This window comes from Pongo pygmaeus, chromosome 15, assembly GCF_028885625.2.
Source record: "Pongo pygmaeus isolate AG05252 chromosome 15, NHGRI_mPonPyg2-v2.0_pri, whole genome shotgun sequence".
Classification (NCBI taxonomy): domain Eukaryota; kingdom Metazoa; phylum Chordata; class Mammalia; order Primates; family Hominidae; genus Pongo; species Pongo pygmaeus.
Window position 1 is genome coordinate 29,391,696 of NC_072388.2, and position 116,558 is coordinate 29,508,253.

Below are 116,558 nucleotides of genomic sequence, written 5' to 3' on the forward strand. Positions count from 1 at the left end.
ATAATTTTCACATAGAATATTATTCTTTTGATTTTCTTCCCCCCAAAATTAAAAAATTTTAAAGCCATGCTTAGCCATGGGCCATTGAAAAACAGGCAGCAGGCCATAGTTTGCTAACCCTGGTGCCAGGCTAGTCTTGGTAAAAGCTGACTACTGATAGACATCTTAGAGACTTGTAATTATAGCAGAAGACATCTCTTACAGGAAGAGAATTTGCCTTTTAAACAGGTCGATATTGGGCAATTTCAAACATGCTTTTGGTTCCTTAAAAAACCATTTGAGCCAGGTGTGGTGGTACACATCTGTAATCCCAGCTACTCCAGAAGCTGTGGTGGGAGGATTGCTTGAACCTAGGAGTTTGAGACCAGCCTGGGTAACACAGCAAGAGCCTGTCTTTAAGAGGAAAAGGAAAAAAAAAAAAAAAAAAAAGCTATTTCGCTAAATCAGGCCTAGTATCTTTCCTTTCACTATAAGCACAGATATGGTAATAACTGGAATTTGGAAAATCTACTTTGGAATTTGGAAATGCAGTCCCTTCTTCAAAACCAGAAAACAGCAGTATCCTGGTGTTTTGACACACAACATTTAAAAATCATTCTTTGATCTCACTTATATCCTTACTTACATATCCTTGTAGATACAATAGTTAAGTTGTAGATCTGGTGTTTTTTAAAAAAATTAACACCAAGTAACTGGTCAGTTCTAGCTGAGGCATACTTTAAAACTGAACCCAACCATTGGATCACAAGTGTGTGAATATATATTTCTTCTAGCCTTTCAATTTTAATACCTGTATTTACTATAGAAAAACACATTTCTTTATGTAGTAATTTCAGAAAACTTTGGATGATTCAAAATGACAAGTACCTGGTAAAGCTCTTAAGTCTGATGATTGCATTGAAATAGTCACATGACACAGTTCTGTACGCTGCAAACATTTTAATGATTATTGTTGAGCATACATTTTGGAAATTTTTTACTTCAAACAGCAACAAGTTAAATAAATGTTTATAATATACAAAGAAAATACAACCCAAAAGTAAAACTTGCTTTAAGTGTGCCTTGCACTTAAACCAGTGTTTTCCCCCCTTAATACATCTTTATTTTTGAGCTGCACAAACACACTTAAGACTTTGATCTTCATAGTACGGCATTTAGGAAATAAAAATATACTCCCACCTTAAAGAAATAAAAAGGTTGGTGCATGATTATATGCCAAACAAAGAGAGAACACTAGAATACTCTTGATAGTGCAGGCATCATTAAAAAGGAAAAGAAAAAGCTTGAGATGCTCATTAATTCTCTATGTTTTAAGGAAGCAGGATTTTTGACCAAGTAGCTTAAAAGCCAGCAAAACAGGGATCAGTGATGGCAACTGTAGTGTATGGAGTATGAAATGGCAAACTTTACACAAATACACGGTTAGAAATTTACCAGTGAACACTGAAGATCTGAGAAGCTGCTCTTTGGAACAGTCAAGTAGGACCACCTTATTCCAGTCACATAAGCCCTTGTAAAGTAACACAGTGTTCTGTGCTATATACTTGCTGGCTGGGTAGTTACAGGATTTGTTTTGTCATTAGCAGCTAAAAAACTTATTCCACATGTTCTTAAAGCCTTAATGGTGGAAAAAAAGGCAAGTGTCATTAGCATGGAGGATCATATACTTCTCTGCACACAAACACAAGAGGCTTCACTAGTATTTTTAAAGTCTCTGATGTCTCCCATTGCACTTTAAAGCTCAATTGAGATGAAAGCCTTTCTCCATTGTAGCAGCTAGCAGGCGCTCTCTCATGATCTCCTCGGAAGAATATTCAGGCAACTTAAGGTAATGCACACATGTATTGACTGATGGATAGCTTGCATCAGTAGCGTCAACCTACAGCAAGAAAGCAAACACAACAGAAGACCATGAGTTTAAATACTTCTTTCTTTCAAAAGTAAAGTAACTAAATTCCATTTGGATTCCCCATTAGCCAGAGAGCTTGTACCTTGCGTACAACCGTGAGCCTGGGATGCAGGTTAGCCAGTCCACCTGGGGGTAGAGTTGAACAACCAGTGGTAAACTGCAAGAATGCTTTCCTTTCATCAGAAGACATGCCACATAAAACCCTCACAAACCTCAGGAAACCAGGGCTAAAAGAATAAAAATATAGTTATATTGAGTTGACTGCAGATTTAAATGAAAATCACTACCACTACTTTCTAAGCCAGCAACAAGCCCCCTAAAAAACAATATCCTCACACCAGAAGAACAACACATCTAGAGACTCTTGGGTAAGTATGAAATGGGCTAATACAAGCTACTTTAAAAATATCCCTGGCCAGGCGTGGTGGCTCATACCTGTAATCCCAGCACCTTGGGAGGCTGAGGCGGGTGGATCACCTGAGGTCAAGAGTTCAAGAGCAGCCTGACAAACATGGTGAAACCCCGTCTCTACTAAAAATACAAAATTAGTTGGGTGTGGTGGCACACGCCTGTAATCCCAGCTACTTGGAAGGCAAAGGCAGGAGAATCACTTGAACCTGGGAGATAGAGGTTTCAGTGAGCTGAGATTGTGCCATTGCATTCACGCCTGGACAACAAGAGCAAAACTCCATCTCAAAAAAAAGAAACAAAAAATCCCTCAAAGACTGTCTTGCACTTACAAAATGTAAGAACTAAAAAATACTGACGGTGTATGGGGTCCATCTATTCTGCAACAAAGTCAGCAAATCATAAAAACACAGGATGCACTTGCAAAATCATTCCAAATACGGATAAATATACCAAAGGGGATCTGAAATATTTTTTGTGCCAGCAAAATAATTATCTTGTGATAAATTTATGTAACGAAATAGTAAATGAACAACATGCCACAACATGGATAATAAACATAATGTTACTCGAAAGAAACCAGACCACAAAGAAAACAGACTACATGATTTCATATATTAAAAGTTCAAAACCAAGCAAAACTGATCAAGATGTGGTGATTAAATTAATAGAAAAGAATATGGTGGGAAGGGGAATTTTTGAAGTTGTTTCATATTCTGGACACCAATTATATAGGTGTGTTCATTTTGAGAAAATTCTCTAAACTGTATATATATATGTGTGTACTTATCTGTTATATTCAATAAAAAGTTTAATATAAATGTAGTATGGCCTAACTGCTTATAATTTACCAAATTTAAAAAATGAACAATTAAAACACAATGAGAAAAGGAATCAACATCAGCCATGATGTCAGTTGTCTTTTTTTTTTTTTTGAGACGGAGTTTCACTCTTGTTGCCCAGGCTGGAGTGCAATGGCATCATCTTGGCTCACTGCAACCTCCACCTCCTGGGTTCAAGTGATTCTCCTGCCTCAGCCTCCCAAGTAGCTGGGATTACAGGCGTCTGCCACCACAACCAATTAATTTTTGTATTTTTAGTAGAAATGAGGTTTCACCGTGTTGGCCAGGCTGGTCTCGAACTCCTGATCTCAAGTGATCCGCCCGCCTTAGCCTCCCAAAGTGCTGGGATTACAGGTGTGAGCCACCACGCCCAGCCTGCTGTCAGTTGTCTTTTTGTATCCTCCCAGGCTTATCAGTGGATATGCATTCTGGTAACTGTGAGACACCATTGCTTTCTCACTTACTTTATGATACTCACTGAGTTAAAGTTCTTTAGAGAATCTGTCATTTGATTTGGGGAAATATAAATAATTTTGTTGATCTTAGAAAATAGTACCACATACCTGTCACGTGTATAACCCAGCTTAGGTTCAGTGTAATTGATAATATCCTCTGCTGCCCAGGATGGTGACTGGTTTCCACAAAGAATCATCTGGACTTCTTCATGGCTGAAGGAACTTAATTTCTCCATTGGAAAAACTTTATTAAACCCATCTACATCGTACATGTAATGGAAACACAAAAAACAAACATACAACTCAGTTTCCAAGTTACGATTCCAAAATACCAAATTTCAAACCAAAATACCCATTATCAGAATCAATCTAAGTATCTATCAAGGGATGAATGTGTAAAGAAAATGTGGTATATGTACACAATGGAATACTATGCAACCATAAAAAAGAATGGGCTGGGTGCGGTGGCTCACACCTGTAATCCCAGCACTTTGGGAGGCCGAGGCAGGTGGATCATGAGGTCAGGAGATTAAGACCATCCTGGCTAACACAGTGAAACCCCGTCTCTACTAAATATACAAAAAATTAGCCGGGCGTGGTGGCGGCTGCCTGTAGTCCCAGCTACTCGGGAGGCTGAGGCAGGAGAATGGCATGAATCCAGGAGGTGGAGCTTGCAGTGAGCCAAGATGGCACCACTGCACTCCAGCCTGGGACTGCAGCCTGAGACTCCATCTCAAAAAAAAAAAAGAACGAAATTTTTTCATTTGTAGGAATATAGGTGGAACTGGAGGTCATTATATTAAGTGAAACAAGCCAAGCACAGAAAGACAAGTATCACATGTTCCCACTCATATGTCGGAACTTAAAATGTTGATCTCCCTACAAAGAGACTTAGACTCCCACACATTAATAATGGGGAGACTTTAACAGCCCACTGTCAACATTAGACAGATCAACAAGACAGAAAGTTAACAAGGATACCCAGGAATTGAACTCAGCTCTGCACCAAGCGGACCTAATAGACATCTACAGAACTCTCCACCCCAAATCAACAGAATATACATTTTTTTCAGCACCACACCACACCTATTCCAAAACTGACCACATAGTTGGAAGTAAAGCTCTCCTCAGCAAATGTAAAACAACAGAAATTATAACAAACTATCTCTCAGACCACAGTGCAATCAAACTAGAACTCAGGATTAAGAAACTCACTCAAAATCGCTCAACTACATGGAAACTGAACAACCTGCTCCTGAATGACTACTGGGTACATAACGAAATGAAGGCAGAAATAAAGATGTTCTTTGAAACCAACGAGAACAAAGACACAACATACCAGAATCTCTGGGACACATTCAAAGCAGTGTGTAGAGGGAAATTTTTAGCACTAAATGCCCACAAGAGAAAGCAGGAAAGATCCAAAATTGACACCCTAACATCACAATTAAAAGAACTAGAAAAGCAAGAGCAAACACATTCAAAAGCTAGCAGAAGGCAAGAAATAACCAAAATCAGAGCAGAACTGAAGGAAATAGAGACACAAAAAACCTTTCAAAAAATTAATGAATCCAGGAGCTGGTTTTTTGAAAAGATCAATGAAATTGATAGACCGCTAGCAAGACTAATAAAGAAAAAAAGAGAAGAATCAGATAGACGCAATAAAAAATGATAAAGGGGATATCACCACCGATCCCACAGAAATACAAACTACCATCAGAGAATACTACAAACACCTCTACGCAAATAAACTAGAAAATCTAGAAGAAATGGATAAATTCCTGGACACATACACTCTCCCAAGACTAAACCAGGAAGAAGTTGACTCTGACTAGACCAATAACAGGCTCTGAAATTGTGGCAATAATCAATAGCTTACCAACCAAAAAGAGTCCAGGACCAGATGGATTCACAGCCGAATTCTACCAGAGGTACAAGGAGGAACTGGTACCATTCCTTCTGAAACTATTCCAATCAATAGAAAAAGAGGGAATCCTCCCTAACTCATTTTATGAGGCCAGCATCATCCTGATACCAAAGCCGGGCAGAGACACAACCAAAAAAGAGAATTTTAGACCAATATCCTTGATGAACATTGATGAAAAATCCTCAATAAAATACTGGCAAACAGAATCCAGCAGCACATCAAAAAGCTTATCCACCATGATCAAGTGGGCTTCATCCCTGGGATGCAAGGCTGGTTCAATATACGCAAATCAATAAATGTAATCCAGCATATAAACAGAACCAAAGACAAAAACCACATGATTATCTCAATAGATGCAGAAAAGGCCTTTGACAAAATTCAGCAACACTTCATGCTAAAAACTCTCAATAAATTAGGTATTGATGGGACGTATCTCAAAATAATAAGAGCTATCTATGACAAACCCACAGCCAATATCATACTGAATGGGCAAAAACTGGAAGCATTCCCTTTGAAAACTGGCACAAGACAGGGATGCCCTCTCTCACCACTCCTATTCAACATAGTGTTGGAAGTTCTGGCCAGGGCAATTAAGCAGGAGAAGGAAATAAAGGGTATTCAATTAGGAAAAGAGGAAGTCAAATTGTCCCTGTTTGCAGATGACATGATTGTATATCTAGAAAACCCCATTGTCTCAGCCCAAAATCTCCTTAAGCTGATAAGCAACTTCAGCAAAGTCTTAGGATACAAAATCAATGTGCAAAAATCACAAGCATTCTTATACACCAATAACAGACAAACAGAGAGCCAAATCATGAGTGAACTCCCATTCACAATTGCTTCAAAGAGAATAAAATACCTAGGAATCCAACTTACAAGGGACGTGAAGGACCTCTTCAAGGAGAACTACAAACCACTGCTCAATGAAATAGGATGCAAACAAATGGAAGAACATTCCATGCTCATGGGTAGGAAGAATCAATATCGTGAAAATGGCCATACTGCCCAAGGTAATTTATAGATTCAATGCCATCCCCATCAAGCTACCAATGACTTTCTTCACAGAATTGGAAAAAACTACTTTAAAGTTCATATGGAACCAAAAAAGAGCCCGCATCGCCAAGTCAATCCTAAGCCAAAAGAACAAAGCTGGAGACATCACACTACCTGACTTCAAACTATACTACGAGGCTACAGTAACCAAAACAGCATGGTACTGGTACCAAAACAGAGATATAGATCAATGGAACATAACAGAGCCCTCAGAAATAACGCCACATATCTACAACTATCTGATCTTTGACAAACCTGAGAAAAACAAGCAATGGGGAAAGAAGTCCCTATTTAATAAATGGTGCTGGGAAAACTGGCTAGCCATATGTAGAAAGCTGAAACTGGATCCCTTCCTTACACCTTATACAAAAATCAACTCAAGATGGATTAAAGACTTAAACGTTAGACCTAAAACCATAAAAACCCTAGAAGAAAACCTAGACATTACCATTCAGGACATAGGCATGGCCAAGGACTTCATGTCTAAAACACCAAAAGCAATGGCAACAAAAGCCAAAATTGACAAATGGGATCTAATTAAACTAAAGAGCTTCTGCACAGCAAAAGAAACTACCATCAGAGTGAACAGGCAACCTACAAAATGGGAGAAAATTTTTGCAACCTACTCATCTGACAAAGGGCTAATATCCAGAATCTACAATGAACTCAAACAAATTTACAAGAAAAAAACAACCCCATCAAAAAGTGGGTGAAGGACATGAACAGACACTTCTCAAAAGAAGACATTTATGCAGCCAAAAAACACATGAAAAAATGCTCACCATCACTGGCCATCAGAGAAATGCAAATCAAAACCACAATGAGATACCATCTCACACCAGTTAGAATGGCAATCATTAAAAAGTCAGGCAACAACAGGTGCTGGAGAGGATGTGGAGAAATAGGAACACTTTTACACTGTTGGTGGGACTGTAAACTAGTTCAACCATTGTGGAAGTCAGTGTGGCGATTCCTCAGGGATCTAGAACTAGAAATACCATTGGACCCAGCCATCCCATTACTGGGTATATACCCAAAGGACTATAAATCATGCAGCTATAAAGACACATGCACACGTATGTTGACTGCGGCACTATTCACAATAGCAAAGACTTGGAACCAATTCAAATGTCCAACAATGATAGACTGGATTAAGAAAATGTGGCACATATACACCATGGAATAATATGCAGCCATAAAAAACGATGAGTTCATGTCCTTTGTAGGGACATGGATGAAATTGGAAATCATCATTCTCAGTAAACTATTGCAAGAACAAAAAACCAAACACCGCATATTCTCACTCATAGGTGGGAATTGAACAATGAGAACACATGGACACAGGAAGGGGAACATCACACTCTGGGGACTGTTGTGGGGTGGGGAGAGAGGGGAGAGATAGCATTGGGAGATATACCTAATGCTAGATGATGAGTTAGTGGGTACAGCGCACCAGCATGGCACATGTATACATATGTAACTAATCTGCACATTGTGCACATGTACCCTAAAACTTAAAGTATAAAAAAAAAAAATGTTGATCTCAGCCAGGCAAGGTGGCTCACACCTGTAATCCCAGCACTTTGGGAGGCCGAGGCGGGCAGATCACCTGACGTCGGGAGTTCAAGACCAGCCTGACCAACATGGGGAAACCCCATCTCCACTAAAAATACAAAATTAGCTGGGTGTGGTGGCGCATGCCTGTAATCCCAGCTACTCGGGACGCTGAGGCAGGAGAATCGCTTGAACCCAGGAGGTGGAGGTTGCAGTGAGCCAACTTCGTGCCATCACACTCCAGCCTGGGCAACAAGAGCAAAAACTCCGTCTCAAAAAAACAAAAACAACAAAGTTGATCTCATGAAGGTAAAGAAAAGAATGGTATCAGAGGCTGGGAATGTTGTATGTGGGGGTGGATGAAGAGAGGTAGTTTAATGGGTATAAACTTACAATTAAATAAAAGGACTAAGTTCTAATGTTTTCTAGCATAGCAGGGTGACTATAGTTAACAATAATATATATTTCAAAGAAGTTGGAAGAGAACAATTTGAATGTTCCCAACCCAACACATAGAAATGATAAATGTCCAGGATGATGGATGTCCTAAATACTGATTTTATCATTACACATTCTATGTATCAAAATGCCCCATAAACATGTACATATATTATGCAACAATAAAAAAATACCCATTACCGATGAAATGGACAGAAGATGAATATTCAACATTCATAAATGTTTGAATAAACAAGCATAAATTAAGACAGCTTGAAACTAAAACTGTGTTTTAAATCAGAAATCCCTGCTTAACATCACAAATGTGAACAGTGAGAGAACACTCAGTTGCTATGGTCAGTATGCAAATTCTTATTACTACTCAGTCTAGAGTTCACCAGCTCTTTCTGTCATACAAGTCAGGCAAAAACTGTGTTCTCATTTTCAAAAGTAATTTACCTTGTAATATACTTTGTTCCCATCATGATTCTTTCATGGTTTAATTCATCCTGATCAAGTAATCCAGAATGTATGCAACCTATGTCCACTTTCTTTCTTTCTTTGTTGAGGCAAGGTCTCCCTCTTGCCCAGGCTGGAGTGCAGTGGCACAAACATGGCTCACTGCAGCCTCAGCCTCCCAGGCTCAAACTATTCTCCCACTTCAGCCTTGCGGGTAGCTGGGACCGCAGGCACATGCCACCACATCTAGCTAATTTTTAAAAAAATGTTTTGTAGAGATGGGGTCTTGCCATGTTGCCCAGGCTGGTCTTGGAACTCCTGGGCTCAAGCGATCCTCCTACTTCAGCCTCCCAAAGTGCTGAGATTACAAGTGTGAGCCACCACCACACTCGACCACCAGCAATTCTTTTTTTTTTTTTTTTGCAATGGAGTTTTGCTCATCGCCCAGGCTGGAATGCAATGGCATGATCTCGGCTCACCGCAACCTCGTCTCCCGGGTTCAAGTGATTCTCCTGCCTCAGTCTCCCGAGTAGCTGGGATTACAGGCATGCACCACCATGCCCAGCTAATTTTGTATTTTTAGTAGAGACAGGGTTTCTCCATGTTGGTCAGGCTGGTCTCGAACTCCCAACCTCAGGTGATCCTCCCGCCTCGGCCTCCCAAAGTGCTGGGATTACAGGTGTGAGCCACCGTGCCCAGCCGACCACCAGCAATTCTTGACCATAATTTCAACTGTCTCAAAGTAAAAGGAGAGCAATTATACTAAAAATCCTTTAAAATTACCTCTAAAGGCTTCCATTTGTTTCTGAATACCCGTATGCATACAAAAGTCAAACATCAAATCCACATATTCTTCTGCATTATCCATTGTTATCATCTGCAAAAGAAAATTTGTCAGTATCTAGGAATATTTCAGGAGTGTCTAGTACAACTGGCCTTGCTAAGAGGATATTTCAGAACTTACAACTATATTAAAAGCAAACTTTTTACCTCATCTTCACCACTTGGCTTGAGATCCACAGCTGTAAAACCATATATTCTTGAGGAAGGGCAAAACTGGAAATTTAAACTGGGAGGACAAAAAAGATTAAATTAACTGACATGCAGCTACTACTAATGGTGTTTAATTTTTATAACATTACTATCATCTGCCATCAGTGGGTACAAGAGAAAAAATTAAATAAATAAAATAACATGGCTATCAAAACCATAAATCCCACCCCTCTCCTCCTCCAACAAAATCAGTACAACAGCTTAGAAGTAAGTTGAGGACTTTTTAAATGCAATATTCTATGGACAAAATCGACTAGGCCAACTGTTACCAAATCTGTCTGGCTTTGCAAAGACTGCATTAAACCATCTTTCTATATTTTACTTCTAACTTATGGCACAAAATTAATGAACTAAAAATTCTGCAATGAATTACGACAGCAACATGTTTATAAGACTTTTAGGAAGAAACTGTTGCTTTACTGAAGTCAATCACGCGGTGTACAAAAATATATATTTAAAAAACCTTGAATATATAACCATTTATCAAACACAGTTTACCAACATTATCAGCAAACATTTAAAAAAAAAAAAAAAAAAAGCCTTGCAGTTAACCTAAAATCACAGCTGAAGATATGATAATTACCTGTACATAAAGTAACAGAGTTTTATCAAAAGATCTGCAGCATCTCAGCTGCTACAGCCATTGGTGATAAAGCTGACATACCAACCAATTTTTGAGCTTTGCAAAGTGGACCATATATTAGCAGATGAATTTGTCAAAATATTGTTGGCTCTGGACATTTTACACAGGCATATGAATTCACATTGGCTAAGTAATCTTCTAAAGGTTTGATGATTAATAAACTAATATTCTAGTATTCTGAGTGTTGTCTTTACAATATTAAATCAAAGGTTCAAGTCGATCATCAATATTTCCTACAGCATATTACTGTTTTTGACAGACTATTTACTCATATATTGCAAATCAGTGAGGACAAAGAAACAAAAGCTTTAAAACTTATTCACCCATTGGATTGAAGAATGTACATATAATGCTTACCCTAAATCCTCTATGCTAAGTGGAGGCCCAGAACCTGATGGATTCTTCAGCACTAGTTCCTGTAATTTTGTGTTCTTCTCATCTTCAGAAAGACCTTTGTTGCTTAAAATTTGGCGCCTCTTGATAGCAAGGTCTTTAATTTCTTTTAAAAATCTGGCTCTGTGTGGGTTTACTAATTCAAAGTCTTCCCAAGTCAAAATTCCATTAAACCAAGCTGGGGGTTTTGGTTTAGGGGGATCAAGAATAAATTCTGATTTTGAATCCTCTTCAAAGCTTCCTACCGAGAGTGAATCATGACCTTCTTCTGTAGAAGCTTCAGACTGACTTTCAGTACAGTGTAAGTCTCTATCACCTCGTGACTCATAAATCAGTTTACTCATATTGCTTTTAATGTCACCCATACACATAAGTTTAAAAAAAGGTTTAGAAATAGGTAAGTCCACAAGTCTATTGTCTTGAATGCATTTGGCCAAGAAAATTCCAAGGAAATGAAACAGTTTCGTGATCCTTTCAAGCTCATCACTATCTTGCGGAAATGGTGCCGTGAACAGTCCACATGACCTCTGCACATAATATCCAGGAGGTTTCAATCCACCTCCAAGATCAACCTAATTTTTTAGAGGGTGAAATGCAAATAAAATTAAACAAAAGGTAATAGAAACTAAGCCTATCATCATCTAAGAAAAAAATCCATAAACATTAAACATCTTCATGAATTTGGCTATCTAAAAGTATATAATTTTATTAAATAGCTTTTGGTGACTAAATTTTATCGCTTTAGAAATATTTTAATTGTATCAAGATTATTCAATAATAAAAGTAGAGTCAGAAACCTGGCTTATGCTCTGAACACATAACCTATTTTTAACACTTTTGAAAGCAGAGTCACAACTCAAGTCACAAAATGAGAAATATTCTTACGTGACGGGACTCATCATCTGGAAAATTATCATCACAAAGCCAAGCTCCCAAGTCGGTTCTCTGGAATTCTGCTGCCACCAGAGCATAAAACTCTAATGTGGGTCCCAAGCCAGTTCCTTCTTCTCCTAAAAACTCAACCTAAAATGTGAACAAATAAATTGTGGGTTAAACTTAAAGTTTGGGATGTTTTTAAAAATAATCTAATTCTTGCCAAAATTTATCATATCTGCTCCAGTAATATACCTTTTTTCAAAATAGCAGTGTATATATATTATAAACAGCACAGAAGTGTTATTTTAATTTTCCTAAAGACAAGAGTCCACTTGTTGTACACTATTACATGCTTAAGCACTGTGCCAAGCATCATTCATACATTTACTTCTCACAACAACCCTGCAAAATAATTATCTCCTTTTTACACCAAAGGAAACCAAATCTCAGATAAGGAGGTTAAATAATTTGCTTGAAGAAATGATGGTGTACAGATTTTTGTGTGTCTCTGTGTGACACCAAAGCCTAAACTCTTCCACTTTTTTATTTTTATTTTTTGAGACAGTTTCACTCTTGTTGCCCAGGATGGAGTGCAGTGGCACGATCTCAGCTCACTGCAACCTCTGCCTCCGGGTTCAGGCGATTTTCCTGCCTCGGCCTCCCAAGTAGGTGGGATTACGGCATGCACCACCATGCCTGGCTAATTTTGTATTTTCAGTAGAGACAGGGTTTTAACTATGTTGGTCCGGCTGGTCTCAAACTCTTGACCTCAGGTGATCCACCCACCTCAGCCTCCCAAAGTGCTGGGATTACAGGCATGAGCCACTGCGCCTCGCCTCTTCCGCTTATTTCTGAGTTAAAGACACTTTAAATCATTTTTGCAACAGGAAGAGTACGGACAAAAACCTTTAAAGTGATTGCATAAAGTATCATAAAAACTACAGCATATGGTTAAAAAAAAAGACTAAATTAGAAGAATGTAAGCAGCTGGGCATGGTGGCTCACGCCTGTAATCCCAGCACTTCGGGAGGCCAAAGTGGGTGGATCACTTGAGCCCAGGAGTTTGAGACCAGCCTGGGCAACATAGTGAGAACTTCTCTCTATTAAAAAAAAAAGAAGAAGAACATAAGGGTAGGAGGAATACAATGAAAGTCTGTATATAAAGTGAAAGATGTAAAGCCTTGGACATCTTCTAGAGATGTATCATATTTCTGGCAATTAGTTTATGATCCAAAAGTTAAAAACAAACCAATTGGTTTCATCCCTGTGACAGGAGAGGTATTTTGACTCTTCCTCATATAGGGAATACTGTGTATATGAAATAAAACCAACAATGTCCACAGTAACATTTCTAAACTAAATATATTAAATTTCATACTGCCATTTGCTATAACATCTCTCAACACAGACCAGTGATATAATACCAAGCACAATTTAAGTGAAACAATATTACAAAACCGGGTGCTCCCAAAATACCGAACAGCACAGTTCAATGTAAGGGTAAAAAAGAATCCCTTGTGAGTACTACTATTTTAGTCCAACTTTGTTATGAAATGGGTAGAAGCCCTCAAGCAGAACAAGCACTTTGCCACCTCAAGAGTGGAGATCTTCTTTTTTGCTCATGAATGGTGCAAGACCTAACCCCTAAGGAGGTGGAAAGACACCCTCTTATGAAAAAGATGCTCTGCCAGAGGAGAAGGCTTCTGCCTACAGAATAGGAAAACCCCTCTTCATGTTTACCTACCACAGTTTTTAATGCAGTGAAGATACACATTGGGCGGGTTCCCTAAGTGTCATTCCTGTTCCCTAAATCTAATTTTATATGAGATTACCTCAAGAACTGATTTCCGATCTGCATGTATTTGCATGACATTCTCAGCCCATTCCATCAGTGATTCGCCACGTGGAACTTTTACTCTTTCATGCTTGAGACGACCAACTCGAAACTCTCCAGGGTCATCTCGCCTAACACTGCTTGTGGTTCTCGTTCGTTCCACAGTGGCTTCACGTCGGTTTTGTAACCATACTATTGCTCTGAAATAGAAAAATATCTATGAGCTGCAGCATACATTAACAGCTGAATGTACTACTAAACCAGCAACAGAATTCAAAGATTTAAGAAATTAAAAAATAGTATTTTATCAGGTGATTTTTAAAACACAGTAATGTTTTTTTGTTACATAAATTGCTTCCTGTCACAAGTAAAAATATATGAAACTCCTTTTATTATAATCTGCCTTAAGCAAACTAACAAAGTACTGGGTCTATATTTTGCCTCCTTATTTTAGCAGTTCAATAAAAATAAAAATCTGTTGTCCAAGCCCCAACATCATTCAAAAAAAGGACAAATGTTTCCTATCAGAGAAATTTAAAAAAGATTAAGCTATCTTTCAAACTGAAAGCCACCATCAAAACGGTAATTATAATTTTAAAACAATTTTTCTTTTCTTTTTTTTGAGATGGAGTCTTGTTCTGTCACCCAGGCTGGAGTACAGTGGCATGATCTTGGCTCACTGCAACCTCCCTATCCCGGGTTCAAGTGATTCTCCTGCCTCAGCCTCTCCAGTAGCTGGGATTACAGGTGTGTGCCACCACGCCCAGCTAATTTTTGTATTTTTAGTCGAGATGGGGGTTCTGCCATGTTGCCCAAGCTGGTCTCGAACTTCTGGCCTCAACTGATCCACCCGCCTCAGCCTCCCAAAGTGCTGTGATTACAGGCATGAGCCGCCACACCCAGCCACATTTTCTTTTTTTTAATAACAATCCATTTATGGTGGGAGGAAGAACCGATAATTAGGAATAAGCAGCTGAAGGTTCTACTCTCATGTGTGCTACTATTTTTTCATGATCTTAGGCAAATCAGCTAAGTACGTGCAGAATCAATTTCCTCATTTATAAAACAAATTATAATCAATGCCAGTTATCACAACATGCTTATAGTTCTATGTATATAAATGCTTTGTAAATGGCATTAAACGGTACAAAAATGTAACTATCAGGGAAGAAAACAAACAGTTTAAATTATAACCTTTTTTTACAACTATTTTGGAAGAGTACTTAAGGTAAACAATCATTCAACAAAATAGTTATTGAGCACCTACAATGAGTCTTGCTCTGTCGCCCAGGCTGGAGTGCAGTGGTGCAATCTCGGCTCACTGCAACCTCTGCCTCCCGGGTTCAAGCAAATTCTTATGCCTCAGCCTCCTAAAAAGCTGGAATTACACCCAGTTAATTTTTGTGTTTTTTTGTAGAGATGGGGTTTTGCTACGTTGGCCAGGCTGGTCTCGAACTCCTGGCCTCGAGTGATGTGTCTGCCTTGGTCTCCCAAAGTGCTAGAATTATAGGCATGGGCCACCATGCCCAGCCTGGAAACAGAAACTTTTTAAATGCTTTTTTTTTTTTTTTTTTGGTAAATTACTTCTTCCATGATTAGAGGGACTATCTTCAAACCAGCACAAATATTTCGTAAATAATATCTGACTATTTTCTAACCAATTGAGTAATTTGTTGCACAATAAGCCATCTCACATCTTTCAGCAAGAAATACGTTAAATTTGAATAGTAAAGACATTACACAATTAGGCTTAGGACAAAATTAAAATTTGCCTGAAATATTTCTTTGGGGGAGAGGACACCACACTTCTACTCAATGAAGAGAAACATTTTTACAGTCCAGAGGTCTTTTATTTTTATTTTTTATTTTTTTGAGATGGAGTCTTGCTCTGTCGCCCAGGCTGGAGTGCAGTGGCACAATCTCTACTCACTGCAAGTTCCACTTCCTGGGTTCACGCCATTCTCCTGCCTCAGCCTCCCAAGTAGCTGAGACTACAGGTGCCTGCCACCACGCCCAGCTAATTTTTTGTATTTTTAGTAGAGACAGGTTTTCACCACGTTAGCCAGGATGGTCTTGATCTCCTGACCTCGTGATCCGCCCACCTCAGCCTCCCAAAGTGCTGGGATTACAGGCGGGGGCCACCGCGCCTGGCTATTTTTTTTAAACACCTATTATGCATGAATTCATAGAGAAGAGGTTCCAGCAGCTCAGGCTCCTTTCCCTTGGTTTTCACACAGTGCGCTTGTCTGGGTGGAACAGGCTGGCACTTCAGCTAAATGCGCGTACCTTTCTCTTTGGCTTCCTTCTTTTTCTGATCATTTTCCTTCATGTGTTTCAGGAAGCTATCTCGGCTCTTAGAGTGCTTAATGTGCTCAGTATGTACATTAATTCTCTTGGTAAGAATCTTGCCCTTGTTTTTTACAACAATGCCATTAGCCGGGTGTGGTGGCGTGTGCCTGTAATCCCAGCCACTCAGGGGGGCTGAGGCAGGAGAATCGCTTGAACCTGGGAGGCGGAGGTTGCAGTGAGCCGAGATCACGCCACTGCACTCCAGCCTGGGCGACAGAGCGAGACTCTGTCTCAAAAAAAACAAAAACAAAAACAAAAAAACAACAATGCCAACAGCATGCTGGGTAACAGTAGACTCTTCCAGTTTAGCCACAGTAACACTTGTGGGGCATTCCTTTTTGAACAGTACCCATTCCCTTAATGTCTACAATATCACCTCTCTTTTAGATCTGCATATACGTGGCCAAAGGAACAACTCCATGTTTTCTAAAAGACCTAGAAAACAGCTATCGGGTATCTCTCCTCCTTTCCTTTGGATTAGTCATTTTGGTGAATTACTAGAAGATTGGTGGTTCAGGCCAAAAGGCAATGCTAACTATTCTTTACAAGAATACAAGATAATATATTCCCTCTATCAGTCTTGACAGTATAGTTGTACATTTTCAACTTACATAACATAAAAACATACTTATTCTAAAAACATAAAAAAACAGTCTTCTTACCTTGAGGCACCAAATGCTGTACATGTGAAATAAAGCTGTCTAGTTTCAAATGGTATTAGAAAAGGACATTTGCTGGTTAATTGTTCACACCAGTCTGGCAGAGCCCCACTTGCCAATGCCAATGGTTCCTGCAAATTAACAAATAATAATGTGTTAGTGCTATAAGGCATTCATGCATGCATGCATTCATTCATTCATTCATTTTTTTTTCTGAGACAGAGTCTCACTCTGTTGCCCAGGCTGGTGTGCAGTGGTACGATCTCAGCTCATTGCAGCCTCTGCCTCCTAGGTTCAAGTGATTCTCCTGCCCTAGCCACCCAAGTAGCTGGGATTATAGGCGTGTGCCACCGTGCCCAGCTAATTTTTGTATTTTTAGTAGAGACGGGGTTTCACCGTATTGGCCAGGCTGGTCTCAAACTCCTAGCCTCTAACGATACACCCATCTTGGCCCCCAAAATGCTGGAATTACAGGCGTGAGCCACCACACCTGACCCTATAAGGCAATTATTAAAAATGACCAAGTCAATTATAAACCTGTAATTAGGAAATAAATGCAAAGGACCATATAGCTCAAATTACCAGTCAGAGGGAAGGGAAAGATGGTGAGAGGTAGAAAAGAAAGCAAATGGAATATTAGGAAAAGTCCAATAGTAACAGAACGAAGAGTTCAGCTGTCTGATTTTATTACCTCAATCTGCTGTAATATTTTTGTTGTAATTTTTTTGCTAGTGAATTCATCTGGTGGAAAAGTAAACTGAGGCTGTTCATCACCATCTATAAAATTAATTAATAAAATTAATAAAAATATAAACTGACTTGCTTTAAAACCGCTATAGAAATGAAACAAGGCTTCTTACGGACCTTCCTGGGATATTCTTGAATAAGGGTCACTTGCAACTATATACAGAATACGCAGAAGCTGAAGGACATCTTCTACTCCACAAGAGTTCTGTCCATTGCCTGCTTTGGCCTGAGGTTGTTCTTTTGTTAAATTAAGAATATCACTACTTTGAAGAGTAGAAATGGCCCCCTGGTTTAACCCAGACTTTGTTCCATGCTCACAAAAATCCTATAGAAACAATTAGAAAAACTGGCCATTAATCACATTTTCAAGAAAAACAGTGTATCATTCTATCAATACCACTATGAAAGGGCTGGAATTTTTTAAAGTGCCTTCTTTTTAAATAAAAACATAACACAAGACATAAATCAAGGCATTCTAAACCATTAAAATTCCCAAATAAAATATAACCACTCTAAGCCACGGTCAAAGTCTGTATTCAGATCCAATGCTACGAGCCATATTTGAAATTTTAGAATTTGTGCATTAACAGTGTTAATTCAACCTCATTTCTAAAATTATGTCTCAATGAACTGCTGTTCCTTAAGAAGCTTCCAAAGCTGCAAAACAAAGCACGAAGCTGTTTGCAATCAAAATAGTGTTTTGATGCCAATATATACCTTATATGCAGCTATGAGCTGAGAACAATTTCTGTTTTTCCTAATACTTTTATTAGTGCCAGTTAATTTCCAGTGGCGCAGGAAAGCAGCGTCTGCATTCTTCTGCAGGTAGGTTATCAAGTCATTCTTTGGTAATTCATCAGTGCCAAGGTACTGCTCCACATGCTCTATAGACCAGCAACCCTACAACAGGAAAAACCAAATGTTGGCCTTTCCCAATCATAAAGTCTATGATATTTCACATGCATTACATGAGGTAGCTTTAAGATCATGCACTTACTCTAATCTAAAGAATTCCATGTTAGTCATTATTCCCTTCAACGTTCAATTGCAATATTGTGTTAGTTTTACTATCTTTCTTCTTTTAACTAAATAGCCAAGAGTAAGACCAATGTTCTAAAAATAACTTACCATTTTTCCATTTTCCTTTTCTTTATCAGAATCCTTCATTTCTCTGTACATGATTCTAAACATGAAGATATTCAAGTTAATTCATATATAATTTGTGATTATTTCCAATAAGGCTTCAATTCTTTAAAAAAAAAATGAATGTCATTCACTAGACATATGCCTCCACTGAACACTGAACTCAAGGAGAATTCTTTTTTTCTATATTTTTTGTAGAGATAAGGTTTTGCTATGTTGTCCAGGCTAGTTTCAAACTCCTGGTTTCACGCGATGCTCCTGCCTTGGCCTCCCAACGTGCTGGGATTAAGTTGTGTTACAACACCCAGCCTCAAGGAGGATTTTTAAGAAAAAATGTTAATTTGTTAAACATAAGGCAAAGTAGCAGAAACCATATTCCTGAATTATGATTTATAAATTTAGCATTATTACAAAGAAAGCGTGTATCAAATCTAGAACTTTTAAAGATATGACTGTATCAAGTGTTATGCAGCATTAGGTGATTTGGTGGTTGTGAAACATCGAGTGCATTACATAAAACAAAATGGTATAGCCTACTATCTACCCAGGCTATGTGTTATAGCCTATTGTTCCTAGGCCACGAACCTTAACAGCATATCACTGTACTGAATACTATAGGCAACTGTAACACAATGGTATTTGTGTATCTAAACATAAAAAAGGTACAGTAAAAATATGATTTTATAATCTTATGGGACCCCTGTCGTACATGGTCCATCACTGACTGAAAAGTTGTTATGTAGCACATGGCTATAACTGTTGTAAAAATACAATGGGATAAGAAACAGGTTCTCTGTGTCTAGATGGAAAGAAGGATAGAAATAACAATGATCAGGAGTGCTTATGTTCAAATAAGGCAGTTGAGATCAATTTTTAAACTGCAATAAAAATTGAAGGGAGGTTTTCCTAGCTCTTGGGAACTTGGGGAAAAAAAACTAAGGGCGGAAGAATACCATTATGATTTTCTGTTCTATCTCAAAAGGACCTACATTACTTTTATTGGCCATTACATAAGATTATCAGTGATGTTAACAGAACATCAGAAAACATACTAATAGAAGTGAAGTTACAGTAAGAATGATGATATAATTTATTATTATTAAATAACAACTACTTTATAGATAACATTTACTGAGCACTTAATATATCCTAGGGGGTATTGAAAACACTTTGCAGGCCAAGCACAGAGGCTCAACACCTGTAATCCCAGCACTTTGGGAGGCTGAGGTGGACGGATCACTTGAGCTCAGAAGTTCGACACCAGCATCGGCAACATGGTAAAAACCCCATCCCTACAAAAAATACAAAAATTAGCTAGGCCTGGTGGTGCACACCTGTAGTCCCAGCTACTCAGGGGGCTTAGGTGCGAAAATCACCTGAGCTTGTGGAGTTTGAGGCTGCAGTGAGCCATGATCGCACCACTGCACTCCAGCCTGGGCAAGAGAGAGAGACCTTGTCTCAGAAAAAAAGAAAAGTAAAGAAAACACTTTATACATGTTAATTCATTAATTCCTTAAAACCACTCTCATTTTATAGATTAGGAATGTGAGGCACAAAAATGTTAAATAAATTTACCCTAAGTCATTGATAATTATTTGTACAAAGAAAGGCAGGTGTTAAACCACACACCCCCAAAATAAAGAACAGAAAGAAGATATTTAGTACTCATACACGATCTTAGTCAAAGAATTCAAATGATGCTCTTTTCAACAATTACGTAAGAAGCTAGTATAGACTGTAAATTTCCTTCTACTTCTAAAACTTTAATCACTCTACACCAAGAGTCCCAAACACTATTAACTGTTCCTGTAAGCCAACAGGATAAAAACAAAATCTTTTCTGTTCCTATAATCCAAAATAAATGCAATGATTCTTGGCTCTACACTAGGACATTATCTACCAAAAAATTAAGTTAAAATTTCTTACGTGTATGTGGGCTCCCAAATACGCCTAAGTTTATCTGATTTCACATTGCCATTACAGGACAATTGAAGCAATTTTTGTACATAGTAAAAGATGGTTGATCTGAAATTGGTGAGTGGTAATTCAACTTCACGAGTCGTTCCAAGACCTGTTACTTTCAAAGTGAGAGCTAATCGAGGTGACGGAGTACATTCAACTTCTTCCAAGAGCTCTGAATGAGGGGTCCCTAAAAATTTGGAAAATGGGTGAAAAACAATTATACTAAAACAAGCAGTCCAAGAAAGGCCACTACACTAGGCGACAAGGCTACATGAAATCCAAACCTCTCTGCCATACGTTAGCTAAAGGATGTCAGCTACTTAAGACTCTCTAGGCCTCGACATTTTTGTTTTCTGTTTTTTTTTTTTTTCTTTTTTTGAGATGGAGTCTTGCTCTGTTGCCCAGGCTGGAGTGCAGTGGCGCGATCTCAGCTCACTGCAACCTCCGCCTCCCAGGTTCAAGCAATTCTCCTTCGTCAGCCTCCCGAGTAGCTGGGATTATAGGTGCCCAACACCACATCTGGAAAATTTTTGTATTTTTAGTAGAGATGGCGGGGTTTCACCATGTTGGCTAGGCTGGTCTCAAACTCCTAATCTCAAGTGATCTGCCCGCCTCAGATTCCTGAAGTGCTGGGATTACTACAGGCATGAGCCACTGCACCCAGCCTGTTTTCCGTGTCTTTTGTAATGGAAATAATTACACCTATGTTACTGAAAGAGTGCTAGAACAGAATACATGTGTATGATAGAGAGCTCTCTCATTTTTATATGAAAATAATACTAACTGTATGAATACTTAGGAAACATTTTAATTTTATAAATGAGGCCAGGAGCGGTGGCTCATGTCTGTAATCCCAACACTTTGGGAGGCCGAGGCGGGTAGATCACTTGAGGTCAGGAGTTGAGACCAGCCTGGGCAACACAGTGAACCCCGTCTCTACCAAAAATGCAAAAATTAGCTGGACATGGTGATGCCTGCCTGTAGTCCCAGCTACTCAGGAGGTTGAGGCAGGAGAATCACTTGAACCTGGGAGTGGAGGTTGCAGTGAGCCGAGATCACACCCCTGCACTCCAGCCTGGGTGACAGAACGAGACTCCGTCTCAAAAAAAATTTTTTTATAAATGAGAAAACTAAAATTATCCATACTCAGAGAAAACCACACATTCTGGGCCAATGACGTGTCAACCTTTTATCACACTGAATAACTGCATCATGAGGTAAACACATATACACACGCAAATATAATTAGTTTCATAATGTATTTGGAGAATGCTCTCATTTTTTATTAGCTCATGAATGTTTTCTTCATTATGATGATCGTCTTCTAAAATATTATGTCTTTCACTGCACAATATCCCACTGTACCTAAACAGAGGCATATCCCTGTTACTGGACATAATTAAGGTCATTTCCAATTTTTTGAAAATATAAATACTTCTGCAGTCATCTATGTGTACAAAACGGGGTACAGAGCTAATATTTAAAATTACCAATGGCAACAACACTTTCTCAGAAGATACAAAATATACTGACAGAGATCTCTACAAAAAGTTTGTGCCTATTTATACTCTCTAGAATATGTTTTCCTTTTTTATAATTTATTTTTTTTCTCTGAGATCCAAAGAAACAAGATTTTCCTTTTTGAATGGACCTTAGAACAAACACCTTGATTCAGTCTATCTATCCTCCCCAAAGAACATTTATACTACCGAGTATACTTACTTTCATATTTAATACAGGTGTCTTTTTTTTTTTTTGAGAGAGAGAGTCTCACTCTGTCACCCAGGCTGGAGTGCAGTGGCGTGATCTCGGCTCACTGCAACCTCTGCCTCCCGGGTTCAAGCAATTCCTCCTGCCTCAGCCTCCTGAGTAGCTGGGATTACAAGCACGCACCACCAAGCCTGGCTAATTTTTGTATTTTTAAGTAGAGACGGGATTTCACCATGTTGGTCAGGCTGGTCTTGAACTCCTGACTTTGTGATCCACCCACCTCGGCCTCCCAAAGTGCTGGGATTACAGGCGTGAGCCACCGTGCCCAGCCTAATACTATCAGGCTAAAAAATACACTCCTCACTTAATCAACAATTTAAATTTTTGTTAAGGATAATTTACTGATTATAATAGCTGACATTTATTGAGATACACATCAGGCAGCATGCTAAGCACTTTACATACCTTACTTCATTTAAGCTTTTTAACAACCTTGTCAAACAGGGACCTTTATTCTCTCACGTAAGAGATGAAGAAATTCAAGCTTGGATAGTTTTGGTGACTTACCCAACGTATCAGTTTCCTACTGCTGCTATAAAATATTACCACAAATTGGGTGGTTTAAAACAACACAAACTTGCCAGGCACAGTGGCTCACGCCTGTAAATCCCAGCACTTTGGGAGGCCGAGGTGGGCGGATCACTTGAGGTCAGGAGTTCGAGACCAGCCTGGCCAACATGGTGAAACCCCGTCTCTACTAAAAATACAAAAATTAGCTGGGCATGGTGGTGCATGCCTGTAATCTCAGCTACTCGGGAGGTTGAGGCAGGAGAATTGTTTGAACCTGGGAGGTGGAGGGTGCAGTGAGCTGAGGCTGTGCCACTGCACTCCAGCCTGGGTGACAAAACAAGACTTCATCTCAAGAAAAAAAAAAAAAAAACTACCACAAATTTATTTTCTCACAGTTCTAGAGGTCGAATGCCTAAAATGGATTTGCAGGGCTTTATTCTTTCTAGAGGCTCTAGAGAAGAATCTGTTTCCTTGCCTTTTCTAGCATCTAGGAGCTGCCCACATTCCTTGGCTCACTGCTCACCGTCACTCTGACTCCTGTTTCCTTAGTCACATGTTCTTCTCTGACTCCTGCCTCTTGTGAGTACACTGTGTCCACTTGGATTATCCAGGATTATCTCCCCTTCTCAAGATCCCTAATTACATCTCCAAAGTCTCTTTTGTCTGCTTTGATAGTATATCATAAGTTCCACAGGTTAGAACCTGAATGATTTTGGAGAGCAATTAGTATGCCTACCACAATCTAAAATAGAGTTTTGTAAGGGATAAGGTTGTCACCCAGGCCGACTGACTCTAGAGGGCATAACTGTAACCGTTAGATAGCCTTTCAAAACTGAGAGGAATAAATCCTTAGGAACTTTGATCCAATAGAAAATACAATAAAAATTTCCCACCTTTAAATGGGACTTTGCCTTAAAAATTGCACAGATACAAAACACATGTTGGTTTTTAAAATTTGAAATAATTTGCAATTTGCTCCTTTAAAAAAACCTTTACTTTTTAAAGAATTTGTGGCTGACTAAAAAAATTTTTTTATAACCTACATACACAAAACTAAAAAAAAATTTTTAATAACGTGCATACACAAGCAGCACTTTACTTTTCATATCTGATTTAGTATGTATTAAAATTAAATCACAAAACCAAAACATCCTGTACCTGGGGGTGGTATTTCTAGATCCGTTGTCTGCTGGACATTAGTACGACCAGGTCTAGGATCAAAAGCAGGAACCAATGCAGAAAACTGTCTCTTTAACACATAATCATCATCCCATGTTCTCCGGCGTCCTCCTTTAGTTTCGTACTCTTCTTCTTCCTATCAAAATAAAATTTCACACACAAACATAAGACGCAAAATTTCATTGTTGCAAAAGCAATGTGTTATTTAGAACTACTGCATTTCCTTAGCCATATTTCTTAAACCCAAAATGAGCTAACCTAAACATGTATAGATACATACATTTCTTTTTTTTTTTTTTTTTTGAGACAGAGTCTCACTCTGTCGCCAGGCTGGAGTGCAGTGGCGTGGTCTCGGCTCACTGCAACCTACGCCTCCTGGGTTCAAGCAATTCTCTGCCCCAGCCTCCCAAGTAGCTGGGATTACAGGCATCCGCCACCACGCCTGGATAATTTTTTGTATTTTTAGTAGAGACGGGTTTCACCGTGTTAGCCAGGATGGTCTCGATCTCCTGACCTCGTGATCCGCCCACCTCGGCCTCCCAAAGTGCTGGGATTACAGGCGTGAGCCACCGCGCCCGGCCTGATACATACATTTCTTAATCATTTCAGTTTACCCAAAGTAAGTTGCATCAGTGATGGTTATACAAATCTACACATTTCACCAAATGATAACCATTCATGGCCAGGTGTGGTGGCTCAAGCCTGTAATCCCAGCACTTTGGGAGGCTGAGGCAGGTGAATCACAAGGTCAGGAGTTCGAGACCAGCCTAGCCAACATGGTGAAACCTCGTTTCTACTAAAAATACAAAAAATTAGCTGGGCATAGTGGCGTGCGCCTGTAATCCCAGCTACTCGGGAGGCTGAGGCAGGAGAACTGCTTGAACCTGGGAGGCGGAGGTTGCAGTAAGCCAAGATCATGCCTCTACACTCTGCACTCCACCCCGGGAGACAGAGTGAGACTCTGTCTCAAAAAAAAAAAAAAGATAACCATTCACAAACATCCTCAATTTCCTGGCTTTGTTACTGTACTAAAATTAGGTAATATGAAACTAGCCAATGGGAAAAATTAGGTAAAGGGCACATAAAACCTCTCTGGAGTATTTTTGCAACCTCCTATGAACCTATAATTATTTTAAAATAAGTTGGTTTTTAAAATGTAAATTATATTTTGTACTGAATTACTTACAAATAAAAGGCTGGGGAGTTGCTTTAAATTACTATGAGGCAGATAGCATGTAAGTACACACGTGCACATCCACAGTTTGGTTTAAACACTTAACTGAAACAAACTGACATTTGACAGCTCTGGTTCCAGAATGTTTGGGTTTGCATCCTGGAACCAAAATTACTATTACCTGTATGACTTTTAGCAATTACTTCATCTGAAAATTAGGGCTAATAATAACCCTAAAAAGGCTGTTGGAAAGAATTAGTTAATATACATAAAGTATTAAGAACTATGCTGGCCAGGCACAGTGGCTCATGCCAAGGCAGGCGGACTGCTTGAGCCCAGGAGTTCAAGAACAGCCTGGGCAATGAAGCGAAATCCTGTCTCAAAAACAAAAACAACTCTAGCACTTAGTTAGTGATCAGTAAGTGTTAGCTATTAATAAACTACTACCGCTGCATCTACTACCACTTCTACTACTACTAAAACTACAAATCTTAGATACTACAATTAACCACTTTAATGTATGTGTATTATTACCCAAAGCAACGTAAAGGGGTTTCAAGCATTAAACTCCTGCATGCATTATGTCACAGCAATCATGGATTCTATATGGAATATGAAATGCAACCAGTAGGGGAAGTTTCTTTGTGTAACTGTTTGGAGCTCCCTCCTCTCACCCCTTCCACACTGCACATTTTTGTAGGCATTTAGGTTGGTGCTTTACTATAAAAGGGAAAAATATACATATGGTAGGGAAGATAAACATGAAGATATTACCTGCTCCCCAATAGGTCGGCTCCCTGCTCCAGCAGGTACCTGTGGTAGCTGCGAGGTAACAGCATGATGCGTTACATCAGAGCGGGAGCCAGCTCGACGTTGCAGGGATGGGCGTCTCAGAATCTAAAATAAAACAATCCCAAGAGATACATGTCTAATTATTTGACCCATATATGCCCCCTTTCAGCCATGACCTGAATATATTAACCCCTATTAACAAAAGTGTCACTGAAAACTTTTTCATTAGCCAACTTCAGAAAAGTTATGAGTTCAATGTTTTAAATTCATCATGCATTTTATACTAACCTCCTTCATAAGAAGTATTGTGTTTTCTTAGCAACGATATACTAAAAGCATTTTTAAAATTTCTTTACTCCATTAAAACTCAACTTATCAATTTTTTTGAAATCTAGTAACATTTTATAAAGAGAAATTTTAAATTTACAGTTAGTTACAATAAAGGGTATTTTTTAGGCACAATTTTCAATTAGAAGACAATCTCAGTGGTTACATTTTGAGAGTTCTGGATCACATTGCCTATGCTTGGGTCCTCACTCTTCCACTTAACTCTGATGATAAGGGCAAATTATTTTTTTTTATGCCTCTACTTCATTCCTTCATGTGACAACTGATGAAAAAACAGATGGACTCTGCTTGCAAAACCATAGGTACTAAAAAACAAACTGCTGGGCCACTTCAGCCTCTTGAGTAGCTGCAATTACAAGCACGAGCCACTGCACTGGGTAAGTTTCATTGTGTGTGTGTGTGTGTGTGTGTGTGTGTATGTCAGGGTCTCATTCTGTGGCTCAGGCTGGAGTGCAGTGAGCAGTGTGTGTGTGTGTGTGTGAGATTCTGTGGCTCAGGCTGGAGTGCAGTGATGCAATTATAGCTCACGGCAGCACGAGCAACTGCACTAATTTCATACACGTGTGTACGTGTATACGTGTGTGTGTGTGTGTGTGTGTGTGTCATTCTGTGGCTCAGGCTGGAGTGCAGTGACGCAATTATAGCTCACTGCAGCCTGCAACTCCTGGACCCAAGTGATTTTTTACCTCAGCCTCCCAAGTAGCCAGGACTACAAGTGTCAAAGTGTGGGACTACAGGCATAAGCCCTATACCCAGCCTAATTTCACACCCTTTTAAGCCTGTTAAAACATCATGTGACATTCTATAATTTTTCAAATATAAGCAACTTATTTTCTTTAAGTGGAGAATCATAAATGTTCAGATTAAAACCGCTTTTCTTAATTAACTACATTTTTTATACCGGTGCCACATTTCCTTGCTTCGAAGTTTGATTATGACTTAGCTTTTCCTTTCTTCATTTCAATTATTAACATCCTATCTTTGTAAAGAGAATGGGGTACTCTCTCTACCATAACCTCCTCGTATTCTTGGTCCTCCTGATTGTCATCTTCATTCTCATCATCTTCTTCATCTGGCTCAGGTAAGTCCTCATCATCATCGAGCTCAGCCAACAGAGTACTGGCACGGCAGCTATCAAGGAAATCTTGAAAACAAAACCCACAACCTTACGTCAACACAATTAAGAAAGCATAACAAAGGAACTTTGCACTTTAGGTTTTTACAAAACAAAAGTAAAATTCAAAAGGGACAAGTGTTGCGTTCTGCCATCACATACAAGATAAGCACAGACACAAGCATGACAAAAACAAGTGATAAAGGACAAACATAAACTGAACCTGAATTACAAAATCATAATATAAAAGGATAACCATGTGGGACTATTTAAAAAACAATAACCAAAAAAACAAACCTTTACACCAGCCCCGGCAACTCCATCTCAAAACAAAAAACAAAAACAAAACCCAAAAAAACCCCTATCATCATTCTCTGAATAAGTCACAGGAAGCAGACACGGTAGAAAAGAGAACACTTTGGAGTTATTCATTCCTCCAACAAATACCTAGTAAGCATATACTATGTGCCAAGAACAGTGTTAGGCACCAGGTATATAAAGTTGTAAACAAAGAAGACATGGTCTGAGTCCCCATGAAGCTCACAGGGAGAGACACATTTAACAAGTAAACAAATGAATATATAAATATAACCTGTAAAAGATCTTATGAGGAAAAACAGAATTAAGTCAATCAGTGAAAAACAGGGCTTAGATATGTGACCTGGTAGGTTACTTAAAAACAATGACTACTTAAGATAATGCCTATTTACTATGGAATAATGTATGTGGCATCTTTCATGTTACCCATATTATCTAGCACATAAGGAAGTTCAAAATAACTTGAATCATTTTTATCTCCTTCCTTCTTACAATCTCTTGCCTTTGACGGAGACTGGGTCAAATTACATTGTCCTGCATAAATGAAGATGCTGACAAACTGTTCTTCATAAAAACTGAAAAAAAGAGGACTAAAGGGATTAAAACAGAAGTTTTTACTGGATCTGGAAAAAAAATAGTCAAATATAATATCAGAATTGCACAAAGGATAAAAAACAAAATACTTTATATTCCTAAAGAACATCCAGAAGACAATTTATAAATACTCAGAAACTTACACCTGCAGACCACTGAACCAAATGGTTTTTAGTCCAATAATTACACAGGACTAAATATTCAGTGCCTTTTACTGGATGGCCAGTAGAAGAGGCCTGCCATTATATTCCATTAGTTTCTAAGGGTCCACATTTTTTTGTTGTTATCAACTTTCTCAGGTTGAAAGGACTACATTTTTAAAACACTGTAATGCTTTGAAATCAGAATGTATCTTACAAACAATGGGAAGTAAGAATTAAATTGCAACATTTTTAACCTTAGTGACAGAAAAAAAATGGTGTGTCTTAACAATCAACAGCATCTTAAATTTGATAAAATATGTTACCCTTTAACACTTGTAAGGCGCCACCTGCAATTTAGGAACTAGTTGTGATTAACATGATGTGGTGGCACACAAAATAAACCAATTCCACTTTGATTTATCTTTTAAGGAACATAATCTAACTTCATATATTGAAATTCTATCTCCAATATGTTACAACTGACTGATGTCCATTTTTTTCTCATCTTCCCTTTTTTACCAGCATTAAAAAGCTCTGTATTTCACAGATTTGACCACATCATAGAATAAAATGTCTCTCAAAACACAACATGGTAGAGTATTCATGCCTGTGGTAAGAGAAAAACCACAAAACACAGTAAAAGTTTGCACAGCATACACAAATGGTATAAACTGATGTTACTCTGATCCTTCACCCCAGCAGTCTTAAAGTGTCTACCAGCTTTAAGAATATAAAAAAGAAAATCTTCTATCATATGTTCTCACTAATAAGTAGGAGCTAAACCTTGGGTACACATGGACATCAAGATGAGAACAGTAGACGCTAGCAACTCCAAAAGGAGTCCAAGAGCGGGCAAGGGCTGAAAACTTCCTATTGGGTACTATGTTCACCATTTGAGTGATAAGATCAATAGAAGTCCAAACCTCAGCATCACACAATATACCCCTGTGACAAACCTGCACATATATCCCCTGAATCTAAAATAAAAATTATATTAATTTTTTTCATCATCTAACAATACATTTTTTTTTTTTGAGATGGAGTCTTGCTCTGTCGCCCAGACTGGAGCACAATGGCACAATCTTGGCTCACTGTAACCTACACCTCCCGGGTTAAAGAGATTCTCCTGCCTCAGCCTCCCAAGTAGCTGGGACTACAGGCGTCCGCCACCATACCCGGCTAGTTTTTTTATTTTTTAATAGAGACGGGTTTCGCCATATTGGCCAGGCTGGTCTCAAACTCCTGACCTTGTGATCTGCCCGGCTCAGCCTCCCAAAGTGCTGGGATTATAGGCGTGAGCCACTGTGCCCGGCCAACAATAAATTTTTTTAAGGCTAGTCAAACCTAACAACAAAATTTAAAAGTCAATCAGTAGTTCTAACTTTTTTTTTTTTTTGAGACAGTCTTGCTCTGTCGCCCAGGCTGGAATGCAAATGGCACAATCTTGGCTCAATGCAACCTCTGCCTCCCAGGTTCAAATGATTCTGGTGCCTTAGCCTCCTACGTAGTTAGGACTGTAGGAGTGGGCCACCACACCTTGCTAATTTTTTGTACTTTAGTAAAGAGAGTTTCACCATGATGCCCAGGCTGGTCTCATACTCCTGACCTCAGGCAATCGGCCTGCTTCAGCCTCTCAAAGAGCTAGGATTACAGGCGTGAGCCACAGCGCCCGGCCAGTTTACTCTTTCCTACCCACGATCACTTCCCATGATCAAGAACTAATGCTTGAAGTTAACATAATAACAAATGAGTAGAGAGGGGCACAGGGCCAGCATGAGAAATAATAAATCAGAAAACGGCTTATGCAATGAATTTATAACACTTTGGTGTAATCATCATCATTTTGCTACACACACGTTTAATAGGAAAAGCAGAAACAGAAATATAATGACTTTCTTAAAACTATGGAACATCATATCAAATTCTTGCTATGAATTAGGAGAGGCTATATTCTCACAAAAATGAAGAAAACATGAAAATGGGGTATACACAAAATAGCACTTTAAAAATGTATCTTCATATAAACTTTGTCTTTAAAATTACTCCCAATTTTTTTTTTAAAGAAAAACAGGCAGTATGATCAAGGATATATGGTAAAGGGTATTCCAAAACAATCGGGATGGAGTGCAATGTTTTTGGAAAGCAATTCAATAATTATTACTTTAGGCATTTATCCTAAGGAAATATACTAAAATACAGTTCAAGAAAGCGCATTCATAATGATGTTTATGGTAATGGAAAAGTTATAACTTAAATATACAAAACCGATAATATTAAATGACGATCATACAGTGAAATATTTGGCAGTCATTTCAAATGTTATAGAAACCCATGCCACATATGGGAAAATATTTTCACAATGTATTGAGTGAAAACAGCTGGCTGAAAAGGATATGATCCTTTTATGTGAAAAAAACAAAAACATACATCAAATGATGTACATCAAATGATTAATACTGGTTGTCTGTGGTAGGTGGGGACTAGATGATTCTAATTTTCTTCTAGTTTCTATACAGAGCATTACTTTTCTAATAAGATAAAATAAGAGAAATAGAAACATAGATTCTATCTTAACTGAATCAAATACATCCCTTTGATTATAGCACGGAAGTCATAAAACTGTTACTGAACTTTCCAAATAAAATTTAATTTGCAAGAATCATGCGTTACCTAACTAAGGAATTACTTCCAAAAGACTGTGATAACAGCATACAAGGAATATCATTTTACAAAGCTTATGAATCTATTACACTTCTTCTCTTAGTGATAAGAGTGTCAAATAGCTTTATGGTTCTTCCACTAAAACTTCTTTTGTGACAAAAGACAAAAAAAAGACACATAAAGTTCCTAGATCTACTTCGTGTATAATCAGATAACTGCAATTTTTAAAAAAATATTTTTTCAGAGATAGGGTCTAGCCCTGTCACTGAGGTTGGGGTGCAGTGGCATGATCACAGCTCACTGGGGCCTTGAACTTCAGGGCTCAAGTAATCCTCTCACCTCAGCCTTCTGAGTAGCATGACATCACACCTGGCTAATTTTGGGGATGTAGGGGTGGTAAAGATGGGGGTCTATGTTGCCCAGACTGGTCTTGAGTTCCTGAGCCTCAAGTGATCCTCCCACCTTGGCGTCCCAAAGTGCTGGGATTATAGGTGCAAGCCACCACTTCTGACAATTTTTTTTTTTTTTTTTTTGAGACGGAGTCTTGCTCTGTCGTCCAGGCTGGAGTGCAGTGGTGCGATCTCGGCTCACTGCAACCCCCACTTCCCGGGTTCAAGCAATTCTCCTGCCTCAGCCTCCCCAGTAGCTGGGATTACAGGCAACCGCCACCACGCCCAGCTAATTTTTAAATATTTTTAGTAGGGACAGGGTTTCACCATGTTGGCCAGGCTGGTTTCGAACTCCTGACCTCAAGTGATCTGCCCGCCTTGGCCTCCCAAAGTGCTAGGATTATAGGCGTGAACCACTGCACCCGGACCCAGAAAATTTTTTAATAGTCTCTCGTATTACTGAGTTTTTTCATATTATATATAAAGATTCTGTATTTGTTTTTTGTTTTTTTTTTTTTTGAGAAGGAGTTTCGCTCTTGTTGCCCAGGCTGGAGTGCAGTGGAGCGATCTCTGCTCACTGTAACCTCCACCTCCTGGGTTCAAGCGATTCTTCTGCCTCAGCCTCCTGAGTAGCTGGGATTACAGGCGTGCGCCACACGCCCAGATAATTTTCTTTTGTATTTTTAGTAGAGATGGGGTTTTACTATGTTGGTCAGGCTGATCTCGAACTCCTGACCTCAACTGATCCACCTGCCTCAGCCTCCCAAAGTGCTGGGATTACAGGCGTTAGCTACTGTGCCTGGCCCAAAGATTTCATATTTATAAGAAAAGAGAATAATTCTCTTTAAACAAAAGTTTAAAATATCAGGAGAAAACATAATAAAAGCATCATTATGAAAGTATCTAAATACTTTCATTTTAAATTACAACTTACCATATAAGGAATATTCTGCTTCCTGACCTGTGTCACTCTCACTGGAAGTTGATGTGAGGCTGGTGGTTAAAGTATTACTTAATGATTGACCAACTGATAAAACTGTTGTTGCTGTAGCTACATTGCTGCTGCTAGTAACACTGGACGTTGACATAGTCACTGTTGATGTAGTACCAGGTGTGGTCAAATTAGGGAAACTCTGAGCACCCATAAGAGGAGAAGCTAAAGACAAAAATGAAGCAAATCAGTACAAATAGGTGAGATTGTAGAAACCTCAGAAAAACCAAGTTTTTTATTTTTTAAAGAGTGAGGTCATAAAACACACTAATAATAAAATGGCTCCTGAAAAGCAACAACTTTGGGAACCCAACTGAAATCCAACTAAAAATTCTTTTCATGGCACTATTATATAATTACTTTGACCTGTTAGCAGCTTAAATTGGAATTTAACTTTCAGAAGCTAAGATCAATGTAGAGTCTAAACAAAAGCTATACTTGTATGATGCTTTGGTTTCACTGCACTATAATATTTAATAGTCATCTATTTCCTCATGCAACTTTGCTTAATGATGTATCATAAAGGAGTGAAAATCAGAAGTATTGTTTTATCCTTCTAGAATAAGAGGTTCTTTATCACACCTACTCTGAATTCTGAAAATATTGATTCTAGAGAACTTAACTTCATATTCCTGAAGTGCTAAATTTGATGTAGCTTTATCTAACATGGTTAATGATCTAGTTAAAAACTGCAGCCAGAACAAGAGACCCTATTTTGCATCCCTCCAAGTGGAAAAAGCATTGGGTTCCAGAAGGAAAAGCTCACTTACTTGCTGTGCTCATCACATTCCTCCCCAAAGTATTAGTGTTGTTATCACTGCTGCTTCGGCTTAGATTCATGTTGTTCGTGGCATTAGTCCGTGCTATGTTTGCCACTCTCCTTACAAAACTCTCCAAGCTAGATGTTTCTCTTGAGGACAGGTTAGGTACACTTGCACTAGAGCTCATAGGGGCCCCAGCAGCCAACAGAGAACTCACTGACAGTCTGTTACTTGCTGAAGAGCTAAGAGGTCGTTGTGAAGCTGCTTCTTTATTAGTTAATTCAGATACTGAACTAACATCAGGAGAACTAACACTGACAATTCCCATGGATATTGCACTAGACTCCCCAGGAGTACGAACAGAACTATCAGGGCCTAACTTCCTTTCAGCATTTTCACTTCCCGTTTCCGCTGTTAAGGTGCTGGTGCTTGCACTGGAAGATGACCCTACTTCTGTTTGAGGGACGTTTTCAGCAGATGAAAGAACAACAATTGGTTCATGGACATCAGCTCCTGAAACTATACTGTGTTCCATTACAATTTCTGATCTCCGTTCCGTTTTGGTCGAACCCAAGCTGATGTCGCTGCTACTGGCCACGCTACACACAGAACTGCTGCTTCCTTTTCTACTTGAGGAGCCTGCAGCAGCAGATGTCTTGTCTGGACAGTTGTTTTTCACCAAGCTGCTCCATGATTGCGTTGTGCCTGAAACAGTGGATGAAACAGGTTTGGGTGATGCCACTGTATCAGGGTCGTACCCTGGTGCAAGCTTGAGGTCAAATTTTCCTTCTGCGCCCATACGGTAAGAGTTTGAGCCACCAGCATCCCAGGTGACATCAATCCAGCCTGGAAAGGGACAGGAGTTTGTGAGACCCAGCAGAAAGCAGATAGGAGCGTGTCAGACAGTAGCTCCACAATATGGGATCAGCTTTTCATCAGTGCTGTCCTTTTCTCAATTTCTATAGTCAATCAAGGTCTGCCAACTAAAATATATGTAAATTTTTGGACTCAATTATTTGACAATATGACTAGCTATCTGAAAGTCTATATTATTTAATTCTCATGATAAAAATATTTTAAGGACAAGAAATATGTACTGTATACAAGGTTTCCAGGAAATGTTTAAAATTCTTCCTTTTATTTCCCTTATTTCTGAACTATTCAGTCTATGACATTTAAAAGCAATGTTAAGGGTCATGTTTAAATCTACTGGGTTATATTTCATTTTTAAAATTATTTGATTTTTAGAGATGAGGTCTTGCGTTGCCCATGCTAATCTTGAACTCCTGGGCTTAAACGATCCTCCCACCTCAGCCTCTGGAGTAGCTGGGATTATAGATGTGAGCCACTGCACCTGGCTTGGTTACTTCTTAAATGGAAGAACTGTTTAAGAAATTTTAAAAGATTGATATACATGGTAAAATACTGCCACTTCAGCAAGTAAACAGAATCTAGGTAAAAGTTTTAAAATTGCTAAATATAATTATGTGTGGTCAAATTTTTTTTCTAGAAAAACATGCCAGCTTACCATTAATTTCTTACCATTAATTTGGGCTAACCTCTCAAAATATGCATATATTACCATAGAAATTTTAGGTCACTAGCTCAAATAAAACACTAAAGTTAGCATTTCGGTTGTGTTCTCAAAGTTCAGTGGTTCCTTGGTTCTCTTACATTAAATAATTAAGTTCAATAAATTTGAATAAACACAGAAAATTATAAAAAAAATTTAAAGAGCATACTGAGCTCTTTTATTAGAAACTATCTGCTAAAGCTAATAACATGTACAGAACTAACGAGCATAATGATATTCAATCTATATGTTTACTTGTAGTAGAAAAATGATACTCTTTTTTTAAAAAGGTAATTAACTTCCAAAAGCAAAAAAAAAAAATTGTCTATTAAAAGCAAATTAATAGATATTTTACAATCTTATTTTAGTGTTATAAGCTATTTCAGGGAAAAACATAAGACATAAAAAACATTTTTTTAGAAGTATAACAAGCCTTTATGAAGTTCTTACCCATACATAAAAGGGGCCCAAGCTCACATACACACCCATCCACACACCCAGATGCCCACCCACACATATACCAAGTTCGTGTATTTATGATGGCACTCAGAGGGAAATAATATTGAATTACCTGTGGGGATTATCTGCATATGTGTTCTTTGAAAGGAAAAGTGACTGCCCCAAATCTACATAAGTAGCTTAGATGAGATTTTTCAATTGCCTCTATTTTTTTCTGTATGCTGAAATAATCTCTGAAGAACCAACATTTAACTATCTCTTCTGCTACATAGAAATGTGTGAGAAAAGGAAAAGTTTCAAAAACATAGCCCAATCTCAAATAAAAGTTACTTTTGTATTGTATTAATTGGCCCAAAAAACATACTCTCTCAACTCCTTCTACACCCAAAAGATAGAGCAAAAAAAAAAAAAAAATAGAGTCAGTAATGAGTATCCATCATTAGAAATGGTTGGCTTAAGTATTTGAAAGCTAAGAACCCTCTCTGACATAGAGACTCAAAGGCATAACTTGATGGGAATGACCATGTTGATTAGGCAAAACTAAATTTCTACATTTGTCAGATTAGCAAAAATAGGCCTTTCTTGAACGCTAAACTCTGAAATTTCTAGGCTAGGTGATTTTGTTTTTCCCATCTGTGGCAGCTAAAACGAACAAACAAAAAAAAAACACTCAAAATATTCAGATGTACATGTTAGCACTCTCTCATAGGGAGGTGCCATACCTCACAGTTCAAATATATTTTATAGATCAGTAACATTATACTGACATGTAATTGCAACTTACTATGCAGCAAAAATGAATCAAGAAGAAAAATAACCTATGGTGTCTATTTACCTTTGTATAGACAATTGCTTAAGCTACTCTGCTTTTAACATTTGTACTTCAATAAAATGCTTATGTATGTATAGGAATGTCACAGTGCAAGATGCTGCTAGTCCAGGCATAAAGTATTAAAATTATTTTGTGAAGATTGGTGGTTGTGTTAAAACGGTTGTGCCATTGTATCTTGGGGAAAAAAAAAAAGATTCTAATTTCCCTATGCAATTGCTTCAGTTGACTCCATCCTGAGAAAAAAGAACTGCATTCACACATCTCTAACTAGCCTCTTCTTATCAAGTCACATACATCAAGGCCAAAACAATTACAGGAAATAGAATAACAACTTTTTAATAAGTATCATCAAGATGCCTAAAAAGAAAATTTGAAATTTTCTGAGTTGAATGGCACTACTATTCAACTCAGTATAACAATAATAGTTGATGTCTCAACTATTACGGTATTTATGAATTTTAGGTTGCTGTAAACCTGTTTTGATTACGATGATTTGCAATTAGGGCATGATACTACATAAATACATTTGGCAGTAAAATAATTCAAGGAATAGAATCTTAAAAGCAATATAGTCAAAGGGTTTATTTGAATAAATAAATGTCTTTACCACATAAAACATGAAATTAAATGTCAGTCATTCTCGTAAGTACTGTCACATTTATTCTAGCTCTTTAAATATGTGGTGTAAGTTGCCAGGTGCGGTGGCTCATGCCTGTAATCCCAGCTCTTTGGGAGGCCGAGGCGGGTGGATCACCTGGGGTCGGGAGTTCGAGACCAGCCTGACCAACATGGAGAAACCCTGTCTCTATTAAAAATACAGAATTAGCCAGGCATGGTGGCCCATGCCTGTAATCCTAGCTAGTCGAGAGGCTGAGACAGTAGAATAGCTTGAACCCGGGAGGCAGAGGTTGCAGTGAGCTGATATCGCGCCATTGCATTCCAGCCTGGGCAACAAGAGCGAGGCTCTGTCTCAAAAAAATATATATATATATATATATTTATGTGGTGTAAGTTGAGAATATAAACATTTTACTTTTTTTAATGCTAAAAACTGATAAAAAATTGATGAAAACAAACCCACTGCTGTTTAGGCAAATTATCTGCTAATAAATCAGCCTTATAGTTTGAAGAAAACAATTAGCCACTATAATTGCTTTAAAGTTAACAGCAGTTTACTAAGTGAATGACTTTGTTAAACTGTGCAGCATCAAAGAAACTTGATTCACATAGCAATATTTAGAAAACATGATAAACTCCTCCCCAAAAAGCAGATAGGCTGAGAAACATTTTGAAATAATAATAATCTACTAACAGATAAAGAGACGATGTTTCTTGCTCCATGCGTTATTAAAAAATAGTAAAAACGTTAATCTTTTTCCTTCTACATGATTTATGATACCATAAAAATTACGGTGTGATTCCTTGAGACTAACAAGATAAAGAAAAACATAAGAAATTAAAATAAAACTCACAGTAAGCTTGCAAATAAACTAGGGGAAAAAACCGCAAGTGTGTCTTGAAGATACTTAACTTATACTAGGCTTGATCACTTCCAAAATATTACCAGTAAGTTTCTAGTCAAAACCCAAGAACTTAAAATTTTCCTTATTTTCTTTACATTTTTTCCATTTGTAATGTGATATCAACAGTTCTCCTAAACAGTGCTCATACATTTATGCAATTTATAAATTATCTTAAAAGAAAAAATTTAACTACCCATTTTCTACACAAAAGTGCTGAGCACCTACTCACCATTGTGTAGTTCTCCTGTGACAGTGCCTTCTCCCTGTGGGCTGCCATCCTGATCTCGCCATTTCCAATCCAGACCTCTGATAACACGAGCTCCTGGAACCATGTATTTCAGAACCTGGGAGCGTACTAGACGTCTCTGCCGTCTAAGATTAGCTTCTGCTTCTTTAGCTGCTTTCCCTGTCAGGTAGAAATTGGAGAAATAAAAACCAAATCACTTTTTACAAAAGTAATTGTGTTAGTAAGTTAGAAAAGCCTCGTATCATCTCTTTACCTAGCTGATCTTCACATACTCCATTTACAGTGCCATAAAGTTCGAATCCAGATAATGAGAGGTAGTGTGTTTGTCCACTGGCATTTTTCCCCATCTGTTTAATTCTCACATGTCTCCACCCTTGTTTCTCATCCTTTGGTGGATCAAGAGGCCAAGTTGCAGTTGACCTGTTAATATGTTAGAGAAAAAATTATGTAATATTTTAAAACAGATGAAAAAGAAATTCAAGATGGGGAAGATTTTTTATATAACAGAGACCTGTAGAAAAAATAAACTAACTTTCATATTACCTCATCAGTTCATTACAAGAATCAAGAAATCGAAGGAAAAAGAGAGTAGTCAAGAAAACAAGTTAAAAATGAAACGTTTAAATGTACGCTATTGATTTGACTCATAACATTAACAATTTATGATTAATATAATTCAAAGATAAAAGACAAAATGATGGGTGCAGTGGCGTGCTCCTGTTGTCTCAGCTACTTGGGTGGCTGAGGTGAGGGGAATCACTTGGGTCCAGAAGTTAGAAAGCAGCCAACATAACAAGACCGCATTCTCCTTAAAAAAAAAAAAAAAAAAAAAAAAAAAAAAAAAAAAAAAGGATGCTTTAAGAAGAGTAGGAGAAATTCTCTTGTGATGGAAAAACGGACTTAAAAACATTTTTTGCAAAGTTTTAAATAACGTATTAATATTTTGTCTTTAAAGCATGAAAGGGGTGAAAACATCACCTGTTAATCCTAATGTTAAGAAGCTCCTCTCATATCATATCAAATGCCAAAAGCAATTTAGGTACACAGTCTACCCCCTGATATGTGCCAAAATGTATAAATAAAATTTAGTAGAACTAATTTTTTAGAAGTTACTGACTTGTCTTTTAAAAACTAATTCAATACATAAAATTTAAGGATAAAAATAAAAACATTTTAAGTCAGCCTTAATTCTACAACCAGCAATAGACACCGCTAATATGTTGAACATTCCTAAGTATTATGTGATTATATGGAGAGTTTATGGAAAGCTTATTTCACTTGTTTCCATTAGTGTGCTGTGTGTGTATGCATATATGTGTGTGTATGTGTGTGTGTGTGTGTATATGTATATACAGCTATATACCAATTTTAAAAATAAATATCCACAGCATCTCAGCCTTTTGGCTAAGATACAGTGTAAAATAGTCAGCTCGGCTTTCTATTATTTAAACTAAACCTTTTGACAAAGTTTTAGTAAAGTCAGTGTTTCAAACTTTTAATGCCTAAAGTATCAAGTGATTTGTTTTTAGAAAGAAAATTTTGCTTCAATATTTCACAAAGAAGAGAGCTCTAGAGTACAAAATTATAAAAATAAACAAAGCTCTTTAGTGAGTTTTCCAATTTGCAAAGACCCCTCAACTAACCCTGGTTCATTGAGACTGCAGTCATCAACATGGGTATACAAAGAAGTCCAGTTCTGTCCATCTTTGGATACCTGGAAAACCCAATTTCTCAGTGCAGACCTTCCATAACCACGAGCATGACGAAGTGTATATGCTGATGGTATCACCCAGAGACCCAGATCTATGGCAAACCAGGCATTCTTATCATCATTGCTATGACAATTTAAAGCTGAATTATCACGACTTAGTATGTCTTCTAAGCGGCCATAAGGTAGATTTCTTCCTTCTGATGACGTTACTACCACAAGTCCATAGGCAGCTGGATTTACCCACTCATAAGCAGTTCTATACAAAAATAAAGAAAAATTAGCAAATAACAATGTTAAGATAATTGCATTTGCACAAGGTTTTAAATATAAAATTATATTAAGTAAAATTCTAGAATTAGCAATTTAGACATTTTTTCCTGATAAAAAGTAAGTTGGATAATCTTAACTTCTACCTACAAGTCAAAATTCCTTAAACCACAGAATATTCAGAGTGCTAACAATTTTATTCTACTTCCTAGAATTCTTTTACCAAGTGAATATGGTCACTCCAGCTTAAAGTAAAATGACTGACTTACTTTGCATTTGTTCCAATCCAGTAAATGATTCCATTTTCATCAAAATCATGCTGGTGCCGAAATATAAAATTTTGTCCTTCTCTTAATTTTCGAACAAAAACAAATGAAGATCGGTCAAAATCATACCACTGTTTTGCTACCTAAACCAAAGAAAATATGAAAGACAGTCACCTTAATAATGCTGTTTTCAAGCATGTTACCTGCTTTTTTCCTGTCTCTTTAATGTGAATTGCTTTCTTTTATTATAACAAATGCTCATTTAGGCTGGGTGCAGTGGCTCACGCCTGTAATCCCAGCACTTTGGGAGGCGGAGGCGGGTGGATCATGAGGTCAAGAGATGGAGATTACCCTGGCCAACATGGTGAAACCCCATTTCTACTAAAAATACAAAAAATAGCCAGGTGTGGTGGCAGGCGCCTGTCGTCCCAGCTACTCGGGAGGCTGAGGCAGGAGAATCACTTGAACCTGGGAGGCGGAGGTTGCAGTGAGCCGAGATTGCGCCACTGCACTCCAGCCTGGCAACAGAGGGAGACTCTGTCTCAAAACAAAACAACAACAAAAACAAAAACAAAAAACCAATGCTCATTTAAAAATATAAAGAAAAATAAAAAGTCCCACAACCAAAGCATCTCACTATTAATAATCACAGAGTATTTCTTTAGTTTATTATTTCAATGGATAGGATAAAACAAATTCTTGATCATACTGTACAAAAACATTTTTCTGTTATCATTAGTCTTTATACATTTTTATGACTATATGATATTCAAATTAATAGAAATAATTATACACATTTGTCAATTAAATTTAAATTTTTAATATGAATGATCTATTTAACATTAATTTATTGGTTGGAATTAAGGTTTTGTTTACTATTTCAATATTACAAAATTATAATAAACATCTTCATGTGGAAATCAGTTCTAAAATGGAATTACTGGGCCAAACTATATTACCATAACTCTGGATATATACTTCCCAAATTATTGTTCTAAAAGGCTAAACCACAGCTCAGAATGCTTATTTCACCGTGCCCTTGCCAGAAGCTCACCATTTTCAAAAGGTACTGTTCCAGAGATTCAACTGTAGCCAAAGGTTCCATCTTCAACATTCTGCCAGTCCTGTCAATCAATGCAGTTTCACCAGGTGCACGTTCCAACCGAAATCGTAATCTCCTTGTAAGTATCTACATAAAAACGACCAAAATACTTTGGAGAACGTCTTTGTTTCTGTCTCAGAATTGTAAAAAATGATATACCCTAAAACAACTGAGATTTGGATTTATTAACTATAAACACAATGGAACTATGAACAAATGTCTGTTTTCTATTAAAGATTTTTTTTTTTTTTTTTTTTTTGAGATGGAATCTCACTCTGTTGCCCAGGCTGGAGTGCAGTGGTGCGATCTCAGTTCACTGCAAGCTCCGCCTCCCGGGTTCACGCCATTCTCCTGCCTCAGCCTCCTGAGTAGCTGGTACTACAGGCGATCGCCACCACGCCCGGCTAATTTTTTGTATTTTTTAGTAGAGACAGGGTTTCACCTTGTTAGCCAGGATGGTCTTGATCTCCTGACCTCGTGATCCGCCCTTCTCGGCCTCTCGAAGTGCTGGGATTACAGGTGTGAGCCACCACACCCAGCCTTTTTTTTTTTTTTTTTTTTCAGATGGGAGTCTTGCTCCTGTTGCCCAGGCTAGAGTGCAGTGGAGTGATCTCGGCTTACTGCAAACTCTCCCTCCTGGCTTCAAGCGATTCTCCTACCTCAGCCTCCTGAGTAGCTGGGATTACAGGTGCATGCCACCACACCCAGCTAATTTTTGTATTTTTAGTAGAGATGGGTTTCACTATGTTGGCCAGGCTGGTCTCAAACTCCTGACCTCAGGTGACAGGCGTGAGACACCACGCCCAGCCTATTAAATATTCTTTAGGCCAGGCACAGTGGCTCAGACCTGTAATCCTAGCACTTTGGGAGTCTGAGGCAAGAGGATCAATTGCTTGTGCCTAGGAGTTCAAGACCAGCCTGGGCAACACAGTGAGACCTCATCTCTACATATTAAAACAAACAAACAAACAAAAAATTAGCCAGGCATGCATGCCTGTAGTCCCAGGTATTGGGGAGGCTAAGGTGGGAAGATCAGCTGAGCCTGGGACACGGAGGGTGCAGCGACCCGAGATCACGACACTGCACTCCAGCCTGGGCAACAGAGCTAGACCCAGTCTCGAAAGGAAAAAAAAAAAAAAAAAGAAAATCCAACAGGAAAGATTCTTTTATAAAAGAAAGTGCCATTGAGTAAGTTACAGTGGCTATCAAGTAAAAGACAAAGTTAACTTCCTAGAATTTCTAAACAACTTCAAATATACACAGTTTAAATAAACTTATAAAACTTCTTAATCAAAGTGACTTACAACTCACAATTTTCCAGGTAAGTTTTTGAAAAGTAGCTAATTAGCTTACTCCGCTAGAATATATTCTACAGGATAAGTATCCCTAATCTACAAATCTGGAATCTTGAAGTGCTCCAAAATCTGAAACTTTCTGAGCACTGACATGATGCTCAAATGCTCATTGGAGCACTTCAGATTTTGGACTAGGAATGCTGAATCAGTAACAAATATTATAAAATCCAAAACACTCTGGTTCCAAGCATTTTGGATAAGGAATACTCAACCTGTATAATCAAAGGCTAATAAACTTTAAAAGATGCAAAATAGTTTTTAATCCAATACATTTTAGTAAGCAACAAGCACAGGACTAGCAATTTTAGGTAGATTCATTTCTGTATAAATCTTAACTAATTCCTGTAAAAACAATTAAAGATTTATATGTGCATTTCGGTAGTTTTAGACAGCAAAATTACCGGAGAGCACATTCCTGGCCTTCCTCTCTTTGGATCTTGCACAATCTCCTGAAGTGAAAAATGCATAATAAAAGGCATCGGTGCACTGTCTTTGAGACTTATCTCCAACTCATCCACTTACCAGGAATAAAGCTTAAAAACAATGGACCAAACAGTCCCCCTTACTCCTGTTATTCTGTCTGAAACAAAACACAAAGTAGCCCTCCACATCTTTTACGTATAGAATATCAGGTGCAACTACTGCACTGTAAAACTCCCTAGATAAGTACTCTAGTTTGGGAGTCTAGTGGCAGTGATAACAGTATTGGGTTCTCAGAGGTATGGCAAGTTTTGTTAGCTTTGCATTGCTTTGGCATATATAGATCCTCAATCACTCATTAAAGGCTATTATTCAAAGGAAACTATTCCATGCAGTAGAGTGCAGAACAGTTTAAATAAAGGCAAAATTCAAAGCAGAAGGCCTTGCTAGGAAACACTAAAAAACCCACAAAAAAAGTGATAAAGTTCTGGGCTAGGATATTAGTAAAATGTATTGTTTGTTTGCATCTAGATCCCAGCTACTAAAGAAAAGAATAATTGAATCAATGAGAATGTAAATAGGGAGTTACATATTAGATACAGATATATATATATCTGTATGGGAAGGAGGAGGGAAGGAAAAGAAACAGGCTATGAAATCATGTGATTGATAGGAATAGTGAAGACTTGGGCAATCTGACTCTAACCACTGACATAAAGAAAGACCTGAAAAAAATTGTGCTTAAAATATCTTGACTTTTTTTCTTATGCTTACAATATAGTGATAAGGAAGGGACTAGCCATGGTCTGAATGTTTGTGTCCCCGCAAAATTCATGTGTTAAAACTTAATCCCCAGTGCAGTGGTGTTGGACGGTGGAACTTTTGGGAGGGCTCTGCCCTCATGAATGGGATTAGTGTCCTTATAAAAGAAGCCTGAGAGATCTTGTTCATCCCTTCTACAATGTGAGGACACAGCTAGAAGGTTCCATCTAAGAGGAATAGGCCCTCATGAGACACCAAATCTACTGGCACCTTGATTTTGGACTTCCCAGCCACCAGAATTGTGAGCAATGAATTTCTGTTTATTAAGTTCACAGGAATTTTGTTACAGCAGCCCAAATGGACTAAGACAGAACTGACTCATAATTGTAGAATAAGAGGAACCCTTTTCTCAGCTTTTTCCACTGATACCTTTTGCCACTTATGATCTACGAAATATAATTATTTTAACGAATATTAAATGAATGCATCATTTTCCAGTGATTTGATCAAACAAAACAGACTTCAAGTCATTAAGATCAATCAAATGGCATATAAGCTAAAACCTTTAAAGATTAAGTAGAATCATTTTATTTTAATCCGATGTGAAAGAAAATAATTTTTTTAAAGAAAAGTGTCATACTGTTCCTAGATGCATTCAGCAATACTAGCTACTACATTTTTTATGGTTACCTGGAGGTTATATGTGGATCCTGGTGTATCATACAAATGGAGAGGTAGACGTTCAATAGATTCTAGTACAGCTATTAACTTTCGAATTAATGCAACTGCTGGTCGACTGTGAAGAAATAATTAGTATTAAGAGCTTTTGTATAACTACATGTAAATATTCATGCAGAAAATATGGTAATCAACTTCAATATATACCCCTACTTTTTCATGACTACAAAGTTTAATTTTTGTATTAGATTATGTCTGAGTAGAAATACTCTCACAACTCAATTTCCTTCACTTAAGAATAAAACATTTCATTTTTCTAATAAAAACTTAATTATATTTAAAGTAGACGTATGATTTATTTTTACAGTTTAAATAATTTTATTGGATAATATTTGATAAATAAAAAAGAATATAAAGCAACAAAGTTTTGAAAAAATATTTGATGGCTAGGGTATCACAACATATACTTTCTCATTATTAGAGTGTAAACTGTGATGACACTGCCGGAAAACAATGTGAAAATTTGAATCAAGAACTTTTAAAAATCGTCTTGCAGAGCTGGGCAAGGTGGTATATGCTGGAGTCCCGGCTACAAGGGAAGCTGAGAAAAGAGAATTGCTTGAGCCCAGGAATTTGAGGCTGTAGTGCAAAATTATGGCACCTGTACATAGCCACTGGACTCCAGCCTCAGCAACACAGCAAGACTCCATCTCTTAAAAAAAAAAAAATCATCTATAACCTATAATACAGTATTACCGCTTACGGAATTTACGTAAAAAGATGTTTCCATTGAGACTAGTATATTTGAGTATTAGTAATAGTTTGTAAAGAGCTAAAACACAGTAATACTTCAATACATTATTATACATCCATAAAGATATAATATGCATTCATTAAAAATGAAATTTGAAATTAGCACAATTATCTGAATAAATTGTATAACTTGTTATTTTACAAGTGCAATCCCATTCAAACGTACACAGAATAATATAATGAACCTTCATCAACCCAGCTTTAGCAATTAGCTACTAATGGCCAATCTCCATCCAGCTCTCTCCTTTTTTTTTTTTTTTTTTTGAGATAGAGTCTCACTCTGTCACCTAGGCTGGAGCGCAGTGGCGCAATCTCAGGTCACTGCAACCTCTGCCTCCAGGGTTCAAGGGATTCTCCTGCCTCAGCCTCCCGAGTAGCTGGGATTAAAGACGCCCACCACCAGGCCCAACTAACTTCTGTATTTTTAGTAGAGATGGGTTTTTGCCATGTTGGCCAGGCTGGTCTTGAACTCCTGACCTCAAGTGATCCACCCACCTCAGCCTCCCAAAGTCCTGGGATTACAGGCGTGAGCCACCATGCCTGGCCTACTCCTTCTTACATATTTTGAAAAAATACTAAAGAGCTTATCATTTCATCCAGAGATAGTCTTTCTATATAAATCTAACAAAAGAATTATTTTTTAAAAAAACAGTATTACACTTTTAAAAAGAACAATTATTACTTAATATTATCAAACATTTCATCAGTGTTCAAATTTTCAACTCTCTTAAACAGGCATGTAATTTAATTTAAACTAAGTGATCAGGCCAGGAACGGTGGTTCATGCCTGTAATCACAACACGTTGGGCAGCCAAGACAGGAGAAATGCTTGAGCCCAGGAGGTTGAGGCTGCAGTGAGCCAAGATGACATCAACTGTACTCCAGCCTGGGCAACAGAGCGAAACGTTGTCTGAATTTACAAAATAATAATTATCATGAATAAGTAAACTAAGTGATCAGCTGCATTCATAGCAGACATGTAATTTCAATGTTTTTTTTATTCCATTAGATTAAAAAACTTCAAAAATTTTCCTATTATACATGTATAATATGTTACTTTCTTATTAAATAAGAGTTTCTTTTGTGTGTATAAATGTCATACTAGACTTATTGTAGAGGAAGTATACCAACTATGTAAACATTACAAACATGAAATTTGAGATTTTACCTTTCATCATCTTCATTTTCACTAAAGGCAGTTTTAAAAACATTTATTCTTTCTACCAGTTGACTACAATCTTGTTTCATATCCAAATCCATGCTCTAAAGAAAACAAAAAGTATAAAGTCCAAAAAAAAATAATTTAAGGATCTTACTGAAATTTATCAAAAACTAAGAGACAAATGTTAACATATTGTTATACAATGATCACTACAATGTGAATAAAATCATTCATCATTTCATCTTTCAATTAAAATTATTTTTAGTATATGACTAGTAGGCCATGGCTAACATACAAAATTTTTTCCTTCTTCAATGTTATAATGTACTCACCAATTATGCTGCAAAATCAGTGTTTCCTCAAGTATACAAGATGGTTTCAGATTATATTAATATAGGAATGAACATTTTCCATTTTAACAGTACTATTTCTTTAATAAGTATTAGGAAAAAACTGGTACATCAAAACTATTTCATAGATTACTAAGTGATATAATGTGATATATCCCTATAATAAATGGGAATAAATGCAAATAGTAAAGTTTATGAAGGGACTATGGGACTCATTGAAGTTCCAGTGAATTTTTTTTTTTTTGAGACAGAGTCTCGCTCTGTCACCCAGGCTGGAGAACAGTGGTGCTATCTTGGCTCACTGCAACCTCGCCTCCCAGGCTCAAGCAATTCTCCTGCCTCAGAATTACAGAAGAGTAGGTGGGACTACAGGCGCATGCCAACACGCCTGGCTAATTTTTTTTTGTATTTTTAATAGAGATTGAGTTTCACCATGTTGGCCAGGCTGGTCTTGCACTCCTGACCTCAAGTGTTCTGCCCACCTCAGCCTCCCAGAGTGCTAGTTACAGGCATGAGCCACCGCACCCAGCCTAAAGTAAATCTTAAGAGTGCATCAGCACATACAATGATTAAGATCAAGAAATCAACTCTGGCCAGGTGCAGTGGCTCACACCTGTAATCCCAGCACCTTGGGAGGCCAAGGAAGGCAGATCGCTTGACCCCAGCCTAGGCATCATGGCGAACACACAGATGCACATGCACAGGTATGTGCACATACACACATGCACACACACTAAAAAGAACTGAGTAGTCCACATTTCAGCAGCACGTATACCAAAACTGAAATGATACAGAGAAGATTAGTATGGCCCCTGCACAAGGATGACACACAAATTCGTGAAGCATTCCAAATTTTTAAAAATATTAATTAATTAATTAATTAATTAATTAAATAAAACTAAGTAGAACTGAAATGAAAATAATTCTTTCATTAAAATAAAGGAAAAAAGAGCCAGGTGCAGTGGCTCATGCCTGTAATCCCAGCACTTCGGAGGCAAAGGCGGGCAGGTCACTTGAGGTCAGGAGTGCGAAACCAGCCTGGCCAACATGACAAAACCTCGTCTCTACTAAAAATACAAAAATTAGCTGGGCGTGGTGGCAGGTGCCCGTAATCCCAGCTACTCAGGAGGCTAAGGCAGGAGAATCACTTGAGCCCAGGAGGCAGAGGCTGCAGTGAGTCAGGACTGCACCACTGCACTCCAGCCTGGGCGACAAAGCAAGACTCTGTCTCAAAAATAAATAAATATATAAACAAAGGAAAAAAGTTTTACCACAATAAACAGACATTCTTAAATTGAAAAAATATATAAGGTTATTAGCAAATATGTATCAAATTTTCACATAAACTTCCTGAACTTTCTTTTCCTTTTAACTCATCTGTATTTGTTATAACTTTAAGCAGAATGTGACTCGAGCACTACATTTCCATCCACAAGACTGAGTCTGAGTTATTATTGAACAGCTTTATGATATGCTTAGGTAGGCTTATAACTTTGCTCCTCCAAACAATACTTTTCTTTGGAAAACAAGCCCTGTGGAGAGTTCCTTCCATCATAAACTTCCTAAACTTTCATTGTTCATACATTATGCATATAACTTGGGTACTTAAGGTCTACAGACATATTCTATTTTATATAACTTATGTAAAAATCAGAGCGGTGAATAATAATAAATCAGGCTGAAGTGTTTTTAGTCAACAAAACCTTTAGCAAATTATAACTGGGAACTTAGAAATCAAAATAAACAATTATTTAATTCATTTGGCTCAAACTAATCATAAAACTTAAAGGCTGAAGAAATTAGAAATATTAACATCATTCAGCTTTTAAATATTTCTTGACAAAACAAACTAAAAAGGAGTAACTACAAATAATTTTTAAAACTATATTTTTGTTCTTTACTACTTGATAAACTTACATTGTTTAACACAGTAAGAAGTGCTTGTACCAAGCCACTGCTACACATTTCATATGGTGAAATTGTGTTTTCATCCTTCAAAAGTACAATTAGGTTTTCTAAAGCTGTCTTCATTAAATCTCTCCAAGTGTTCTCACTCTCAATACACTAAAAGAAAAAAAAATTTAATGAAGACAATCAAAAACATAAACATAGCTCTTAAAATAACTTATCAGAACATCAATTATCATGACAATAATTTAGATATTAAGCAAAATTAACAGTTCAAATTATTAACGCAAATTATGTCTACCAGAGGTCAGCAAACGTTTTCGTAAAGGGCCCAGTGCAAACATTTTAGGCTTTGCAGGCCATATAGTCTACATCACAGCTATTCAACCACACCCCTGTAGCACCAAAGTAGTCACAGACAATATGTAAATGAATAAGCATGGCTACTTGTGATTAAATTATATGGATACCGAAATCTGGTTTTCATGTGTCTTGAAATTGTCCTTCTGGTTTGTTTTCAATCATTTAAAAATATAAAAACCATTCTTACCTCATAAAGCCATGCGAAAATGGTGAGCAGGCCAGATTTGGCTCCTGGGCCATAATTTGCTGACCCCCTGCTCAATACACATGACATAAAGGATAGAGGGGAAGAGATCAAACTAAAATTCACTACACATCATTAAAATCTAGAGGATGACATACTTGTCTATTTGTATGAAGTTCCCAAGATGACTCTAACTGAGTTGCTATGTTTCTGAGTGTTACCACTACTCCACGAGGCATGCTTTCAACAGCTTTAAAGTGGTCATCATATAAATCTCGAGCCATAGTTCGTACCTACCAAAATAAACATAACAACTGTGAATTTTTACTACAATTAATAATTTTACCAAATATTCACTTTTATAGACACTCATATTTACATATTTCACCATGAAAAGGTACGTATATACTGTCATTTGGGCATAAATGAGCTCTCGAAGTTACAGTTATTTGAGAAAACAACCTATGTATGTTCTGGGTCTGATGAAATTTAGTACATGATATTATTTACAAATATATGCTTAAGTAATGTAAATTTAGGATTCACCTAATGCCATTTTAATCCCAAACAAACCCAGCATAACTCTAATGCAACAGAAAAAAACGTATCTCTCTAAACTACTTAATAATACTTTCTATTCTATTTTGGTATGCCCTTCAGAATTAAAAGATGGCAATCATGGATATCAGACAAGTTTGAAGAAACTTATCTATTTATAAAACAGTATTAATAATTAATACTGGTGTGGTGGCTCATGCTTGTAATCCCAGCACTTTGGGAGGCCAAGGCAGGCAGATCACTTGAGGTCAGTCAGGAGTTCAAGACCAGCCTGGCCAACATGGTGAAACCTCGTCTCTACTAAAAATTAAAAATAAAATTAGCTGGGCATGATTGTGCATGCCTATAGTCCCAGCTACTCAGGAGACTGAGGCGGGACAATCACCTGAACCCGGGAGGCGGAGGCTGCAGTGAGCCAAGACTGTGCCACTGCCTGGGTGACAGAGCAAGACTTTGCCTCAAAAAAAAAAAAAAACAAATAAATTAGTTAAAATTATTTTTGCCTAAAATATTTTGATGCCTACTTGTTTATATATGCAAAAGGATAGCCACCTACTCACTGAGTTGCTACTGATTTCAAATCAAGAAAGTGAAGTAGTAATTTTTAAAATTTTTTTCTTATAATTTCAACTTTTATTTTAGATTTGGGGTACCTGTGCAGGTTACATGGGTATATTGTGTGATGTTAAGGTTTGCGATACAAATCATCTCAACACCCAGGTAGTGAGCATAGTACCCAACAATTCTGAAACCCTTGCCACCCTCACTCCACACCCTCCATAATTTTTTTTTTTAATGAGAATACAGGATTGAGACAATGTTCTCATTGAATTTTTTTAGTTTGTGTTATGAAATTTCAGTACCCTGTAGTCTAGATTTGGTTGGTTAATATGACATATTAGGTATTCCAAAAAACTCTTGAAATAGGTGATTTATAGTCAGATTATTCAACAGTTCCATGCTTGCAAATATGAGTATTCATTAAAATTTGTAACCTCAAAATCAATCATTGCAGAGCTTTCACATTCATTGACAGACATGCACAGTGCAGCAACAAATTTAAGGTGCCCAATATGCATGTTCCCAGCAGAATTCAAAAAGGTAACACTCTTTCTTGCTTCAGGTCTCATACTATAAACAAGTGCCCTATTCACAATCTACTTAGTGTCACATTTTTTGAATTTTGGGGCTTTTTCTTCCTGATTTCATTGTTTAAAATGGCCCCCAAACATAGTGCTTAAGTGCTATCCAGTGTTTCTAAGCACAAGAAGACTGTGATGTACCTTACAGGAAAAAAAAAAGTGTGTGCTAAAATAAGCTTTGTTCAAGCATAACAGTGCTGTTGGCCAGTTCAATATTAACAAATCAACAATATACATCAGGCTGGGCACAGTGGCTCAGGCCTGTAATCACAGCACTTTGGGAGCCCGAGGCGGGCAGATCACTTGAGGTAGGAGTTTGAGACCAGCCTGGCCAACATGGTGAAACCCCGTCTCTACTAAAAATGCAAAAATGAGCCGGGCATGGTGGCGCACACCTGTAATCCCAGGTATTTGGGAGGCTGAGGCAGGTGAATCAGTTGAACCTGGAAGGCAGAAGTTGCAGTGAGCCAAGACTGTGCCACTGCCCTCCAACATAGGAAACAGAGCGAGACTCTGTCTCAAAAAACAAAAAAACAATACATAGCAAATAAGGTGTCTTTAAACAAAAACATACTAAAAAACAAGGTGAAAAAATGTTGTCACAACAGGCCCTAGGGCTAGAAGAAATCTAACCCAGTATTTCTCCCACAAGCAATGGTTCAATATTCACAATAACTTTATAAAATGTAACTACTGTTGGCCGGACATGGTGGCTCATGCCTGTAATCCAACTACTTTGGGAGGCCGAGGCAGGTGGATCACTTGAAGTCAGGAGATGGAGACTATCCTGGCTAACACGGTGAAACCCTGTCTCTACTAAAAATACAAAAAATTAACTGGGCATGGTGGCTCGTGCTTGTAGTCCCAGCTACTCGGAAGGCTGAGGCAGGAGAATTGCTTGAACCTGGGGAGGCAGAGGTTGCAGTGAGCCGAGATCGCACCACTGCACTCCAGCCTGGGCGACAGCGTGAGAATCCGTCTCAAAAAAAATAAAAATAAATTAAAATAAATTAAAAAGCTGTGTTCTTTCCAAAGTGTAGCACCTACAAATATCTTTGGGATAACCTAGCACATTCAAACAGGAAATAAAGATGTGAACATCTTTATATAAAACATCGGCTTCAAATGAAAACCACTATTACAGGACGGGCACAGTGGGAAATGCCTGTAATCCCAGCACTTTGGAAGGCTGAAGCGGGTGGATCACCTGAGGTCAGGAGTTTGAGACCAGCCTGGCCAACATGGTGAAACCCCATCTCTACTAAAAATACAAAAAATTAGCTGGGCATGGTGGTGGGCACCTGTAATCCCAGCTACTCAGGAGGCTGAGGCAGGAGAATAGCTTGAACCCAGGAGGCAGAGGTTACAGTGAGCTGAGACTGCACCATTCTACAGTCTGGCCAACAAGAGCGAAACCGAGTCTCAAAAAAAACATTACAAGGGTTTCACTAAGTTTGTTTAAAAAAAAATAGAAACATCATTATTACAATTTCTCTGGTCAAAGCCATAAAAACACAAGAACTCTCCCCTAATCCTAATCATATACAAGCATTCTCTGCATACTGTATTTAAAAACTATCTTAGAACCAGGCATAGCACCTGTAGTCCCAGCTACTTGGGAGGCTGAGGCAGGAGGATTACTTGCACTCAGGTATTTTAGACCAGCCTGGACAACACAGAGAGACTGTTTCAAAACAAAACAAATAAAAAAAATCCTATTTTATATTACCATTATAGGTAAAATAAACATACTAGTCACCAGAAAATGTTGACTCTAACTATGAGATTATCTTACTTAAGTTCTTTTTTAAAAATGAAAAAAAAAAATGCAAGAACAATTAATAAACATGGAAATATACTGGCCATATTTTAAAGTAACAATTCAAACCTGATGAAAGCATAAAAAAATTAGTCAATTACGCATCTGCTACTGTATCTTCTTGAAGTAATAATTTCAGCTGAGATAGCCATTAAACTAAGCATCAAAATAATCTGAATTTAGAACCAGGCAGTTAAGTTGCTGTATCACAAGGTATTAACCCAGATTGTAAAATATAAGTCATTTTCAATTCCACTGTAACACTAAAAATATCCTACTATCATTAATAATTTCAATGAGTTGAATTTTTTGTGCAATTAATAAGTCAAGTAATTTACATTTTGTTTTATATTAACATCCATTTTGATTCTGTTTTAATGTTGGTATTTAGTATAGGTATAAAAATTATATGTAAATAAATATTTAAGAAAATGAACACAGAAAATAGGAAAACTAAAAATATGTTATGTTAGGGTTGCTTATGTTGTATGGCTCAATTTTTTTCAATGCTTATACTTTACCACTGAAAATTTACCAAATCAGTATAAAAGACAAGAATAAAGCACATCCAACAGATATACCTTTTGCTTTGTTTTTTCTAACTTAGATTTCAGTTTTCTGCCTCTTTTGCCAGTCCAGCCAGTCACAAATTCTGAACCTTGGAGGAAAAAAAAGAATATTCACAGAACTTACTTTGTTATGATTTAACATATTCATTTATTTTTACCTACTAAACTTACATATCTTACACACTTACCCAGAGAAGTTTCTGCAGTAAATGAATGTTTGGTTCCTCTATTAGATTCAAATACAAAACCAGGTAAATCTTCTTTCAATATTGTAGCTTGCTGACCATCTGAATTATGAATAGCAATTTCTCCTTCTTTCAAACATGTCAGTGACCAATTTCCTACAGTAAGTTTAGTGGGTCCTGGTGCTGACAGTATAGGTTGACTTGAAGTAGATGGCTTTACCTGGCCTCGAGCTCTTTGTAACTTCTCTAAGAATTCACTTCGACTTTCTATAAAGACAAAATACTTGTTTTAAAATCTTATTTCTTTCAAATATAACATGTATTTTCTCTTAGGAAAAAAAGACCTATTAAAATATAAATTTTAAACAATAAAACTAAATTAGAAACTGGAAATATTAGCCAGGCATGGTGGTACACATCTGTAGTCCCAGCTACTTGGGAAGCTAAGGCGAGATGATCACTTGAGCTCATGAGTTTGAGGTTGCAATGAGCTATGATCACACCACTGCTCTCTAGCCTGGGAGACAGAGTAAGACACTGTCTCCAAAACAAAAAAAAAAAGGAGCTATATTTGTAAAGGTATTTTTTAAAAAGTAGATATAGTGTTGTTCCTCGTCCCATGCAGTAAAAACACATTTAGGAAATATTTTCATGGTATAATAATTTTTCTGTACTGATACAAAAGAAATTGATATTAAAAAATAAAGAAACAAATATTTTTAAAAAATACCATGACAGGCTGGGCGCAGTGGCTCACACCTGTAACTCCAGCATGTTGTGAGGCTGAGGTGGGGGGATCACCTGAGGTCAGGAGTTCGAGACTAGCCTGACCAACAAGGTGAAACCCCATCTCTACTAAAAATACAAAAATTAGCCGGGCATGGTGACAGGTGCCTGTAGTCCCAACTACTCGGGACAGTGAGACAGGAGAATTGCTTGAACCTGGGAGGTGGAGGTTGCAGTGAGCCGAGATCGCACCACTGCACTCCAGCCTGGGTGACAGAGTGAGACTCTGTCTCAAAAAAATAAAATACCTTGACAATGGTAGCAAAAATATGAGAAAAAAACCAAACTGTAGAAACTAGGAAAATATTTTAATTGAAACAAAATATTACCTGAACTGTCAGATCCACCTTCTGGACTACCACTTGAATACATGGTGGCAAGTTTTCCATCCAAGATAAATCTGAACCATCCATTACTGCCATTAGATAATTCCAAGGCTGCTGCATCACTCCAAATATATAAGCAGTCCCTTCCCCTAATGATTGACCAGTCTCTCCAATGATATGGTTTACCTTGCTGCAATTCTTTAGCATCTTCCTGTGGTTCATCTTCCTAAATGTGTAGAATTATTCAAGTAAACATGGAAAATAATTTCAATTTCAAATATTCATACATATTTTAAAAACATGAATCTAATTTAATTTCACATTTAAATACTCTGAACATAATACTCAATTGCCTGTAGCTTAATTTTTTTCCCCCCCTTTTAGAAACATGGTCTCAACTCTGTCATCCAGGCTGGAGTGCAATAGTGTCATCATAGCTTACTGCAGCCTGTAACTCCTGGCCTCAGTCAATCCTCCCACCTCAACCTCCCAAGTAGCTGGGATTACAGGTCCAAGCCACGGCACCTGGCTCTCAATTCTGACTAATTAATTACCTATAACTAAATCTTACAAATAAGTGTTAAAAATATTAAGAAATTCATGTAAATAATGACCTATATTATATCATGTCCAGGTGTAGTGGGGTAAAGACTAATGGATTAGAGCACTACACACAACAACATAACCCAAAACCTTGGTGAACTCATTACATCTCTGGGCCTATTTGTAAACAATGATGATTTAGAGAAGCTCAATGGTATCCAAAGTGAAGTGTGTAACAGAATCACCAAAGAAGCTTTTTAAAGATAAATTTTGGCTGACAGTGATGGCTCATGCCTATAACCCCAACACTTTGGGAGGCCAAGGCAGGAGGATTGCTTAGGCCATGAGTTCAAGATCAGCCTGGGCAACATAGCAAGTCTGTCTCCACAAAAAAAAAAATTAAAAATTAGCTGAGGGTGGTAGTGTGCACCTGTAGTCCTAGCTACTGGAGAAGCTGAAGCACGAAGACTGCCTGGGCCCTGGAGTTTGAGGTTATAGTGTAGGACTGTGCCACAGAACTCCAGCCTGGGTGACAGATCGGGACTCTGTCTCTATTATCTATATCTATCTATCTATCTAGATAATAGAGACACTATCTATAATCTCTATATAGATAACAGAGACAAGGTCTCACTCTCTCTATAATAATAGAGACATTATCTACAACCTCTATATAGATAACAGAGACAGTGTCTCTCTATAAATATATTATATATATTTATAATTTATATATAATATATAGTATCTATTATAAGTAAATAAAATTCATTCATTCATTCCAAGACCCCACCCTTAGCCAAGTGAATCAAATATACTCATTCCCATGATCATACAAGTATTTTTGTTAGAGCTTTTTTTTTTTTTTTTTTTTCTGAGACAGAGTCTCGCTCTGTCACCCAGGCTGGAGTACAGTGGTACAATCTCCACTCACTGCAAGCTCCACCTCCCGGGTTCACGCCATTTTCCTGCCTCAACCTCCCAAGTAGCTGGGACTACAGGCACCCGCCACCACGCCCAACTAATTTTCTGTATTTTCAGTAGAGATGGTGTTTCACCGTGTTAGCCAGGATGGTCTCGATCTTCTGACCTCGTGATCTGCCCGCCTCAGCTTCCCAAAGTGCTGGGATTACAGGCGTGAGCCACCGCGCCTGACTGAGCATGTTTTTTTTTTTAAAAAAAAACAATCTATAAACATTTTGTAGCTCAGCCTGTGTTCCTAAAACTTTTTTTGGACATATTTAAAAATTGAAAATATTCACATAAAAAAGATTATTAAATTATCTAAATACATCCATCATAAACAACTAAAATATAGACAAGATACATGAAAAATGTGTTTTCAAACACTAAAGAACAGTCAATGCAGGACTATGATCCCTAAGAAAATGAAAGCAAACAAAGTGAGTATCTTAGAACCAGAGACCATTTTCTGGCTAAGCTCATGTGGAAGGGGAACACAGATCCTAGCAGTACCAGTTAAGAAAACAGAGATCAGAGTTTGAGGAGTTTGAGGCAACTGGAATATGTGGAGGCTGAGTTCACTATTAGGGAACTAAAGAGAAAAAGCCTCTCCAGAAATCTGCAAAGTAGTTTCCACTGAGTACTACACTTATATATAGGGTGATACTCCATAAGATTGGGCAAAGAACAACTGGAAAGTTGTAAGAGATCATACAAGTAGCCAGACATTTGCACTCCAAACAGCCAGAGTAGAAAATCCTCATGGACCACCAGGATATTCAGTGAATTCAAAGAAGTCACGAATTCGGGATCATAGGGGTAAACTTCCCTAGAGTAAAAGCTATTCTGCCACCATGCAATGACAATTTTGTATTCTTTGTAGAGACAGAGTTTTGCCATGTTACCTAGGCTAGGCTCGAATTCGTGGGCTCAAGCGACCTGTCTGCCTCAGTCTCCCAAAGTCCTGGAGTTACAGGCGTGAGCCAAGATACCTGGCCAAAGCCCAATATTCTTTACGAAAGACCACAAAGCCCAGAGCTCAACATCATCACATTTACAATATCCAGTAGCAAATCAAAAATTACTAGACAAAGAAGCACAGTGGCTCACACCTGTAATCTCAGCACTTTGGAAGGCCAAGGCAGGAGGATAACTTGAGGCCAAAAATCAACCTAGCCTTAGCAACATAGTGAGACCCGCATCTCTACAAAAATAAAATAAATATTTTTTTAATTAAAAATAAATAAATAAAGAGGCCAGGTGCGGTGGATCACTTTGAGCTCAGGAGTTCGAGACCAGCCTGGCCAACACGGTAAAACCCTGTCTCTACTAAAAATACAAAACTTAGCTGAGCATGGTGGTGTGCACCTATAATTCCAGCTACTTGGGAGGCTGAGGCAGGAGAACTGCTTGAACCTGGGAGGCAGAGGTTGCAATGAGCCGAGATCACGCCACTGCACTCTAGGCTGGGTGACAGAGCGAGACCCTGTCTCAAAAAAGAAAAATTTAGAAAGAAGGCCAAATAATTTTCAGATACATAAAATCTGAGAGAATTATCTGGCTTGCCTTTTAATTTTCTTTTTTTTTTTTTTTTAATAAAAATAGAGACGGGTCGGCCAGGCGTGGTGGCTCATGCCTGTAATCCCAGCACTTTGGGAGGCCAAGGTGGGCGGGTCATGAGGTCAGGAGATCGAGATCATCCTGGCTAACACGGTAAAACCCTGTCTCTGCTAAAAATACAAAAAATTAGCCGGGCATTGTGGCGGGCGCCTGTAGTCCCAGCTACTCGGGAGGCTGAGGCAGGAAAATGGCGTGAACCCGGGAGGCAGAGCTTGCAGTGAGCCGAGATTGTGACAGAGCGAGACTCTGTCTCAAAAAAAAAAAAAAATAGAGACAGGGTCTCACCATGTTGCCCAGACTGGTCTCGAACTCCTGGGCTCAAGCAATTCTCCCACCTGAGCCTCCCCAAAGTGCTGGGATTACAGGCATGAGCCATCATACCCAGCCGACCATTTCAATGTATTTTAAAGAGCAGAAGGGTGTAATGATGAAAGTACAACTTACCAATTATTTGTTCTTTTACAGTATAACCTCTTGAAGTTTAATTTACAAAATCTTTCCCAAGTCCGAGGTCACTAAGATTTTCTTTTCCTCTAGAATTTTCATAATTTTAGTGTATACATTTTAGTCTATGGTTCATTTTGTTAATTTTTGTATATGGGACCCTAACCATGTATATATATATAATGCTATATATATACATGGGTAGTAAGGATTGAGACTAAGGGAGACTCAATCTCAAAAAACAAAACAAAACAAAAAAAGAAATGATACAAATATATATATATGTGGTAAGGGTTGAGGTTCAATTATTTTGCATATGCTATTGACTCGCTCATTTTTTGAAAAGATCATCCTTTCTCGATTGTCTTAGCACTTTTGTTGAAAATCAATTGGCCATATGTGTAGTGGGTCATTAATCTATCTTTAAACTATTGTCACACTTTCTTGATTACTGAAGTTTTATAAAAGAGTTGAAACTGATGTATATCCTTCTACGCTGCTCCTTTTCCAGGTTGCTTTGGCTATTGCATTTATATGTAAATGTTAGAATATGTGCATTTATATATAAATGTTAGATTCTCCTTGTTTTTTTTTTTTTTGAGATGGAGTTCCGTTCTGTCAACCAGACTGGAGTGCAATGGCACGATCCGATCTCAGCTCACTGCAAACTCTACCTCCCAGGTTCAAGCAATTCTCCTGCCTCACCCTCCCAAGTAGCTGGGATTACAGGTGTGTGCCACCACGCCCAGCTAGTTTTTTTTTTTTTTTGAGATGGAGTCTTGCTCTGTCGCCCAGGCTGGAGTACAGTGGCGCAACCTCAGCTCACTGCAACCTCCGCCTCCCAGGTTCAAGTGATTCTCCTGCCTCAGCCTCCTGAGTAGCTGGGACTACAGGCAAGTGCTACCATGCCTGGCTCATTTTTGTATTTTTTGTAGAGATGGGGTTTCACCATGTTGGCCAGGCTGGTTTTGAACTTCTGACCTCAGTGATCTCCCCTGCCTTGGCCTCCCAAAGTGCTGGGATTACAGGCATGAGCCACTGCACTCAGCCTAGAATCTCCTTGTTAATTTCTACAAAAAGACTGCTGGGATCTTGGTTGGGATTGCTGTAACCTATTTCTTGAGACAGAGTTCCAGAGAATAAACTCAGATAACATTTTTGTTTTGTTTTACCTTAAATCCCCCAGTAATTCTGACGATTAACCAGATTTGGGTAACACATACACACTCTCTCTTTCACCACTCTCAGGATTCTACAATTATAACTCATATGCCACCATTTTTTTTCAAATATATTACTACCCTGTTATTAACACACAGTAAGCATTCACTAAATATTAGAAATAAATCTTGCTGGGAATCACTAGAGATGGAAAAGGTATATTTAAATTTGCAGTCTAAGGCAAGAGTTACCAATGAATACAGAAATTGGTGGGTTAAATTTACTGAGAAACAGCATATTTACAGTCTGGAATTCTGTCCCTACAAATTACTTATTACAAAAGGAAAAAGAGGCCAGGAGCAGTGACTCACGCCTGTAATACCAACAGTTTGGGAGGCCGAGGTGGGTGGATCACCTAGGTCAGAAGTTCGAGACTGGCCTGGCCAATATGGTGAAACCCCGTCTCTACTAAAAATTCAAAAATTAGCTGGGCGTGGTGGTACGTGCCTGTAATCCCAGCTACTCCGGAGGCTGAGGCATGAGAATCGCTTTAACCCAGAAGGTGGAGGGTGCAGTGAGCCGAGATCATGCCATTGCACTCCAGCCTGGGCAACAGAGCAAGATTCTGTCTCAAAAAAAAAAAAAAAAAAAAGGAAAAAGAGCAACTTTACAACTTTACAGTAGAGAAACCTGGAAGAGAAAAACTTAAGCAAGTGATCCAAGTTATCATAACCAACAGGGCAAAGAGACACAAATGTGCCTCCGAGAAGGAACATTATGCACCTAGAAGAGCATAGTATCACCTCTATAGGACTTTTGCTAAAACACATAAGCTGAATTTAATCACAAAGAAACATGACACAAAGTTAGGCTCTTTGTTTAAATTAACTGTTCTATTCTCTTCATAAACACCAAAGCTATGAAAATAAAAGGAAGGCTGACAGACTGTTGTAGGTTCTCAGGACAAACTATCGCAGGTTCTCAGGAATATGATAACCAATGTAATGTGTGCTCCTGGATTTCATTGTGGACCAGAAAAAAAAATTACTATGAAGGACATTAAAGACAATGGCAAAATCTAAACATGGTCTCCAGAGAATATATTAGTGTCACATAAATATTAAATTTTCTGATTAGTACAATTTTGATAATTACACTACAACTATGTCCTGGGTTTTTTTGGTGAAATATTTAGGTTAAAAGGGAAAACTCTGTATTCAGCTTACCATCAAATTTTTTTTTTTTTTAAGATGGAGTCTCAGGCCGGGCGCGGTGGCTCACGCCTGTAAACCCAGCACTTTGGGAGGCAGAGGTGGGCAGATCACGAGGTCAGGAGATCGAGACCATCCTGGCTAGCATGGTGAAACCCTGTCTCTATTAAAAGTACAAAAAATTAGCCAGGCGTGGTGGCAGGCGCCTGTAGTCCCAGCTACTGGGGAGGCTGAGGCAGGAGAATGGCGTGAACCCGGGAGGCAGAGCTTGCAGTGAGCCAAGATCGCGCCACTGCACTCCAGCCTGAGTGACAGAGCAAGACTCTGTCTCAAAAAAAAAAAAAAAAGTTGGAGTCTCACTCTGTCGCCCAGGCTGGAGTGCGGTGGTGCGATCTCGGCTCACTGCAACCTCAGCCTTTGGGAGGTCAGGGCAGGCGGATTACCTGAGGTCAGGAGTTTGAGATCAGCCTGACCAACATGGAGAAACCCCGTCTCTACTAAAAATACAAAATTAGCCAGGGAGGTGAAGGTTGCAGTGAGCTGAGATCGCATCATTGCACTCCAGCCTGGACAACAAGAGCGAAACTCCATCTCAAAAAAAAAGTACACACACACACACACACACACACACACACACACACAGATACATGTGTCTGAAAAAATATTAAAGGAAATGGGGCAAAATGTTAATAACTACTGAATTTGGATAGAGTATTCTGATATTCTTTAATTGTATTTGCAACATTTCTGTATGTTTAAAATTGATCAAAATGTTTTAAAAGAAAATTGACCAATTTAAAAAATATACAGAACTATTTCATATTGTCATTATCCTGTCAAAAACCATCAAAAATTGAAACTAGATTTTCCTCAAAAAAAAAAAAAAAAACTCCTCCTGATACCTCTATAATTAAGACCACTCACTTTTTCTGGTTTTGATTCCTCTTCATTCTCATCATCAGAGGAAGGACCTGCTAACGTTGACACTTTGCTAATTACACCAAGTCTGGCTAGCTGATCCAAAAATATATCACCACCTTTATCTACTAAATCCCTTATGATCTGCAAAGCCAGCAAGTGGCCATCATCATCATCCTGAAAAAAATAAAAATAAAAATAAGTTTAGTTGCCAGGAGTAGAGAAATGCAGTAATTTGCACAACATGATTTACTGAAATTAAAACAAAATTTTTATTTCAGACTACTAGCTAAAGGAAATTAATGCTGAAGAGTTTTGAAAAAGAAACTGACCTCTTGATCCAGGACAGTTGCAGTGATTTCCACTAGTATCGTAGGCAAATTGTGACCAACATCAGAATCACAAACTTCTTTTAACAGTGCTTCAGAGCAAAAATGAATCATTTTTCGAATTAGAGCAAGACTTGCTTTCCTTAAAAAGTAAAAATAGAATTATATGAAGCCAAATGAAGTTAAAATAAACCAAAATGCATGCATTAATGAACAGTAAAATATCCAATGTTACATTTTATACACTCTGCTAAAAAAAATACACTTAATAAAAAAATACAAAAAATTGGGACTCAGCACTATATGTTCATTTTTGAAATAATTCCATTTATTTTCTATTATAAATATATTGAGCTCACCAAAAATGACTTATAAAATTTTCTTAAATGTACTCTTCTACATTCTACACTTTACCAGCATGAATGTTAACATGTCAGGATAATTTTAGAAAATCAAGTAAAAAGTACTACAACTACTAAGAAAATAAATGTGGCCCAGTGCAGTGGCTCACGCCTGTAATCCCTGCATTTTGGGAGGCTGAGGGAGGCGGATTGCTTGAGGTCAGGAGTTCAAGACTAGCTTGGCCAACATGGAAACCCCGTCTCTACTAAAAATACAAAAATTAGCTAGACGTGGTGGCAGGCACCTGTTCTCAGCTACTCAGGAGCCTAAGGCGGAATAATCACTTGAACCCAGGAGATGGTGCCACTGTACTCCATCCTGGGAGACTGAAGGAGACTCCATCTCAAAACACAAAACAAAATTTAAAAAAGAAAAGAAATGATACAAATTATAACTAATCTAAAATTTCCTATAATCCAAAATACAATGCTCTAAGAATTTAAGATAGTAGGTAATTTATATGAAAAACCAAATTTTGAATTAATTTGTCCTTCATCAAATTTAAAATCCACGTTCACTACAACTATGGACTCATATAAATGAAAATAAGAGATCCTAATAATCCCATGCCCCCAAAATATTCCCATCATTAACAAATTAGTATGCCTCCTTTCCCTTTTATTCACTTATTGCTTTGCTTAGACCGTAGCAGACACTCTATATAAAGTCACATAAATTAATCTCAATGTTTTTTTTTTGGAGAACAGAGTCTTGCTCTGTCGCCTAGGCTGGAGTGTAGTGGCACAATCTCAGTTCACTGCAACCTCTGCCTCCCAGGTTCACGCCATTCTCCTGCCTCAGCCTCCCGAGTAGCTGGGACTACGGGCGCACGCCACCACGCTCAGCTAATTTTTTGTATTTTTAGTAAAGATGGGGTTTCACTGTGTTAGCCAGGATGGTCTTGATCTCCTGACCTCATGATCCGTCCGCCTCTACTTCCCAAAGTGCTGGGATTACAGGCGTGAGCCACCACGCCCAGCCAAATTAACCTCAACTTTATAACATGTAACCTGATCTTTTAAAATAAAAAACACATATTCACATACATTTAAATGATAATAAACTATTAATAAGATGAGGCTTGGCTGGGCGAGGTGGTTCACGCCTGTAATCCCAGCACTTTGGAAGGCTGAGGCAGGTGGATCACCTGAGGTCAGGAGTTCGAGACCAGCCTGACCAATATGGTGAAACCCCGTCTCTACTAAAAATACAAAAATTAGCCGGGCATGGTGGTGGGCATCTGTAGTCCCAGCTACTCAGGAGGCTGAGACAGAAGAATTGCTTGAACCCTAGAGGCAGAGGTTGCAGCAGGCCAAGATCGTGCCACTGCACTCCAGCCTGGACGACAGAGCCAGACTCTGTCTTAAACAAAAACAAACAAACAAACAAAAAAAGGCTTGTCTATTATGTAAGAGCCAATAATCAATCCATTTAACAAATATTTTCTAAGTATCTAACAATGTTCTAGGCACTAAGCTGCAGATATCATTACCCTTGAGGTGAATGATAGAAGGATAAAGAGGCAAAATTTTCAACTGATGTCCTAGAGAGGCATGTGACACAGCTGTATTTCTACAGCATGGGGTCTCTACATATTTTATAACTCTCTCTAGCTGAAGTTATAACATTATATTTCTTTAATGAAGGAATATGCTTTATTACAAATTCAAGTACAGTACAGAAAATGATAGGTGGACAGAGGACAAACTCTTCTAACAGGATTGGTTCTTTCCGGTTTTTGTTTTGTCGTTTTTAATTTAATTTTATTTATTTATTTTTTTGGGACAGAGTCTCGCTCTGTCACCCAGGCTGGAGTGCAGTGGTGTGATCTCAGCTCACTGCAACCTCCACCTCCAGGGTTCAAGCGATTCTCCTGTCTCAGCCTCCAGAGTAGCTGCGATTACAGGTGTGCACCACCACACCCAGTTAATTTTTGTAGTTTTAGTAGAGACAGAGTTTCATCACGTTGGCCAGGCTGATCTCGAACTCCTGACCTCAGGTGATCTGCCTGCCTCAGCCTCCAAAGTGCTGGAATTACAGGCGTGAGCTACCGCACCCAGCCATAATTTTAATTTTTTTTTTGAGACAGGGTCTCGCTCTGTCCCCCAGGCTGGAGTGCAGTGGCAGGATTTTAGCTCACTGCAACCTCCGACTCCCAGGTTCAAGTGATTCTCGTGCCTCAGCCTCCCAAGTAGCTGGGACTACAGGCTCCTGCCACTGTGCCCAGCTAATTTTTCTATTTTTTGTAGAGACAGGGTTTTACCACGTTGCCCAGGCTGGTCTCGAAATCCTGTGCTCAGGAAATCCACCCTGCTCGGCCTCCCAAAGTGCTGGGATTACAGGCATGAGTCACTGCGCCTGGCGCCGGTTTTTATTACTGGCCCCAGTTTTTATTTATATTCCACTGTAAATACCAGAATTTAACTATTAGTTTTATATCATGACTTATTTCAACTAACAATGTATTAGAATGTTTATGTTATTTATCTATCTCTCTCTCATATACTGAGCCATTACGAGCAGTAACCTTTTTATGTACTTTAAAAACATAATTCATTTAACCCACACAACAAAACCTATGAGGTGGGTTTTATTATCTCAAATTTACAAGTGAAGATACTGAGCGATAGTTAAGTCAATCTACTAAGATCACCGAGCTAATAAATTACAGAGCCTGTATTCAAATTCTATCTCTTAATCAGATGATACATAATACAACATAAAATTTTCCTGCTTAACACTATTATAAAAATTTTGAACATTTAGTTTACAGTATTTTCTATTAAAAATAGCACTATTTATTTTTGTGTAAACAGTTTCTTCATATTCCTTCAGTACAAAGGGATTCTTGGATCTAACAGCCTAAACACTTTCATTAAGTATTGAATGTGTATGAGTACTGCATTCATGTTGGCAAACTGATTCAAAAAAAGGCTGTTAACACCTTAAATTATCACTAAATATGAATATCTACAATACTCCTTTTTACTTAAAAAAATTTCTCATTTTTTAAGTTTCTTAACTGTCTAATAGGTAAAAATGATACCAAATTTTACTTATTTCTAAAATGTTTTGCTTTTTACTAGTAAGGAAATTTTTTTTTTTTTTTTTTGAGACAGCATCTCACTTTGTCATCTAGACTGGAGTGCAGCAGCACAATCTCAGCTCACTGCAGCCTCGACCGCCCAGGCTCAAGCAATCCTCCCACCTCAGCCTCTCGAGTAGTCAGGACTATGGGTATGCGCCACCACACTCAGCTAATTTTTGTGTGTTTTGTAGAGACAGGGTTTCACTAGTTGCCCAGGCTGGACTCAAACTCCTGGACTCAAGCAATCCTCCCACCTCAGCCTCCCAAAGTGCTGGGATTACATGCATGAGCTAACACACCCAGCTAGGAAATACATTTTTCCATATTAATTTTTTGCTATGTTTCCTCTTGAACACTGTGCCTTAATTTCATTGACTAATTTACTCAAATGGCTCTGAAATTTTTACGATCAATTTGTACATACCCTTTGTATATAATAAAGACAGTATCCCTTTGTCATATTTGCTAACAAATACCCACCTGCTGGCAAATTTATTTAAATTAAAAGTTTCTATTCTGAGACATTTGTGGCTGCAGGTAATATTGTTTCTGGTATGTAGTAGTTTTATGTTTTTTACATAAAATAAATTTAAAAGGACATATTTGGCTAATGCAAATAAGTTTCTGAAGTAAGGCAGGCATAGTGGCTCACGGCTGTAATCCCGCAGTTTGGGAGGTCAAGGCAAGGGAACTGCTTAAGCCTGGGAGTTCAAGACCAGCCTGGGCAGCAAAGCAAGACTCTCTCTAAAAATAAAAATCAGCTGGACCTGGTGGCGTGTGCCTGCAGTTCTAGCTACTCAAGAGGCTGAGGCAAGAGGATACACTGTGCCATGGAACTCAAGACTCAAGGTTGCAGTGAGCTGTGATCATACTATGCACTCCAGTCTGGGTGACAGAGCAACACCCTGTCTCAAAAAAAAAGAAAGAAAGGAGAAAGAAAAAGAAAAAGCCAGGCTGGGTGTGGTGGCTCACGCCTGTAATCCCAGCACTTTGGGAGGCCAAGGCAGGCAGATCATCTGAGATCAGGAGTTCGAGACAAGCCTGGCCAACATGGCAAAACCCCATCTTTACTAAAAACACAAAAAAATTAGCCAGGCATGGTGGTGTGTGCCTGTAATCCCAGTTACTCAGGAGCTGAGATGGTGCCACTGCACTCCAGCCTGTGCAACAGAGCAGGACTCTGTCTCAAAAAAAAAAAAAAAAAAGAAAAGAAAAAAAAGAAAAAGAAAAAGCCATTCTTCCTATCAAGGTCTGATAAACATTCAAGTATATTTTCTTTTGCTCAGACGTTCTGGAGGGGCTCACGCCTGTAATTCCAACACTTTGGGAGGCTGAGGAGGGTGGATCACATGAGGCTAGGAGTTCAAGACAGCCTGGCCAATATGGTGAAACCCTGTCTCTACTAAAAAAAATACAAAAATTAGCTGGGCATGGTGGTGCATGTCCTTAATCCCAGCTCCTCAGGAGGCTGAGGCACGAGAATCACTTGAACCTGGGAGTCGGAGGTTTGCAGTGAACCAAGATCATGCTACTGCACTCCAACCTGAGTGACAGAGCAAGACTGTCTCAAAAAAAAAAAAAAAAAAGTTTCGGAGGATAGGGAAAAAAGTATCTTATCTTTTTGTTTTCCTAATATTTTAGTTTTTAAGTCTTAGAATTTGTTTAGATTTAAAATATAAGATAAAAGATTAGGGTGATTTTTAAAATCAAACTACAAAGCAGATATTCCAGTAACACTTAATAAATAGTACTCCCTCCCCTGAATGATCTGAGAAACATCCATTATAATACATTCAATACCTATATATAACTGGCTCTATTGGGGGGACTATTTTATTCCATTGATTTACACACTACTCTGCTAGTTATCATAAAAGTTTCATTGCTAAAGGGTTACACTAACATTTCAGATTTTTCTTTAATAATCTCACCTATTTATTCTTCCAGATGAACTTTGGGATCTGTCAAGTTCTAAAACAAATTCTGTAGTTATTTCCTTTAGAACTGCATAACCTACAAATTAATTTTAGAAGAATTTATGTCTTCAGATTATTTAATGTTTTCACCCAAGAACAATTTCCCACTATATCCCACCAAGTCTACTTTTTTCTCTCAAATTGTTTTAAAAAAAAACAATTGGGCCAGTCGCAGTGGCTCACACCTGTAAACCTAGCACTTTGGGAGGATCACTAGAGCCGAAGAGTTCAAGACCAGTCTGGGCAACACAGTAAGACCTTGTTTACACACAAAAAAATAAAAAAATTAGTCAGGTGTGGTGGTGCTCGCCTGTAGTATCAGCAACTTGGGAGGCTGGAGAATTGCTTGAGCCCAGGAGGCTGAGGCTGCAGTGAGCTGAGATCACACCACTGCACTCCAGCCTGAGCAGCAGGGTAAGATCCTGTCACACACATACACACATACACACACACACACACACACACACACAAAGAAGGAAAGAAAAGAAAACCACACCACACACGGTGGCTCATGCCTGTAAACCCAACACTTCGGGAGGCTGACATCGGAAGATCGCTTAAGCCCAGGAGTTTGAGACCACTCTGGGTAACACAGCAAGACTTCATCTCTACAAAAAAAAAACTATTTTAATTAGCCAGGTGTTTAGCCAGGCATGGTGGCATGCATCTGTAGTCTCAGCTACTTGGGAGACTAAGGTGAGAGGATCGCTTGAGCCTAGGAGGCAGAGCCTGCAGTAAGCCAAGATTGTGCCATTGCACTCTAGCCTAGGTGACAGAGTGAGCCCCTTTCCTCCCCCAAAAAATTAGGTGGGCGTGGTGGTGCACAACTGTGGTCGCAGCTGCTTGGGAGGCTGAGTTGGGAAAATCCCTTGAGCCCAGGAGTTTGAGGTTGCAGTAAGCTATGAGCACTCCACCATACTCCGGCCTGTGCGACAGTGAGACCCTGTAGCTAAAACATTTTTTAAAATTTCTTGAAGGGCCAGGCACGGTGGCTCACCCCTGTAATCCCAGCACTTCAGGATGCAGACACAGGCGGATCACTTGAGGTCAGGAGTTCAAGGCCAAGCTGGCCAACATGGCAAAACCCCGTCTCTACTAAAACTACAAAAATTAGCCGGGCATGGTGGTGTGTGCTTGCAATCCCTGTAAACCCCTGGGAGGCTGAGGCAGGAGAATCACTTGAACCCAGGAGGTGGAGGTTGCAGTAAGCCAAGATTATGCCACTTCACTCCAGGCTGGGTGACAGAGCAAGACTCTGTCTCAAAAAAAAAAAAATTTTTTTTCAAAAGGTCCTCAAAGATCTAGTTTGCTGCAAAGTAGACTCAATCTTTGTCCAGTTATTTATACTAACTCCTAAGATGTTTACTTACCAGACCTCTTCAAAATTCTATGTAGCTTTCTTCTAAAACAAAGTGGAGAAGTACTCAGTCTAATTATCTTACAGAGAAAATAACCAGGCTTTTACAAACTACTCCACCACTGATACTACCAATCTCTGTTTTGAAGCCTTCACTGATCTGCTGTCTGCCTTTTATTTCCTGAACAGATACTGTGCACAGGCCTATACAGGTAATAGCTAATGTCAATACACATGGACGCTCCTTTAACTGTCTGAATCAGCGTTATGTTTACTTATCTGATAAAACTTCAAAAAAACTGGTAAAATATCAGGTTGTAACCAAACCACCTTGTTTTTTCGAGACAGGGTCACACTATGTTGCCTAAGCTGGTCTCAAGTGATCCTACTACCTCAACTTCCCAAGTAGCTGGGACCAGAAATGCGCCACCATGTGCTCCCCCTTGTTTTTAATAATGCTAAATAATTCCAAAAAATAAACTATCACTTTTCAAATACCTCTAACATTTTAGACACTATGCTACACACATATTTAATTTTTATTCTCACTCCTAAAGAGGATTAAGTATAACTATCCTCACCTTGGAGACGAGCCAATTAAGAGGTTATGTGTTTTGCCCATGGCCAAACATATAGGAAAGTGCAATGAGTTGATTCCAGAGCATGAGTTCTTAAATTAAGACATATATTATTTTCCTAGCTACAATTAAATGTGTCTGCTAATAACTACCTGGGAAAATTTAGCATCAAATTTTCTAACACTAATATCTCCAAACATTTAAAATGATAAAAGAAAATAACCATCCAATAAGGGAACTCTGTTATATGGTAGCATACTTTATAATTTTCTGATGGCCTTATCATGAAGCACTTCTACTCCAGAATGATTCTTGCACGGGCGTAACAGATGGTCCTCTAAAATTTTCAGACCAAATTATCTTATTCAAAACTCAACTTGCCATTTAAGATGATTCAAGTCTTGTGTAACTTAAAAAAAAAAAGTGACCCCACTAACACCTACACCTCTGTAGCTATTTGGGGAAGAATTAAAAACCAAGCTATTAAATGTTCACAGTGAATTATTTTGCGGCCACTTCTCTCCTATTTAAAGCAGACTGCTTGTATTTTAACGTCAGCTCATAATACTGGTATTTGAGGTACTTGAATCTTATAAAACTGCATGCTCTACAGACCTCCTGAACTGAAAACGACCAAAATCAGATTCCTACTCAGCCAAAAACCTGCAGTCATCTTCCACCCTTTCTTCCTTCAATCCACCATCTAATTGGTCACCAATCCCTACACAACCCATCTGCCAAACTCTTAAATTTGTTCTCACTAATCCAGTTGCCCTGAAGTTCCTATCTCAATCAACACTTGTCTGTTTCTATTCTCTCCTTCCTCCAGTTCTTCTCTCTGCCAGGGTGTCAAAGTGATCTTGATCAACAGAAATCCAGATGTGTCAAATTTTCCTTACGGGTCTTTAATAATCCTTCTTAAATGTGAGGTAGAGTCCACGCTCTTTCACATGGCCTACAAAAGCCATCATAGGTTATAAAAAGCTCCTCTCTACTTTCTTAACATTATTCTCTGAGCTTTCCAAATGTATCCTGTACTCCATTAATATTGAAATACTTGCAACTGCTAACAAAACACACTCATTCAATCATTCAGTAAATATCTACTGAGGACCTAAGGATCAGGCCCTATTCTATATCTCCTTGCCTTTGTAGGAATATAGCAGTACATAAGACCAGCTCTCGTGGTGCTTACTTTAAAGAGACAAGACAATAAAACAAACAAAACCCCCAAAAAAGCAGTATTTCAGAGAGTGTTACCTTTTTTTTTAGATGGAGTCTTGCTCTGTTGCCTAGGCTGGAATGCAGTGGCGCAATCTTGGCTCACTGCAACCTCCGCCTCGTGGGTTCAAGCAATTCTCCTGCCTCAGCCTCCCAAGTAACTGGGACTACAGGCAAGTGCTACCACACCCAGATGATTTTTTTATTTTTCATAGAGACAGGGTTTCGCCATGTTAGCCAGGCTGGTCTCAAACTCCTGGCCTCAAGTGATCCACCTGCCTTGGCCTCCCAAAGTGCTGGGATAATAGGTGTGAGCCACCGCACCCAGCCAAGATAGCATTAGCTTTGTAAAGTCAGTAAAACATTATTGATATAAAAAGTGTAACGGGGTAAATTTAAATCAGGGAGACAGACTTCAATGGATGTAACATTTGAACTGCGAGCTGAACGGTACGAAGCAAACACCCATTCAGAAGATCTAGGGACAGAAAGTTTCAAGCAGATGACAAACAAGTGCAAAAGCCCTAAGGCAAGGATGTACTTGGAGGGTTCCACAAATAGAAACAAGGCTAGCATAAGTGTAACGGGCCAAATGTTAGGTAGTACTCTGTTGGAGAGCTGGGTTGGGATTATGTAAGAACTTGCAAGCCTAAGGGTTAAGGAGCTGAGTTTTAGTTAAAGCCAATTAGAAGCAATGAAGGGTTCAAACTAGGAAGTGGTGTGATATAATTATGATTTAAAGATATAATTCTCAAGCCAAGTGTGGCAGCTCATGCCTGTAATTCCAGCACTTCAGGAAGCTGAGGCCAGAGGATTGCTTGAGCCCTGGAGTTAAAGACTGGCCTGGGCAAGATGGCCAATCTCATCTCCACAAAAAAATAAAAACATTAGCTGGTGTGGTAGTGCACGCCTGTAGTCCTAGATACTCAGCAGACTGAGGTGGGAGGATTCCTTGAGCCCAGGAGTTCAAGTATGCAGTAAGCTGTGATTGTGCCACTGCACTCCAGCCTGGACAAGAGAGCAAGACTTTGTCTCTAAAAAAAATTAAAAAATAAAAAAATGTATATAATTCTCAGGACAGGTGCAATGCAGAAGCTCACACTTACAATCTCAACACTTTGGGTGGCCAAAGCAGAAATATCACTTGAGGCTAGGAGTTCAAGACCAGCCTAGGCAACAGAGCAACACCACGTCTCCACAAAAAATTTAAGAATTAGCCAGGCAAGGCGGTATACATCTGTAGTCCTAGCTACTTGAGAGGCTGAGGTGGGGGATCGCTGGAGCCCAGGAGTTCAAGGTTACAGTGAGCTATGATTGTGCCACTGCACTCCAGCTTGGGTGACAGAGCAAGACCTGTCTCTAAAAATATATATGGTCGGGTGTAGTGGCCCATGTCTGTAATCCCAGCACTTGGGAGGCTGAGGTGGGCCATCACTTGAGCCCACGAGTTTGAGACCAGCCTGGGCAATGGGGTGAATCCCCATCTACACTAAAAGTACAAAAAATTATCTGGGCATGGTGGCACACTTGTAGTCCCAGCTATTTGGGAGGCTAAGGTGGGAGAATCACTGGAGCCCAGGAAGTCAAGGCTGCAGTGAGCCGTGATCCAGCCACTGCACTCCAGCCCAGGTGAAAGCGATACCCTGTCTCAAAAATCAATTAATTAAAAATATATATACACGCACACATCTACATATGTAATTCAGCCTAATATGTACAAACATTGTAAAGAAGCAAGAGAGAAAAAGCAGAATGATTAATTAAGAGGCTACTGCAGTGGTCAAACCCTTTGGTAGTTTGGATCAGAGTACTGACTAGCAAAAGATGAAAAGAAATAGCAAGCTATGGATACACTGTAGAGGGAGAGCCACAAGGAGTTCCTGATGGATGGATTCATACCTTCATGCATTTGCACATACTGTTCTTCACCCATGCTTCCAAATCTGTCTGCCTAGAAAACTCCTAAGTATCTTTTCAACCACAATTTAAATCTCACCTCTGCATAAAACTGTCTCCAATCTGCCCAGCCCAATTAGTTGTTAAATCATCTATATTCCCAGAGAACCCTGAATATGTGCCTAATCTACCATTTACCACTCTATGTTTTACCCACATACATCCTTACTAGCCCACAAGGGGAAGAGTAAGCAAGAGCCAAGTCTCATTTATCTGTATAACTCCTCCAGTGGCCATCTCATACTGTCCCTACCAACAGGCTTCCAAAAAGCTCAATAAGTGTTTGCAATACTTATCAAATAGTGATTTAATATTCAGAGAGCTACCAAAAATTTGTTAAGAATCTAATAATCTTTTCTAAAACTCCCCTTCATTCAGATCATCAGAAGAAAAGATAGGACTTTCCCACTTCTGATCTAATTTTTATTCTTACCACTCCTTTTTAACATTAAAATAAACCTCAAATCCTTCTGGAAAAGGGAGATAAATAAAACCATATAATTGGTGTGATTTGACTAACAAATCAAATAATATGAATAACTACCTTATTGAAGGCAGCATAGTTTGCTGAAATGTTTGTGCAAACACTGGCAATAACCTTTTCAAGTATATGGGTGCCATTTCCGGATCTCCTTTGGGCTCATTACATTCTTCTTCATCTTTGTTTGTGTCTTTCTTTTTCTTATCATCTCCTTTATTAACTGGACACATCCAATCACCTACAGACAAATATTTTTTAAAGAAATACTTTTTTGGAAAATTTTGCTTTCAAGGAAAAAAACCTTAAGATATATCCAACTTCAAATAATAATTATCTCTAATTAACAAATACACTGAAATTAGAACATTGTTTCATTGATGCTTATAATACTAAAGAGCACTAGTAACTTCAATGAGCTCAATAACAAATTAAGAAGATAATTTTGGATACTCCACTTCGTTCCAAAAATTATTTCACAGAGCTTCTGGATTCATCAACCCTCTGAAAACTTAAAACTTTGGTCAGCTGGGCACGGTGGCTCACGCCTGTAATCCTAGCACTTTGGGAGACCGAGGCGGGCAGATCACGAGGTCAGGAGATCGAGACCATCCTTGCTAACACGGTGAAACCCCGTCTCTAATAAAAATACAAAAAAAATTAGCCAGGCACAGTGGTGGGTGCTTATAGTCCCAGCTACTCGGGAGGCTGAGGCAGGAGAATAGCATGAACCCAGGAGGCGGAGCCTGCACTGAGCCGAGATAGTGCCATTGCACTCCAGCCTGGGTGACAGAGCAAGACTCCGCCTCAAAAAAAAAAAAAATTTTTGGTCAAACTACCCTATCTAAACAATACCAAAGTATTCTTTATCTGACATTCCCATATTCCTTGAACTTTAGATTTTGGTCATTCTGGAATCAGGCAGTCACAATCTCAAAGAACATAGAAAATTAAGCTGTTAAAAGTTTATTAAATGTAAGGATATACATATATAATTATTTGACATCATAGGAATAGTTCATTTATATAATGTTAATGTGTCTACAGAAAGCTATGGAAGTGAAAGCTGAAAAATAACAGTAGATGGCTTCAAAGGAAAGAATGTAGCACTCACCTGGAGACTGAAGAATAGCTACGACTTCACTATGGCCCCTTTCTCGAGCTTTATCTAATGGAGTTTTCCCATCTTCATCTCTCAGATCTGGATTTGCACCATGCCGTAACAGAGTCTAGAGAAGAAAAGCATTTAATTTGAATATAACAATACTTTATTTCTTTGACGTCCAACTATGTAAACTAAAGATTTTCCAGAATTACTTAATCAAGCAGGTGGCAATCCATATCTCTGCCTTTGCACTTAGTACCTTAAAAGCAGCCTACTCTGTAATCCCAGCACTTTGGGAGGCCGAGGCAGGTGGGTCACCTGAGGACGGAAGTTCAAGACCAGCCTGACCAACATGGAGAAACCCCGTCTCTACTAAAAATACAAAATTAGCCAGGCGTGGTGGTGCAGGCCTGTAATCCCAGCTACTTGGAAGGCTGAGGCAGGAGAATCGCTTGAACCCAGGAGACAGAGGTTATAGTGAGCCAAGATTGTTTGAACCATTGCACTCCAGCCTGGGCAACAAGAGCGAAACTCCATCTCAAAAAACAAAAAAAGCAGCCTATCGTATCTTGAAAAACTTATGAATTAATTGTACTTGGTTATTTATCATCATCTCAAATTAAGTATGTTCCATCTTAACATGTCACCTTCTCCATCAAACTCTGCCTTCCAATTTCTTTACTTTAAGAGGTACTGTTTAATTTATGACCCGGCAATCAACGACATCGCCTCCTATATACTGCCAATTACCAAGTTAAGTCAAATTAAATTTTAGACCAAAAAGTCAACCAGGTGTGGTGGCTCACGCCTATAATCCCAGCACTTTGGGAGGCTACGCCGGAGGATCACTGGAGGCCAGGAGTTCAAGATCAGCCTAGGCAACATGGTGAGATCGCGTCTCTACAAATAATACACAAATAATAAAATAAAAATAAAAATTAGCCAGTATGGTGGCACACGCCTGTAGTTCTAATGACTCCGGAGGCTGAGGCAGGAGGATCACTTGAGCCCAGGAATTCAAGGTTACATGAGCTATGATTGTACCACCGCACTCCAGCCTGTGAGACAGAGCAAGACCCTATTTCAAAAATAAAAAGTCATCAATATATCCACCTCTATACCCACTAACACCTTAAACCTTTCATAATTTCATACCCAGACTACTTAATCACAATGGCTCAATAAAAACTTTTTTGCTAACAGCTGACCTTAAAAGTACTTGAAAGGGAAACTCTAAAACCTTCTTTGCTTACTCAGTATTAGTCACCCTTAGAAGCATCATTCTCTCTAAAAACTAACCAATTCAAACAAATAGAATTCAGGCTTGAAGAGACCATCCTTCTCAGGCTAGAAAGCTACTAACCTGTTATTGAAAATTTTGTTGTAGTGTAAAGATGACAATAATAGCAGCTATCATTTGAACACCTACAATATGCTGATTACTACAGTAAATCTATACAATATTTTTTTCTAATTCTCACAATAATCTTGCTAAGAATACATACTTATTTTATAGATAAACTTAATAAATTGTCCAAGGTCATATAGCCTTTTTTGTGCATAAGCTGAGACTCGAATCCAGGTGTGCACAACTTCAGAGTGGACTAACCTCATACTATACCAAATAACTTCACGACTGGCAGATTATAGACACCTAGTTCATATATTTGATGTAAACCTTTTCATTTAACCTCTTTGGACCTCAATTTCTCTAACTGTAAAAATAACTCCCCAAAGTCCTTTGCTAGTCTGAGTCTAGTGATTCTTCTACAAACAGAATATTTGGCTGGGTGCAGTGGCTCACGCCTATAATCCCAGCACTTTGGGAGGACAATGCAGGTGGATCACTTGAGGCTAGGAGTTTGAGACCAGCCTGGCCAACATGGCAAAACCCTGTCCCTACTAAAAGTACAAAAACTAGCCAAGCATGATGGCACACGCCTTATAATTCCAGCCACTTGGGAGGCTGAGGCACGAGATCGTTTGAACACAGGAATTCAAGGCTGCAATGAGTCACTACTGTGCCACTGCACTCCAGCCTGGGCGACAGAGCAAAACCCTGTCTCAAAAAAAAAAAGAAAAAGAATATTTTATTGGTGAATACAAACAAGAGAAAATATAGGCAAAGTTATTCATTGCCAAGAGTAATAAATTGGAAACAATCACATGTTCAACACTAGGTGACTAGTTGAATAAACTTGTAGTACAGAATATGCATACAGATATAAAAAAAGTTCTCTACATGCTAACAGGGAGAGATCTCTAATTTATATTATTAAGTAAAAAAACAAAGTACAGGTGAGTGTATAAGAAAAGGAGGGAACACATATATATATATTTGTTTTTATTGAATCTGTATTAGGAAACACTAAAAAGAAAAAACTAATGAAAAACACTTATAGTGAGTAAGGGGGAATGAAGTGGATGGAGATGGCATGGAAATAAAAGGTTTTATATCATTCTAATTTTTAAACCATGTAAATGTTAAAAATTAGTAATTTTAAAACCTAGACTTTACCTTTGCTACTTGAGGTCTTCCAAAACATGCAGCATAATGTAATGATGATGACCTTTGACCTCTATTAACATCTGCACCTCTCTCACAAAGAAATTCTACCTGTAAAATGATAACGAATCATAAAGCTGCTTTTGATTAATATTTCTATCCTTAATTTAAATACTAGCTTTTATTTATTAGCTTACCATTTCCTGAGTTCCAAAAGCAGAGGCCCAGTTTAATAGAGTCTGACCTACATCATCCATAAAATTTACTTCAAAGGCTGAAATTTTGAAGGAAAAAAAAAGAAACGTATTTTTAAAGCCAATAAAATACTAAACTTTTCTAAAGACTGAACCATTTTAAGATTGTCATTAGTCATCATCTAAATAAAGAGCCAAGAAAGTGTTTTAAATATTTAGGTCAACTACAAAGCAGTACATAATCAGCAAACTTGAGATCAGCTAAGAAAAAGTATTTAAGTCCAGGCACGGTGGCTCACGCCTATAATCCCAGCACTCTGGGAGGCCAAGGTGGGCAGAGGTCAGGAGTTTGAGACCAGCATGGCCAACATGGTGAAACCCCGTCCCTACTAAAAACACAAAAATTAGGCGGGTGTGGTGGCACATGCCTGTAATCCCAACTACTCGGGAGGCTGAGACAGGAGAATCGCTAAAACCCAGAAGGCAGAGGATGCAGTGAGCCGAGATTGTACCACTGCACTCCAGCCTGCACAACAGAGCGAGACTCTGTCCCCCTCCAAAAAAAGAAAAAACATTTGAAAATGTTTAAACCACTGGGGATTCACAAGGCTTTAAGTCTTAAAAATAAACATGAAATAAGAAAGGAAAACACTAAATACACAACTAAATAAGGTAGTAGTTGCTAAAAGAGGCTAATCCACATCCATAATCCAAAGAACACAGAAGAACAAATCTGATGACCCAGAAGCATCTTTCAGGAATTATATTTGCTCATCACCTCACGCAGCAGTCAAAAAAAATCTGCATTATTATAATTCATTCACATCAGTTTCTGTCAATCTTGAGAAAACCTTAGAATTTATAAGATCTCCTTCAGGTATAAAACAGAAATTTCAAACTTTATAGAAGTTTTACTCACTAAACAAGCATTTATTCAGGTTTCACCATGAACCAAGCTGATAATTACACAATTATACACAGGGACAGTGGAGAATATTGAAGGGGTGCCACTTTGTTATCTGGATTTCTAAGAGTTCTGTCTGAAAACTAGAAACTGCCTATATGGCTATCTCACAACTTTCTTTTTATATTTAAAAAAATATTTTCTGACCTCCTGTGTCAATTGCATCTATAAGTGCATCGGTATCTTTACTTCGAATACAATCTATAAGCTGCCGATGTGAGCGCTCCCCAGAACTATCTAATCTCCGGAGTCCTGGGATTCTGCCTGTAGATCCAGCACTAGACTTTGGCAAAGCTTTTCGTCCTTCAAATAATAGCACCAAGAGAAGGTCAACCAAACGCATAGTATCAAGCACACATCTTTCATCACCCTGCAATGCACTTTCAATTGAATCTGGAAGCTCCGACCTCAGGAGATCCTAGAAAGAGAATGGGAAGAAAGAAGTTTAATATATTAGCATTATACAAAAACACTTTTTCTGAAGATTAAAAAGCAAAGATTCAAAAACATTCTTACATGTGTTACTACCGGAGAGCCTCTGCAAAGTGTTGAGAGCAGACTTACAATTGTTGACACCTGATTACTCAATTTGGAATCTGCAGTGGTGGATGGAGCTCCTGTGGTGCTGCGACCTGGTTTGCATGCTGATGATGGTCCTGATACAGTACCACCAGCAGCAGCCATTCGGGATAACAGCTCCTCAGTTAATCCATGCTTGGCTAATGGAGCTGGGTCAACACCACGACGGGTAAATCGGTCAGCCAGTGATGCAAAGCATCGCAGAGCTCCATCTGAAACCTAACGATGTGAAGAAAATGCCCACAGATAAAATTCACCTAAAAAGGGTTAGTAATGATCATTTCAATACTGACACTATAAGAAAGGCAACTGCAGCCAAGTGATTAAGCATGTGATCTGCCTAGATTTGAATCATGGCTCCATATACTGCTAACTGTGTAATCCGAGGAAGTTACTTAAACTGCTTAAAGCCTCAGTTCCCTCATTTGTAAAATGGGGATATTAATGGTACCTATATCTCATTGTGTTAGCTTAAATGAGGTAACACATATAAAGAATCTAGAAGGATAGTAAAAGCTCAAAAATATTAACTATTATTATGTGTACCTTTGTCACAATAATCTATGATATCAACTGAAAATAACATGTGAACAATAAGGCATTAAAAGCCAAGTTTTATTTTCTAAAGTATGTTAATTCAATAAGGATTTACAGGTAAGATTATAAATACTGTCTTATGCCTGGCACGGTGGCTCACGTCTGTAATCCCAGCACTTTGGGAGGCTGAGGTGGACAGATCACAAGGTCAGGAGTTCAAGAACAGCCTGGCCAATATGGTGAAACCCCATCTCTACCAAAAATACAAAAATTAGCCGGGTGTGGTGGTGGGCACCTGTCGTACCAGCTACTTGGGAGGCTGAGGCAGGACAATCGCTTGAACCCAGGAGGCAGAGGTTCCAGTGAGCCAAGATCATGCCGCTGCACTCCACCCTGGGTGACAGAGCAAGACTCCATCTCAAAAAAAAAATAAAAATAAAAAATACTGTTTTATTTAAATGAGATCTATCTTAAGTCAACAAAATCAGGTCAACAAAACTGCACCAAGTCAGCAAAATTACACTCAGTACAAGTACAGCTGTAAAAATATTTTTATGATATTTAAATTTTAAGAATAAACATATATCACATTTATAATCTTAAAAGTTTCATTCCCAAAATGGAGATTACCACACGCAGAGATAAAATTAGAGAAAGAGGATGGAATTACCTCGATTTCATCAAGTGAAAAGTACAAATTTACAGTCTATCATAATTATAAATAGGGGACACTAAAAAAATCACTTTCTGAAAATGGACAGTATATAACAGCAACTTATTTACCTGATGATCTTCATGTTTTAATAAACTAGACAGAGATTCTACACAAATTTCTAAAGAAGAATCTTGAGGTTCCATTTTGCCACAGAGTCTTGATACCACAGCCATAGCAGAGTGCAAGGTGTCTTTATGAACTAGATGTCCACTGTCACGAATGAAGGTAAGCACACAATTCAAACCACCAGCCTCAAAGACTGCTCCTGACTCACGAGTACATATCAGTTCTAATACCTATAATAGTAAAACAAATGTAACGAAAGAATGCAAGCCTGATTTTCAAGAATCACAGAAACAATGAGCACTCCAAATTTATTAGTGACACATTAAAAACAGAAGAGTGAAACAAATGAAATTAATTTTAATAATATATTTTAGATGGGTGTGGTAGCTCACACCTGTGATCCCAGCACTTTGGGAGGCCAAGGTGGGCTGTTCACTTGAGCCCAGAAGTTCAAGACTAACCTGGGCAACATGGCAAAACCTGATGTCTACAAAACATACAAAAATTAGCCAGGCATAGTAGTGGCATGTGCTATGGTCCCAGCGACTCAGGAGGTTGAGGCGAGAGGATCACTTGAGCCCTGGAGGTCAGGGATGCAGTGAGCCATGATCGCCCATTGCACTCCCATCCTGGGCAAGAGAGTGAGACTCTGTCTCAAAAAATAATAATAATAGCCGGGCATGGTGGCTCACGCCTGTAATCCCAACACTTTGGGAGGCCGAGGCGGGCGGATCACTTGAGGTCAGGAGTCCGAGACCAGCCTGACCAACATGGAGAAAACCCGTCTCTACTAAAAAATATAAAATTAGCCGGGCATGGTGGCGCATGCCTCTAATCCCAGCTACTCAGGAGGCTGAGGCAGGAGAATCATTTGAACCTGGGAGGCAGAGGTTGTCGTGAGCTGAGATCGCGCCACTGCACTCCAGCCTGGGCAACAAGAGTGAAACTCTGTCTCAAAAAAAAAAAAAAAAATAATAATAATAATAATATTTTTTATTTAACCCAATATATCCAGGCATCATCATTTCAACATGAAATCAATATAGAAAATTACTGATATATATTATAGTCTTTTATGTATAGTCTTTAAAAATGCATGTATACTTTATACTTACAACGCATCTCTATTTGGAGTAACCACATTTGAAGTGTTCAATAGACTTATTTGGCTACCATATTGGACAGTGCAGGTTTAGAAAGTGAAATCTGTATGGCAAGCTAAAGAACTACAAGTAATTTAGCAAAAGCTCATAATAATACTCTAATACTATTTGTCTTTTTCATTATCATTCTCATGAGTCTAGGGTAGCATTTTCCAGAAGCTAAGCATGATGTGATACTGTACCAGACTGAATGCAAAAGCAGACAGGAGGATCCATCGGTCTACTGTAAAAACAGAGTGTTCTTAAGAGACTTGCAAAAATGCATAAGAATTCCAGTCTTCTCACTAACTTTGTTTATTTAAAAAGGTTATTTTTCATTAACCTGTTATGTATAACATGTAATTAATTTATTTTAAGATAAATAAATATTTTAAATTTATCAGTTTCAGTATCTAATATGGTAAATAAATAGACAAAACCTATATGAACAAAAGCTCTTTGGGTATCCTCAATTATTTAAGACTTGTAATGGGATCCTGAGACAAAAAATTTGAGAACTGCTGACCTAAAGCAGCAAGAATCATAAAAAGAATGAAGCAGAAATCATTAAAAAAAAAAAAAAACAAGAAAAGAAAAAAGAATCAGGGGCCGGTCACAGTGACTCAAGCCTGTAATCCCAGCAGCACTTTGGGAAGCCGAGGCGGGTAGATCACCTGAGGTCAGGAGTTCGAGACCATCCTGGCCAACATGGTGAAACCCCATTTCTACTAAAAATACAAAAAATTAGCCGGGCATGGTGGCACACACCTGTAGTCCCACCTACTCAGGAGGCTAAGGCAGGAGAATCACTTGAACCCAGGAGGCAGAGGTTGCAGTGAGCTGAGACTGCACCACTGCACTCCAGCCTGGGAGACAGAGCAAGACTCTGTCTCAAAAAAAAAAAAAAAAAAAAAAAAAAATCATGTAAAATCTCAATGTATTCACCACAAATAGTTCCAATAAAGTATGGATCTAGTAGTAATGCTTTTAGAGTTACATAAAGACAACAGCTTACTTTACAGGGAATATAGCAAAATAGTTAAATCCCTGGGCCCTAGAACCAAACTTCCTAATCTTCAAATTCATAAACTTCAAGTCTTGACTCTGCTGCTCACTACTCCCAAGTATGTTCCTTAACCTCAGCATACTTGAATTTTTTTCATCTGTAACATAGGATAATATTCGGCTGGGGGTGGTGGCTGACACCTACGATCCGAGCACTTTGGGAGGCCAAGGCAGGGGGATCACAAGGTCAGGAGTTCAAGACCAGCCTGGCCAACACAGTGAAACTCCATCTCTGCTAAAAATACAAAACAAATCAGCCGGGCGTGGTGGTGGGCACCTGTAGTCCCAGCTACTTGGGAGACTGAGGCAGGAGAACTGCTTGAACTGGGAGGTGGAGGTTGCAATGAGTCGACTTCGTGCCACTGCACCCCAGTCTGGGAGACACAGCAACTGTCTCAAAAATAATAATAATAATAATAATATTCCTGGCACCAACCTATCCCATATAGGATTGCTGTGAAGATTAAATGAGTTAATACCTTAAAGTGCTTAGAATAATGCCTAGCACTGGTGGGTGGTGTTTGTTGTGGTGGTGATTGTTACTATTATAATACAAAATGATTTGGGTAAGAACAGGGACAACCTATCTCTAAATGACTACCAGGAACTGAAGTGCACTGAAGCAGCACAGAACATAGCAATCACTTACAGTTTTCCTTCTAAGATAAGATTTCCTTTCGCAAGCCCTATGGAACCTCCTTTGGTGCCACAAGGGTTGTGATTTCCACTGTTCTCAACTACTCTCAATAAAGTAAGACTGAAAATAGGAAGAATTTCTTTTTTTCAGTAAATATATTTTTCAGTCTCTAAGTGATGTTTAAATGAGCCAATACTCATCCCTAAGAGGTCTGAGAAAAATAAGTAATGAGCCAATAAATAATACTTACCTTTACACACTGTTCAGCTAAGTCTCTGCTAGTCCTGTTGTTAAGTTCAACTACAACCAAACGATTACAAAGTGCTTTTATGGCTCCATCTACCCCAACAATCCTTCGGGTACATTCTGCAGATACATCCAGGTAGTATGTTATGGCACGGGCTGTCACCTCTAATACATTGTCTGGAGCACTTTCATCAAGAAAAATTTTGCAAAGGGCTGGTAAGAAAGTACGAGGAGGACATCTGTAGTGAAAGAAATCATATTACATCTAGGGTTATTAAATTCTTAACAGCAAAACATTAACAAAATAATAGAAAATAAAAAGTTATAATGTAACACACTGTGCTCAATACTGTGTCTGAATGTTTATTAGGTAATATTTCTCACATTGTTTTTGCTTCCATAACAATACTCACATGCTAATTTCATCGCTGCTGAAAATACCAAGGTGTAAATGGTTTAAAACAGCAGCATTAACTTGAAAGCATGTTTAAAAAAAAAAAAATGGCCAGGCATGGTGGCTCACGCCTATAATCCCAGCACTTTGGGAGGCCGAGGCGGGCAGATCACCTGAGGTCAGGAGTTCGAGACCAGCCTGGCCAACATGGTGAAACCCCATCTCTACTAAAAATGCAAAATATCAGCCGGGCGTAGTGACAGGCACCTGTAGTCCCAGCTACTCAGGAGGCTGAGGCAAGAGAATCACTTCCGGGAGATGGAGGTTGCAGTGAGCTGAGATCACGCCACTGTACTCCAGCCTGGGCAACAGAGCAAAACAAACTCTGTTTCAAAAAAAAAAAAAAAAAAACCTCAAACATGAACTGCTCTATGAAACCCTCCTTAAGCCCCCAAATACTTAAGTGGTACTTTCATGTTCCTTAACCCTCATAAAAGCAGCACATACACTGTTTAATGTATCACTTTACTTCCTTATTCACTTAAAAGTCCCAGAAGGCCAGGAACACTGCTCAATTCATATTTTTCAGAAAGAAGCACTGATTTGGGGTCTAAAAGACTGGGGTAAAAAAAAGAACAGCAACTGTGTGACTTTTCTGCATCTTTTTCCTTACTTGTGAAGCATAAGTAATAGCTAAATAACGCCTACTTTAGGTCGGGCACAGTGTGGCTCATGCCTGTAATCCTTGCACTTTGGGAGGCTGAGGCAGGCAGATCACTTGAGGTCAGGAGTTCAAGACCAGACTGGCCAACACAGTAAAACCCCGTCTCTACTAAAAATACAAAAATTAGCTGGGCATGGTGGCACATGCCTGTAGTCCCAGCTACTTGGGAGGCTGAGGCAGGAAAATCACTCGAGCCCAGGACAGGGAGGTTGAAGTGAGCTGATATTGCGCCACTGCACTCCAGCCTGGGTGACAGAGCGAGACTACATCTCAAAATAAATAAATAAAATAAAATAAAAAATAATACTTTATATGGTTATGAAGATTAAATGAAATCATACACATTAAAAACAGCTCAGTGCCTAGCATATTAAACTAAACTTTAGCCCCCATCCTCTCCCTTTAACAGTCTAATGCTTATTACACAAACCTGTCCAAGACAGTTCCATCAAAAACATTATTTTTGAGATATCAGTAATACTCCCTATATTTTACCAACACTTAAAATATGAAAAGATCATAATTTACATTTAGTAGAAATCTCAGCTATGTGACATCAAATACATTATTCTAGTTTCTCTAGACAGACTAAACTACAGCTACAGATAACACAAAGGGTAATACCCTCAACATTTTAATGGAATAATTTATCTTCCTATTCTTAGTGTATACAAATGAGTACTTCCCATACCTTTAGTAGCCTTTAAGAAATATCTGTATGAGGCCAGGCCCGGTGGCTCACGCCTGTAATCCTTGCACTTTGGGAGGCTGAGGCAGGTGGATCACCTGAGGTCAGGAGTTCAAGACCAGCCTGGCCAACATGATGAAACCCCGTCACTACTAAAAATACAAAATATTTAGCCAGGTATAGCAAGCACCTGTAATCCCAGCTACTCAGGAGGCTAAGGCAGGAGAATTGCTTGAACCTGGGAGGTGGAGGTTGCAGTGAGCTGAGATCATGCCACTGCCTGGGCAACAAAAGCAAAACTCCATCTTAAAAAAAAAATCTGTATGAATGTTAAAGTATATCTAATTCTACGGTTTAATATCCGCTTAGATGATTCTTAACTTAAAGGGTCCAGAAGAAAGAATACTGTTAAAAAAATTTTAGGGCCCGTATGGTGGCTCACGCTTGCAGTCTCAGCACTTTGGGAGGCTGAGGCAGTTCAAGATCAGCTTGGCAACATGGCAAGACTCACTATTAAAAAAATACATAAAAATAAAAAAATTTTAGAAGACATCTTTCATGCAATGACTGAGTAATCATTGATTAAACACAGGTTTTTGTTTTTTGATAGTCTCGTTCTGTTGACCAGTGCAGTGGCATAATTTTGGCTCACTGCAGCCTCCGTCTCCCACGTTCAAGCAATTCTTGTGCCTCAGCCTCCAGGGTAGCTAGGATTACAGGCGCACGCCACCACACCCAGCTAATTTTTGTATTTTTACTAGAGATGGGGTTTCACCATGTTGGCCAGGCTGGTATTGAACTCCTGGCCTCAAGTGATCTGCCTGCCTCAACCTCCCAAAGTGCTGGGATTACAGGCATAAGCCACTCCACCCAGCCAGAGGTGTTTTTATTAGCCAGCAACACTGGCAACCTATGACATGTAGTCATTTGTAATATTTCTAAGTCAGGAATTAAATGCCTTCAGGCTAGGTTGTAAGAACTAGTCCCACAGTTCTCAGGTAATGTCACAAAACTGTCTAGCATATCAGAATCTTAAGCCTTGTTAGAGCATACTACATATGCTCTACATATGCATATGTAGTAGATGGAAGAAATGAGAAGAGACTGTTAAAGTGTTAATAGTAAAGAAAAAACACAGTCTAAAAGAGTAATGTGTTTTCTTTAGAAAACAGTAGTTTTTGAATAAAGAATAAAATGAAGTTGATAGTTCAAGTATCAAATGACAAGAATAGATTTACCATATGCTTTATAATAATACAATCATTCATCCATTTTTCTTACCCAGGGTAAAAACTGCACATCAAAAAAAAAATAAAATTTAAGAGCAATGCTTAGTATAAACTTAATACATTTCATGGGGGAATGTAGTATTTGCTAATTTGGGGAATAACAGTTCCTGCTGTGTTCCCTAAAATGTGATGCATTTCCTGAACAAGTATAGCTAAAGAGCCAGTTTCGGCTGGGTGCAGTGGATCACTCTGTAATCCCATCACTTTGGGAAGCCAAGATGCTCCCATCTTGAGTGCTTGAGTCCAGGAGTTCAAGAACAGCCTGGGCATCACAAGGAGACTTCATCTCTACAAAAAATGAAAAACCAAGCCAGGCTGCTAGTGTGCACCTGTGGTCCCAGCTACTCGGGAGGCTGAGGCAGGAGGCTCACTTGAACCCAGGAGATCAAGGCTACAGTGAGCCATGATCGCACCTGTGCACTCCAGCCTGGGTGACAGAGCAAGACCCTGTCTCAAAAGAAAAAAAAAAACAAAACAGAGCCAGTTTCAAAAAGGTCAAAACCCAGAAAACTCTAACCTCAGAGGGTCTCAGATTTTAATTGTGATCAACTGTGTTCCTAAGAAATATCTGTTGTGCCTTGGCTATTGGACAGAAAAACCAATTTTTTTTTTTAGCTGTTGAGTTACTTTTTCAACAGTAACAAGGTATCTGGGGCATATTCCTACATATGTAAAATGCACTTTTTTTATATCATGGTTTCAAGGAAAATCAAAGAAATGTCTTTTTACTTTTCCTTTTTTTTTTTGAGACAGTCTCTGTCACCCAGGCTGGAGTGCAGTGACACCATTTTGGCTCACCACAACCTCTGCTTCCTGGGGTCAAGTAATTCTCCTGCGTCAGTCTCCTGAGTAGTTGGGACTACAGGTGCCTAACACATGCCCGGCTAATTTTTGTATTTTTAGTAGAGAATGGGGTTTCACCATGTTGGCCAGGCTGATCTAGAACTTCTGGCCTCAAATGATCTACCCATCTAGGCCTCCCAAAGTGCTGGGGTTACAGACATGAGCCACCGCGCCCAGCCTTTTTTTTTTTTTTTTTTTTTTCCAGACAGGGTCTTGCTCTGTCACCCAGGCTGGAGTGCAGCGGTGTAATCATGGCTCACTGCAGCCTCAACCTTCTGGGCTCAACCTTCCTCCCACCTCGGCCTCCCAAGTAGCTGGGAGCACAGGTGTATGCCAAGACGCCAAGCTAGTTTTTAAAAATTTTTTTGTAGAGATGCAGTTTTGCCATGTTGCCCAGGCTGGTCTCGAACTCCTGAGCTCAAGCAATCTGTCCACCTCAGCCTCCCAAAGTGCTGGGATTACAGGCATGAGCCACTGTGTCCAGCCAATATTCCTATTAAACTAGTTACATGATAATGAGATTTTTTCCTTCTGTGAGTTTTGCTAATAAAAACTCACATTACTGGCCAGGTGCGATGGCTCACGCCTGTAATCCCAGCACTTCGGGAGGCCAAGGCGGGCAGATCACTTGAGCTAAGGAGTTCGAGACCAGCCTGGCCAACATGGTGAAGTATCATCTCTACTAAGAATATAAAAATTAGCCAGCATGGTGGTATGCGCCTGTAGTCCCAGCTACTTGAGAGGCTGAGGCGGAAGAATGGCATGAACCCGGGAGGCAGAGCTTGCAGTGAGCCAAGATCAAGCCACTGCACTCCAGCCTGGGCAACAGAGTGAGACTCCGTCTCAAAAATTAATAATTAAAAAATAAAACTCACATTACTATAAGCTACTATTATGAATACATTAATTGCCAAAGCAAAAGGAAATCAGCTGGATTAGGCAGACTCCTTTCATTTATGTGGTATTTCCTGTAATATAGCCACTGATTTACAGCAAATACAGCCAAATTCTTGAAAATTATCTCTTTAATACGAAAACTTAACTAAAATTTACTTTACACACAAACAAGGTAAAAAAAATCCCAAATCAGACTCCTAAAAATAAAGCAACAAATTTGATGTAAAACTCAGTAACCCTCTAGCAATCAGTATGTGAAAACATATACATTAAAAAAAATAAATTATATAGAATTTATATTTTATTTAAAATATACATAAATATACTGTATTTATGTGAAAGGTATTAGCAAAAAGGTTTACATGAGTAACAAATTTTTGAAAGTTAACTCAAAGTTAATATACTTGGATACCTCTCATGCCAACAATACTTACTTAACAGAACAGGTAAATTTGCTCTAAAGTTTATTCTCTTATAAATTCAGTTGCTCATAAGTGAGGTTTTAAAAATAACAGTTTTTTTCTTAATGGATTCAAGTGTATATTATTTCCCCTTTATTTATCTATTAATTTATAATAGACTAGCATAGCAAATAAAATTTCCAACACATGAAATTATAGCGTATGAAACTCAAGATGGGTCAAAATTATCTGAAGTGAACAATGTTAACTCAAATTCGGATAATTCAGTCTTCAGAGAAGAGAAATTCTGCTGAACTCAGTGGAGGGCCTTTGAAGTCAAAAACTATTCCAATAATTTTGTGTCATCACTACTCAACTTAAAACTTATGAGAATTCTTGAAATAGTAAAATTTCTTAAAATTTTTTAAGACAGGGTCCCACTCTTGTCACCCAAGCTAAAGTGCAGTGGCGCGATCTTGGCTCACTGTATCCTTGACCTCCCAGGCTCAAGCAACCCTCTCAAATCAGCCTCCCAAGTAGGTGGGACCACAGGCATGCACTACCATACCCAGTTAATTTTTTGATTTTTGGTAGAGACAAGTTCTTGCTATGTTGCCCAGCCTAGTCTTGAACTCCTGGGCTCCAGCAATCTTCCCATCTCGGACTCCTAAAGTGCTGGGATTACAGATGTGAGCCACCACACCTTGCCCAAAGTAATAAAATTTTAAGTGGTTATAAAGACATATTATTCAAGTGAAAATAGATGTAATCATTATCTCACACATAATTCTAAAAACTTTTCTTTAAAACACTATTAGAAGATTCCTAACAAAAGTACTCAATTAAAATACAGGTTAAGCCGTGCACAGTAGCTCACTGCTGTAATCCTAGCTACTCAGAAGGCTGAGGCAGGATGATCACTCGAGCCCGGGATTTCTAGACCAGCCTAGGCAAGACAGTGAGACCCGTCTCTAAAAAAAAGATTAAAAAATTAGCCAGCTGGGTGCCATGGCTCACTCCTATAATCCCAGCACCTCGGGAGGCTGAGGCAGGCAGATCTCTTGAGCTCCTAAGAGTCTGAGACCAGGCTGAACAACAAAGTGAGACCCCATCACTACAAAAAATACAAAAAGTAGTCAGGCATGGAGGCGTGCACCTGTGGTCCCAGCTACTCGGGAGGCTGAGGTGGGAGGATGGCTTAAGTCTGAGAGGCAGAGGTTGCAGTGAGCCAAGATCATGCCACTGTACTCTAGCCTGGGTGAGCCACACCCTGTCTCAAAAAAAAATTAGCTGGCATAGTGGCGCATGTCTGCAGTCCCAGCTATTTGGGAGGCTGAGGCAAGAGGATCACTTGAGCCCAGGAGTTCAAGGCTGCAGTGAGCCATGATCACACACAATGCACTTTAGCCTGGGCAACAGAGTTAAGATTCTCTTAAAAAATATATGTATACATAGACATATACATACACACACGCATATGCATATAGGTTAATAGTATTTATTCACAACTGAAAAGCCAATTACAAAATCTCAAAAATCTAACTATAAATCAAGCAAAGACATTGGGAAGAAAATGCCAACATTAATTACTGAATTCTAAAAAATACAGATAGTTGAGAGAATTGTATTACCTGAAGTTCACATTGAAACTAAAACAAATAACAAGTGTCATTTCCTAATAGATACTTGGCTGGATATTCTGCTTTAATACAGCCATTGTAATTTAAACAGATAAGATTTAAACACTGATGCTTCTGGCCAGGTGCGGTGGCTCACGCCTGTAATACCAACATTTTGGAAGGCCAAGGAGGACGGATCATGAGGTCAGGAGATCGAGACCATCCTGGCTAACACGGTGAAACCCCATCTCCACTAAAAATACAAAAAATTAGCTGGGCGTGGTGGCGGGCGCCTGTAGTCCCAGCTACTCAGGAGGCTGAGGCAGAATGGTGTGAACCTGGGAGGCGAAGCTTGCAGTGAGCCGAGATCGCACCACTGCACTCTAGCCTAGGCAACAGACAAAGAGAGACTCTGTCTCAAAACAAAAAACAGAAACAAAAAACCTGATGCTTCCACTGTTAGGGAATTTCATAGCATCATTTTCAGAGAAACCCTGTGTTGATAGATAATTCAACTTGAGGCCAGGCATGGTGGCTGATGCCTGTAATCCCTGCACTTTCGGAGGCTGAGGTGGGCAGGTCACTTGAGCCCAGGAGTTCGAGACCATCCTGGCCAACATGGTAAAACCTGGTCTCTATAAAAAACACAAAATTTAGCAGGTGTGGGGACACGTGCCTGAGGTCCCAGTTACTCAGGAGGCTGAGATGGGAAGATCACATGAGCCCAGGGAGGTCCAGGCTACAGTGAGCCATAATCGTACACTGTACTCCAGCCTGGGCAACAAAGTGAGACCCTGTTTAAAAAAAAAAAAAAAAAAAAGATAATTCAACTTGACCTTTGTGGTTATTGGACAAGCACTCGACTACCTTCTATGAGCAAAACTCTCAAATCCCTTGCCCCATTTCTGGCTAAATGAACGACCCCCCACATTCCCTAGGTCTAAATCTATGTCAACAGGGATTGACAAAGAAAAAATATTCACATTATCAGGAAATCTGACCTCGCTATAAATTTACGATCACCAACCTTAAATGAGAACAATACCTAATAACTCTGCTACATTTCTTTCACGGTCTAGAATGAGTATTTTCTTCAATTTTCTCTCGATTTATGACTCCCCTGGTTTTCCACTCTAGCTTCCTTCCTAGATTCCCTCGTCATCTTTCCTGTCTCTTTAATTACCTTTTTAATGGATTTCATCCATTCTCTTAGTTCATACACCACAAATATAAATCTCATCCAGGTATCACAAAAACTCCCCAAGTATTTTCTCCACCCTAGACTGACTCAATATCACTATCTCCATTTAGAAATATCACAGGCATCTTAAAATGAGTATATTCAAAACAAAACTCCTGATGTGTGCCTCTATTCCCAAATCTCCATCATAGTAAATGTCAACCATCCAGAAAGCCAAAAAGCTGAGAATCATTCTTGATTTCCCCCCATTTCATACCCAACCCATCAGTTAAATCCCACCAATTAGGCCAGGTGTGGTGGCTCACACTTGTAATCCCAGCACTTTGGGAGGCCGAGCCGGGTGGATCACCTGAGGTCAGGAGTATGTGACCGGCCTGACCAACATGGTGAAACCCCATCTCTACTAAAAATACAAAAATTAGCCAGGCATGGTGGCACGTGTCCGTTATCCCAGCTACTGGGGAGGCTGAGGCATGAGAACTGCCTGAACCCAGGAGGCGGAGGTTGCAGTGAGCTGACATCACGCCACTGCACTCCAGCCTGGGCAACAAGAGCAAAACTCCGTCTCAAAAAAAAAAAAAAAAATCCCACCAATTAAGCCCTCCAAAATATATCCTATGGGCCAGGCACAGTGGCTCATGTCTGTAATCCTAGCACTTTGGGAGGCCGAGGTGGGCGGATCACTTGAGGCAAATTCGAGACTAGCCCGGCCAACATGCGAAACCCCATCTCTATTAAAAATACAAAAATCAGCCGGACGTGGTGGCACATGCCTGTAATCCCAGCTACTCGGGAGGCTGAGGCAGGAGAACCACTTGAACCTGGGAGGTGGAGGCTGCAGTGAGCCGAGATCGCACCACTGCACTCCAGCCTAGGTGAAAGAGCGAGAGAGACTCTGTCTCCAAAAAAAAAAAAAGAACCCAAAAAACAGGCCCAGCGTGGTGGCTCATGCCTGTAATCCCAGCACTTTGGGAGGCCAAGGTGGGCAGATCACCTGGCTTACAGAGTTCGAGACCAGCCTGGCCAATGTGGCAAAACCTCGTCTCTACTAAAAAACACAAAAAATCAAATTAGCAAGGGGCAGTGGCTTGTGCCTGTAGTCCCAGCTCCCTGGGAGGCTGAGGCAGGAGAATTGCTTGAACCCTGGAGGCAGAAGGGGCAGTGAGCTGAGATGGCGCCACTGCATTTCAGCCTGGACGACAGAGTGAGACTTTCTCAAAAATAAAATTAAATTAAATTAAAATAAAAAACCTCTAATCTAAGCCAACTTCAAAGTCTGGTTTGGACTACTGAAATAACCCCTCATACATCTACATAAGAGTTATGCCCAGCACTAGCACTGAGGAGCAGCATATCTGGAAAGAAGAGGAGATCATTCTGGTATAAGATATTACAGCATGAGCAAAGTGAACAGGACATTTGTGCAATGGAATGTCCCAGTGATGGGCAATTGATACATACAGAAGAATTGATCAAATAAATATATTAAGGATAATGGGAGCCATGTTTCTCACTGAAGGAAAAGAGAACTGAAAATATAGAAAGAGAAAACTAGCATGAGCCCTGTGGTGTTAGATTAGAACTAGAGATACTTGTATGAACTCATACAAGTTTTTTTTTCTTTGTTGTTGTTGATTTTTGAAACGGAGTCTCACTCTATCACCAGAGTGCAGGGGCACAAACTCAGCTCACTGCCTCCTGGGTTCAAGCAATTCTCCTGCCTTGGCCTCCCAAGGAGATGGGACTACAGGCGCAAGCCACTGGGGCTGGCTAATTTTATTTTTGTATTTTTTAGTAGAGACAGGGTTTCACCACGTTGTCCAGGCTGGTCTCAAACTCCAGACCTCAGGTGATCTGCCCACCTTGGCCTCCCAAAGAGACGGTATTACAGGTGTGAGTCACCACACCTGGCCTGAACACATGGGTTTCAAAATATAGAGACAGCTGTAGATAGATAGATAGATAGATAGATAGATAGGTAGATAGGCAGACAGACAGACAGACAGACAGATAAAAGCTAATGTGTGTGCTGTTCCATCTGTCTAAAATCCTTTTCCCCTAACTCTTTCCAAAGCTAGCTCTTTGTTATTCTTCCTTTTTTTTTTTTTTGAGACAGAGTCTTGCTCTGTCGCCCAGGCTGGGGTGCAGTGACACGATCTCAGCTCACTTCAACCTCTGCCTCCTGCGTTCAAACAATTCTCTTGCCTCAGCCTCCCAAGTAGCTGGGATTATAGGCGCCTGCCACCACACCTGGCTAATTTTTGTATTTTTAGTAGAGACGAGGTTTCACCATATTGGCCAGGCTGGTCTCGATCTCCTGACCTTGTGATACACCCGCCACGGCCTCCCAAGGTACTGGGATTACAGGCGTGAGAAACCGCGCCCGGCCTTGTTATTCTTCCTATCCCAGCCTAAATGTCACCTCCTAGACTTTTAGACTACCTTCCCTAACTACCCCAAACAGGCCTGTTTTTTCTCTTAACTTTACAATTTATATTTTATTTCCTCTTATCCATTGTAACTCTCTCCTAAAAGCTCCTCAGGACTAGAGCTTTATTTCATACAGCACGCAGCAAAGTTTCCTGCACAGAAGTGACACTAGTGTTTCACATGCTGAGTAACTTTTTTTTGCATCTAGAATGAGAAGCCAAATGAAAAGAACTCCTTCAGCTCCCTAATGAACTCCACCACACATGCCCAATCCCTCACAAATATACCCCCCATCCCTCCACACACAACTTCATCCTGGCCCAATTCCCACAGGGTCACCCACCTCACTCTACCCACCTGCCCCCAACTTTCCCACAACACAAACAACTGAATCCACTTCCATCTCTCATTTCTCATAGTAAAGCAAAATGTCAACTCTAGCCTCTAGCCCAAACTGCTCTCCTAAATAACAGAACTGCAGACACAACTGCCTCCCCTACTCATCTAGTGCCACCTGGATATGTTTCAGGAGCCTTCAAACATAACTTGCCCAAAACTAAAAGAAGCTTCTCTACCAAAAGCCATATTACTCATATCCTCTAACCTACCATATGCCTAGTCACTCAAGTAAAATTCATAAAAGTTTTCCAGAACTCGTTTCTAAAATACAAAATCTAAGACTTAATCTTGTTGGTTCTACCTCCTAACTCGGTTTAGTATCTGTCCTTAGAATTCCAACCCTCCTCACTTCTTTTTTTGTATTACTACCACAGCTTCCTAACCAGAATCTCTCACTAACTATCCAGTCCATTCACCATTCTATTACCTATTACCAAAGATATTTTTTTAAAACACAAATCTGTTAATTTCATATCCTTCAGTACCCTGAAGATAAAATCCAAATGCATCAGCCAGGCACAGTGGCTCACACCATTAATCCCAGCACTTTAGGAGGCCAAGGTGGGATTGCTTGAGCCCAGGAGTTCAAGACCAGCCTGGGCAACATAGCGAGATCCCATCTCTACAAAAACTTTAAATAATTAGCTGGGCATGGTGGTGCACGCCTATAGTCCCAGCTACTGGATGGGGGGTAGAGGGCTGAGGTAGGAGGATCACTCGAGCCCAGGAGGTAGAGGCTGCAGTGAGCTGCATTCCAGCCTGGATGAGAGTGAGACCCTGTCTTAGAAAAGATGCTTGAGGAATTACATGATGAGGCAGCTAGTATTTTCCAATGATGTCCACAACATTATCTACCTCCCACCCCACATATTCTTTTTTACAACGTGACTTTGATGGTCTTCCCTATGAGAGGGCCTGTGTTCTTTCCTCTTGAATCCGAGCAGGCTTATGATTATAGTGAAAGTGACCACTGTGTGACTTCAAATGCTAACTCAATGAATAAAAGATGATACAGCTTCTGCTGCATTCTTTTGGGACTCATGCTCTTAGAACCCAGTCACCATCCTGTGAGGAAGCCTAAGCAGCCACATTGAGAGTCCACATGTAGGTGTTCCAACTAAAAAATCTAGGCAAGGTCCCAGCTAGAAGCCAGGCTCGACCACATGCAACAGAACAAATCATCTGGTGATTCTAGTGCCTAAGTGTCAAGTCACTTCCCATCTTTGAGATTTCCTAGCTGAGGTCCCAGATACCGCAGAACAGAGACAAGCCATCTCCACTCTACCCTTTCCAGTTTTCAAAATCCAAATGATCTGTTAGCATAATTCTTGTTTAATACTACTAACTTTGGGGTGATTTGTCACACAGCAGTAAGTAAGTGATATAAACGATCTGCAAGTATTGTGCGGCTGGAAATCAGAGCCAAAGGGCAAAAGATCAGGATGAACTCACTGAGTCCAGATTGTGTCTTAGCTTTTTTCTGAGTACAAAGCAATAAAATGAAAATACCATAGAAACATGTAACGTACAAAGTGAAAGTCCCCATAATTTCAACCAAAGAGGTAATACTGTATCTAAAGATTGATGAGTGTTAGTCCTTTTTTTGTTTTGTTTTGAATTCTAAGAGAGTCAGTCTTGCTCTGTAGGCCAGACTGGAGTAGGATGGCACAATTACAGCTCACTGCAGCCTTAAACACCATAAGCTTGGCTAATTTTTTTTTATTTTTTGTAGAGATGGGGGTCTCGCTATGTTGCCCAGGCTGGTCTCAAACTCCTGGGCTCAAGCAATCCTCCCACCTTGGCCTCCCAAGTGTGGGGAGTTGCCGCACCAGGCCCTATTTTTTATATATTGATTTTTTTAAGAGATAAGTTATCTCTCTGTTGCCCAGACTGGTCTCCAACTCTTGGCCTCAAATGATCCTCCCACTTCAGCCTCCCAAAGTGCTGAGATTACAGGCATGCCCCACTGCACCCCACCTTTTTTGGTTTTGTTTTTTAAAAAGACAGTGTCTCGCTCTGTCACTTAGGCTGCAGTATAGCTATGCAATCATAACTCCCTGCTACCTGGATGTTTCAGGAGCTCCAAACTCCTGGGCTCAAACAATCCTCCTGCCTCAGCCTCCCAAAGCACTGGGGTTACAGACCTGAGTCACTGCGCCTGGCCTCATTTTTCCATATACTTAAACATTGGATATGTTTTCATTATTCACAAGTAGAACCATACTATAAATACTATCACATAATTTGCTTATTTCCTTAGTTAGTATGTTGTGACCGGCTGGGTGCAGTGGCTCACGCCTGTAATCCTAGCACTTTGGGAGGCCGAGGCAGGCAGATGGCTTTAGCTCAGGAGTTCCAGACCAGCCTGGGCAACATAGCAAAACCCTGTCTCTACAATAAATACAAAAATAAGCCGGGTATGGTGGCACATGCCTGTAATCTCAGCTAGTCAGGAGGCTGAGGTAGGGAAAAATGGCTTGAGCCTGGGAGGTCGAGGCTGCAGTGAGCCAAGATGACACTACTGCACTCCAGCCTGGGCTGGAGACGGAGTTTCTCCGTATGGACCAGACCCTGTCTCAAAAAAAAAAAAAAAAAATTACTAACTGATTGAAATAAATATATAACATCAAACTTTGTAGGATACAACTAAAGTAGTATATAAAGAGAAATTTATGGCATTAAATGCTTCAGGCCTCAAACCCCAGCTTTCAAAAATCAAACCCCAGCTTCCACTTAAGAAAACAGAGAAGGGCGGGCGTGGTGGCTCACGCATGTAATCCCAGCACTTTGGGAGGTCGAGGCAGGCGGATCACCTGAGGTTGGGAGTTAGAGACCAACCAGCCTGACCAACATGGAGAAACCCCGTCTCTACTAAAAATACAAACAAACAAACAAATTAGCCAGATGTGGTAGTGCATGCCTGTAATCCCAGCTACTCAGGAAGCTGAGGTAGGAGAATCGATTGAACCCGGGAGGCAGAGGTTGCAGTGAGCCGAGATCACACCATTGCACTCCAGCCTGGGCAACAAAAGCGAAACTCCATCTCAAAAAAAAAAAAAGAAAGAAAGAAAAACAGAGAAAAAGGCCAGGCATGGTGGCTCACGCCTGTAATCCCAGCACTTTGGGATGCTGAGGCAGGTAGATCACCTGAGGTCAGGAGTTTGAGATCAGCCTGGACAATTTGGTGAAATCCCATCTCTACTAAAAATACAAAAATTAGCTGGGTGTGGTCTTGAGCGCCTGTAATCCGCTGAGTTAGGAGGAGAATCGCTTGAACTCAGGACGTGGAGCTTGCAGTGAGCCAACATCCGTGTCACTGCACTCCAGCCTGGGTGACAGAGCGAGACTCTGTCTCAAAAAAAAAAAAAAAAAAAAAAAGAAAACAGGAAAAAAAGAGCAAATTAAACCCAAAACCAAAGCAGAAGGCAATAATAAAGAACAGAAATGAATAAAACTTTAAACAGAAAAACAGGGAAAATGAATGAAGCCAAAAGCTGGTTCTTGGAAAAGGTTCCTGGACAATGGCTAAATCTCTAGCCAGATTAACCAAAATAAAAAAGATAAAAATAACCAGTTTCAGGATGAAAAGGGGGTTTATCACTAAAGACCCTACAGATATCAAAAGGATAAAAGGGAATATCACAAACAACTCTATGCCCACAAATTTAAATTCAGATTAAACAGACAAATTCCTTACAAGACATTCTACTGGCCGGGCATGGTGGTTCATGTCTGTAATCTCAGCACTTTGGGAGGCCAAGGCAGGCAGATCACCTGAGGTCAGGAGTTCAAGACCAGCCTGGCTAACATGGTGACACCCCGTTTCTACTAAAAATGCAAAAAATTAGCTGGATGTGGTGGCACGCGCCTGTAATCCCAGCTACTCAGGAGACTGAGGCAGGAGAATCACTTGAACCCAGGAGGCGGAGGTTGCAGTGAGCCAAGATCGTGCCATTGCACTCCAGCCTGGCAGCAGAGCAAGACTCCACCTCAAAAAAAAATAAAATAAGACACTCTACCAGAACTCACGCAAGCAGCATTAGATAACCTGGATAATCCTATATCTATCACATAAACTAAACTAGTAGTAAAAACCTTCGAACATAAAAATTTATTCTCTTATGAATTATGCTTTTGGTGCTTACCTAAAGAAATATTTGCATAACGCAAGGTCACAATGAATTTCTCCTATGTTTTCTTCTAGAAGTTTTATAGTTTTAGGTTTTACAACTAGGTCTATGATTCATTTGGGTTTTTAAAAATATATATAGTGTGAGATATGTATCAAAGTTAAACTTATTGCATATGGATATCCAATTGTTTCAGCATCACAAAAAAAACTATCCTTTTTCTACTGAACTGCCTTTGTACCTTTGTCAAAGTAAGTTTTCCGTATATGTGGAAGTCTATTTCTGAACTCTATATTCTGTTCCACAGTTCTATTTGTCTATGTTTATATCAATACCACATTGTCTTGATTACTGTAGCTGTATAATAAATATTGAAATATAGACTAGTGTTAGTTCCCAATTTTGTTCTTCATAAAAGTTGTTTTGGCAAGCATAAGTCCTTTGCATTTCCATATAAATTTTGAAATAAGTTTTTCAATTTCTACATCTTGTTGAATTTATCTCCAAGAATTTCAGAAGAAATAAAAACTTATGGCCAGACGTGGTGGCTCATGCCTGTAATCCCAGCACTTTGGGAGCCTGAGGCAGGCAGATCACCTGAGGTCAGGATTTTGAGACCAGCCTGGCCAACATGGTAAAATCCCATTCCTACTAAAAATACAAAAATTAGCCGGGCATGGTGGCGGGCACCTGTAATCCCAGCAACTTGGGAGGCTGAGGCAGAAGAATCAGTTGAACCCAGGAGGCGGAGGTTGCAGTGAGCCAAGATCACGCCACTGCACTCCAGCCTGGGCAACAAGAGCGAAACTCTGTCTCAAAAAACAAATAAATAAATAAATATTTTTTAAAAGCTTATGTTCTCACATACACACAAAATCTATACACTACTGTTTATAGCAGTTTAGGTCATAATCACCAAAATATCCATGAAAAGGAATATTAGTTAGCAATTAAAGAGAATGAACTATTGACACAATAGCAACATAGATGAATCTCAAATGCGATATGCTAAGTGAAAGAAATCAGACTCAAAAAACTACGTATTGTATATATGATTCCATTTACATGACATTCTAGAAAAGTCAAAACTATATCAACAGAAAACAGGCCACCAAGTGCCAGGCACTGGGATGGGGAAAGGGTTTGAGTTCCAAGGGACAGCACCAGATGATGTTTCAAAGTCATGGAAATGTTCTGCATTTCAATTATAGTGGTGGTTACATGACTCATAGCAACGTACAATAATAAAAAGCTAACTTCCCTGTATGTAATTTAAACAAATTTAAGAAAAAGTTAACTATCATTCATAGAATAATCACAGCCCTCCCTGAATAATGCTAAAATGATACTTCTATGGCACAAAATTTAATATATAATTACAGTTACTCAAAATTTTAAGCTTGCCAAGTATTTACCTCTTACATTATAGGTAGAAATTCTTTTTTTATTATCTTAACGTGAGTACTATATTATTAATATAATACCAATAGATTAGGAAGCCTATTTAGGAAACTTTAGGATCAATCAGTCGATACAGAACTCCTGTCAAGAGTAGTCAACCACACAAGTGAGATTAAGAAGAATCTTCAGATGACTCCAAATTAGGTACTGGTTTCCAAAATGCTATCTGTAAAGACATCAGAATCTTTCCCTGATGGAAGCAATAAAAAAAGGTTACATGAGGTTCCAAAGAGAAAGAATTTCCCTGGGAACTGTAATATTTTCTGTACTATAATAACTACCATATGCTTTTTTCAGGCTATATCACTTGGACTTGGGCCAAGATTTCAGAAGATTGGCAACAACATGAAAGAATTTAACTGTTTTTTTAAAAAAATAAAGGGCATTATCTGTAGTAGAGATATTTTATAAAATAGTCTGTAAATCAGGCACTTCATTTTTAAAAAATGAAATATTTTAACTGAAAAACCTGAACACATCTGGTTTCTTAAAGACAATAAATAACACAACATCTTTTGATCCATTTCATATTCCATTTTTGCCTCTGCTCCCAGCCTTGACTTTCTTGGTATTGCTGAACTAAAAATAACTCCTGGTATAGTAGCTGAAAATTATGGTTTTCCCTTGCAAAGAAAAAGGGGGTAAAGTCCAATTATAAGATGTAAGCTTGCTTTTCTCCAATTAAAATACACATACAAATTTGACTGCAATTCATTCAACACATCTATTGAATGCCTTTCTATGCCAAGTGCTATGCTAAGTGTTGGGGGTAGGATACAAAGATGAGTAAGAAAGACTTCACTGACTCTGAAGAATTCAATCTAATACAGTCAAGAACTATGCAAAGTACACTTTACAAAGCGTTATAAAACACAATGTCATACCCATACATAAAAATGATAAAAATCTATCTCTGATAAATTTTCCTTGTATTTTTCCTGTTAAAACTATTAACAGTGGTTTTTAATTTTTTTTTTTTTTTTGAGACAGGGTCTCACTCTGTTGCCCAGGCTGCAGCGCCAGTGGTGCAATTTCGGCTCACTGCAACCTCCGCCTCCCAGGGTCAAGCAATTCTCCTGCCTCAGACTCCAAGTAGCTGAGATTACAGGCACATGCCACCAGACCTCTGCTAATTTTTGTATTTTTAGTAGAGATGGGGTTTCACCATATTGGCCAGACTGGTCTCGAACTCCCGATCTCAGGTGATTTACCTGCCCCGGCCTCCCATAGTGCTGGGATTACAGGCATGAGCCACCGGTGGCGCCTGGCCTCTACATTTTTTTAGCTGACAGAAACTTTGGTAACCGTCACAAAAGCTCCCTGAATTTAATCATCTATGGACCCCCTGGAGTCCCAGGTTAGAAACCCTCACAGACAGTGTTTCTCATTCCAGCACTTCTCTCTGCTGTCCACTGAAAAGAAGCACATACACAGTTGCTGTCTGTTTACAGGAATTCATTTAACTTTTTTTTTTTTTTTTGAGATGGAGTCTCACTCTGTCTCCCAGGCTGGAGTGCGGTAGTGCAATCTGGGAATCTGGGCTCACTGCAACCTCTACCTCCCGGGTTCAAGCGATTCTCGTGCCTCAGCCTCCTGAGAAGCTGGGATTACAGGAATGTGCCACCACACCCTGCTAATTTTTGTATTTTTAGTAGGGATGGGGTTTTGCCATGTTGGCCAGGTTGGACTTGTACTCCTGAGTTTAAGTCATCCACCTGACTCAGCCTCCCAAAGTATCAGGATTACAAGCATGAGCCACCGTGTTCGGCTCATTTATTTAACTCTTGAGGATTATACATATTTGATATATCAATGAACATTCCTTCTCCAGAAAAGGGTCAGGGCTGATCAACAAAAGTAATTCATTTCCCTATTACTCTGCCATTGGGTAGAAGAAAACAGGTCAATATAGAAAAGGCAGGTACAGGTCAGGCGCAGTGGCTCACACCTGTAATCCCAGCACTTTGGGAGGCCGAGGCGGGCAGATCACGAGGTCAGGAGTTCAAGACCAGCCTGGCCTATATGGTGAAACCCTGTCTCTACTAAAAAATACAAAAATTAGCTGGGCATGGTGGTGTGCGCCTGTAGTCCCAGCTACTCAGAAGGCTGAGGCAGAAGCATTGCTTGAACCCGGGAGACAGAAGTTACAGAGAGCCGAGATTGCGCCACTGCACTCCAGCCTACATGACAGAGCAAGACTCCATCTCAAAAAAAAAAAAGAAAGAAAGAAAAGGCAGGTACATTAATGGTAGAAAGTAAGGAAAGTACTTATTGATACCACTACTATTTCTGCTTAAAAAAAGAATACAATACTCTTCCTCCTGCATACTAACATGCAGTTTCTCAACTCCACAAATACCTTCCATGGGCATTTTAGGCATTAGGTGGAAAACAGGTCCAACATAAGCAATCTCTTCAATTCACTCCTTCACTATCTGGATATTAGCTATTTGTGTGCCAGGCACTATGCTTAGCAATGGGAAAACAAAGATGAGCTCGTAGTCCAGTGGAGCACTGAAAGTATAGTAAAGTGGAAGTAGTATATACATGTGAGAATATGCAGGAGGGGTCTTTGAAGACATTTAAATTTGATCCGGTAGGTAAAGAACCCAACAGATTCTGTAAAAGGGAGTAGTACAGGCAAACCAATTTTTAAGCCTATAACTCAGGGCCAGGCACTGTGGCTGGTCTCGAACTCCTGACCTCAACTGATCCACCCGCCTCGGCCTCCCAAAGTGCTGGGATTGCAGATAGGCACGAGCCACCACGCCCAGCCCCAGCCCTTCAACTTTTTACCATCAAACCCGAAACATGTGCATCTAACGTCTCTATCTTCTCTGTTACAACGGTAGTATACAACTTCTGCCTAAAACCAATCTCTCTACCAGTGGATCAGGGTTTTGCTACTCAAGGTGGCATTTTCTGACCAACAGCTTCTGCATAATCTAGGACCATATTAGAAATGCAGAATATCAAGCTTCATATAAGACCAACTGAATCAGAATATGCATTTTAACATGATCCCCAGGTGATTCTCATTATGCACATTAAAATTTAAGAAGCACTGCTTCTATACAAAAGCCAATTCTCTCCCAGTTTTTCAGAATCCTTACCCTAGGGATTATTCACTCTCTTTCTTACCTCTTTGACCTTTAAAAGAAAAAACTCCACACTACTTTTCCAATTCAATTCTTCAAAAAAGTTTCCACATGTCCTCCATTTCATGTTCCACTCACTCCTCAACCCATTCAGATCTGCCCCTCACCACCACTCCACTCAGCTCTCATTAAGATCAATGACCTTTTATAGAATGTTGCTAAATCTAAAGGACATCTTTTCATCTAACCCCTACTTGACCCCTCACTAGTATTCAAAACAATTGCCCTTTCTCTTCTTGAATCACTTTCTTTCCGGTGTTGACATGTGCACTAATGATGCAAAAGCAATGGTGGATAAAACTGCAGGTGCTTTAACATGAATCAACGCAGTAGCACTAACCTGTACTACTAGTTAACTGTATTCTTCACTGCCAAGCACTGGTATTAAGAAAAAAGCCAGTTTCACTAAAGAATAAACTAGATGAAGCAACAAAATTATTAAATTTACTAAATCTCAACCCCTGGAGATACATCTTTTCAATATTCTACTTAAAGGAAATGGGAATTAATTATAAAGCACTGCATACTGAAGAATAACGGCAAAGTACATACTTGAGAACTGAACTAGTCACTTTTTTCTTGCAACACCATTTTTACTTGAAGGACTATCAGACAAACTGATCGTTCAGACTTGGATATCTGGCAAACATTTTTTCAAAATTTAATCACGTATGCCTTTCATTTCAAGGAAAACAATCAACTGTATTTGTTGCCAATCATAACACTCTACAAGCAAAAATGACATTTTTGGAAAACTTGTATTTGACACCATGAGCTTGACAGCTTCTGAATATTTAAAAACTTGTCTGATGAGAGTGGTAGTCATATTGACAAATAAGACTTTTTGGCACTGTGAAATGAGATATGTCCACATTTGGAAAACCTGTGTAACTCAGTGGACTGATATTTTCCACATGACCAATGCATGATTTTTGCAAAAGTAAATATGGGTAAAACAGTCACTCAAAGTATAAGACAGATCATCAGATTTTAATGTAACAGAGTGAGTATAAGTTCACTGATATCAGAATCCACATTGTAACTAATCCTGGTAGGGTGCAGTGGCTCATGCCTGTAATCCAGTACTTTGGGAGGCCAAGGCAGGTGCATCACTTGAGGTAAGGAGTTCAAGGCCAGCCTGACCAACATAAAATACTAAAAATAAAAAAATTATTCCAGTGTGGTTGTCTGCGCCTGTAGTCCCAGCTACTCAGGAGGCTAAGGCGGGAGAACTGCTTGAATCTAGGAGATGGAGGTTGCAGTGAGCCAAGATCGCACCACTACACTCCAACCTGGGAGCGAGACTCTGCCTCGAAGAAAAAAAAAAAAAAAACAGAATCCACGTTATAACTAATCCTTAAGAAACTATCACTTGTTGAATTTTGACATGTTATCAAAGAAGCATATCCATGATTACATTAAAAAATATAATATTCTTCCCTTTCCCAAATACATCTGTGGATGATTTTTTCATATATTTCAATCAAAATAACATAATGCAACAAACTGAATGCAGAAGCAGATATGAGAATCCAGCTATCTTCCATTAAGGCAGACTTTAACGAGATTTGCAAAAATGTAAATTAATGCTTCTCCCAAAATGTTTTCTTCTAAAAAAGTTATTTTTCACAAAAAAATTTTAACATTTAAGGGGTTTATTATTATAATTTTTTGTTTTTTTGAGACAGAGTCTCACTCTGTCGCCCAGGCTGGAGTGCAGTGGCGCGATCTCGGCTCACTGCAAGCTCCGCCTCCTGGTTTCTGACCTGAGGTCGGGAGTTCGAGATCAGCCTGGCCAACATGGTGAAACCCCGTCTCTACTAAAACTACAAAAATTAGCTGGACACGGTGGTGCGCACCTGTAATCCCAGCTACTAGGGAGGCTGATGCTGGAGAGTCACTTGAACCCAGGAGGCAGAGGTTGCAGTGAGCCAAGATTGTGCCACTGCACTCCGGCCTGGGTGACAGAGCAAGACTCCATCTCAAAAAAGAAAACAACTTCCCAGTTTCATTCTGAATATGGCAAATAGCAGTAAGCATACTAACATAAACAAAAGTTCTTCAGGATCCACAATAATTTTTAAGAGCTTAAGGAAGTCCTGAGACCATAGAGTTTAAGCATCACTGCCCCAGATCTCAATCACATCCCATGGCCACAATTAACCTCCACAGGCGCTTGACTCTAAAATTTTTCTCTAATCCAGGCTAACCTCCAATTTCCATTTACACAACTGCTTACTTAATATCTCCACTGAGATGTCTCAAAAGTACCTCATACTCAACATATCCAAACCCAAACTCATGATCTCAATCTCTCAAACATGGTCCTCTTTCCAGTGTTCTCTCTCAGTGAGTGGCATTATCATCCATTGTAACCTGAGTCATCCACGACACTTCTTTCTCACTCTCTCATATTTAATCATTCGACAAGTCCTGACTATCTTGCCTTCCAAATCTCTCTCAAATCTATTCAACTTTCTACTTTTATCACAAAACCCTCTATCTCTCTGGATCATAGCCTCCTATCAAGTCTACAAGCATTTGTTTGTTTTGTCCCCACTTCCTATCTCTCCTTACTCATCCTTCCTAGCTCTAGGAGAAACCACTTCCCCTTTCTTGGCCAGGCACAGTGGCTCACGCCTGTAATCCTAGCACTTTGGAAGGCCAAGGTGGGAGGATCACTTAAGCTCAGGAGTTCTAGATCAGCCTGGGGAACCTAGTGAGACCTTGTCTCCATCTAATTTAAAAAAAAAAAAAAAAGATCACGCCTGTAATCCCAGCACTTTGGGAAGCCAAGGCGGGCGGATCACTTGAGGTCAGGAATTCGAGACCCCCCTGGCCAACATAGTGAAACCCGATCTCTACTTAAAAATACAAAAAGTAGCCAAGCATGGTGGCGTGTGCCTGTAATTCCAGTTACTGGGGAGGCTGAGGCAGGAGAATCACTTGAGCCTGGGAGGTGGAGGTTGCAGTGAGCTCAGATCACGCTATTACACTCCAGCATGGGCGACAGAGCAAGACTCTTGTCTTGAAAAAAAAAAAAAAAGAAAACCACTTCCCCAAAGACCACTCTGCCCATCCCCACCTCTCCAGGTCTTGTCCCTGCTTCATGCTGTCACAGTACCCTGAGCTTTTCCTTCATGACATTTAACACAGTTTGTAACCACATTTTTTTCCCCACAATTATCTGTCTTCCCTATTAGACTATTAGGCACCATAAGGTGCTATATTTGCTTTGGTCATCACCGTATCTTTCCAAGACCTGACATAAAGTAGACAATTTAAAGTTAAAAAACTTGTTCCTGTACAGGTATTTTTTTACCTTTTAGTGTAAACATATCAAAAAAGATTTTTTTACCACTATGTTCAACAGCTTTGGAATCCAGACTCAAAACAATGTTCCTTGGATATCTCTTGAAGGATACACTAGAAAATGATTAACAGTGGTTTCCTCTGGGAAGAGGAACCAAGTAACTAGGAGACAGGAAAAGGAAGACAACGGACTTTTTACTGTATATCCTTTTGTGCCCTCAAAATTAAGTGACATCATTATTTTTTAAATAAAGCCTTCTAGCACCTAAAAGCATCTTCTGAGATGCTCAATTTCCAGAGGACATAACTTTCAAATTATATTCAGATTTAGTAGCAAATCCAGAAATGCCCATGATACGTATTTATAACATTAATACATACAATGATCACCTATTTTGATGTGAATACAAAATACTCATTAGCTAATAACTCATATGACTTACTTTTTTTTTTTTTCTTCTTTGGAGGCAGGGTCTCACTCTCTCACCGAGGCTGGAGTGCAATGGCACAATCTTGGTTCACTGCCACCTCCGGCTTCCAGGTTCAAGAGATTCTCCTGCCTCAGCCTCCCAAGTAGCTGGGATTACAGGCACATGCCACAATGCTCAGCTAAATTTTGTATTTTTAGTAGAGATGGGGTTTCGCCATGTTTGCCAGGCTGGTCTTGAACTCCTGACTTCAAGTGATCTGCCCACCTCAGCCTCCCAAAGTGCTGGGATTACAGGCGTGAGCCACCGCACCCGGCCATATTACATTATTACATTTTAGAACTCAACGATACATCAGGTAAAAGCAAAAACCTATCTTGAAGGTGTTTTACTTTCTGGAGCATTACCTTAATAAGTTCAGGCATTAATAAGAAGCACTGATACATCACAGAAAAAGTTATATTCTTTCAACTTCAGAAAGACACTGTCAAAATGGGTACAAACAGTGGAGAGCCAGCCAGGCGCGGTGGCTCATGCCTGTAATTCCGGCACTTTGGGAGGCTGAGACGGGTGGATCACGAGGTCAGGAGATTGAGACCATCCTGGCCAACACAGTGAAACCTCGTTTCTACTAAAAATACAAAAATTAGCCGGGCATGGCTAAAATAGCCACTGCACTCCAGCCTGGGTGACAGAGCGAGACTCTGTCTCAAAAAAAAAAAAAGTGGAGAGCCATGTACAATACTAAGTTAAAGGAAAAAGAAATCCTTGACTATTATCCCATTTATTTTCAGAAAAATCCTGCAAGGATGAGGAAACAGACTTCAAAGGCTATCACACAACTATTCAGTGGAAAAGGCAGGTATCTGAACCCAAGTCTATCCCATTGCAGAGGCCGTTGTTTCTACCACACCACCTGCCTTTCCTGACTAAACAGATGTGTAACTATTAAGACAAGCTAATTAGGCAAACATATTATCAGGACATACAAGCATGTTTTGGTTTTAGACAGAACTAAGTCCTATTTGCTACTACTTTATGAAATCAAGGTAGTATGAAAGATTTTTACCAATATTCAAAATATGCACATCATCTTGCTTTTTTTGCCTGCTGTGAGTTGATTGTTTAAAAGAATTTTAAAAGACCTTCCCAAATCAATCACTTTATTCATGGAATAAAGTGCTAAAATAAAATTCAAAATTAGATATTTATTAATGATGGTATCAGTGGGTAGCCTACTTTACTCAAAACACTTAACATACATTCTCTCCTTTAATCCTCAGAAGAAGGCCCATTGGAAAAAAGACTACTGGCCGGGCATGGTGGCTCACACCTGTAATCCCAGCACTTTGGGAGGCTGAGGCAGGTGGATCACGAGATCAAGAGATGGAGACCATCCTGGTCAACATGGTGAAACCCCATCTCTACTAAAAATACAAAAATTAGCCAGGTGTAGTGGCACGCACCTGTCGTCCCAGCTACTCGGGAGGCTGAAGCAGGAGAATCACTTGAACCTGGGAGGCAGAGGTTGCAGTGAGCCAAGATCGCACCACTGCACTCCAGCCTGGGCAACAGAGTGAGACTTCGTATGAAAAAACAGAAAAGAAAAAAAGACTACTGCCATTTTACAGGGGAAGAAAGTAAGGCTCTCAGAGGCTAATGAACACAGCAGACCAAGGATCTGAACCCAAGTCTCTGATGCCACAGCCCATTCTTTCCATCTCACTATGCCTCCCTCACTAGTTTCAAGAAGGAACCAGGACAATTTTCCCTTGTGACAACAAGAAAATCTGGCTATAGAATGAAAAGCAAACATGTTTAAAAACAAAACAGTCACAAAATTAAACCAAATGTCTAGTTTTTGGAGGTTACTGGTACACTACACCAAACATGGCTAACCCCTTCAACTTGAAATAACTCTTGTACCTTCGTATAGTAAATCGCATCCGACTTAACTTTAGGTTCATTTCCTTAAAATTACATTATAAAGCCAGGTGTGGTGGCATAGCCTGTAGTCCCAGCTACCGAAGAGGCCAAGGCAGGAGAATCACTTGAACCCAGGAGCTCGAGGCCAGCCTGGGCAACATAGTGAGGCCCCAGTCTCTTAAAAAAAAAAAAAAAATTACATCATACTATATATGAATAAAGCCTAGAAAGGAAAATGGAAAAAATAACAGCTGTTATGTTAGGACGGAAGGATTTTACATGGAGATAAATTTTATGTTTTAAAAATTTCATTTAAATTGTTTTAATATGGCAACACTTTTTTTTTTTATTATACTTTAAGTTTTAGGGTACATGTGCTCAACGTGCAGGTTTGTTACATATGTATACATGTGCCATATTGGTGTGCTGCACCCATTAACTTGTCATTTACATTAGGTATATCTCCTAATGCTATCCCTCCCCTCTCCTCCCACCCCACAACAGCCCCCGGTGTGTGATGTTCCCCTTCCTGTGTTCAAGTGTTCTCATTGTTCAATTCCCACCTATGAGTGAGAACATGCATTTGGTGTTTTGTCCTTGCGATAGCTTGCTGAGAATGATGGTTTCCAGTTTCATCCATGTCCCTACAAAAGACATGAACTCATCATTTTTTATGGCTGCATAGTATTCCATGGTGTATATGTGCCATGTTTGCTTAATCCAGTCTATCACTGATGGACATTTGGGTTGGTTCCAAGTCTTTGCTATTGTGAATAGTGCCACAATAAACATAAGTGTGCATGTGTCTTTATAGCAGCATGATTATTATAATCCTTTGGGTATATACCCAGTAATGGGATTGCTGGGTCAAACGGTATTTCTAGTTCTAGATCCTTGAGGAATCGCCACACTGTCTTCCACAATGGTTGAACTAGTTTACAGTCAGTCCCACCAACAGTGTAAAAGTGTTCCTATTTCTCCACATCCTCTCCAGCACCTGTTGTTTCCTGACTTTTTAATGATCGGGCAACACTTTTTTAAATGTCATAACAAATATTTCTACTACATATTAGTACTAAACAGAAGCTAAGAAATGACAGTTGACTTGACTGACAAGTATGATTTTTAAAATACCAAAAGTAACTTTCAGGTTACCTCTAATGAAATCTATGAACACAATTTTTATCTTGAGAGTCAGGATGAGGAAAAAAATAAAAATAAATTTTAAAAAATCCACTTTACTATAAATCCTGCTAAAACAAGTGTCAACTAAGGGCTAAGTTATTCTTACATACTCAAAACTCTGCCAATGACAAAAAACTAATGGAAATAAATGGACCACTAACTAATTGTAATTTGGAAATTTTATTAATAAGGATTTTTATCTTAGTACTGTTTTAACAAGAGTTACAACTGAAAGTTATTCAATAATCAAAAATGAAGGTACTTTAAAAATTTTGCCAACTAAGTAATATAGACTTTATTCCCACCTAAAACACATTAGGATAATTATACCAAATTTTTTAGGTCAACATCTCAAACATTTTCTACTAATTACCTTAAAATAGCATTAAAATGAATAAAGAAACATCAGAGTTTTCAATTACTTATTATTGGAATTCAAAACTGTAAATACAAATGTAAAATAAACAGTAAAAACGAAACACATGTTCAACACTCAGAAGAATTGTTATTCTGACTGGACAAGTTATGACTTACATAAGAGGGAAAAAATGGCTGTAAGGCCTATCTAGTAAGAATTATCTTTTATATTTTTGCATAAATACTAAGTTATAACCTCCCAATAAAACTGTTTAAACTCCCCAAACTTCAAAATGTTTCTACTACTCCAAATTTTCTACTCTTCTGCTACATGGTTAAGATCCAATTTATACCTTCCCAAACTGAAATTTACAAACCAATAATCTGCTTTAACAAAAGTATTGTCATATGACAACATCAATGAAGACATGGGCAGTTCAAAACATATGTTTATTATCATCTCTTATTCCATAAATCAATTTCATGGTACAGAAATAGATACCTTTAAGAAAATAAATATTTGTATTTTCCCCAGTTCATGACATTTTGAAAATGAATCAACCAAAGCTATGGGTTAAAATTAGTATTCCTACTAATTCCCATTCATTCAACAAATATGTATTTGTGTCATCGTAATTAGCAGTCCTAGAGTTTCTTCACCTACCAATTTTTATTTCTTGGAAAAGTGTAAACACAAAACTCTTCAGGAATAGTTTTAAAGATACGTATTAAAATTCACTAGAGAAATTTCCACACAAACTGAAGTCAGCAAATGGTTGAAAACAGATGTCACTACAGTAACCCAAAGGAACATGATGAAGGAATGTACTTACGTTTCAAAACAACGATCCACGTTGTCAGACATCAAAAGCAGCATGCATAGCTGTTCAAGGGCTATTAGTTGCATGTCCCTTTCATCACCCTGTCCCATCTGTAGCCATTCCAGCAGTGTATCTGGGTCCACATCTGCCATGGTTTTTTAAAAGCCTCTTTGCTTAAATTTGAAAAGTAAAGGGAAAAAAGTCCTTTAAATTCCAGGACTGAACAGCTTGGGCTTAAATTTTTTTTCCTTTACATCTGCTAGAACCAAATTTTCATAGTGTCCTCCTAGCAATTAAAAAAGACTCCTAAGTACGTTTGGACGTAAGAGTGCTTAATGCAGTTTTTCAACTTTCCTTATCCCCCAGGTTTAACGTACAGATAGCATACCAAATGAAAACCAGTTTTGCACAAGAGTATATAAGCTGATTAGGTTGCTGCTTAACTAGAAACCAGAGCTGTCTGTGTCAAAGACAGTCAGTCAAGCTTCAGGTCCCACTACTGCTATCACTAAAGTCTATGCCAAAAGGCAAAGAACACCTAACTAAAGGTTCTGTATTTTCCACCAAACTTCATCCCCCTCCTTCTCCACCCAAAACTGATCTTCAGATAAGGGTTAGATTCAGTATTTTGAGGAAACTCTAAACACCTTGATCCAATCCCCCTCCAAATTGTTTCTCCTTCAAAATTACCTCCAATTTCACAAATTCTGCTGACTTCTCAATTTACTTCTATTTTAAAGATGTCCAAATACAAACGACAATTATATACAAGATTTATCTATGAATAAAGAGTTGGTTAGGAATTTTGGCAGTCTTGGCAACTATTCTTAAAAGTTAAAAAAAAAAAAAAAAGGAAAGGCTAAAAGTAAATGCAATGGACTAGCAGGTTACGGATGCGAATGTAGGCCAACCTACGGCCCTCTTTCCCCATCTTCACAAGATAGGGCAGTTGGTTAAAAAAACAAAAACAAAACCGAGAAGCAGCCCCAACAGGCAAGTCATTACAAAAGCGCCCTGTAAGCGCCCCGACTGGAGGTCAGCTTTGGGTCCCACGTAACGCAGCCGCAGGTGTGGGAAGCCGGCGGCGGTGCGCGGTGGGCACCCAACGGCGGCGACCAGCGGGGTTGACCCCACACCCAGGGCCCGGCCGAGCCGGGCGCTGAGAGGCGCTGGCCCCCGCGCTCTGGTTCCCCAGCACCAAACCCCACTAAGTTAACTACCTGTGTCTAGGAGGAGGGGAAGTTCTGGAGAAGCAGCAGCAAGGCTTCGTGCCCGAGAGGAGGCCGCCGGGCCAGGCAGGGCGCCGGCTCTCCCGGGAGCTGCGCCCGGAACTCGAAGGCCTGGCAGCGAACCCTTCTCAAGGGCAAAAGGAGCCGGCCTGGGGCTCTGGCGCGGGCAAGCCGGGCCCCGCCGCCGGCAGGGCCCCGGGAGGGGAACAAAGGGGCCAGCGGGGAAGTCGGCAGCAGCCTGGCCGACCTCACTCGGCGCCGGGGTCTCGCTTTCCGCCAGTCGCCGGTCGTCCGGGATCCTGGCCCCCACGCAGGGCCCTTCCGACGGTCCGAGGCGCTCCCGCCTCCCCTTCCCGCAGGCTCTTACTCGGGCTTGTCGTTCCAAACCGCTCCGATCCAGCTCCCAGCAGGCCGCGGGCAGAGCCAGGCCCGGCCGCGGCCCTAGAGTTCCCAAGAAGCCGCAGGCCGCGCAGGTCGAACCGGGCAGGCGGCACAGGAAAAGCCGCGCCTCGTCCCTCCCCTTCCTCCGCGGGGACCTGGTGACAGGGAAGCGAGAGGTTCTCTCGTGCGGCAGCAGCCAGCGGACGTCCAGTCCCCAGCAAGCTCCCCAGGGCTCCTCAGGCCCTGCAGCTCAGAGGCCCGCGCGGTGCTGCGGGCGGCGGCGGCGCGGCGGGGAGGCCCAGTCCATCGCGAACCGGGAGGGGGAGGGGAGGAGGGTCGAGCGAGAGCCAGGCGGGGAAGCTGCCGAGGGCAGCCGAGCCCGGCGGAGGCGGAGCAAATCCACTCCCCCGGCGGCGACCCCGCCGGCGGCCACCTGGGGCGCTGCGGAGACGGCCGACCGCCGCGCAGGGGCGCCAACCGGGGACGCCGCGTCGCCGCCCTTGCCCTGGCGCTCTCGCCCCTGCCGCCTCGGGCTGGGTCGTACGTTTCTGCCGCGGCTTTTCTATGGTGCGCCCTGGTCCCCTTCTCGCTTCCCTGTCAGTCCGAGCGCGCTTGTGCACGCATGTCCAGCTTGCTTGGCGCCGTGGCTAACACTTTGCGCGCTCCTGCGGGAGGGCGTCGCGCGGCACAGCACAGCAAAGCTGCGGTCCAACCTGTCCCGGCTGAGCCTTCTGCCCAGGCCACCCGCACTCCGCCACGATCTTCCCTCCTCGCGCACGGAAATGCGTCGCGTAAGGAAGGCGTCTCCCCCCGCTCCTGGGAGGCCGACCGCCCGGCGGTTCACCCCAAAGAAAACCCTTCAGAGCAACCCTGGGAAAGAGGTGCTGCCGACGATTATCAACGTTGTACAGATGAGACACTGAGGCTCCAGGAAAGCGCAGATGCAGGCCCAGCGCCGTGCCCGGTCGGCAGCAGCACTGAGAGTGCACTTTTGACTATGTTTCTTGTGGCTTGTGGTCACAAGTATGTCTGTAGTTATTCTTTTCAAACTTTATTTCACACGCAGAATAAAGGATGCATGCTTATAGGACGTAGTTGGAGCTCGGAGACGTCCTACTGTACTCTCACTTTTAGCTTTTAAACAAAAATAAAAATTAATACGACATGATAGTGTTTCAGACATGGTCCCTCAAGCAACCAGAGGAGCTGCTAGGTATAAGTAAAGAACAGCATTTGGGGCCGCTGCTTTTCCTGTAATACCAGCACTTTATGATTTTACTCTTCTGAGGCCGGGAGTTCGAGACCAGCCTGAGCAACATAGACCTGGTCTCTGCAAAAAAATTAAAATTTAAAAAATAATTACCCAGATGTGGTGACGCACACCTGTGGTCCCAGCTACTGGAGCGGTTGAGATGGGATGATCCCTCGAGCTCAAGAAATTGAGGCTGCAGTGAGCTTTGATAATGCCACCTCACTCCAGTCTGGGCGACTAAGCAAATTTGTCATTTCCAAAATACTGGTTCTTTTTTTCTTTCTTTTTTACTAGTTATTTAGAAAAATAACCAGTATTTTGGAAATGACAAATTTCCAAAACTTCAGATAGCTATTCGCGCATGTCCCGTTGTCTCAGGTGATGGTCCGTTTAGGTATCCTGTTAACCAAACAAGAGGAAAAAGAGGATTCAACTATTTTGTCACAAGTACAACACATGAGGATAATTATTTAGATGTCATGAGTGTGAATTGGAGCTGCCAGGAAACTTCAAGAAGGAAGTGGCATTCCGTCTGGACCTTGAAGAATGGGTACAATGTGGACACTGAAAGGAAAGGGAAGAACATAAAGCCTGATATGTTCCTGGACATAGGAAAGGTCACCTGTGCCCTCAGCAAAGAACCAACGGTAAGCAACAGAGAGAGAAATTTGGAGCTAAAGTGGGGAAGGCCTTGAATGAGGAATGGAGAAATTAGGCTAAGCTAAGTAGCAAGTTCTGGACTACAACACTGGAAAAACTAGTCTTAAGAAGACTAATTATAGAAAGTGTCTAGAACGACTAAAAGGATCTATCTAGACGAGATTAGCTGGAGGTTGTTGAAATGCTGCAATAATGGAGGAAAGAAAAGTCTAGTTATTGGCAATATGAATGGGGAAGAAATCTAAAAATAATTTTTGAAAGAAGATATATCAGAATTTAAATGATTAACTTAAAAACTTCCGTTCAGGCGCCATGGCTCACACCCGTAATCCCACCACTTTGGGAGGCAGAGGCAGGGGGATCACTTGAGCCCAGGAGTAGGAGACCAGCCTAGGCAACATAGGGAGACCCTGCCTCTACAAATAATTTTTTAAATTAGCTGGGTGTGGTGGTGCACACCTGTAGTCCCAGCTACTCAGGAGTCAAAGGCAGGAGGATCACCTGAGCCCTCGAGGTCGAAGCTGCAGTGAGCCATGATCATGCCGCTGCACTACAGCCTGGGCAATAGAGCAAGACCCTGCCAAAACAAAAAACAACAAAAAAAAACCCTTACCTGGAAAGAGGACTTGGAAGCTAGGAAAATGGTGATGCTATTAACAAAAAATAGAAGAGTTAGAAAAAGGGGTTATACCTTTACCAAGTTTTTTTTTTTTTTTTTTTTAGACAGAGTCTCATTCTGTTGCCCAGGCTGGAGTGCAGTGGCATAATCTTGGCTCACTGCAAGCTCTGCCTCCTGGGTTCACACCATTCTCCTGCCTCAGCCTCCCGAGTAGCTGGGACTACAGGTACAGGCACCCGCCACCACGCCTGGCTAATTTTTTGTATTTTTTAGTAGAGATGGGGTTTCACCGTGTTAGCCAGGATGGTCTCGATCTCCTGACCTCGTGATCCGCCCGCCTTGGCCTCCCAAAGTGCTGGGATTATAGGCATGAGCCACTGTGCCTGGCCATCTTTACCAAGTTTTTAAGATATATTTTTTTTTATCCTGCACTATCTCTACATGTACCACCCACTTCCTGCCCGCAAGATTAATGACTAGTGTGCTTTAAAGAAACATTATCAAAAGAATGCTGTGACACTTATTGCACTTTTTAAAGATGTTATTATCGTATTTATTTTGATTTTTATTTAGAGGCAGGGTCTTGCTCTGTGGCTCAGGCTGGAGTGCAGCAGTGTGATCCTTAATGACGGCAGCTTCCAACTCGTGGGCTCAAGACCATTCTCCTGCCTCAGCCTCCGGAGTAGCTGGGACTACAGGCCCATGCCACTACACCTAGCTATTTTTATTTTTTTGTAGAGACAGGATCTAACTATGTTGCCCAGGCTGGTCTCCAACTCCTGGGCTCAAGCAATGCTCCAGCCTTGGCCGCCAGAAGTGCTGGGATTATAGGAATGAGCCACATGCCCGGTGCATGTTATTATTTTAAACTCAAACAGAAAAAAAGAATTCAAGCATGAGATCCCAGAACAAGAGCATTAAAGGAAAGAAATGAAGTCGTGAAGACAACAAAATATCCAGATAAAGGCAACTGACCAGACTTGAGTACTTATCCCAAGAAACCAGGAACTGTTTACATGTTGGTATTTCCCATTGCTTCCAAAATCCAAGAATCATAGACCATCGAGAACTGCTCTGTGCCAGGCGCAGTGTAAGGCTCAGTAGTCACAGACCTCTTCCTCAATAAAGGTAGATGTAAACACACTCCTCTGAGTCTCCTCTGTCATAGCGCTTATTAGGTGATATTGTCAGGTACATGCTGGGAACATTAAGGAGGTAGGAGATGGCATCTTGGAAAGCTTCAGGAATGAAGTGTGAATTAAATCTCAGATATTGAGTCACAGCTGGCCAGATAATTAGGAAAAGCATATGGACAGGCACAGAGGTACGAAGAGGGTCCCTCTTGGCAGAATGAAGCAACAGGCTGCCTTTTGGCTGAGGCTCCACTTTGACAAAGGAACTCCGATATGTACACAGTCGCTGGGATCAACTCAGGACTATTAATAAAAAGGAAGATATTCATCATACAAATCTAAACTCATTTCATCAACTGGTATGTACTATGAATTAAATTTCTTTTCTTTCCTTTTTTTTTTTTTTTTTTTCTGTGACCGAGTTTCACTCTTGTTGCCCAGGCTGGAGTGCAATGGTGCGATCTTGGCTCACCGCAACCTCCGCCTCCCGGGTTCAAGCGATTCTTCCGCCTCAGCCTCCCGAGTAGCTGGGATTACAGGCATGCACCACCGTGCCTGGCTAATATTTTTGCGTTTTTAGTAGAGACGGGGTTTCTCCATGTTGGTCAGCTGGTCTCAAACTCCCGACCTCAGGTAATCCACCCACCTCAGCCTCCCAAAGTGCTGGGATTACAGGCGTGAGCCACCGTGCCCGGCCTATGAATTAATTTTCTAAAGTTAACCTTATAGTTATGAATAGCACAACGATAAAGCATTATGTTTTTTGTGTATCAGTGGCATAATTGGTAGATGAAAACCTATAAAATATGCTACAG

At 39.6% G+C, this 116,558-nt stretch overlaps 1 protein-coding gene and 1 non-coding gene across 13 annotated transcripts; one reads left to right on the forward strand and one right to left on the reverse strand.

The window, feature by feature from the left end:
• Positions 1–924: 924 nt before the first annotated feature.
• Positions 925–112,551, reverse strand: HECTD1 (HECT domain E3 ubiquitin protein ligase 1). Of its 12 annotated transcripts, none has more exons than XM_054448300.2 (43): positions 111,690–112,551; positions 110,482–110,642; positions 82,811–83,045; positions 79,719–79,946; positions 78,336–78,617; positions 77,967–78,237; positions 76,859–76,935; positions 76,674–76,772; positions 74,165–74,279; positions 73,117–73,291; positions 61,998–62,136; positions 61,672–61,842; positions 54,812–55,034; positions 53,700–53,963; positions 53,524–53,600; positions 49,582–49,716; positions 48,886–49,032; positions 46,625–46,719; positions 44,656–44,761; positions 41,381–41,515; positions 40,330–40,469; positions 39,726–40,049; positions 38,336–38,502; positions 38,065–38,241; positions 33,458–34,153; positions 32,631–32,852; positions 27,494–27,621; positions 26,112–26,234; positions 24,143–24,299; positions 20,669–20,891; positions 18,728–18,782; positions 18,317–18,499; positions 17,717–17,924; positions 17,544–17,629; positions 16,856–16,983; positions 13,843–14,044; positions 12,020–12,157; positions 11,099–11,706; positions 10,036–10,114; positions 9,829–9,922; positions 3,723–3,873; positions 1,992–2,136; positions 925–1,879 (listed from the first exon to the last, which is right to left on the reverse strand). In XM_054448300.2, exons 2-43 carry the CDS (start codon positions 110,619–110,621, stop codon positions 1,742–1,744), a joined length of 7,686 nt encoding a protein of 2,561 aa, XP_054304275.2. In that variant the 5' UTR covers positions 110,622–110,642; positions 111,690–112,551; the 3' UTR covers positions 925–1,741. The 12 variants fall into 12 exon arrangements, with proteins under 12 accessions (XP_054304275.2, XP_054304274.2, XP_054304273.2 ...); XM_054448299.2 differs by having other exon boundaries at positions 27,488–27,621; XM_054448298.2 differs by having other exon boundaries at positions 33,458–34,294.
• Positions 47,719–47,825, forward strand: LOC129013501 (U6 spliceosomal RNA). Its single transcript, XR_008493961.1, has one exon. It is a non-coding gene; the product is annotated as a U6 spliceosomal RNA (small nuclear RNA).
• Positions 112,552–116,558: the final 4,007 nt, after the last annotated feature.

Coding starts and splice junctions, on each gene's coding strand:
- HECTD1 (XM_054448297.2), bottom strand. CDS start 110,621: ATGGCAGATGTGGACCCAGATACACTGCTGGAATGGCTACAGATGGGA. Junction 41,516..44,655: donor GATCCACATATAACCTCCAG/GTAACCATAAAA, acceptor GTTTTTATGTAG/ATACTTACAAGGAGATTACG. Junction 3,874..9,828: donor ACAAATGGAAGCCTTTAGAG/GTAATTTTAAAG, acceptor TGTACGATGTAG/ATGGGTTTAATAAAGTTTTT.